This window comes from Primulina tabacum, chromosome 2 (genome assembly GCF_025594145.1).
Source record: "Primulina tabacum isolate GXHZ01 chromosome 2, ASM2559414v2, whole genome shotgun sequence".
Lineage (NCBI taxonomy): Eukaryota > Viridiplantae > Streptophyta > Magnoliopsida > Lamiales > Gesneriaceae > Primulina > Primulina tabacum.
The window spans coordinates 4,206,492-4,349,750 of record NC_134551.1 but is presented as its reverse complement, the minus strand read 5'-3'; the positions used below and the strand labels follow the sequence as shown (position 1 = coordinate 4,349,750).

The following is a 143,259-nucleotide window of genomic DNA, read 5'->3' as shown; positions in this document are numbered from 1 at the left end:
GTCATGGTTAGATTAGATTCAATTATTCTACTCGACGAAAAGGAAGACCAGTCACCACCAGCCAGTGCTCTCTATACTATCAAGTATTTGTATGAAGCAGGTGCAAGAGTAATCACAGTGGGCAGCTGGAGTGAGACTGCCAATTCTAGGTTTCCTTCGGGAGTATATCCATCAACAGAATCTGTAGCAGGTATACATTTCTTTTGACTGGTAGGTTAACTGTTCTAGTTTCCACATTTCAATTCTCTGTTGTGATATCTCAAGTGCTCTTTGTGCCGGTCAGTATGCATTTCAGATTATCCATTGTCAGTACTTGAACTCAAAGTTGTTCCAGTGATATTTTCTGAAAGATACACTCATTCTGGTGTGGAAGAGAGTAAAAATTATGACATTATTCTACTCGAAAGTCTATTCTACTTGAAAGGAAAACTGGCTAACTGTTCGATGTTTGCAAAGAACTTGCAACCGGTGTTGATATTGTTGTTAATGACGCCTTTTCTCAGTCTCATAAAGTTCTAGCTTTAACTCTTGGCTTCCTTTTGCCCTGCCTATGTTTCTGGATTTTATTTTGAGGAAGGCCTCTATAAGCTCAAGAAACTCATTTGGACCAGTGAAAGTTCCCATATGGCTATTGTAAGATTATAATCTTTGCTCAATAATTTGTTTGAACTGCAACTGGATGAATTTTTCTGATAAATTATGTAGCAAAAAATTAAGGATTTGGTATTATCTCTGGGCAGTTGTGTACTGTTAATTTCTAGGAATAGATCACTAAGTTTGTTATAGGTTTTCCTAACTTAAAATCTTGTAGTTTCATTTTTCTTAGATTGATAGGCTATAAATAGTGTACCATCATTCATTTATAAGATATAAAGTAATAAAGCCAGTATATATATTTATGTTCTCCTTTTTCATTATAAATATAGACTCTCTTAATTGGCTCTTTCTTGAAATTTTTGGTCTCTTATTTATTGTGCTTCAATTTTATGTGCAGATATGAGGAGGTAACCTTGCAGACAAAGCAGTTGCCCTGCAGATTTTAGCTTCTACGTGTGATGGTTTAGTTTTGTTGGGAGTCTGGCCTTTCAGATAATGCATTCCCTTGGAGTGCCTGTTCCGAAGGAATATGTGGAGCTTGGCGCGTCAAAAGATTCTATCAGTATTGTGGAGTCTGCAAAGTCAAGAAATATTCCACTTGTTTTTCGAAATGATGTTTGGTGTATCAATAATCATAATCCAGAGCAACTTGGGATATTTTCTGTTACTTCTATTACCAAAGGTAAAGCCACCACTTACAGCATTCAGTAAGTAACCAGGTATTCTTTTGCATTTGAGAGAACATGTCCTCAAGGTTCATTATCCTTCCTGCTTTAGGTATTTATAATTCAGATGTTATCATCCTTATGAAAGAGATTATTGGTTTCTCATAAAAATACCCGGATAGGCAGATACTTGGACATTTGTCAGATTTATTCGAGTTTCCTATACACCTACTGGTAGATGAACATCATGGTGGCTGATAGTCATTTTTTTTTATTTAACACAGATTCAGGATGTTCTAAGTTATAGAAAAACTCCAATTAGCTGTTCTAGAAGGGAGAAAGAGGAATATGAAAGTGAAGTGATCTCCATTGCTAGGTTGTGCATACGAAGAAGAATGGCTAACTCGATTGCTCTATGCAATTCTTCTTGTATTTGATGAAGATCTGGTCTTTTTACTAGGCAGTTGTAGATATTTACCTGCTAATTGTCACTATACCACTAATGTTTTATTAGAGTTTTCAATCTTTACCAGAGAAATATTCAGTTTCTAGACAGGGACATGCTGTATGTTTACCCCTGTGTAGAGGTCAACTCCGTAGCTGCACATGCAGAAATGCCTTTATCTTTAATATTATGACTTGAAAACAGAAATTTGTTTATTTTTTAGATTCTCTCGGAAATCTGAGTTGATTGTATGTGCTTGATTCCCCCCTTAAATTTTACATTTTTTGTCTTAACAAAAGTTATTTTATTTTTCCAGAGAATATTGTGGATTGGCCCATTGAAGTTTAACTCGTTAGGTCATGGTAAAGGTTGAGCGTTTAAACTGGCAGAAGAACTTGATACTCTAAAGAAAAGCAGTTGCAGTATAACTTTTGTTGGGAACATGCAGTTTAAAGAATTATTAAGCAAATCGAAATCTTTCTCAGAAGATAATTTCGTAAAAAATGCTGCAGTTGTGTGGGAGGTTCTTAAAGGAAGAAAACTTCCTGGGCTCGAGGCATTAGATAGAGTCTGCATACCTAACTCCATCTTTGAAAATTTCTGTATGTGGATCATAGTGTTGTGGTGGACACAATGACATCAACATAAAATGTTCCTTGTTCATTTTGGACCATCTTCTGCAAGGTTTTCCATTGATCTTGATTTTATTATTTATACACTATTCGCCCTTGTGGCATCGACCAGCTAGAGATGCTTTTCTTGAACTTCATCAATTAATTTTTGTTCTTATAAATGATCTTTCTTAGATTCCAAGTACCATCATATAGATGTTTGTCAAAATAAAATTAACCAAAAAATTTAACTAGCAATCTTCGCCATTATTTAGTTGTAGCAATGGTTTAAATGATACGCCTGAGCATTGACATTTAAAAGATCCTGATATTTACGTACATGGTACTCATGAAAAAATGGGTGTGTTTTTACTTTTTATTCAGTGATCTACAAGGGAGCAATATATACCTGATCGATTTCCTCTTCTTGTATCAATACAGGTGATACAGTTAATGGCATGCACAGAAATTTGCAGCTAGTTTTTGTCTCAGACACTGAATAAATTTATTCTCTTCCATCATGAACCACCTAGTACCCAATATACATTGATTTGTAGCAGCTCCATAAAACATTCGATCTTTCTGATTGCAGTGTCGGAACCCTGAGATCAACAAGCCAGATGACCGATGGAGAATGTTACAGAGGTCATTACTTGAAGCAATAGCAGATAGACAGGTGATTGGTGGAAAGGTACTTAATCACTAGCTTGCAACATGCTGGTGATTGTTAGTTTGTTACATTTTTTAAATTTGACGTAATCATTGTATTGAGAAATATTTAGCTTTATAGCTAACTAGTTTTATTGGTTAACTACATATATAGGGATACGTATGAATCTCATTCAACAATCATACTGTCACCTGCAATATGGAGATATAATTTCCTATTACCGTTTGTTGTGATTGTATACTTTTCCTCCTATCTATTCTCTTATTTTGAATTCTCTTTTCTCGTTTAAATTTTGTTCCTTTGGTACGGTATGTTCGTCTCCTCCGATATGTGCTTCGAGGATTTAGTCGGACGACAGTTTTCAGGATACAACGGACAGACTTGTGGCGATATTGCATAAATCACCACACAGGCGAACGAAATAGTAACTGAACTTTATTAACAAATCACGCAAAACCACAAGCAACTTGCGTAAGGTGTAACAGGAGAAAGAAAGAAGGAACAAGGGACATAGTGGATGTTTCTGCTGTGTTTTCGAGCTTTGCACATCCTCTATTTATATAAAATGATTGCATCCATATGAAATGCGAAAGGTTGCCATCAGTAGGCAGCCATACGAAGCACCAACACCAACAGCCAGCCACCAACAATCAGGCATGTGTGGAAGGTGTCTTCCGGAATTAAAAAGTAGGAAATGGTGGCAAAGCCTAGCTAGGAGATTTTTCGGTCTGATATTCGACGCACCAGATCTCGCTTGTACATTTGCACACAGGTTAAGCCTTTTCCAGTTCAATCGGGCCCTTGATTTGCACCCCGAGTGCAGGCGCTCGCGAGAGAACCTCGTGACTAATCATTCTTACACCTCCATAGAGTGTAACACAATATAAGCTCATCCATGCCACTTTTATTTTTCTACGTAGAACAAACCCATTATTCCTTAATTTTCGTTCACACAAGCTGATGCTCTATTTGCATCATCTGTAAATGGCCTCTATGTTCGCTCGTGCATAAGTTTTGGATAGTGTAGATATGCCAAGCAAACTGAAGCAAGAAACTTCCCATGGCATGACTTTCAAAGTTTCGGGTGATAAGTTTTAGGTTGATGCATAATTTTTGTGCTGCAAAGTTACGTAAAAAGTTTAGCAGTCCTGCTGTACGACCATAATTTTGAGCTCCAAGTTTTCTGGAGGAGAAAAAAACAAAGAAGGTCCAAAGTGATCAATTTGCATTTGTATAATGAATAGTTGTAGTTTTCAAAATAATAAATTGTTACTATAATATTATTTAATAGTTCAGTATATACAATCAACTTGCATTTGTACAATGAATTGCATCATTTTCAAAATTTACATTTTAACAAATTATTTAACAACTTGTTATTAAAATCAATTTAAACAATGAGAAAATAAGATTTAATTGCAATAATTTATTACACTCTTATTACTGGTAGACGGGTACACATTGTCCCATGTGCATACAATATATATATTTCCCTATCAAAATATACTCATCATAAATTTGAATATATTCATCATTTACAATTAAATTAAAATTTAATTATAATTTTATGATACATTTTGTTTTTCGCAATTGAACGTTCCAAGAATGTGCAATGTTATCTATACAACAAATATCTTCTATATATATAAAAAAATCTATACAAATATCTGTATTATATATACTTATTATTAGGTTTGAGACACTTAATATATATCAACTATACGGTCTATATTATATCTAGTCAAATTATGCTCTCATGTTAGGACAATGAGTGAGAGGAGAATTTGGAAGTTTTTTTTAATGATGAATTTACTTTTTGTACTTTCATTATTAAATATCTTGGAATAATGATTAGAGTAAATATGAACATATATCCATCAAAAGTAAGGGCTTATACATTATAAAATAGTAAAAACATATTATATGTTACTCTTAATGTTAAATATTTGGCAGAGGTGCTCACTAGTGGCTTTGTTCTGCAGGTTCTATAATAATTATTCTAAATTTTTTGAATTGAAAATGGACTAATTTATCGAGATCAAATTGAAATATGTATGTGAGAAATAAGTTAGAATAGTAAAAAATGTTTTTGCATATTTTTTATTAATATTTAAATTATCGCCTCCAACTTGATAATAAGATTAAAAAAAATTTGATCTAGATAATTAAAATTTGTTGTCACACATAGCTCAATTAATTATCTGATACAACAAATTATTGCTCGTTTGTCAACTATGATTGATATGAAATTGTAGTATCTTTAATACCTTTAATTTCATGCAAAAATGTCAAGCAAGTGTTTGTCAACTTTCATGAAACTAATTGGACATATGGTTATGTAGAAATAGATTTTAATTGCAACATTTATAGATTCACTGCTCGTAGCTGTTGGTGCACAAATTTTGTGGATCCGACAGCAATTTCGTCATTATAGCATTGAACCGGAAGAAATATCAACTTTTGCGATAAGGTTTTGTTCATGTACCAAGTATATCACTTGGTCACTTTTAAAAAAATACCAAACATTCTAATATACCACCGCACTAGTCGTACTATAAAATACCGCTCATATCGAATTTAATATTATATTGTAAATTTCGGTAAAATATTATACCTATAACGAATTTTTCGGAATCAGTATCGATATGACATTAAAAAATTTCGGTGTTTCCGATGTGAAAAACACTAAATTTTTTTTACATTTCGGAATAAACATTATCATACCGATACCTTACCAAAATTTCAGTATATCGAATTATTTTGGGTAAGAACGATATGAAATTTATTCATGTCGGTATACTGAAATTTCGAAACGATATCTGTATTCTTTTTTCGATACTAAAAATTTTCGGTATAGTATACGATATTTTCTGAAAATTTCGATATATCATACCGAACCGGGCCGAGGTCCAATATCATATTCCTAGTAAAAAAATATTTTAATTTTGATTTAAAGAAATTGAAATCCATGTATTCAAAGTTGCACAAATAATTTGTGTAAATTTGAATTAAAAATTAAAGATTTCAAATTAATAATAACAAATTTATTGGTTTGTTTTCACGGTAATGGGTATGAACAAAATCATTCTTTGAGTCATTTTAGCGATTTCAAATTTATTACAAAATGGAGTTTGCAAATCATTCATTCAAATACTATCAAATCCAAATATTTCAATCCAAACACCATCCGAAAATCCAACTCCACCAAATATTTAAATTTGAATGAATGAATTTAAATTTAGGAATTTCAAATTCATGGTAACAAATTCATTGGTTTGTTTGATCAAACTCATTTGACAAATGATTGAAATACTAAATATTTTTTTTAAAGTAATTGTGGTGAATTTTAAACTACTAGAACATGAAATCATCTCTACTCTAATCATCTCCTCAAATATTTTCGTAAATCTAAATCTTTCGATTCAAGAACAAACATAAAAGAATACCATGAAATTTGTGAATTTCCAATCTTACATTAACAAAATAATATAGGCAAAAACTTGTGTAAAACGGTCTCACGAGTCGTATTTTATGAGACGAATCTCTTATTTGAGTCATTCATGAAAAAGTATTACTTTTTATGCTAAAAGTATACATTTTTATTGTGAATATCGGTAAAATTGACTCGTATCATAGATAAAGATTCGTGAGACCGTCTCACAAAAAACCTACTCAATAATATAATAAAACAATATTTTGCACCTACGATATTAGTCATCACTATGATATGAATGTGTGAATGAAAAATTTCTATTATATTATTTTAATAAAAATAAATAAATAAAAGGTTGAGATTTTAAATTTTATTTATAAAATGACAATTAATTATCACACAATTATATGATTTAAATTTAAATAAACAAGTACTCCACACATTAGAATTACTTCAAATGGAAGCTCTGCTATAACATGAGGTGTGTTTTGATTTCCCCATTCACCATCAATCACCGGCAAACTTGAAACCCTAATTTATCAGCTTTTAGTGCTGCATGTTAACCATTAAAGAAAGGCAACCCATCGAACAGGTTGTGTAAATACCCAATTCACTATTTTCTCAATCTTGTTCAATCTGTATTTTACAATATTGTGAGGTATAATTGCAGTTCAAAGTCATTCATATTTGGGGAGGCTTTATTTACTTTTTCATATTCCTTTCGCTTTTTTATCCCTCTGCTGGTTTTGTTACTCTTCAATTGATATGCCCCCCCAAGTTTAAATTCGATAACTGGTAAGCAATCTCTCATTTTTCCTTATTATATTTGCTGTCTCCCCGTATATATAACTCAAATTAATGACGAATTGGGGTTTTCTTTATTCCTTTCTTTGCTTATATGGAAATAGATCTTAGGGTTTTTTTTTTCCTTGATCAATATAACCTTTTGTTTGATGTGTTGTGGACTGAATTGGTTGGTAAAGTTTATTTTAAAGCTAATTTGTGGAATGATGCTGTCGAGTGTTGAATCTTGATGCTTCATTGTTTGAATTAAAATGGGGGAGACCTAAACGCTATTTGCACATCTTGTTTCTCTGGCTTCTTTGATTTACTATGTTGTGTTAAACTCTCATGCAATTGAGGCATCTTAATTCTAATTTTTTTTGGTGGGATTTTATCAAATCTTAAGAATTTGATATTACTGTCTATTATTCACACTTATTTCCAAGTTAGAGATCGTGTGAATGCATTTATCTTTTCCTGGTATAATGTCCGGCTACTGCTTTGCGTTGGTTGAGATATTTGATGGTTGCTTATTGTTGGTTTGTGGTACTTCAAATTATTGGTTTCTTTAACTATTAATTTACTTTTCCTGGTAAAATCTACAGTCTGTTTATTGACGTCACTCAATTGTTCGATTGGACATGTTTGAGTACGTTGCTAATCCTTAAAAGTTGCTTCGCTGATTATTTACTCCTTTTGTGTTTAAACCAGTCGTATCGTATCCCGTGGTGAAGGTAGTTTGAAGTGTCCTTTGATACCTGCAGGCAAGAAGGAATGAAGCATAACATTTTTTTGTTAGTGAAAACATAGAGATGGTGTCTCAGGTTTCCCTAGATTGTGAGATGCTCCTTGGCTCTGAGAATCTTGGAAGTGATGGTGGGGATTCTAGCTTACCCCCATCTGCACAAGATCAAGCTGCTGCGCCAATGCCTAGTAATTTTTACCCTTTAATTTCTAGTTGTGACCTAAAAAAGAAATATTTCACCATTGCCTGTTTATTCTATGCAGTAAAAAAGCAAACTAGGCAATGGGCTGCTTGGACTCGTCAAGAGGAAGAAAGCTTTTTTGCTGCTCTACGGCAAGTTGGAAAGGCGAGCAGTCTGCTATGTTTGTACTGATATTTCTACTGAAAAAATTGCTTTGTCTATGTTCTGACCATAAAGTACTCTTGTTTTCAGAATTTTGAGAAAATCACTTCCCGCGTTCAGAGTAAAAACAAGGATCAGGTTTTTTTTTTTTAATTAAATGATTTTATGAATTTCTATGCAGTTCTTTTCCATTATTGGATTCTAACTTTTCTCCCATTTTAATTTATATTTGGCATTCAGGTCAGGCATTATTATTATCGGCTTGTTAGACGAATGAACAAGTTGCTTGGTCCTGAACTTTGTCTTGATGCCAAAAACTCAAAAGATACCAATGCGGCAATGCTTCGATGGTAACTCAACTGTTTATAGAAAATTGCTATCTCATTTAATCTTAACTTTTTACCAATAGATTTTTACATTTTCTTTTTATTATTGTGCCAATCTACTCTGGCCATCTGGTTGTGAGTTATGATATCATTTTGGTTTCTTCTAGTCTTGTTTGAAAATCATCATAATATTTTCTTTGTAGCCTTTTACTTTGTTAACCTTACAAGCATTTGTGTGTTGTTTATTTCATCAGCATTGCATACAATTTTGTAGTTTGCTTTTATTTTATCTATATTTCCTTTTTCTTCTGCACCTTCTATTTGCAGGTAATGGAGTCCTTTTGTCATGATTGATAGAAGTCTCTCCTTTGAGTGAATCAGAGAATTTTTTCGCTAACAACCAGTCTCCTAACTTATTTAGTTGCTTGCAGGTGGTCATTACTGGAAAAGTATAGCTGCAAAGCCTCTAAGCTTCACTTGAAACCTCGAAGATTTAAGATATTTCTAGAGACTCTGGTTGGTATTCTACTAATGGATGCTTATCTCAGAGATGAAATAGTTCGAAACATGATTGAACTGATTGTATTCCTTTTTCATGAAGGAGAATCAACTCTTGAAAGATAGAAAAAGGAACATAAGGAAACGAATTTCTGGTGGAGAAAATAATTCTTCCATGGCATATGTCCCTGCCTCAAATGAGGTTAGAACATCAGGTCATGACAGTCGTTCGGTGAAATTGGTTCTTGTAGACGGCCAAAACATCCAAAAAGTTGGCACTGGAAAAGGATCTGTGTTGAAGCGCCATGGAAATGTAGAGATGATGAATCGTGCTAAAGTAGACCCAACCTCTGTGAAAGCTGCAAAACATCGGCGCAAAACAGGTCATTGGACTAATAATTTTAAGTTCTTTTAATGTTCTCGTTTATCTGAAAGGTTTGGGCATATGAATGATGCCTTGGATCTTGTATGCCTCAAAAAATTTCTTCTGTCTTTTTGTTGGTGTTACTCCTGTATTTCAAATATATATGTAGGCATTGCATCTGCAGCTGCATATAAAAGATGGGAGACAGCTGCCATTGCTGGGGTTTCATTGGTTGCTGATGCTGCTGAACATTTGGAGCGAGTGAACTCCAACAAAGATATTGAACTCGGTCAGGAAAACTCAGGTTAAAAGCCATATTTTTCGTTCTGAACCTAGTGAAGGCAGGACTAGTGAGAATTAATGACTAGTCTTATAATAACCAATGTGTTATTGCTTAACTTTCAGGTCATGAGGGTTCTCAGCAAGTTGTCGAAATGATGAACGCTATACCTGCATCTTCACAAAAATTGTTCTATCAGAATAACATTCAGAACTCTGCAAAACTCAAGCTACAGTTGTTCCCAATTGATGAAGGCACTCGAAAAATCTTGGAGACGGTAGGATAAGAGGAAGCCATGCTAGTGAATGCATTTCTTTATGATGTTTCCAGGTGTTTTTTCAGAGCTTGATGTTATAATTACTAAAAAAATTATGGACTATGTTTATTTGTTGTAGGAACAACACAATCCCCATCTGGAACTCACTTTGAGCGCACGAAAGAAAATATCATCTGTGCTAGAGCATCTAAATAGAAAATGGGGTAACTCAAGCTTTATGGCTCAAGAGCTGACACTTTTTCCTTACTGGGCGTTACGGGAAAAACTGGTGGGATATCAGATGTGGACTAAGGATTCTCCTCTTTGTGCAGCGGATATTTACCATCTAATTGGAAGCCCTGCGATCTTCCGCCTCAGGTCTAATTCTCTTACACTAAGTGATGATGTTCATAGAATCAATGGAGTTTAACAGATTTGTTTTGTATGTAAGGTATGGCTGGTTCTCAAAAGCTGCAGTTGAATCTGAAACAGCTCAAACATTGTCACATACCAATCTCAGCGAGCAAAATTTGAACATTAACCTAGCGAAAGAGCAGAACTTTCAAATTGAACAGCCTTTTAGTTTCCATGACTGTCAGCTTGCCTCAACAGGACAAAGGAATGCTCATATTCCCTCATCAGCATGTGCTCCAAATGAAACAGTTGAATGTCGTGGTTCTATTTCTGACTGTGAATATTTCAAGATATCATAGTGATGCTGTTGATATGTCAATGCCCAAAAGAGATGCTGGATCTTCAGCAGTTACTAGACAAGTTGAAAAAATGGTATATCTTCTACTTTTGTTTTGTCTTTTGACTTGGTAGCTTTTGTTAGAATTGAATTCTATTGCGAAAATTTTATGTGATAGATTGATACATTTACAAACTGCAATGCCTTTGCACCCTATTATATTAACGTTATATATACTGTTTATGAGACTATTCAGCATATGATTTCTGTGGAGAACTTCTAGTGCACTTTTCATCTTTCCTTATGTCCATTAAAAGGAGCAAATGGAAACCTTTTCTGACAATTATTGATTACCTTGGCCACTCATGGCATGTAAGTTGGAAAAGAATGATTTAATTTGTCAATGGTATCTTAATTACCCATGACAGTTACAGTTAAAATTGGTCTCACATGTTTGTCAAACGAAGCTCTAGATTAGTGTTTTAGCATTTTGAAATAATATTTTTTAATTGGCAGAAGGACATGAGTTTGTCATCTGGGGAGTGGGCCGATAGCCTTACTAACATTAGTGTGGGAGATCTGCTTTCTGAGTCAGCCCAGAACATGGATATCAACTGCTCTGATTTTCCCGTGCCTGTCAACTCTGACTGTCATTCACAAATCCCATTCAGTTGCGACTCTTTTGATGCTGCAATTGCTGCTCACATTTACAAACATCAAAACAAAGTAAACTTGCAGCCTGGACTGCAATCTCATGTGCCTTCCATTTGGGATGCTGAAGAAACATGTGATGCCTTTGCATTCCAGAAAAACAGTGCTTTATGTGACAATAGCCGTAGTGCATTGAAGAATGATTCCCCAGAGGCATGTGTACAAACTTCTAAAAGAAATCTTACTTCTTACAAGGAAGTTGAGGTATAATTTTAAACGAGGATGCCATTGGGTTATCTGAATGTTTGCCATCGGTATCAATGTCTTAGTAGTGACACTATTATTCTTCCTTCTAGGAACTGCCTGAAGTGGAACAATTGACAAGTACTAATCCTGCTTGTGGGGACCTGGTAGGTAACTGTAGGCCTAGTTATACTTCAGAGAATGGCACAAAGGACATAGGTGGGATCACCGATATATATTGGGTAAGATTTTCCCGAGTTTACAATTTCTCTTTTCTTGTTGCAGAAGTTCGTTCTTCATTGCTATCAGCTGTTGTTTTAATTATGTCGTGATTGCAAGTTTTTAAGATGATCTGATTCTAATTTTTCCCTGGCTCAGCCTGACTCTTTAGGACCGTTAGATTTGGACATACCGACCTGTAGATACCATAGTGATGATCTAATTTTTAGCGATAGCCTTGGTGGCTTGAACCGTCTCACGGCGGACAGTTTGGATGCGTTTCAGAGTTGCTCGTTATTTGGGTTGGACAAGAACGAACTGGCACCTACTGCTGAAACTCGTCAAAATGCTACCATTTCAGATTTCAAAATCGGCAGTGAAGTCTAAAAGATTCTGCTAGAGAACTCACAGCTGAAATATAACGAGTTCACTCCGGTGCTTTGTCATGTTAACCTCTACTGAAATAATTTAGTTAAGGTTGGTTATGTGTCATTCCATAACCATCGTAACACTAGCAGACTACAGAATCGATAGCTCTGTGTTCCTAAGCCAGAAGTTCTTTCGCGGTGTACAAAAATAGAAACTTGGAACTTTCTCACATATTTTAAACAAGCTTTTTGCTGTGTTTGATCATTTACTTTTTTTGATGTATGCTAATAGACATATACAGAGTATATCTCAAGTCAATTTGTACTATAAGGTTGGCAGTTTATACGTTTTGTAGTAAGTTTCTGTGAATCATTGTGGTGAAATGACTGTCGACACAAAAATCGCCAATCGGCCAATAATCGATCTCAAGGAAAGGAGTTACAATATATGTAGTCAATAAATCAATGTTCTGGTGCTACTGATAATGCATATCCGGAGAATCCCCGTGCGGAATCACAATGGCGATATATATAATTAAAATGTTATGTGTTTTGAAATCATATATTTCGCATATATAATCAATACATATTCCTGATTGCTACTTTATATTTCATTTCTCAGCCAGAAGCTTGGTCTTCAAATCTTGAACAAACTGATCAAAATTTTTCTCCGAAGACCCATTTTTCTCCAACGCATTTTGCAAGATGGAATGCACTTTTTTCACCTCTTGCTTCAGACACCTTGAAGTAGTAGATTCGTTATCCAACAACATCTTAATCTTCTCCGAAACCTTAGTCCTTTCAACCAATAATGGTGCCATCCCATCACCAAGATCAATCCCAACCTTCCAGTCGTCAACCACTAATTTCCGGTTCGTAGTTTGATCGCTGTATAAAGGATTACAGATCATCGGAACGCCGCACCAAATACTTTCCATTACAGAATTCCATCCACAGTGCGTCAAGAACCCTCCAACTGCAGGATGTGAAAGAACCGTAATTTGATCGCACCATGGAATGATCAACCCTTTACCATTAATATCATCCTGGAATCCGTCCGGCAAGGCATCTGCTATATCGGTTCGAACCACCCATATAAAGTTTGCTTCACTTAGAATTAGCCCGTGAGCTATTTCTTGAATCATCTGCTCACTGCTCTTGACGTGGCTACCGAATGAAACGTATAGAACAGAGCCAGGAGGCTTGGATTCGAGCCATTTTGAGCAGTCCAATTCAGAACGTAAGCTCTTGGAGATGGCAGTTTTAGTAAGGTTTTCGAAAAAGTTGACCGGGCCAACTGCATAAGTTGGCAGTTTTTGGTTGAGAGCTGATAGTGTCTCCGTTTCTAGTTCTTGAATAGTGTTGAATAAGATGAAATCTGCTTTCTTCACTTCATTAAACGCCTGGAAAATAACTTTTTGCACAAATTTTGCTGATTCGTCTTCCTTGAGATATGGCATCAGGTCTCTTGTACTTATCGATCCCACTCCAGGTATGTAGTTTATTTCCTCGTTAATATTGTCTGATGATGATATAACAAGAAAAAGAAATTTAATTGAAACCGAATGAATAATCAGGAGTAAATGTTTAAATTTATTCGGTGGCTCAATATATTTGGAGGCTAAAATCATCTTTGAAAATATTACACTTTTTCTTGAAATGTAACATAATTGAAAACATTTTACGCATCTTCTTATCCAAGAGTGGAGATTGCCTTGTTTGACTCACAAGGAGCTTGCATTGCGGCAGAAAAAAGAGTAAAGAAAAACAGGCAGAACAACAAGAATCATCATGAAATCTAATTATCAATGTCAGAAACGATTTTGGCAATATTGTCATTACATAAAATGTCCAAGGTAACATATGAACACTTGATCGAGCTCTAAGAGTACACACAATTAACAAGATCGAGAATAAAGATATACATACCCTTCAGCGGAAAATGACCATTTTCTATCAGCAGGTCTAAGTGATAATTTATGGAAAATACGGCAGCCGGTTGAGTCCAGAACGACACGCTTATCAGATTGTACTTGTTGGCAACGGTTGCAGGCCATGAATAGAAAGTGTCAGCAATCAAGAAACTGGCACCATAGCTAGACTGTCTTAATGTGCTGCCAACAAACTCATCGACTCGACCTGGAAAATCGCGTAACATGGCGTCCCAGTACTCTTTTATGTGTAGAGCACGGTTGAATTCTAGAGGAAACCCATCGCTGATCGTGGTGTAACGAATGTCGAGCCCGGACTCCCGTGCTTCGGAGAAGAAATCGATCCCATCACTTGTCTTGCTGTGGTCATGAGATGAAGATATCGTGTGGTGAATGTAGTGAGTATGAACAAATGTGATTGCAAAGCCCTTGGAAGCAAACTTGATTGCAAGATTCACAAATGGTGTGATATGGCCTTGGTAAGGAAATGCAATCATGATAGCACGAGGCTTTTCTGCCATTTTGTTTGTCTGATTTGAAAGTTAGGCTTTAATCTTGGGGTGAAAGATATTTGTCAATTTGGCTGATTTGCTCTCAAGGTTCAATTTTATATTATCGTGCTAATGGATGAATCAATGAAACAATAGTCAAATAAGACATCTCCAAGACAAATTGAATTTGATAAGGTGAATTATCTTTTTCAATTGTTGGCAATTTGAATAGCGCTTAGCCACCGGATTTGAAACTAAAGTTGTGCCATAAGTTTTGGCAAATAGGGTCCACACATTTTGTGAGACCGCAAGGATATAATTTCCCATCATTCTTTATTGGCCGGATCTAATGATAATGTCGGAAATTTATTGGAAAGTCTTGTCAAAAATTAAGCTTTTTAAAATACGAGCATGATGCACGACGTTACACGTAATATCAATTATTTTATAAAAATTAAAAAATTTTGATTTTCTAAAAAACAATTTGAATCATTTTCTTATTTATCTGGACTTAATTTCTTATCATATTAGACGATTTATAGAACTTATATAACTTACTTTCGAAAGTGTTTCCCAAATTAAAATTCAAGCATTTGATTTTATGTAATATAATAAATTGTAATGAACATAATATATAGAACATAATAACTGAAACAAATTTTTAAAAAAACTATATATTCAAACACCACGTAAAAAGCATAATAACCTAAAAATCAACCAAATTATAGATTTTATCAATGTATAAATCATAATCTACATGAGCGAAGCATACTAAAGACAAATAATTATCAATTTAAAATCACTGTGACTAATTCCTAATAATAATATTAAAACAAATGAAATAGTAATATTGATAGTAAAATATAACTCATAATATTTAATTTAATCTCTTAAATATTTTTTTTAATTTTTATTTTTACAATTCTATATCATGAATAATAAATTATATATATATATCGATCTTTCATAGACTAACATTGATGACTTTTAATTTCTTGGTAAATAAGTTTTAAAATAATAAATATATCAACATATATAAAGAAATGCACATTCAAATAAGATTATATGGTAAAAATCAAATAAACTCATATAATAATTATTAAATATAGATTTTAACTATTAATATAATTTTCACAATTAAAATTTGAAATATAACAAAAGAAATAAACTTTCATAAAAAATGTTATTTTTGTATCTATTGAATTAATTAGTTTGATTTCAAAATAATTAAATAAAAATATTAAATATCGTATGTAAAAAATCTAATACTTTGACAAATACTAATCAATTATTATTATAATTATATTTAGAGTGAGTCTCATATGAGACCGTCTCACGGATCCTAATATGTGAGTCAGATCCCAAATCCATGGGGAAAGTTATCATCCCTAACATATTATATACCCTAGATTTATTTGCTTAAATTAGTGAACTAAGAAAACTTCATTTCCACCAATTTCATTAAATGAAACTTTATTTTCTTAAATTAATAATTGAAATATCACTATTCTATCTCATAAAAGAGAAAAAAATACCATCATTCTAAATTAATCTTTAGTGTCATGTATCATCATAATCATTATCCTTTCGTTTTTTTAGAATTAAATTTGCTAAGGTTCGAAGCTATTAACAGAAAATTTGAATTCGTTTTTACTATATATTTATATTTTATTATGTTTCTTATTATCGTTTGAAAAGTAAAATCATGTACACTACTAATGAATTCTATATATATTGGACATTAAAAAGTTTATAAATTTGAATTATAATTGCTTAAGTATAATAATATTTTCCAATTCAATTGATTATTATTAGAATGTCATCAATAAATTAGATTCATATCGTGCCTAACTTCTTCAACTTTTTCTTTTTTTTTTTGTTACTTAAAAACAATAAAATTTAACATCACTAAATGGTGAGGCATGAGATAATAAATAATAATGAGATAGTAATAACAATGGATAATCTATTCTTATTAATTATTAATCGGGATGGTCAAATTGCAACTTATGATAATAAGAAATATTTTAGAGGTGCCAGATGAATGATGATAATGTCATATTTATAATGGTCTAACTTTTTTTTCATATTTTAAAATTTACTATATCATATTAATTTAAGTGATATAATTGTCATAACTTAATTGTTTTACAATTGTAAATAGATAAAATTATCTATTCCTCTATACAAATTCAAATGCATCACAAAGATAGAAATTTAGAATTTAACATAAAGTATAGAAAATTAATTATAGACTATTTTCTCCATGTCATTTAAATTCCAATTTGTATATATTATTTGCACAACTGGTGATTCTCGTTACACCAAACACAAAAACTCTTGTGAGACGGTCTCACGGATCAATTTCGTGGGTCGAATATCTTATTTGTGTCATCCATGAAAAAGTATTACTTTTTATACTCAGAGTATTACTTTTTTTTGTGAATATCGGTAGGATTGACATATCTCACAGATAAAAATTTATGAGACCGTCTCACAAGAGACTTACTCTACACCAACATAACTTCCAATTTAGTTATGATAATGTTATACTAAGAATTATTTGTAGGAATATCTTGCTCTTACTCCTTTTTGACTCATTTGTGTCATTTTTTAAAACAATTTTATAATAAGTTTATCTATGTACCATTTGACTCTACTTTTTTCTCATTGATTTTTTTTTTAGAAAATAAGCTGTAAAAGTATCAACTGTGATAACATATGTGAATAAGTTCAAATTTTTTTTTTCAAATTAAGTGTTTATTGATTTTTTTATTTAATGTTTGACTACCTTTTTGTCAATATAATTGTTATTATATACTTGTATGTAAATAACTCTACAAATACAAATAAAATGTCATGGAATTATTGTTATAATCGAGTACTATTTGATATATATAAATTTGGTGAGACTTAAATAAAATAAAATCTATGAGAGTAATTAAAACAGTTAATCATTCAATTTATTTTATATATTATCAAAATTAGTGGGAAAAATTAATGAAAAAATTAATTGATTTTCTACATATTTTTTTCTCATTTTAGCAATTGTACAACAATATTTTTCTAGTATCATATCATCCGATGTATGTAGATGAACGATTCATTTGTCCACACTTTTACTTCTGATTCAAATTTATTAATTTTTTTATTAATATTATTTAAATTCACAATTAAATTTATGTTTATAATATATTATATTTGTTCATACATTTAGAAATTAATAGTTTGAACAAAATAAATTTAAAATTTTGATTAAATATAATTTTATTTTTAATTCAAATCTTTTTATTTAATTTAAAAGTAAAAATGATTATTTTAATTTTTTTATTTTTTCATTTGTCGAAAGTCCAAGAAAATTATTAAAATGAAAAAAATAATTGATATTAATGTTAAGTAAATTTAATAGTATGTTTTTTAAAAAGTAACTCAAACATTTAAGAACATGGAGATGACTTATTTGCTATATATAAATTAAAATATAAACATAACTCAACTTTATTTCTCAAGCTTATTTACAATAATTAGAAAACTATTATTTAATTTCACAATTAAATTTAGATTTATAAAATATTATATTGTTCATGCATTTAGAAATTAATATTTTGACAAAATAAATTTAAAATTTTGATTAAATATAATTTTATTTTCAATTCAATTCATTTATTTAGTTTAAAAATAATGATGATTAGTTTCAAAAAAAAAATTATGATGATAATTTTAAGTTTTTTTGTTTTTTCCTTTGTTAATATTAAATTTTGAATTTATTTGAATGACTTTTCATTCAAAGCACTCAAATACTTTAATATTAGTCCTTAATACACACACACACACACACACACACACATATTATAATTTTTTGAAGTTTTTTTAAAAATCTAATTAAATTAAAATTTAATTTTAATAATTCATTGAATGTATTCAAATAATAGTGAAATAATACAATAAATAACATAATTAATTTAAGTTAGAATTTAAATGAAAGTCCAAAAAAATTATTAATATGAAAAAAATAATTGATATTAATATTAAGTAAATTTAATAGTATGATTTTTTTAAAAAAAAAATTAGCTCAAACATTTAAGAACATGGAGAAGAAAGTCAGAAGTACAAAATTATAACCATAAAATGTGATTAATTAGTATTAATTATTAATTAATAGACTAAATGTGAAATTACCACATATGTTACATAATAATAAAAATAAGTAAACATGTGAAGGATAATAATGTTCGTTCATAATAAGAAAATTTTTCTATAATCCACACTTTTATATGTATAAAATAAATAATGTATATATAGATAAAGAAGGATACCCAAGTTCACAAATCACAAGTACTCATCCGAATGAGTTGGATCAAGAATCTAATAGAGGTGATGGAATGAATTTGGAATTCTAATATGTTTTCATCGTTTATATGATGATTTAAACAAAAAAATTCCAACTCTTTCACTATAATTATATTATAAGCTTATTAATTAATTATATATATGTACGAACAAGTATAATCATCAATCTCGTCATTTCGATAATAAAAATAAAAGATGTTGTCATGATCTGGTTTTTTGTTTTAATTTTTTTTATTTCATCATTTCGAATTATAGTTTAATTTTTTATTAATTTTTATAATTATGATACGACTCTCATTTTAATATAATTATTTCAAATTATAATATGGTGATATATTTTAAATATGAATCAAATTAATTATAAAAAAATTAAATGTCCTTGCAAGACAGAAAACTAACGCATTCAATTCAGCGAGAAGCTCTTCAAATCTTGAACAGACTGATCGAAATTTTTCTCCGAAGATCCATCTTTCTCCAACGCGTTTTTCAAGATTAAACTTACTTTTTCTACCTGTTTCTTCAAAGCCTTCGAAGTGGAAGATTCTGTTGAAGAATTTCGGAAAATAATATAAGGGATTTTGATTGACTCCGAGGCACGTTTTGTAAACGCTATCTTTTAAGAGATGTTTCTCGATCTCTTTCAGGATACAATGGAGAAAACAAGTTAATTCAAGACCCCTTTGAATCTGATGATGCACTTCTATTTATAGATAACGTGGAGACAATTCTGAACGGACATGACTCTTAGCCAAACAATACTTCTTTCTGAACTGACACATGCATCCGTTTCATGAACCAAAGAGTCCACTTGCGAATAGTCATGAGGTTTCTGAAGAATATGAAAATAAATTTCTGAAAATATTCTAACAATTCCCCCGCCCCACCCCCCTTCAAAATTTTAGATAGTAAAATAAAATAAATAATTAGGATAAAACGTTGAATTGGCTGCACCACCAAAGTCTACGTACCCTTTCAGGATCAAGCCATCGTAGTTCAAAATAAAGCATCATCAAGAATAAATAGCACATAAATGAAAGTAGCTTTTGACTTTGAACTTCCACTTAGTGTAAACAACTCAAGGTTTAGCTAAGATACTATGGTGAATGAGTCTTGAACCAAGGACCCTTATAAAACCAACCGGAGTCATCACACATACTATTATTCATTCAAAATATTTGTCTTATTTTGTTCCAACGCATTACTGGCCATGCGTAATATCCCGATTTCGTGAGTGCTCTAGAGATGGTCTATAAGATCTCATAGAAAACGGCCTGATTTCCACACTCATATAGGTAAATTCCCTCAAAGTGATTCTGCGAGTCACTTACTCTTATAGTTGAATTTATTAAGGAACTAAATCCAGCCTCTTACATGCAGAATTTCCACATTAAAATTTTGAGAAATGGGTTTAAATGAATACTCTAATGTATCTTCTAAGTTATTCTTTAACTTGTTAGTACCCTTTTAAATTTGTTTGTATTTCAAAACATAAGTTGGGTTCCTGTTAAGTAACTATAATCACATAGACCTTAACCCCATTCCTTTTGATGTTTTTGTTATCAAATCTCTAGCGAGTCCTTTCGTCAAAGGATCTGCTAAATTGTTTTTTGACTCTACATAGTCAATTGTAATTACTCATTTCTTGAGTAAACTACGTATAGACTGATGTCTAAGACTGAGATGTCGCTGCTTACCATTGTAAGTCTTGTTTGCTACCTTATACAAAGTAGCTTTGATGTCACAATAAATCATCACAGCTGGAGATGGCTTGTCCCAAATGGGAACTTCTATCAATAGATTTCTCAACCAGTCAGCCTCTTTGCTTGCATCAGCTAAAGCAATAAATTCTGCCAACATGGTTGAATCTGATATACATGATTGTTTCTTAGAACACCATGATATAGCCGCACCTCCCAATGTAAAAATCCGACCAGTAGTAGCTTTTGAATTTGATTCAATGTTATTCCAACTTGCATCACTATAACCTTCAAGTACAGTTGGATATCCTTGATAATGCAATCCGTAGTTAATAGTTCCCTTCAGATATTTAAGAATCTTGAAATTGCATTCCAATGTTCTTTACCTGGATTACTAGTAAAACGACATAACAAACCAACTGCATATGCTATATCCGGTCTTGTGCAATGCATGGCATACATAAGACTTCCAATCACACTGGCATATTGCATTTGATCATAACATCGACCAGTATTCTTCATCAACTTAATACTAGGATCTATAGGGGTAGAAAATGCATTATGTTCTAAATGACCATATCTTTTAAGGATTTCTTTGATATAGTGAGATTGAGACAATAATACATTTCCATCTTTTCTCATTAGCTTGATTCCTAAAATCACATTAGCTTCTCCCAAATCCTTCATATCAAAATTAGATTCTAGAAATTGTTTCGTTTCATTCACATTCCATATTAGAACCGAATATGAGCATATCATCAACGTATAAGCAAACCAAAATGCACATGTTATTCATATATTTTGAATAAATACATTTATGTGCTTCATTAACCTTGAAACCATTAGATAACATTACTCCATTGAACTTTTCATGCCACTACATGGGTGCTTGTTTTAGTCCATTCAACGACTTTACTAATTTACAGACTTTCTTTTCTTGCTCAGGTAAAACAAAACCTTCCGGTTGCTCCATATATATCTCTTCTTCTAAATCACCATTTAGGAAAGCCGTTTTTACGTCCATTTGATGAACAACTAATTTGTGAATGGAAGCAAGAGATAATAACACACGGATAGATGATATCCTTGCCACGGGAGCATATGCGTCAAAGTAGTCTATACCATGGCGTTGTTTGAAACCTTTAGCTGCTAATCTTATCTAGCTTTGTATTTATTTATAGAGCCGTCTGCATTAAGTTTTCGTTTGAAAATCCATTTGCATCCAATTGGTTTGGAACCACGAGGTAGATCAACCAATTTTCATGTTTGATTTATCATAATGGATCTCATTTCATCATTAACTACTTCTTTCCAAAAAACAGCATCTCTTGAAGTCATAGCTTCTGAATAAGTTACAGGCTCACTATCATCATTCTGAGAAAACTTAGTTTGGTGTGTAATGTTATTTACATCACCTTCCACTAAGTATGTTACAAAATCAGAACCAAGTGATTTTTCTTTCCTTTGCCTTTTATTTTTTCTAATAGCAGTACTATCCAAGGATTCTTCATGAGCTCTCTTGGATGAGTTATGAGTAGGGTTATTTTCAATTTGAGGTAAAGATGAAGATTTGTATAAATGTTCAAAAAATTCAGCATCTACGGATTCAAATATGTCATTTGATTCTAGTTTCAGAAATCTATATGCAGTACTATTTCTAGAGAATCCAATAAAGACACCTTTATAGGTTTTATTTCCTAACTTAGTAATCTCAGGGTTTGGTTTTCTCACATATGCAAGACATCCCCATACCTTGAGACGACTGAGATTTGGTTTTCGATTGAACCATGATTCATATGGAGTCTTGCTAATTCTTTTCATAGGAATTTTGTTTAAAATATAGCAGGTACTTAGAAGTGCCTCACCCCACCAATAATCAGGTAATCCGGAACTGATCAACATGCAATTTACCATTTCAATTAAAGTCCTATTTTTTCTTTCAGCAACACCATTCGATTCGGGCAAATATGGTGGTGTGAACTCGTGAATTATACCATTTTTTTCACAAAATTTTGCAAGCTCAGTAACTTGATATTCACCTCCCCTATCGGAACGTAGGACTTTAATTTTACGATTCAATGGATTCTCAATTTTTGCTTTATATATTAGAAATTTGCTCAGAACTTCATCTTTGCTTTTAAGTAAATAAACATAAGCATATTTCGAATAATCATCTATAAAGGTGACGAAATACTTGTTTCTACCACGAGATACTTTACTATGTAAATCAGACACATCAGAATGTATAAGTCCTAGTAATTCTGTTGTTCTTAATGAAACAGATTTATGTGGTTTGCAAGTGATTTTTCCTTGAACACAAATATCACACTTTTGAATATTATCCATTTTGCATTTCGATACTATTCCTAAGTTATGCATGTTCTTAACAGATTTATAATTTACATGTCCTAATCTAGCATGCCACAAAGATAAAGAATCAACAATATAAGCAGAATTATCTTTTATTATATTCATCTTAAACATGCCATTACAAGAGTAGACCTTTCCTACAAACACATTATTCTTGGATATTGCAAGGCTGTCAGACTCAATGACAAACTTAAATCCTCCTTTGTTAAGACGATCTCTAGAAATCAGATTCTTTGTCATTCGGGCACATGATACACTTCATTCAATGTCAGTGGTTTGCCTGATGTGAACTTCAGAAATACTGTTCCAATTCCAGTAACTTTGGCACGAACATTGTTGCCCATTTTTACCTCTCTTCCATCAGTGCATTCTTTGTAAGTTTTGAAAATTGACATATCATAACTTACATGAACAGTGGCTCCTGTGTCCAACCACCATCCTTCTTCAAAGCCAATTGAGTTGGCTTTCTCTACTATAGCGGTGAAATTCGAATCATCATTTCCAGTAGTCATATTAATTTGTTTTCCTTTGAAGTTATCTTCCTTGATGCGCTTCCTGCAATCTTTGGCAAAATGACCAGGTTTCTGACAATAGTAACAATTGTCTTTCTGTTTTTTCTTAGGAGGAAATCCATTGGACATCGGATTCTTCCTCTTTCTCCAGTTTTTATGGTTCGTAGATGTTTCTCCTTGAACCATATTAGCTTTTCCAGCCTCCTGATCAAAGTTCTCTCGCTTACGAGAATCCTCCTCAATACGCAGATGACGTATGAGGGATTCCAAAGTATGTTTACATTCGTCATGTTTCAGTTTCTTTTATAGCCATTCCAGGAATAAGGCAATTTTGTAATTATGGCTCCAACTTGAAAAGGCTCAGACAGAGTAATCTCAGCATTCTCAAGATTGCTAACAATTAACTGTAACTCATGAACTTGATCAAGAACAGGTTTACTTTCAGACATCTTGAAATCGAAATAGTTACCTATCAGGAACTTATGATTACTTGCCTCTTCGATACGGTATTTGTTTTCCAGTGCCAACCACAACTCCTTCGTTGTTTCAATTGTTCTGTGCGCGCTGTAAACAGAGTCTGATAAAGCATTCAGTATATGGCCTCAGCACAAAAAATCATCATCTTTTCGCTTCTGCCTCTGTGCTTGTAGTTTCTCTTTGCGTTTTGCTTCATCTTCTGGAGCGTCGTTTGGAATTGGAGCAAGATCATCACTTAGGATGTATGACAGTTTGATTGCTGTCAGGACGAACAGAACCTTTTCCTGCCAACGCATGAAATTATGACCATTGAAGCGGTCGAGACGAACTAGATCCTGATTCATCACTTGAATGGACTGTGCCACGGAATCATTCAGAGTTAAATCCTTGAATGAAGACATCTCTTAAAACTGTTGAAGAATTTCGGAAAATAATATAAAGGATTTTGATTGACTCCAAGGCACGTTTTGTAAACGCTATCTTTTAAGAGATGTTTCTCGATCTCTTTCAGGATACAATGGAGAAAACTAGTTAATTCAAGACCCCTTTGAATCTGATGATGCACTTCTATTTATAGATAACGTGGAGACGATTCTGAACGGACATGACTCTTAGCCAAACAACACTTCTTTTCTGAACTGACTCATACATCCCTTCATGAACCAAAGCGTCCACTTGCGAATAGTCATGAGGTTTCTGAAGAATATGAAAATAAATTTCTGAAAATATTCTAACAGATTCATTGTTCAACAACAATTTAATCTTGTCTGAAACCTTAGTCCTTTCAACCAATAATGGTGCCATCCCATCAGCAAGATCAATCCCAATCTTCCAATCCTCAACCACCAATTTCCGGTTCGTAGTTTGATCACTGTATAAAGGATTACAGATCATTGGAACAACACAACAAATACTTTCCATTACAGAATTCCATCCACAGTGCGTCAAGACCCTCCAACTGCAGGATGTGAAAGAACCGTAACTTGATCGCACCATGGAATGATCAACCCTCTACCATTCGTTTCATCGTGGAATCCATGAGGCAAGGAAGCCGCTATATCGGTTCGAACCACCCATATAAAATTTGCTTCTCTAAGAATTAGACCGTGAGCTATTTCTTGAATCATCTGCTCACTGCTCATGACTTGGCTACCGAATGAGACGTATAGAACAGAGCCACGAGGCTAATCGGATTCAAGTCATTTGGTGCAGTCTGACTCAGAACGTAGGCTCTTGGGGACTGCAGTTTTAGTGAGGTTTTCGAAAATGTTGACAGGGCCAACTGCATAAGTGGGATGTTTTTGGTTTAGAGCTCACGGTGTTTCGGTTTCAAGTTCTTGAATTGTGTTGAGTAAGATGAAATCTGCTTTCTTGACTTCGTTAAATGCCTTGAAACAAACCTATTGCACAAATTTTGCTGTTTCATCTTCCTTGAGATATGGCATCAAGTCCCTTGTACTTAATGATTCAACTCCAGGTATGTAGTTGATTTCCTCGTCAACGTTGTCTGATGAACATATATATATATATCAAGAAAAAAAGAATATTCAGTTAACACTTGATGAATAATCAGGAGTGTCACTCAAACAAGATGAAGTAGAATGATATTTATATATACCCTTGAGAGAAAAGAGGTCCACGTGATAATTTATGGCAAAGACCACAGCCGGTTGAGTCCAGAACGAAACATTTACTAGGTTGTACTTGTTGGCAATGGTTGTTGGCCATGAATAGACTGTGTCAGCGACCAAGAAATTGGCACCATGTCTGGATTGTCTTAAAGTATTACCAACGAATTCATCGACTCAACCTGGGAAATCGCTTATCATGGCATCCCAGTACTCTTTCATGTGCAGATTTCGGTCAAATTCAAGAAGAAATCCAAGACAAATTGAATTTGATTAGGTGATGTATCCTTCGAGAATTTAGAAATTTTGGAAAGTGAGAAATGACGAGTTTTTTTGTTTTTAACATAATCGTTCTCTCGTATATTTTGTTTCTTGTGAACCTCATATAAAATCTTATTTTTTTTTTGGAATCCAACTTGAGTTTTTGTTCGATGGCGAAGTACTATATTGCAACTCCTTGTTTTCTTTTTGGTTGTTCGTCGTATTTGTTAGAACGCGTCAACCAAGTTAACAGCTTAAGCCGCCGTAATTGAAAATAAAATTGTGCAATCATGCTTCAAAACAAGAACTATGAATTATTTTTTTTATTTAGACTTATTTTATTGTGTATATTATAGGTTTATTCTAGTTATATATAAGGAGTTCATAGTGTTAAATAAACTATTTTCGATAATTTATTGGGTTATGGTATAAAAAATACAAAAAATAAAAATCGAAATGGCAGAATGAAAGTTGAAAACCAAACATTATCAAATTGTTCAAACCTCTGCAGAAAATGGCGGATACAAGCTGCTGCAAGCTCCACGCCATAATTTTCCCACTTCCATATCAAGGCCATATCAACCCCTTCGTCAATTTAGCAATTAAACTTGCTTCGAAGGGCCTCACCATCACATTCGTGCACGCCGAACACATCCACCATACTCTAACGAAATCCAACATGGACAAAGAAACTGACTTATTTTCCGCAGTTCGTAAATCAGGCCTCGATATCCGTTACTCTACTATTACCGACGGGTTTCCTGTGGAATTCGATCGTCCTCTTCACTTGGATGAGTATTGGAGATCCCTGCTGAATGATTTTCCTGCTCGGGTCGATGAATTTATAGGGAACATGATTGGGTCTGCTGATTCTCCTCCGGTGTCTGTCTTGATTGCTGACAGTTTCTTTGCGTGGTCTCCCGGGATTGCGAGGAAGTATGATCTGTTGAATGTTTCGTTTTTCACACAGCCAGCTTTGGTTTTTACCGTTGGCTGTCACTGGGATCTCGTCACTCAGAATGGCCATTTTCCAGTTAAAGGTATATTTGTATTATAAGTTTCTTAATTCTTCGTTTCTGATAAGCTAGCTTATAAACTTATGGTGATCTCATTTTGATTATATGAGAAAACGATCATTGAGTAGTTTTATAATACTTGAATATTTGTCTATTTTTTTCTTGATGATCAGGAGACAATGAAGAAGAACTAAAATACGTTCCTGGAGTTGATTCGATATCCACGAAGGACTTGATGTCATACTTCAAAGAGGAGGAAATAGAAACTGTGGTACACAAAGCTGTATTTGCAGCATTTCATGAAATGAACAGAGCTGATTTCGTTTTGCATTACACAGTACAAGAACTCGAGTCCAAAACCTTAGATACTTTAAGCAAGAATCAACCAACTTATGCAATCGGCCCTGTTTACTCTTTCACCAATCGTCCAGAAACCACGAGGGTTGCCAAAAGTTTGCGGTCCGAATTAGACTGCACAAAATGGCTCGACTCGAAACCTCCAGGCTCGGTTCTATACGTCTCGTTTGGCAGCGTGGTTCAGACGAGTAAACAGGTGATTCAAGAAATTGCCTACGGGCTCCTGCTAAGTGAAGTTAACTTTCTTTGGGTCGCACGAGAAGATATTCTGAAATCCGGGGATTCGGACATTTTCCCGGATGGGTTCCAGGACGAAATCAAGGGCAAAGGGTTGATTGTTCCCTGGTGTGATCAAATTATGGTCCTTTCGAATCGAGGGGTTGGAGGGTTCGTCACGCATTGCGGATGGAACTCAACACTCGAGAGCATGTGGTGTGGGGTTCCAATGATCTGTAATCCGGTGGCCTATGATCAACCTACCAATAGGAAATTGGTGGTGGAGGATTTGAAGATCGGAATTAATCTTTCTGATGGAGTATCCATTCACAGGGAAGAAGTTGCAGAAAAGATAAGTGGTTTCATGAGTGGATCAGCTTCACAGGGATTCAGGGACCAAGCGGAGAAGGTGAAGAAAATCTTGCATGATGCTTTGGATAATGGTGGATCTTCGGAGAGGAATCTTGATAAATTTATCTATGATTTAAGAGCTAAAATTATTAATCTTTAATGTATTTTGAAATCCAACAATTGTCTATGTTCCATTGAAACTCCTAAGTATGACAAATCCTCGTTTTCTTTTTGCTTGTCCAGACCTGTTGTTAGTACGTTTCAACCAAGTTAACAGCTTAGCCGCCGCATCTGAAACTAAAATTGTGCAATGAATTGGTCTGAGGCAAGAATGTAAAGTATTTGTTGTTTTGTCAAAAATTATAACCGGCTGGATGAAAGTTGGAAAACAATGGCGTGGAGCTTGCAGATGCTTGTATCTGCCATTTTCAGTAGAGTAGGGATATTGGGATGATTTCTTTCATTTATTCCGACATAATTATATAATGATACTTGAGTCGTAAAATAATTGAATTTTAAATCAATTATTTATTATTTACGGGTGATTTTGTTGACGTTATTGTTTTAACATAAATCGATCGGCTGAGAAATCAATTATTTATTATTTACGGGTGGTTTTGTTGTCGTTATTGTTTTAACATAAGTCGATCGACTAAAGATAAAATAGTATATGATAATTTGTTTTTGTCGATAGTAAATAAAATAAAATAATATTTAAAAAGTTGAAATACCCTTGTGGGATAAGAATAAATTAATGATAAAAATTTCTAAATAAATTCCGAAAGTTTTATCATTATTATTCCATATTTTTCGCGAATTATCCTAAATTTGATAAAAACCTCTATGGGTTCTATAATTTAATAAAAAAATTTATTTAAAATATTTTTATCTGTAAATATAAATAATTTTTACTTATTATTTGATTTACGATGGCTGATAAATAAGACAATACTAAATTTATTGTATTTAAACTTTAATTATTCAAGTAAATTCAAATTAAACAAAAAAATATTTATATCTAAAATATAGAATAAGTATGTTAAAATATTTGAAATTAATGTAATTTCATAAATGTTAATAAATTTAATTTCATGTAATTACTTTTATATATGTGTTCATTAATTTTTAAAAATATGTTAAAATTTCAGTCGATCATACATACATATGTTATAATATTTATAAATTTTGCGAGCTTTCGTGATCATAATACGAATAGTAAAATGAACGATGTTAATACTTTTTATTTTAGACTACTATTAGTAATAAAAAATATATTTTTAAAAAATCCATAGAAAAATAAAAGCATTATATGTAAGAGAAAATAATGAATTAATAGTATAAATATTTTTTAAATAGAAATGAAAGTGAGCATGCGGGTCTGAGATATTTTTTAATCAAATGTTCATCCAAATTTTTATGTTGAATCAAAGACGATTTTTGACATTTTATAGTCATATCTTAAACTTTAATTCTCGTACTTATTAGAATTTCATTAAGTCAATAAAAATTATATTGATATTTTGAATCCTCTAAGCTTTTAAATTTTTTTAAAAAATCTAAATTGAATATTCTAGACTTTTAAACTCTGCTAAACCAATTAAAAATTTAGAACCAAAAATTTAATAATAATAATAGATTACAATGACGAGGACCACAAAATTAATAAATTATTATATACAGTGGATATTATAAACATTAATAGATAGTCAAAGATTTTTTTTGAAAGGAAGATATTTCAAAGATTTGATCGTTTGAAGATGTTATAAGAGCAATAAATTAATCAAAGGATCATAACAAGCCACATATTTATTAATTTATATATATATATATATATATTATATCTAAGCAACAAATAATATAGTTTGCAATTAAATAAATTTTATATAGTAACTTTGAAGATTATAGGTTTTTAAATAAGATTGAATAATTTATTATGTTGGGTAGTTTAATCCTTTAAAATTTAGGGGTTGTGAAGGTTGTTAATTTTATTATTATTATTTTATTTGTTAATTATTAATATTTTTTTATTGAAACTTGTAATTATATTAAGAATGATCATTCATTACAAACCTAACTGATAATTAACAAATAAAATAATTATTAAAAATTATAATTATATTAAGAATGATCATTCATTACAAGCCTAACTGATAAGGAGATAAACTCACAATTCATTCATACAAACAATGGATGAATGTAAAAAACAAAACATACAATTTTATGGGCTATCATATTAGCCGATCTATTAACATGTGTAATATTTGAAATTACTGATTTCAGTACATGTTTTTCAACTTCAATAACATATACATCAACATAGTTAAGATGATCCTGAGTAATTATGACTGATTGCATTGCTAGCAAGGAACTTGATTCTATCAATACATTAGGAAAGTTGTATGTATATATCCATATTTAATTTGAATATTAATTATTGAAGAAAAACTCCATAATGTAAATTCAGAAGCACAAAAATTAAAAATAAAATAATTATTATTTGGATCGATTATAAAGTTTTATATTCCACCTACTACAGGCGACCACAGACAAGCTTCAATGGGAGGCGACAACAGAAGGCCTCACATAATCATAATCCCACCTCCATTCCAAGGCCACATGTTACCCATCCATCCAACTGTCGTTGAACCTCGCATCCAAAGGCTTCACCATCACTTTCTATTGGAAGAATTGAGTATGAATTGAGAGAGAAAATATGATCGCTCTATTCTCCTCACTTGTGAGTATAAAGTCAAGGTTTTGTACAGATATATGCAACTAACCAACTAAGAGTTGTGAACAGCTGTGAACCGCTAACTGAGATGCTAACTAAAACTAATAATTAGCTGACTAAGCATAAGCATTAAAATTAAAGCTAATACGCCCCCTCAAGATGGACGATATATGTCATGGATAGCCATCTTGGACATGAGAGTCGATAAGGATGAAAATGGGAGTGGTTTTGTAAACATATCGGCGAGTTGCAAGTGTGACCGGATAGGAAGAAGCTTGATGAGCCCAGCAACTATCTTTTCCCGAACAAAATGACAATCGATCTCAATGTGTTTAGTACGTTCATGTTTTATCGGATTGTTTGCAATGTGAATGGCAGCAAGATTGTCACAGAAGATGGCAGCTGGGGAAGTCACGGCAACATGGAAGTCATTTAGCAACTGTAAGATCCAAACCAGTTCACTAGTAGTGCCCGCTAGCGCTCGATATTCTGCTTCGGCAGAAGATCGAGAAGTGGTGGTTTGCTTCTTGGCTTTCCAAGATATAAGTGAGTCGCCAAGAAAGATGCAGAAGCCCGTGACAGAACGGCGAGTATCAGGACAGGACGCCCAATCAGCATCTGAAAATGCTTTAAGTTGAAGTGATGAGGCAGCTGAGAAGAAAATGCCTTGGCCAGGGGAAGATTTAAGGTATCTAAGAAGGTGATGAACTGCTGTCAAGTGGGCGGAACGCGGTTGAGCAACGAATTGACTCAGCTTGTGGACAGCATATGTGATGTCAGGACGTGAGATGGTGAGGTACAGAAGGCGACTAATGAGACGTCTATATATAGAGGAGTCTGGAAGTAACTCTCCTTGATCAGCTGATAAATGAAGAGTTGGATCCATGGGAGTGGTGGTTGGCTTCCCAGCAAGAAATCCAGTATCCTCCAAGAGTTGTAAAGCATATTGACTTTGACAAAGGGAAATCCCGGCCTTGGTAGGAGCAATTTCCATCCCTAGAAAGTACTTCAAGGACCCTAAATCCTTTAATTTAAATTGACTGTTGAGGAATTTTTTGAGAGAGTCAATGATATGCCGAGATGGGCCAACGATGATGATATCATCAACATATACCAACAACGCAATAAAGGAGGAATCTGTTCCTTTAGTAAACAAGGTGTAGTCTGATTTTGATTGAGTAAAACCAAAGCTAAGAAGCGAATGAGAAAATTTGGAATACCACTGCCGAGAAGCTTGTTTGAGGCCGTATAAGGACTTATTTAGCTTACACACTAAACGATCGGGACAAGCCTTTGAAACTGGTAACTTGGAATAGCCTAAAGGCAAATCCATATAGACTTCTTCGAATAAGTTGCCATTGAGGAATGCATTGTTGACGTTCAGCTGGACTAAGAACAAATTGTTGATGGCAGCAAGGGCCAATAGGATTTTGACAGTTGCAAGTTTAGCCACAGGGGAAAAAGTCCCAAAAAAATCAACGCCCTCTTGTTGAGTGTAGCCTTTAGCCACTAATCGAGCTTTATAACGATCAACCGATCCATTGGATGAATATTTGACTTTGAACACCCAACGACATCCAATGGTATGCTTGCCCTGTGGTAATGGTACAATAGACCATGTGCAATTTTCTTCTAAGGCCGATAGTTCATCGCTCATAGCATCCCTCCATTGAGGATATTGAACAGCCTCATGATAGAACTTTGGCTCAAAGTTGGCAGAGACATTGAGAGCAAAGGCTTTGTGATGCTGTGTTAAAAGGCCATAAGAGAGATGATTGCTTAAAGGATATGAAGCCAAGCAATCTGTTGGTGGATTTTGCAGTAGCAAATTGCAATGATAGTCCCGAAGATATGATGGTGGCTGAGAAACTCTGGTGAAAGTTCGAGTTGGTGCCGACAGTCGTGTGGACTGAAGCTCAGGTTGAATGAGTATTTCCTCCACTGTAGGAATCAATAATTCCTCTGGAATACCTGTATCTTGAGCATCAGAATGAAAATCTTCAATTGCTGGTTTGGGTAGCACAACGTCAGGGAACATATCCACTGAAGGTTCTGATGTATTACTTGAGTGGAATGGAAAAATATGTTCATGGAACACCACGTCTCGTGAAACAAACAAATCTTCAATTGCTGGTTTGGGTAGCACAACGTCAGGGAACATATCCACTGAAGGTTCTGATTTATTACTTGAGTGGAATGGAAAAATATGTTCATGGAACACCACGTCTCGTGAAACAAACACCTCGGAATTGTGAATATCATACATCTTATACCCCTTCATTCCAGGTGGATAGCCCAGAAAAACACACATCCTTGCTCGTGGTTGGAATTTATGTCTAGAGGCAGGGAGTGTGGAAGCAAAACCCAAACACCCAAAGAACCTGAGAGCAGAGTAGTCAAATGTGTGTTTGTACAAGAGTTCATAAGGAGTCTTGTGTTGTAGCCAAGGGGAAGGAATCCTATTTATCAAAAAGGTTGCTGTCAAGACGCACTCGCCCCAAAATCTGAGAGGAACTCGTGACTGAAAATACAAGGACCTCGCCACGTTCAGCAAATGCTGATGTTTTCTCTCAACCACAGAATTTTGTTCTGGTCTTTGTACACAAGAGAATTGATGTATCATCCCTTTTGTGTGCACTAAATCTGTGAATGCCAATTTTCGAGCATTGTCGGTTCTAATTGCTTTAATCTTACTGTTGAATTGAGTTTCTACCATAGCATAGAACCGTGAAACATATTGTGGTGCATCAGATTTGCTATGAATGAGAAATACCCAAGTAAAACGTGCACAATCATCCACAAGTGTGAGGAAATATCGTTGGTCATGTAACGTAGAAACAGCAAATGGTCACCATATGTCACAATGTATCAAATCAAAAGGAGATGAAGAAATATTATGATTTGAAACAAATGATAACCTTTTTTTCTTAGCCAAAGGACAGATATAGCATGGATTAGTGTTGTCCGATGTGATCCTTCGACAGTCTAGTCGATCTTGCAGGCGTTCCAGAATCTTGTTAGATGGATGTCCTAGGCGATTATGCCATTCTTGAACAGATACTGAGTTGGCGGTAGGTTCAAAAGGTGTGTCCGCTTTGAGAACGTATAGATTGTCCACTCTGTTACCCTTGCCAATCGTCTTCTTGAGATTGAGATCCTGGATCACAAACTTGTCACGGGAAAAACTTATCACCATCTCAGTATGCGCAATGAACGAGCCCACAGAAAACAAATTGAATTTGAAGGCTGGGACAAATAGAACATCCCGAAGAATTAAATCATCATTGATCTTGACATCGCCACATGACTCAACATTAACATGTGTATGGTTTGGCAATGTGACAACTGAATTCTGTATGGGTTTCATGGAGATAAAATCTTTAGAATTTGAACATATGTGTCGTGAAGCTCCCGAATCCATTATCCAATTGGAAGAAGACATTAAGGAGTGTGGCACATATATGGAGAGGCAAATACCTGAAGAATGCAATGTGGTACCTGAAGAACGCGATGTGTTGGCTGCATCGTGGGACTTTGTCACAGTAGATGATAGATGATTGGCAAACATGGTCATGAGTTGGCCGTATTGATTTTTGTTCAGACCTTGAAAGAAATGTTCATTTTTGCTGTCAATTGCGTCAGTTGCAGCCTCAGGAGAATTGAGTTGACTTGAAGCTAGATTAACCGGATGAGTTTGAGTTGAGAAATGATTTTGAGGAGGAGGCCTTGTCTTGAACCCCGGTGGATAACCATGTATTTTGTAGCATGTGTCTAGAGTATGACCATGCATGTTACACGCGGAGCAGAAAGGACGTTCTCTCGGATAATTCCTCACGTTGAAACAAGGCTTACCTCTGAATGCAAATCCCACGTTATCATTTGAAAATTTGGTTGGTTCTCCCTTGATTGGTTCTCCTTTTATCGCAAATGTCAAGCCATCAGGTGAATATGTGGGTGTACCAATCTGGCGTTGCCTTTCTTCCTGGATAATCATAGAAAACACCTTGTTGATTGGAGGCAGAGGATCAATCAACAAAATTTGGCTCCTGACTTGGGAGAAGGAATCATTAAGCCCCATTAGAAAAGCTAGCACATAGTCCATCTGATGATGCAACTCCAGATTTTTTAATTCCTTCACAACAGCTCCCACAAACGCATCGAGGTCTGAAATTGTTGAGTTCTTCCCAAATGGTTTTGAGCTTTGTGAAATATACGCTTGCAGAAGATTGACCTTGACGATGATTGATTAATTCACGCCGTAGTTGAAATATTCTCGGACCGTTGCTCTGCTGAAAACGATCTTTGAGATCTTGCCAAATTTCCACGGCAGAATCTGCGAAGATGATGCTTGCTGATATATGCTTCGAAACGGAATTGAGTATCCATGAAATCACAATGTTGTTATTTCGTTTCCATGAAGTTAACAAACTCAGATCGGAATTATCAGGTTTTGGAATTGATCCATCCACAAACCCCAGCTTGTTCTTCACAGAGAGAGCTATGATCATGGCTCGATACCAGGAGGCAAAGTTATCTCCGGTCAGTAATTGTGAGACAAGGACAAGTCCTGGGCCATCAGAGTGATGTATATAGTAAGGATCCATGGAATCATCAATATTTGCAATCGTTTGTGCCATTGCAGAAAGAGGCCGCGCACTGAAATCAACCAGATTATGATCCTAGTTCAGAGAAATCAAGCTGGATCAATTCAGCTTGATCGTCGGAATATGCGGAGCGGCGAGCATCTCAGCTCGATCGGAGATCTTCAATCGAGTGAGCAGTTATGCTCTGATACCATATTGGAAGAATTGAGTATGAATTGAGAGAGAAAATATGATCGCTCTATTCTCCTCACTTGTGAGTATAAAGTCAAGGTTTTGTACAGATATATGCAACTAACCAACTAAGAGTTGTCAACAGCTGTGAACCGCTAACTGAGATGCTAACTAAAACTAATAATTAGCTGACTAAGCATAAGCATTAAAATTAAAGCTAATACTTTCATCAACACCCACTCCGCTCATGATCAGATCGAAAAAGCTCGAGTGCATATCGATCCCCTAGTTAACAATATATTTGCACGACCCAACGACTCGGGACTCGACGTTCGTTACACCACAATTGGTGACGGTTTCCCCTTGTCGTTTGATCGATCTTCGAACCGGGAGCAGTTCTTGGAGGGCAGGTTGCATGTTTTTCCGGCGTACGTGGATGAGGCCGTCGGAGAGCTGGTGCGTGGGGATCCTCCTGCCACTTGTTTGATTTCGGATACTTACTCTACTTGGGGATCAGCTGTTGCAAGGAAATATGGGCTTGTGTATGTCTCGTTCTGGACGCAGCCTGCGCTGGTTTTAACGTTGTATTACCCACCTTGATTTGTTGAAGAAAAATGGTCATTATGGTTGCGTCGGTGAGACCAAGAGACACCTCTTGATCGACATATATATTTTCTTTAATTATTTACTAATATGAAATCTTTCATATTATTCAGCAGTAGCGGAGTCCAAAAGTTATAAAAATCTGATTATGAACTACATTAAAACTCAAATTAATTTAATTTCCTTTTTTAAAAAACTATGTACAGTAAACCGCAAGGACACCATAGATTACATACCAGGCGTGGATGCAATTGAACCAAGAGATTTGATGTCATATCTTCAAGAATCTGATACTTTTAAAGTTATGCATAAAATAATCCACAGGGCGTTCGAGGATGTGAAGAAAGCAGACTTCATCATCTCTAACACAGTGAAAGAACTCGAGCCAGAAACCACTGCTGTGCTCCATGAGAGACAGCCCACTTACGCGATCGGACCCTTATTTATGACTGGATTCACTGAACGGGAAGTGAACATGGATCTATGGCCCGAATCAGATTGCACCGAATGGCTCGACAACAAGGCTCAGGGCTCAGTTTTGTACGCTTCATTTGGAAGCTATGCACATACCAATGTGAGAGATATAAGGGAAATTGCGAACGGCCTAATGCTTAGTGGGGTGAATTTCATTTGGGTTCTTAGGCCCGGTATTGTATGTTCAGAAGTCGGTGATTTGTTACCAAATGGATTTCAAGAAAATGTGAGAGGCAGAGGTTTGATTGTACCATGGTGTAATCAACCTAAAGTGATGAAGAATCCTGCTGTAGGGGGATTCTTGACGCACTGTGGATGGAACTCGATACTTGAGAGCATTTGGTGCGGGTTGCCAATGATTTGTTTCCCTTTGGTGACTGATCAAACTACGAACCGGAAATTGGTTGTTGATGAATGGAAGATTGGGATCAATCTTTTTGATGGTGAATGTCTTACGAGTTGTGAAGTTGCTGAAAAGATTATGTTCTTGATGAGTGGAGATGATTCTCGTGGTTTGAGGGAGGCCATCCGAGAAGTAAAGAAGAAAGTTGAGAATGCTTTGAGGCCGGATGGATCGTCAGTGCTTGCTTTCGACGGTTTCGTAGAGGAATTGCGAGTAAAGATTGAGGGACTTAAGCGTCGATCCTAATGCGAGTCCGGTGGGGGGTGAATTCGGATGTTTCCGTGCTGTTTCCAGTAATCTGGAGATTAATTCTTAATTTCTTGTGTATGAATGAATATGTTTTCCGGATGATACATCGATCAAATGAAATTTCAATCAAGAAAATAATTGAGGCAATGCTGATAAAAAAATCACAAAATGGAAAAGATGGAAACTGTAAACTCCTTGATTTGAAGGATTTAACCACTATCCTCTCAAGAATATCAAATCATAACGAATCAACATGACACTCGTGGTTTCTTTCAGCAAATCCTCTGTTCAAACGTAAAAGCTATTTCCTATACAGTGCACTGTGCATGATCTATTAATCTCTTCACCTTTCGTCCCCAACCCCATGAAACCTCCATCATTTCTGCAATTTCTTCACTGTGAAGGGATCCACCGTAGAAAAGGATTAATCCCAATAATATTCAATTCATCAGCCATCAATTTTTTATTAATAAATTGACAATACTTATATCACATATATTAATCATCTTTTAACTTACTTGATCTAAAATATTGTTTTAAAATTGTTTTATCGCTTCAAGAAATCCACCCACATTATTGCTTTGGCCCCTTACTTACTACTTCCCCGGTCTTAAATTTTGATCAAACACAATAATTTCTTTTAAAAAAAAATAGGTGTGAGTTATTTGTACTTTGATCTATATCTATCTCAATATATCGTCAGAGACTTGAAATTAAGTTTTGGATCTCAGAGCTGACCAATTAAGTGAAGTACAGCATCCGAACTTCGTTCCAAGGTTTAAGAAATCTCGACTTTTAACCATAACCTTTCTAGATAGTTTTGATTATGGTTTATGAACCATCCACCGGTCGTGTCGGTCGTCATTTTTTGGTGCTCGTGTCCTATTTGATGTCCTTGTTATTCTAATATTGGAGTTTGCTTGTTTTTTTCTTGTCATTCAACTATAAAATCAAAATATTTGATCATAATTCATACCACGATAACCATTTTCTTGACCTTTTAGGTGGTCTTTCCAACGAAATTTCAGGGGAAACAACCTTATAATTTTGAAATGGTTGCGATTCGTGACAGCTTCACTTTATGGTAATAGGCGTCTTACATGTGTTTAATATTAATATGTTTTGATATTCTAAACGACTTATTCAAAGAATAATTGTTTTATATGTAAAGTACAACAATTCGAACAATTTTCTACGGTTTGGCATTTCTATGTTTTTCTTATATGTCTATAATTTATCGCATAAATAACAAATTCATCAAAATTTTATTTTCATTCTACATCCATTTTATATTCATGTAGAATCGTTATAACATTTAGAATCACGAAATATATGAGATAAATTAAAAATAAGCACAAATTGTGTTTTTTTTTCCTTCTCCTTGGGATATTTTATTGGAAAGAATAAAATCTTAACATTATGATTGGTTTTTTATCACCAAATATTCTAAAAATAATTAGATAAGTGAGGTTATTGTTGTATGGGGTATTCAAATATGAGGGAAAACAAGAAGAAAACAATGAAAATGGCTTTGTAGAGGTAAGTGTTGAACACTTTGTCCTTAAGTAGAATTTGCCCTCACAATGTGGTTGAGTTTTGTGGCAATCTTCTCCCAAGATACAACTACAACTCTTGAATAATGAGCACTCAAATATCTAAGTTCTATCACAAAGAAATGAAGAAACTCTCTATTGTTTTTAGGAAGGAAGAAGACAATATGCATATGATGTTATGTGTAAAAGTGTTTTTGATTTTCAATAAAATCAATATTAATGATTTTCAAATGAAAAGACATGATCTTTCATTCATAGAGATGTCCCTTGGCCATTGTAACTGATCACAAGCATCAAACAATGCCAAAGGAATGAAAAAATGTCAGAAAAACGCAGAAAAACTCGAAGGGACGCGTCTGTGCGCGCAGGGGCGCACACCTGCTCGCACGCTGCCGAGCGAGCGGCAGGCGCGCGCAGAACCGCGCACCTGCCACTGGAATTGGAGATCCCAGAACCGCGCACCTGCCACTGGAACCGCGCACCTGCCACTGGAATTGTAGATTGGAGATCCCAGAACCGCAGATCCGCGCGCAGGTGCGCGCCTGCTACTGTTCATGCGCAAAAATTTTTTTTTTTTTATTTTCGTCTCTTACATGTTCCGACTACTCGTTTTAAGTTTGTTCAATATTTGATGAACTTGTTTCGAGTTTAATTCAGAATCATCGAACTTAATATTCGTTCATTAAGTTTCGTTCTTCGTTTCGAATTTTTCCAATCAAACATATTGATTTATTTGCTTAATTTTATTTCATTAAGCATCAAAATTCCAACAATCCCCCACATGAATGAAATTAATGCATGAATGCTCGTGATGCATAAGAGAGAGTATATACGAAAAATTATCTCATCAGGAGAGGTAGCTTTTGGCTTTGAACCTTCCCTAGTGGAATACAATCGGATTTACTAGGCCACGAAGTGAACGTGATGTCTTGAACTTCTAGGCGGTTCATGTAAAACCAGACAACTGTACCCACAAGATAACCTTTCTTCCATTTTCATTTTGTTTCATCGGTTGTGTCACATCTTGGTTTCATACGTGTTTCATCGAGGCGGCCCGTCCTCACACGTACATAGGTGATCTCCTTGTAAAAGGGTATCCTACTTACCCCGTTTTTGTAAGCTACGGAATCATTAAAAGTATAATACTTAACCTCACTACCTTTGTAGGCAACTTCACTCATCGTCTTAGGAATGAGGAGTGATTCCTCAAGTTCTCATAATTTAGTTGTCCCATTGAACCAAGATTTTGGGATCTCCAATCTACAAGGTTGGGTTGCCACTATGAAAACTTTATTTGATAGGTTTTAAACCCATTCCTCTTGACAGACAGTACATTTGATCTCTATTTAATGCTTTTATAAGCGGATCCGCTAAGTTATCCTTTGATTCAATATAATCAACAGATATAACTCCATTAGAGATCAACTGTCGCACAGTATTATGTCTTCGACAAATGTGTCGAGACTTGCCATTATACATACTGTTTTGTGCCCTTGCAATTGCCGACTGACTGTCGCAATTTATCAAGATTGCTGGCACTGGACTTGTCCAACATGGAATGTCCTCTAGAAAGTTGCGAAGCCATTCAGCTTCTTCTGCAGCTTTATCTAGTGCTATGAACTCCGATTCCATAGTAAATCTAGCAATGCAAGTTTGTTTCGTTGACCTCCAAGAGACTGCTCCTCCACCAATGCTAAATACATAGCCGCTGGTGGATTTGGAGTCATTGGTGTCACAAATCCAATTTGCATCACAGTATCCTTCAAGTACTGCAGGATACCTTGTGTAATTTAGTCCATATTCTGAGGTGTGCTTTAAATATCTAAGCACCCTTGTCAACGCCTTCCAGTATGCATCACTAGGATTACTTGTAAACCGACTTAACTTGTTAACCGCACAAGCGATGTCAAGTCTAGTACAATTAGTGATGTACATAAGGCTTCCAATAATTCTGGAGTATTCTAGTTGGGAAACTTGTTCTCCACGATTCTTCGCCAAATGGACATTCACGTCTAAAGGCGTTTTTACTGGGGTAGAGCCGTAAGCGTTAAACTTCTTTAACACAGTTTCTACATAATGAGATTGAGATGAGACTATTGCTTCTGGAGTTCTAAAGATTTTAATCCCTAGAATTACATCAGCAATACCCATATCTTTCATATCAAAATGTTTTGTCAACATTTTCTTTGTACCCTTAATCAACTCTTGGTTATTCTTCATTATTAGCATGTCATCCACATATAGACATACTATCACATAAAATTCTCTAGTACCTTTAATGTAAACACATTTGTCACACTCATTTATCTTAAATCCATTTGACAATACTACCTTGTCAAATTTTTCATGCCACTGCTTGGGCGCTTGTTTAAGTCCGTATAGTGACTTAATTAAACGACATACCTTTCTTTCTTGTCCTTTAACAATAAAGCCTTCAGGTTGCTCCATATATATTTCTTCTTCAAGTTCACCATTTAAAAATGTTGTTTTGACATCCATTTGATGTATCTCAAGGTTATGCAAAGCTGCAATAACAATGAGCACACGAATGGATGTTATTCTTGAAACTGGGAGCACACGAATGGATGTTATTCTTGAAACTGGTGAATATGTGTCGAAGAAGCCATGACCTTCTCTTTGTCTATAGCCTTTGGCCACAAGCCTGGCTTTGTATTTTTCAATACTTCCATCAACTCTCATTTTCTTTTTCAATATCCATTTGCATCCTAATGGCTTGGTACCTGGTGGAAGATCCACTAGTTCCCAAGTATGGTTTTGCAAAATGGAATCCATTTCAGAATTGATGGCTTCTTTCCAATAAGGAGCTTCAGGGCTAGCCAGAGCATCTTGTATGTTCTTTGGTTCATTCTCCAACATAAACGTATGGAAGTCTGGACCAAAGGACTTTGAGATTCTAGCCCTTTTGCTTCTTCTTGGCTCTTGCTCCTTTGAAGAGCTTTCTAATGGTATAAAATTTTCATTTAGAGTTGGATCATATGTAGGTACTTGACCTTCATGATCCGTCTCAAGTTTTCTCTTGCTAGAACCATTTTCTTTCCTCTCTTTACAAGGAAATATATTTTCAAAAAATACTGCATTTCTTGACTCAATTGTCATGCACGTATTCATTTCTGCATTTTCAGATTTGTGCACTATAAACCTATAGGCACTACTATTATGTGCATATCCGATGAATATGCAGTCGACCGTCTTTGGTCCAATTCGCTCTTGTTTAGGCTTTGGTATTTCAACCTTAGCTAAACACCCCCACACTTTAAGGTACTTGTAGGAAGGTTTGTGACCTTTCCACAATTCATAAGGTGACTTGTCATTTTTCTTGTGGGGTATCTTGTTCAGGATGTGATTAGCCGATAGTATTGCTTCCTCCCAAAAATTTTGGGTAGTCCTGAACTTCTTAACATATCATTCATCATATCTTTCAGAGTTCGATTCTTTCTTTCGGCAATGCCATTCGATTGTGGTGAATAAGGAGCACTCGTTTCATGAATTATACCCACAGATGTGCAGAATTCATCAAACGGTGCTCCGTATTCGCCCCCTCTATCCCTTCGAACTCTTTTTATTTGTTTGCCTAGTTGATTCTCAATTCGGTCTTATAACTTTTGAATGCTTCAAGAGCTTCATCTTTCGACCTCAAAAGATATACGTAACAATACCTTATATTATCATCAGTGAATGTCACGTAGTATCTTTTCCCTCCTCTGGTTTGTATAAGCTTTAAATCACCAAGATCGGTGTATATTAGTTCTAGAGGAGTTGTACATCTTTCAATTGAGTGGTAAGGCGCTTTGGTCATTTTTGCTTCAACACATATCTCACATTTTTGTGTTGGATCGACGTTGTGTTTAGGCAATAATTCAAGTTTCATTAAACGTTGCAAGGTATTAAAATTTACGTATCCTAAACGAACATGCCATAAATGAGAACACTCAAGCAAGTAAATAGAACTTTTTTCTTTATTACTTTCAACAACATTTTGGCGTATAGCCATTACATTCAGATTGAAAAGGTTCTCATCGAGATATCCTTTTCCTATAAAATGACCATTTTTGGTCAATACAACCTTGTTAGACTCAAATACTAGTCTAAACCCATGTTTGACCAACAGAGACCCCGACACGAGGTTCTTTCTTATGTCTGGTACATGAAGTGCATCAACAAGGGTTACTTCCAAACCCGAAGTCATCTTCAGTACCACATTTCCGGTGCCCACCACCTCAGATGTAGCGGAGTTCCCCATGTATAGTTTTCTCCCGGTCGATGGAGTGTATGTGGAGAACATCCCCTTGTTGGAGCATATGTGTCAAGTTGCTCCTGTATCAACCCACCACTCGTTGGGGTTTTCCACCAAATTAGCTTCCAAAATAACTGCAGACAAATTAAGTTCAGAAAAATCAAATGGTACCGACCTTTCTTGAACTACGTTGGCTTGAGGATTTCCCTTCTTTGGCTTCCTACAATCCTTAGCCATGTGATTCGGTTTTTCCGCAGTTATAACAAGTGCCTTTGAACTTTTTCTTGTTTGGTGGTTGTTGGCCTTGTTGTGGTTGCTTCTCAAACTTTCTTTTCTTCCCCTTGAAACTCGCTACAACAATATTCACCCTTGGTGCCATCTTACTTGCCTTGGTCTCGGTGCTCTTGTTGTCCTCTTCTATCCTCAATCTCAAAATGAGATCCTCTAATCTCATCTCCTTCCTTTTGTGTTTCAAATAATTCTTGAAATCCTTCCATAACGGAGGGAGTTTCTCGATCAACGCAGCAACTTGGAAAGACTCGCTTAGACTCATTCCTTCGTTTCAAATTTTTCCAATCAAACACATTGATTTATTTGCTTAATTTTCATTCATTAAGCATCAAAATTCCAACGGTTATTGCATACAACCTGAAAATTAAAAAAAAATCTCATTTTTCTCTTATTTAATTAATAAGTACTTAAATATGATATAAAAACTTATTAAAAACAGCAAATTTATTCGATGAATATTAGTAAATAGATAATAGTCTAATATTATTAAACAATATATTTGAAACAAATGAAAAAAAGTATGCTTTATATTTGAAATGAATAGATTATTTACATAAATGATATTAGAGTTTACTTTTATCTAAAATAAATTGACTTTAGAAGAAAACGACAGCCAGTGGCCATAGGTCTACTTAGGGGTGGGTACGGTACATTATCGTACCGAACTACGATACCGTATATCGTACCGAAAATATCGGTATGTAATTTTTTCATACCGATACCGATACCGAAAATTCGATATACCGCACATTCGGTATACCGAATTTTCGGTATGGAAAAATTTCATACCGATACCGACACCGAAAATTTTGTCGGTATATCAAACTTAAATTTAAAAAATAATAATAATAAAAAATTATTTTCGGTATTTCGTTATATACCGAAATATCGAAAAAAAAATATTTCATACCGATACCGAAAATTTCAGTACGGTATCATAAATGTTCGGTATACCGATTTTTTCGGTAAGTTCGGTATTTTATCGGTACGATTTTTTGGTATTTCGGTATTTTTTTTCCACCCCTAGGTCTACTCATGTTTATTTTGATCTTTTTTTTCTTTTTCTTTTTTTTTTAATTGTAAAGGGAATAGAAAAGAATATTCTATTTTCGGCAATTGATTATTGTATCCTATTTTAGAGGGGCTTCCCACTCTATTCAATGCTCCACAACTATTTTTATTATTTTTATTTTCCTTTTAAAATTAATTACCATTAATTTTTATAAGCCTTTTTTTTACCCAACTTTTATATACTCAAAAGATAATTAATATATATTAGCGGCTGACACACATATTGCGTATAACGTAATATTAGATAATTTAATATATATTATAATATTTATTAAATATGAGTTTTCTATTTTGACCGGCTCTAATATAGATTGATATGAAAATTGAAAGGTGAGGAATGAATATTTTTAAAATGAAAATAATTAAATGTCCTTGTTTTCATTTCCATATTATTTAAACAATTCAAAATCTTAAATCCATAATAACCAATAACATTAGTTAGCCAATAACATTAATTGATTAAATTATTATATTATATATTAATAAAAGAGAAATAAAAAATAAACTTCATAATCAATCATATGCCTTTTTATTTCTTTCCCCTTTCTCCGACAGATGTAAAAGCGGAGAGACAGAGACAGCTCTCATCTCCTCCGCCTCAAGACGCTGCCATTTTACACACAGAAATACTCAGCAAATTTTCCACGCTTATATATATTTTTCCCTTTCCATTCTTTCCACCTGAAACCCAAATCCCAAATACACCATACAAGCAAGAAATGGCCGGAACCCATCGGAGGCCGCACGCCATAATGATCCCCTACCCGTACCAGGGCCACATCAACCCATTCGTTTATCTAGCCATGAAGCTAGCGTCTCATGGCTTCACAATCACCTTTGTCAACACGCAATCCGTGCACTACAGGATTTCCAGGGCCCAGCTGCGGACAAACGACGGCGACATTTTCACCAAAGCTCGGGAGTCGGGGCTGGACATCCACTACGCCACGGTGTCCGACGGCTTTCCCCTCTTGTTTGACAGATCTTTGAACCACGATCAGTTTGTCGAGGGGTTGCTCCACGTTTTCTCCGCGCACGTCGACGAGCTTGTGGCGGATTTGTGCAAGTCTGATCCGCCTGCTACGTACTTGATTGCGGATACTTTCTACGTCTGGGCCTCGGAGATTGCGCGGAAGCATGGTTTGGTGGATGTTTCGTTTTGGACGGAGCCTGCTCTGGTGTTGTCTTTGTATTATCATCTGGACCTGCTCAAGGCAAATGGCCACTTCGCCTCCGCCGGTGAGTGCTCTGTTTTTCCAGTTTCTCGGTTTCCTGTGGGATATTAATGGTCTTTTTAGCCTTGTCTTGTGTCGATTTCATATATATTGTATGGTAAGTAATTGAAATATTGGTAGACCCAAGATTATGGCTTTGAAGCGATTTGATAAATTTCGTGACCGATCAATATTTAGTTTTCTGTTTATTATGATATATATTTTAAAATATTTTCAATTTTTTTAGCTGTTTAACGTTGTTATAACTGTATGGAACGACCAAACGACCATGCCTTTTACCCGAAACTGTCATTGAACTGGAATGGCCACCGTCACTGGTCTAGTCCATGCTCATCTTGGTCTACCTTGAATTTAAATTTTGCCAACAATGTGGGTGGAATAAGTATCGAGAACTTAATCAACTTATGCATTAAGTTTGGCAATTTTTTTTTGTTTGTTGAGACATCAGCCTTCCTCGCCTAACTAAAGAATGTGTGCTTGTGATTATTAGAGAATAGGAAGGACATGATCCACTACTTACCCGGAGTTGAGGCGATCAAGCCAACAGATCTCATGTCATACCTCCAAGCTGCAGATATATGGACGGTGGTGCATCGGGTGATTTACCGAGCGTTTGAGGACATAAAGAAAGCTGATATCATAATCTGCAACACAGTTCAAGAACTCGAATCCCAAACACTTTCAGCTCTACACAAGAAACAGCCTACTTATGCTATTGGTCCTATTGTCTCTAGCTTCACAAATCAGACGGTTTCCACGAGCCTGTGGTCCGAGTCAGACTGTTCACAGTGGCTAAACTCGAAGCCTGACGGGTCGGTTATGTATGTCTCGTTTGGTAGCCATGCTCACACCACTAGTAGACAGGACATTTGGGAGATAGCTCATGGACTATTAGTAAGTGGGGTTAATTTTTTATGGGTTGTAAGGCCTGATATTGTGAGCTCCGACGAGACTGATTTTCTACCAGCTGGATTTGAAAACGAAATGAGGGGAAAAGGGTTGATTATTCAATGGTGCAGCCAGATTAAAGTGATCTCACATCGTGCCATTGGAGGTTTTTTATCACACTGTGGATGGAACTCCGTTCTTGAAAGCATATGGTGCGGCATTCCTTTGATCTGCTTCCCTTTGTTCACGGATCAGTTCACGAACCGAAAACTAGTTGTCAACGACTGGAGGATTGGCATTAATCTTTGCGACAGGGAGACGATCACCCGTGAAGAAGTTGCAGAAAAGATCAAATATTTGATGAACCGGAAGAGTTCTGAGGAGCTCAGGAGCGCAGTCATGGATGTGAGGAGAACATTGAAAAATGCCTTGCCGAGCGATGGATCGTCGGAGAAGAACTTTAGCTTGTTCATGGAAGAAATTAAGGTTCAAATGAAGAAGAAAGGAGGAGCTAGTGTTGAGATTCAGGATCTATCTGCAAATCATGTTTGGGTTCCCAATGGAGTAAATATATGTCAGCAAGCTATTTAATTTTGCTTCTGCCGTAACTCACAGTGCTAAATAGCGAAGTAGTTTTTCCATTGCAGCTTGTTTTCTTGACATTATAAATGTATATGATGTTTTTTGCTACTGAACTCAGTGTAATAAAAAATTTGTGGAAGTGTTCAATTAACATAGGGATCTCAGAGATAATTTTTTGTAAGGATTTTATATATATATATATATATAATTAATTAACATATATGTTTTGGATTTTCTTGGATGTGGATAAACAGATTGCGGAGTTGCACATCAATTCAGTAATGTGAACATTTGAATAAAAAAAATTCAAAATAATCGGAAATATTGGCCATATTTCATTATTTATTATTCAGGAATAATTAATTAAGATTAAAGAACATTCCAGGACACAAATAACCTCAATTTAACTTGGAATTTTTTTTTACCATGGTCTGAAAAATGGTAGACGGATCACCACTTACCACCTAAATAGTTTTTTTAATTATCTAAATATCTTATATTTTTGTTTATCTCTGTATTTCTAAGATAATTATTTTATATGGGATTCAAAATCAATTATATATTTTTTTATTTTTATATGATATAAATTGTTGAAAAAATACGTGGAATAATCTTTTTTTAAAAAAAATAAAAAATTTATATATTACAATAAAAGACAGTCTAGATGAGTTCTCCGTCCTGCTATGTGACGCCGTTTTAGAACAAGGTTTTTTACGGTCCCAAGATATTTAGTATTCGAATACGCCTCATCAAAGGAAGCATCCGTTAAAAAAAGGCATAAAGCTATTGGAAAATAATATTTAAAATGTGTGTATTGAATATTTGAATGTTGTTTGTAAATATTGAAAATTAGTGTGTGATGATGTAGGTAATGATGTATTTTATTTTTGGATTATTTGTAAAGATTTCCTATAAATAGATCTCTCATTTGTGAAGAAAATCACAATTGAGTAGAGAGAAAAATATTATAAAGTGTGTAGTTCGGTAAATTTTGAGAGTTTGAGATTTTTACTTTTTATCATAAATTTTTACTTTTTCACAACACGTTATCAGCACGAAGCTCTAAAAGTCCTCCATCCTTTTCCAAGCTCCAAACAGAAGAAAAAGGTAACAAAAGAAATAATATTTATGTTACTGTTATTTATTTATTGTGTATATATTTAATATATAATATAATGTTATTATTAGAAATAATAAAAATAAATTTTTCAAAAACTTGTTATAAATCCTGGGAGGATGTTAAGACGACATCCCACACTCCCGGTAAGGGATACGACAAGTATAAAAGCCTATAAGGTTTTTAAACAAAATAACTTACGACACCTCATTATAATAATGTGATATCATATACATAATTATTTAAACATGATTAATATTATATTCACCATATTATTACCATAAAATTATACAAATACATACATTTATTTTTTTGTACACCAACGGTCATAAATGGTAACAAAACGGCTAGTTTTTGCACTATAAATATCATCTCACAAACACATTCCATCACTCCAACTTTCTCTTCTTCTCTAAAAATTATTCATTCATCAAATTTTTCGAAGAAAAAAGAAGATGACTTTCTCAAGGATATTTTTAATTATTTTGGTTATCATACTCACGAGTCTTGTATTTATCGGAGAATATCCTCCTCGTGCGTTTTCTTTATTTTTACAAATACTTGTACTTGTTGTTTATCCGTTACTTTGTATTGCAATAATTATTAACTAATAAAATGTATCGTAATTTTTTTTAGTATCCACCATGTCAAATTTAACAAAGCTCGAATTTGTTGCGCTCGACATCACGGGAAAGAATTATATGCCATGGACTCTAGATGTAGAAATGCATCTTGAGTCATTGGGTCTAAGCGAGACCATTAAAGAAAATGGCATATGCACGTCACAAGAAAAGGCAAGAGCCATGATATTTTTGCGTCGACATCTCGACGATGGATTGAAATGTGAATATCTGACTGAAAAAAATCCCATGGCTTTGTGGAAGGGATTAAAAGAAAGATTCGAACATATAAGAGAAGTTATACTTCCGACCGCCCGGGATGAATGGAATACATTGAGATTCCAAGACTTTAAAAAAGTCAGGTGATTACAATTCGGCGATGTATAGAATAATCTCGCAATTAAAATTTTGTGGACATGAGATCACAGAATCTGAGATGCTTGAAAAAACATTTTCCATGTTTCATGCATCAAATATTACTCTACAGCAACAATATAGAGTACGTGGATTCGCGAGATATTCTGAGCTCATCGCCTGTCTTCTTGTGGCGGAAAAAAACAACGAGCTATTAATGAGAAATCATCAGTCCCGACCCACTGGATCAACAGCATTTCCAGAAGTAAATGCTGTAAGTAAAAATGAATTTAAACCTGGAAACCAAAATCAAATTCAAAGACAAGGTTTTGGTCGAGGTCGAGGTCGTGGACGTGGACGTGGACGTGGACGTGGAATTGGCCGTGGTCGTGGTCAAGGCTGTGGTTTTGAAAATAATCGAGATAGTTATTTTTATAACTTATCTCAAAAGAACGTCCCAAACCATCCACAGAAAAGGCATCATGAGAATACAAGTGTTAATGAGAAGCACTCAAAAAGATATGAAAGTTCTTGTTACAGATGTGGTACTCCAGGACATTGGTCCAAAGTTTGTCGAGCCCCTGAGCACCTTTGTAAACTTTATAAAGAATCATTAAAGGGGAAAGAAAAGGAGACCAACTTCACTGAACGCAGTGACCGTTTGAGTGATTCAACTCATTTTGATGCTGATGATTTTATGAATGATTTCTCTGGAAATGATCAATATGTTGGTGGGATAGAAATGAACAATATTGATGCTGCAGATTTTCTCAACGATTTCTCTGAAAATGAACGATATAATGGTAGAATATAAATGTACAATAATCTATTTTTCATGTATTCATAGAATAATGTTTTATTGTATAATTATGATTTGTGTTATATTTAAATATATATTGCAAGTAATTTATTTCATTGCATATTTTTTTGAAGTTCAAATATGAAAAATGCTATGACCAAAGCTGAAGTTTGCATACCCGATAGTGGTACAACGCACACTATCCTCCGAGATAAAAGATATTTCTTGGAACTAAAACCAACAAAAACAAGGGTGAATACAATATCAGGTCCTGTAGACTTGATTAAAGAATGTGGTAAAGCACAATTTTTGTTACCTAATGATACAAAATTTTTTATCATTGATGCTTTATATTCACCACAATCGAAAAGAAATTTGTTGAGTTTTAATGATATATATTCCCATGGGTATGATACTCAAACAATGAATGAAGGGAATGAGAAATATATGTGTCTTATCACATATAAATCAGGAAAGAAATATGTGATTGAAAAACTACCAATGCTCCCTACTGGATTGCATTATACACATATAAGTTCCATTGAATCAAACATGGTAGTTGATAATTCTTCGATATTAACCAATTGGCATGATCGATTGGGACATCCTGGTTCAACAATGATGCGAAGAATTATAGAAAATACACATGGTCATCCACTGAAAGACCAGAAGATCTTTCAGAATAATAAGTTTCAATGTAAAGCATGTTCTCTTGGAAAACTTATTATAAGACCATCACCAGTCAAAATCCAAACTGAATCACCAATGTTTCTTGAACTTATTCAGGGTGATATTTGTGGACCAATCCATCCACCATGTGGATCATTTAGATACTTTATGGTATTGATTGATGCCTCCAGCAGATGGTCACATGTATGTTTATTGTCAAATCGAAATGTTGCATTTGCAAGATTACTTGCTCAAATAATAAAATTGAGGAATCAATTTCCCGATTATACAATCAAGAAAATTAAACTTGATAATGCTGGTGAATTTACTTCACAGACTTTCAATGATTATTGTATGTCTATGAGAATCATTGTTGAGCATTCTGTTGCTCATGTACATACACAGAATGGATTGGCTGAATCATTGATTAAACATCTGCAAATGATTGCTAGACCAATGATTATGAAAACAAAGCTCTCTATTTCTATATGGGGACATGCAATTTTACATGCTGCTGCATTAATTCGTATCAGACCAAGTGCATATCATAAATATTCCCCATTGCAGCTTGCATTTGGTAAAGAACCAGACATTTCTCATCCGAGAATTTTTGGATGTATGGTGTATATGCCTATTGCACCACCGCAACGAAAGAAAATGGGACCTCAAAGAAAGGTTGGAATTTATATCGGTTATGATAGTCCATCAATCATTCGATATCTTGAACCTCAGACAGGCGACGTGTTCACAGCACGTTTTGCTGATTGTCATTTTAATAGGAAATCTTCCCAATGTTAGGGGGAGAACAGAAACATACCGAAAAGGAAATTACATGGTATGTATCATCATTGTTACATATGGATCCAAGAACAAAACAATGTGAAAAAGATGTACAGCAAATTGTGCACTTGCAAAGAATAGAAAATCAAATATCAGATGCATTTGCAGACACAAAAGGGGTAACTAAATCATATATACATGCTGCAAACGCCCCTGCTCGAATTGAAATTCCAAAGAAACAAATTGAAGATACTCATGATGTCATTAAACGCCTTAAGCGTGGAAGGCCAGTCGGTTCCAAGGATAAAAATCCTCGAAAAAGAAAATTCATTGAGAAACACGATGATCGCAAAATAGAGAATGATGTTCCTGAAGAAACACATGATGATCATAAAATAGAGAATGATGTTCCTGAAGAAACACATGACGATGAAAATGTTCTGTCAGAATCACAAACTGACGAGAATTGTGAAATCTCTATCAATTATATTAATACTGGAAAAATATGGAACCGAAAAGATATAGAAGAAATTGATGATACATTTTCTTATAATGTGGCAATCGACATCATAAATGATAACGAAGATCATGAACCAAAATCTTTTGGTGAATGTAAAAATCGGCAGGATTGGATAAAATGGAAAGATGTCATCTAGGTTGAATTAAATTCGCTAAATAAACGTAATGTTTTTGGATCTATAGTCCTTACACCTGAAGGTGTAAAACCTGTTGGATACAAATGGGTTTTTATTCGAAAGCGAAATGAGAAAAATGAAATAGTAAGATATAAAGCTCGACTTGTTGCACAAGGTTTTTCTCAAAGGCCTGAAATTGATTATGAATAAACGTATTCTCCTGTGATGGATGCAATTACGTTTCGGTATTTGATTAGCTTGGCGGTATCTGAAAATTTAGAAATGCGTCTTATGGATGTTGTTACAGCTTACTTATATGGATCACTTGATAGTAATATATATATGAAAATCCCTGAAGGATTTAAGATGCCTGAAGCACAAAGTTCAAAACCCATGGAATGTTATTCTGTGAAATTACAAAGATCATTATATGGGTTAAAGCAATCAGGTCGAATGTGGTATAATCGACTAAGTGATCACTTGATGAAAAAGGGATATGTAAATAATTCAATATGCCCTTGTGTTTTCATTAAGAAAACAACATCCGGATGCGTAATTATTGCTGTATATGTTGATGATTTAAACATCATTGGAACGAATAAAGAAATTCAAGAAGTTGTGTCATACTTGAAGGAAGAATTTGAAATGAAGGATCTTGGAAAAACCAAGTATTGTCTGGGTTTACAAATTGAACAAAAAGAATGTGGAATGTTTGTTCACAAGACAAATTATACAGAAAAGATCCTTAAACGTTTTAATATGGATAAAGCAAATCCTTTAAGTACTCCAATGGTTGTTAGATCATTAAACATAGAAAAGGATCCATTCCGTCCATGTAAAGATGATGAAGATATTCTTGGTCCAGAAGTACCATATCTAAGTGCCATCGGTGCCCTTATGTACCTTACAAATTGTACAAGGCCTGATATATCTTTTGCCGTGAATCTGTTGGCAAGATTTAGCACATATCCAACAAATAGACACTGGAACGGAATTAAACATATATTCCGTTATCTACGAGGAACGACAGACTTGGGACTTTTGTATTCAAAAGATGCTAATCCAAGTATAATTGGTTATGCTGATGCTGGATACATATCTGATCCACACAAGGCACGTTCCCAAACTGGATATGTATTTACTCGTGGAGGCACTGCAATATCTTGGCGTTCTTAGAAACAAACGCTCGTAACAACTTCATCAAATCATGCCGAGATTATTGCACTACATGAAGCAAGTCGTGAATGTGTGTGGTTAAAATCAATGACCCAACATATCCAAATTTCATGCGGATTATCATCTGATGAGAAGCCTGTGATACTATATGAAGATAATGCTGCATGTGTTGCTCAAATGAAAGAAGGATACATAAAAAGCGACAGAACTAAACATATTCCTCCTAATGTTCTTCGCATTCACCAAGGAGCTTGAGAAGAATAAATGTATTGATGTTCGTCATATTCAATCAAGTGAAAATTCATTAGATCTCTTCACAAAGGCATTTCCTACGTCAATATTCAGAAAGCACATATATAATATTGGGATGCGCAATCTACGAAATTTGTGAAGAATTGTTCATGTCAACATCAGGGGGAGTTTACGTGACTGCACTCTTTTTCCCTTACTATGGTTTTTATCCCAATGGGTTTTTCCAAGCAAGGTTTTTAACGAGGACAGTACAAAAACACGTAATGAAGACATCATCGTATCATGATCATCATCACAAGGGGGAATATTAGAAAATAATATTTAAAATGTGTGTATTGAATATTTGAATGTTGAATATTTGAATGTTGAAAATAAGAGTTGTAAATATTGAAAATTAGTGTGTGATGATGTAGGTAATGATGTATTTTATTTTTGGATTATTTGTAAAGATTTCCTATAAATAGATCTCTCATTTGTGAAGAAAATCATAATTGAGTAGAGAGAAAAATATTATAAATTGTGTAGTTTGGTAAATTTTGAGAGTTTAAGATTTTTACTTTTTATCCATAAATTTTCACTTTTTCACAACAAAAGCAACGATTTTTATTTTTATTATCTACCTTTTCTTTTTCAACAAGAAATACTCCACATAAGTTTGATTGATATTCTCTTGCCCCGGCACAATTTCCATAAATCTCTCACCTGCATCAGAAAATTGTTGCTTCAGAACATCATGAGCAATCAAGCCGAATCTTCCGATTCGTAAGTGTTTCTATTCATTCTCAGATCTCTGTTGATACTTGTTCCTTTTCCTGGGTTTTGTTGAATTTTTTCGGGTTTCTGTTTTTGTGTGCAGGAAAGGTACGAAAAGGGATTTCAGTACCGCTATTCTGGAGAGGAAGAAGGCGGCTAATCGATTAGTGGTTGATGAGGCTGTCAATGATGATAACTCTGTGGTGTCGCTTCACCCTGAAACTATGGAAAAGCTTCAGCTTTTTCGGGGAGACACTATCTTGATCAAGGTTTACCTTTTTCCCCTTCCTTTTCGAATTTTGGTCTCGATAATTTTGTGGGTTTTGTTGCCTTTTTCTCTGTTGTCCTTGAATTGAGTTTCAGAGGGAGTGGCAGGAGTAGGATACTCTGAATTTGGAAATCGTAGCTGGGCTACTGTGATTCTGCTATTTGTATTTTGTGTATCGTGAAGTGGCTTGAAGCTAAATTTATCCTTGTTTGAGTAACAATTGCTGTTCTTTAAATATTGATTTCTTGGTGTTTGATTAATATTTTCATACGGGGGTGTATCTTTGCAACTTGTGTATTCACAAATTGTGTTTGCGTTATCGCCAAAGCTACTGGTGATGCATTTTTCACTAACAGTGATTGAAACTCTACTTTCCAAATTGTTTCGTATACCATGGGCAACTTAGATTTAGTTGCTTTTGTTTTCTGTCTTGTAATTTACAGAGTGACTTGTGCTTTAATTGGTACTTCAGATATTTTTACCATAAATTAATTTCACCATTTCCTGCTGCCACTTGGAATCTGAAGAATCCAATTTATGAGTTATATTACATGGATTTATTTATATGTTATTTTAGAGTTTATTTCCTAGTTGTTTGTTAAAATTGTGATACAGGGTAAGAAAAGAAAGGATACAATTTGCATTGCCCTTGCTGATGATACTTGTGATGAACCCAAGATTCGGATGAACAAGGTTGTTAGAAACAACCTTAGGGTTAGGCTTGGAGATGTGGTTTCTGTCCATCAATGTGCTGATGTGAAATATGGGAAGCGAGTCCACATTCTTCCAGTAGACGATACAATTGAAGGGGTTACAGGAAATCTTTTCGATGCTTACCTGAAACGTAAGTTCGTAATTTTATTAATTTAGATCTCTCGTGTATGAAATTAATCTGGAAAATATCCAATTGGAAGTTGCTTCCCCCTTATTTTTCTGGTATGTCTAACTTTTCCTATCGTACACGCAGCATACTTCCTTGAAGCATACCGACCGGTAAGGAAAGGCGACCTGTTTCTCGTGAGAGGAGGAATGAGAAGCGTAGAGTTCAAGATTATTGAGACCGATCCTTTAGAATACTGTGTTGTTGCCCCTGATACTGAAATATTCTGTGAGGGAGAGCCAGTAAAAAGGGAGGATGAGGACCGTCTGGATGAGGTTGGCTATGACGATGTTGGCGGTGTTCGCAAACAAATGGCTCAAATCCGTGAGTTGGTCGAGCTGCCACTTAGGCACCCACAGCTTTTTAAATCAATTGGTGTCAAGCCTCCAAAAGGAATACTACTTTATGGACCTCCGGGATCTGGAAAGACCTTAATAGCCCGAGCTGTGGCTAACGAAACTGGTGCTTTCTTCTTTTGCATCAATGGACCAGAAATAATGTCTAAATTGGCTGGAGAAAGTGAAAGCAATCTAAGGAAGGCATTTGAGGAAGCTGAGAAGAATGCTCCATCTATCATATTCATCGATGAACTTGATTCAATCGCCCCCAAGAGAGAGAAAACACATGGAGAGGTTGAGAGAAGGATAGTTTCCCAACTCCTGACGTTGATGGATGGACTCAAATCTCGCGCTCATGTCATTGTAATTGGTGCCACAAACCGTCCCAATAGCATTGATGCTGCTCTGAGGAGGTTCGGGAGATTTGATCGGGAAATTGACATTGGTGTTCCTGATGAAGTTGGGCGTCTTGAAGTACTTCGTATCCACACAAAGAACATGAAACTTGCTGAAGATGTAAAGCTCAAATTTTGTATCTTTTCATTGAATTTAATACCTTCTGTACTTATCATAGCTTTTGTTTTTAACCTTCTGAAATCTTATTTTTTTTTGTTACTTTATCGCTTATTTTGTTTTGCCAATCTAATCTCTGATGATATTGCAGGTTGATTTGGAAAAAATTTCCAAGAACACACATGGCTATGTTGGTGCAGACCTGGCTGCTCTATGCACCGAGGCTGCACTTCAATGCATCAGGGAGAAGATGGATGTGATCGACTTGGAGGACGATTCCATTGATGCAGAAATACTGAACTCCATGGCTGTTACTAATGAACATTTTGAGACCGCTCTTGGAACAAGCAATCCCTCGGCGCTACGTGAAACAGTATGTGTAACTCCTATTGAACCTTGTTAGTTGAATTTTTCATTTTGACCAACATCTTAATTAATGAATCATTGAGGGTTGTAGGTGGTTGAAGTTCCTAATGTTAGCTGGGAAGATGTTGGAGGCCTTGAAAATGTCAAGCGTGAGCTCCAAGAGGTATTTGTATTTCAAGATATTGATGCCCATTGTCTTAAATTTATAGTTCTATGTTTTGCTAGATTGGAAGTTAACTCATTCTTTGATGCACCATTTTTTCTTGCAGACTGTTCAATATCCGGTGGAGCATCCTGAGAAGTTTGAAAAGTTTGGCATGTCACCTTCTAAGGGAGTTCTTTTTTATGGGCCTCCTGGATGTGGAAAGACTTTACTGGCCAAGGCCATTGCCAATGAATGTCAGGCCAATTTTATCAGTGTCAAGGGTCCTGAATTGCTTACTATGTGGTTTGGAGAGAGTGAGGCCAATGTTCGAGAAATCTTTGACAAGGCTCGTCAATCTGCTCCTTGTGTCCTATTTTTCGATGAATTGGACTCAATTGCAACTCAGGTTCTTTTCACTTTCAATGTGTATCTGCGGTATCCATGCTGTATGCTTTTTCTGTCTCACACAGTTGGATTCTTTTTATCTTTCAGAGAGGAAGCAGTGCAGGAGATGGTGGTGGTGCTGCTGACCGAGTACTGAATCAACTTCTTACCGAAATGGATGGCATGAATGCCAAGAAAACGGTTTTCATTATTGGCGCTACCAACAGACCAGATATAATTGATCCTGCGCTGCTACGTCCCGGTCGTCTTGATCAATTGATTTATATCCCTCTTCCTGATGAGGACTCACGCCACCAAATCTTCAAAGCGAGCTTAAGAAAGTCACCTATTTCAAAAGATGTGGACTTAAGAGCCCTTGCTAAATACACTCAAGGGTTCAGTGGCGCCGACATCACAGAAATATGCCAACGTGCATGCAAATATGCTATCAGAGAGAACATTGAAAAGGTTTGTCTTTTCCAGTTGCTTTGTGTTCTGGATACGTATGGCTCTTCGTTGGTTTATAGTGAATTCTATAACCATTTAGTGCTTCAATTACACATACTATCCTGTTTGTACCAACAATTTAAACGTGGCTAATTAACTGCTCGTACTATTTTAAGAAAATTTGAGGTACATTTTTACTATTATTTTTACTAATAACTATATATTTTAGTATGGCTTCAAGTACTCAAGTTCTCAATTGATCTTAATTTTCATGTATCTGATTCCTATGGATGACAAGGTGGGACAATTTTTGGGGGGGAGATTATTAGGCTACAATAATTTCCCTTACTGTTCTGTGTTGATCGCTGTGTGGGAAAATGATGGAAACATTTTTATATCGCTATATAATTTGGAAAGATTTGTCGTTTTTGATACGATTTCTAACAATTTATGATTTATATTTGTGAGATACAGAATTGAATTCTTGAGTTTGCCTTTTTAGGATATTGAAAAAGAGAGGAGAAGAAGCGAGAATCCGGAGGCCATGGAGGAGGATGTCGAAGATGAGGTGGCTGAGATAAAGGCAGCACATTTTGAGGAATCGATGAAGTATGCTCGGAGGAGTGTGAGCGATGCTGACATTCGTAAGTACCAGGCATTTTCTCAGACGTTGCAACAGTCTAGAGGATTTGGTACTGAATTCCGGTTTGCTGAGAATAGCAGCGGTGTTGCTGCATCGGATCCTTTTGCATCTTCTGCTGGTGCAGCTGATGAAGATGATCTTATAGTTAGGCTGTCTCCTTGAGTTTTAATGAATCTTATTTTATGTCCGTAACAATGGGATATGTATGTTTGTTGAGTTCAATTTTCGAACTTGTCCGCTTCTGCTTGTTAGAAGTTTACAACGTAACAGTTGGGTACTCCATACTAAACTTGTTTTGTCTTCTGTTAAATAGTTGGTTTCTAAATTAAAATTCTTATAATGCATATAATAAGCCTGAATTCTCTTCCTAATTTTTCAATTGTTTTTTACTATATTTCTCCATATCCATCAGTATTAGAAAACTTAAGAAAATTTCGGAAAGTTATGTTCTTTAAAAGGGTCTGATGCCAATTTTCGGTATTGACAAATAGTATTATTAAAGCAGTCACTTCCATTCAAAACTTTTTACTTGTTTCTCGAATGACAAATAAGCAGTTTTAGTTTTTGATCTTGTTTGTCTATTATTTATGTCAAAAATTTGTGTGAGATAGTCTCACGTGTCGTATTTTGTGAGAAATATATCTCATTTGGATCATCCATGAAAAATTATTACTTTTTATTCTAAGGGCCAGTTTGGTTGTTGTGATAGGATAAATGATGGATTGATAAATTGATGACAATTTGAATGATAATTTAAGATTGATAAATTGTGAATTTCGGTAAGGTTGATCCGTCTCACAGATAAAGATTTGTGAGATCATCTCACAAGAGACATACACATTATTTTTAAGGCATAATTTTCTTTGCATGTAGGGGTGTTAAAATGCGACACGACCCGTCAACCCGACACGACCCAACACGAGGGTTGGGTTCGGGTTGGGTGGGTTCGGGTTAGTGCCATGTTAAGCGGGTTTCGGGTTGGGTCGCGGGTTGACCCGCGAACTTTTTAAAAAAAAATTACCTATATTTTTATATATTGTATGTTTGAACAAAATTTATTGTATATTTATACGATAAATTTTCATCATTTAATATTTATTTTGCATATTTTTATTTTTTTAACAATTTTTTATTTGATTTAGTAAATATACTTTAATTTTATACCATTAAACTTTCAAATTTAAATCAGAAATTTTGTTATTATGTTTTTAAATTAAATTATTATTATTATTTTTTTGAATTTTTTCATTAATTTTTTTAAAAAATTTAAAATAAATAAATAAAATTCGGGTTAGGCGGGTTAGATGGATTGAGTTGGGTTATACGGGTTCGTGTTCGGATTGGGGGTTATCGGGATTGCTTCGGGTTCGGGTTGGGTTCGGGTTGAAAAAAAATAAAAAAAATTCTCGGGTTGACCTATCTCATATAAATAACTTAGTGCACGGACCTATCTCATGTATAATATGATTAAAATGGAGACATTTAGTCCAGGGTTGACTTAAGATATTTAAATGTTTTGTGAGTTTTTTATGATTTATTTTTTAAATAATGTATTTAAAAATGTATTTTAGAATTTTACGTAAGTAATAAAAAAAATTAATATTATAAACATATAATTAAATCGATGCATTTAAAAAGGCTGATTTGAGATATACATATATATTTAAATCAAGATGTTTAATCAACCTTATATCTTGAAATATTTATGTTATAAACATATACAATTAGAATCATTAAATTTTGTTTTGAAAATATTATTTTATTATCTCAAGATATTTAATCATTGTTGATTTGGATAACATTAAATAAACCTAGACATATTTTCCAAAATATACATATATTTTTTAATTGATGATGTCAACTTTACTTTTGACATAGAATTTTGTACGTCAAAATACAATATTTATATATTTGACAAACTTTTATATATATATATATATATATATATACACATATATATATATATTATTTATATATATATATATATTTATATTTTTTTTTCCAATTTTCAAAGTATGTTCAGCATATTTAGCTAAATGATACACGTGCTATGTATAATCGTAATATATATTTTTTTTATCTATATATAATACGTAGATAATAAGTGTTTCACGCGCAAGCGGGAGTTGAATCTGGAGGAGTTGCGGCGGCAACTACCCGCCGGCCTCTCTCCGAGTGGCTGTTCTCTGCAAACTTAAGACTCCCATGATGCAGCCCCTTCTCCTTCTCCTCCGTAGTCCACTCTTTTCCATAATAATACTCCTCGCTCCGTCTCTTACTTGGCGGCAGAAACATGCTCCCCCACTGCGGGAAATGCACCATCGCCACCGGCAACGTGCAGGACACGATCATAATCCCCATCAGGCTCAGCCCTGTCGCGGTTGAGTACTTGGAGCTAGTGAAAAACAGTAGCTGAGTTAATCCTGATCCAAAGTTTCCTCCGGCGCCCGTGAGGCCGGAGATGACTCCAAGAGATCGCCTGGAAATGAAGGGGATGATACCGAAAGTGGCTCCGCATGCGGCTTGCGCAAAAATAGAGAAAAAAATCATGGATGCTACAGATAGTGGGAGTGTGTTGGCTTGGCCCAGGCAAATACAGAAGACTCCACCTAGGGTTTGCAGAATCCAGAGGTTCCACAGCCGGCCCCGCATGCCGAACCGCTGTGCCGACTGTGTCGGACATGAGACCACCGAATGGTCGGGATACTATATTGGCCATGCCAAAGGTGGCAGCTATGGTGCCGGCTGTATGAAGGTTGAGATCAAACCTGTAATCAGAAAAAGAGAGAGGAAACAAATTAAGAAGCATGTTCGAAAATCTTGGAATCCAGTCACCCCAAAAGCTCGAATAGATTAAAATTTTTAAAATTTTACTGTGTTTCAGACATAGAACTAGTACAATGAGGAATATCTAGAACGTAAATGTTCATATCCGTTATTTGGTGGACAATATGGAGCTCACAAATGAAGTTAAGTCCAAATTAATTAAAATGAAAGAAATTGTGTTCACTAAAGATCTTGAACTAATAAAAGTTTGATACCGAATAAAAAATTACAGAAGATCGAGCTCGAGATTATTATAAATGCAAATATGCAATAATAATTTTATAAATAACATGAAAAATATATGGTGAAGCTTGACTTTAGTCGAGGGAAGAAGAAGGAGAGTAATATGAAATTTTTTTCATAAATGCCAAGAAGAAAGGCAGATCATCTAGTAGGGAAGAGGAGATTGGTTGTTTTTTTTTTTTTGCCCTTTGAGCAAGAAAAATAATATTTTATACTTATTTTTTTTTTTGAAAATTTTGTTTGATTTCCCTCTTTAATTATACCCGACTCAATGAGTTTTGTGTCCAAGTTCCAACCATTGTTAGAAATACTCAAAAAATTGTTTGATACCTGTCGAAGAAGTACTCCGCGATGACATTATCCGTCGTTAACTCGACGCCAAGTGACATACCATACAAAAGAACAAAAATCCATGTTCTGTAATTTGTTACCGCGTACCAAAGAACCTGAACAAGAAGCAACCGGCAGATGTATTTAATTTTTCCTTCCCTCGTGCTCATGTCCATTGTGTCTAAAACACAAGAATTGACTTATATATATATATGATGAAATTTCATATTATATATATAGTATGTTTACTCGATTTTTAACCGTTTATGATTATGGAAACTTTTTTCCCATAAATTGTATATGTAACTAAAGATGATCGTATTTCTATAAAATGAATCGGAAATGTAAATGAAACAAAACAAGCTATAGTTTTGAAAGGATTAAGAGGTGCACTCGAGTCATTATGGGCCGTCCAGTAAGAATAACATAAAATTTTAGCAATATATTTAAAGTTATAAAGGGATTGCCGTCAATCTTTTTTCCCTCATTAGGCAAAAACGCATTTCAGCTCCTTTTTTTTGGAGTATTTAACTTGAAAATTTGAATTCGAAGTTTCATTTTGTGAAATATATTTCCTAACATCATAGATGTTATATTTGATTTCTACGAATACGTGAAAAACTTGTAAGAATATCGAGGCAAATTATGTGACCTTAGAAAATTTATCTGTCGGAACATCTCCCTTTTTCTGCAGTGTCTCAAGATTTCCATCCGGAAGATCCTGGCCAAACCCTAAAACCAGTAATCCCATGATCACATGCATCCATCCAGGGATGAAAAAAGCGATCCTCCAGGCCGTAAATGGCGTCGCCCCACATCTCCTGATAACTTCGAAAAGCAGCGGCATCAAAAGCTGCGTCACACCGCCACCCATATTCCCCCACCCAGCCGCCGTCCCATTGACCAGTCCAATAATCTTCCCATTAAACATAGTACTCATCCAATACTGACAAGAAACGAATGTAGCTAACGAAAATCCAATCATGAATCTCACAGCAACATACCCTCCCGCCGACGAAACAAACGACATGCAGAACACGGTAGGCGCGGATAGCATGATTAAGAACGCGCAGGCATACCGCGGCCCAAGCAGATCGCAGGCGGCTCCCATTACTAGACGGGAGAAAATGCTGCCGGAGACTGATGCTATGCCTGCGTTCCCTATGTCGTGTTTCGTGAGATTTAGGTTGTCCCGGATAATTGGAATCAGGGGGGCTGCGGCGAAGGTGGATATGAAACAGGTGAAGAATGAAATCCAGGAGAGATGGAAAGTTGTCATATGCGGATTTGCAAAGGAATTGATTTTGAAAACCGTGGCTTTGTGCTCCGAATCTACTGGTAAGGTGAATGTTTTAGAAGTCGAATTCGAGGGAATTGTTTCTTCTGTGGATACAGAGAAGGCGAAGGTCTGTTCTTTTCCTGTTACTCCATGCATGGAGCTTCCAGGGGAGCCAGGTTGATCTATTTCAGCCATTAAAAATCAAGCAATTAATTCAATTCTTCTTTTTTCTGTTTTCCGTATGCTAGAGGAAAATATAGATGAAGGGGTCTATGATTTGCAGGACCTTGGCATATTTATATAATCAGATTTATAGTATGATGACATTAAAAAAATGCTATAAAAATCTTCAAAAACAGCACAATTATTGATATTTAATTCTTTAACAAATATTAATATTAATAGTTCCCAGACAGATCGATCCAAAATAAGTAATATCACTTAAATAAATTTTTACTATGTAATTTAACTATTTTAATAATGGAAAATTCTTTATTTATGTCGATTTATGACTATGCAATTGTTGAAAATCACAAAATCTTGGGAAGGGTTTGTTTTCATTTGCTTGTTTTTATTTCATTTGTTGCTATTTAAACGATACAAGCCAATTATTGTCAGTATCATCATATATAGAATGGAGACAGGCACATTTGGCATATACTTTCCAAGTTTTTCACTTTACCCTTTCGTACGTTCAAAGGTTCACTTTTTTAAATAATTGTCGTCACAATTTTCATTAGTTATTTGGAAGTTCTACCTCATGACTGAGAATTTTATTTCATTTTGTCATGGTATTATTCGAGCTTTTTAAATTTGTTGAATCTTTGCCGAATGGAAGCAAGTTTTTTATCCGAGAGGAGATGCCAATTTTTTATTTTTATTTTTTGAAAAATGATTTTTTTTATCTATTAATTTGTTCAATTTTGGATTTGATATACTGACTTTTAATTTTTGGTTATTTAACATCTGACGAATTAGCAATTTCAAATGTCATCTCAGCATTTTATTAAGTCATATTAATCTTTTCCAGTGTCTTGTCAGCGTTCTGGAGAAATAGAGTTGAAAGCCAAAAAACTCAAAGTTAGTATACAAGAATCAAAAATTTAAAACTTGATAGACCAAAACACAAAATATACAAAATTAGAGGAGAAAAATTTATTTTTTCCGTTTTTATTGTAGAATTTATAAAATCCAACATAAGAAATTACTAATTAGTATTGTATATGTACTGGAATACAACATTTTAAACCTAGTGGTGATTTGGAAGTAACACTGAGTCCCAAATGAATATATATAATGAAAACAAAAATAAAAAATTGGTCCTAGCTATAAGTCAGTCTATGTAAATTTTGTCATCTAATATATCGATAATAATTTGATCTCAGTTTGATAAAAATTGGTCCTTAACTGCGTTGTTAAAGGGTCCGCTCAAAGACAACGGTTAAAAACCGTAGTCGTAGATGAACGACAACGGTTTTTCACCTTTGTTAAACCGTTGTGTTTCAGCGGAATAGACGACGGTTAAATTTAGCGATAGTTTAAACAAAATTGTCTCTAAATTTAGCGACGGTTTTAACACAACCAGTAGCTAAAATTAGCGACAGTTTTCCATCAAATCCGTTGCTAATTTTACCTACGGTTTTTTATGATTTTCGTCGCTAATTTTACCATTAAAATAAATAAAATTTACTTTTAATAATTTAATAAATCTAAAAAAAACTTATAATCTGACTATGCTAACAATACTCATGATCTTAACCAACACTTTAAATTTACAAAAAATTAAAGCGAAAAAACTTACCTTAAATCGAAACTAAAAATCGTGTAAGAGAAAAATTTTAAGTGTTGTGAAGTAGTGTGAGGAAAATGGTCCGAAAACGCGGATATTTATAGACAATTTGGGATGGTTTTATTTCATTATATTAAACCGTCGCAAATTTAAAATTAGCGACAGTTTTGCTAAAAACGTCAAAATTGAAACTTTAGCAACGGTTTAAATGAACCGTTGTCTTTAACCAAATAAAACACTAAAACGACAACGTTTTAAAAAACCGTTGTCTTTAAGTGTTGTTGATGATATATTTTTTTTGTAGTGATGGGAGTTATAAAGTGCATTTAAAATAGCAAAACTATCGCATTTTTTAAAGAATTTTTCCAATAAAATACAAAGATAATTTTGTAATTTCAAATGTACTTTGTAACCAAATTTGTAATTCTCATTGTGCATATATCATTTTCCTACTAAATTAGACTATACACCCAAAATAGCATTATCGTTGAATTGTGTTACATATTAATTAAAATTGGTGATCCAAATATAAACCTCATATTAGATATATTTCACTTCATATAACATACACTGCTACAAAAAAGCAAAACGAGCAACGGATTTTAAACTTATTTCCACTTTCATATAAGTAGATTCATCATTTAATGAAAAAAAAACGAAATTAGAATTTATTACTTTATTTTAAATTTATTCAGATCAAATATATTATTATTTATTCAATATATTTAACATCCTAATCAAATATTTTAAAAATAAAAATATTATCGATTAATTATATTATGATATTCTACTCCAGATTAAAGAATGACACTAAAATGCATTCCCGAGCATATAAATTCACAACTCGGCAAGTTTATTCTTTCAAGTGTTGAAGAAACCCGTCATTGTGTTGTAAGTATTCTCTCGTGTGATACAAGGATTTGAATGCCTTTCTCAATGTCAAGAGATCTTCCTGAGTTTTGATAAGCACGCACTAATCAACGATCCACCATCTCGAATTTCGCCTCTGCTGCTAGCTTCCTTTAACTTTTTCATCTGATCTTTAGTTTTCAAAGGTAGCAGCGGACTGGCTGTACCAGCGGACGTGTCCACAACTTGTCTAACCATTTCAAGAACTTCGCTCATTTTTGGCCGTGTTTTTGAATGTCTAGCCAAGCAACGGTTAGCCACGAGAGAGAGGTTGTGAGCGGATTTAAGGATTTGCTTCCCATCAAGTCTCGGATCCAATATATGCTTAAACTTCTTGGCATCTGATATGTATGGTTTCACCCATTCCAAGAGCTTCTGCTCACTTTTGGGACGGTTTCGATCCAGTGGGCGTCTGCCTGTAATGAGTTCGTATAGAAAGACACCATAGCTCCAAACATCAGTTTTTGACGTGAGGTGGCCAGTTCGTACGTATTCGGGAGCTGCATATCCCATGGTCCCAACAACCTGGTGATACATGATTTGTCATTAAGGAAGTTTTGAACTTGATAAAAATTCAATAGTAAGGCTTCTTCTCCGAAATTTTTTTATTTGATCCAACTCCGATAACAGAGACATAGACCGTCATTGGGCATACCGCAGTTGATACGTGAGTTAATCCCTCTGGAGGTCCCAAGCGAGCCAACCCAAAGTCCGATAGCTTAGAATTCCACTGCTCATCTAGGAGAATGTTCGATGATTTGAAATCTCTAAAGATGATCTGGATACACACGATACGTATATATATGAGTGAGATATCTTAACGAGACAACAGACAACAAAATCGAGAACTACGTAAACATAAATGACCTGAAAATCCATTTCCTCATGAAGATATGCTAAGCCTTTGGCAGCATCGAGGGCAATCCTCAGCCTCATAGTCCACGAAAGGGGTGTTGTTGATTTAATTGATAAATGGTCTTCCACGCTTCCATTAGGCATGTATTCATAAATCAGGAGCCGTTGGATTCCTCTTTCATCATCCTCAGCACAGTAGCCAATGAGCTTAACGAGGTTTGGATGCTCGACGACACCAAGAACATTAACTTCTGTCACCCATTCTTTGTGACCCTGTTAAGTAGTAGTGGTAAGTGCTTGTTCACATTATACACCAAGTTGGCCAAACATTTCGTATGACATGAAAATTTTCGATCCGATATAGCAGTTAACAAAATTCAATAGCATAGACATATAAACAACAAGAGGATCATCATTTTTCACTCGCTAAAAGTGATAACTGTAAGTAGTGATAAAGACAGCTTGAGTTTGACAGATTACATTTGAGGCAACCGTTGCTTCCCAACAACCACCATTCACAATATTCACATTCTAAGATAGAATCGATACTGGGATATACAGCACTGATATTGTCGATATAGAATAGATCAATAAAACTTCAAATTAAATTTACAAAAAGTGTATGAAAGAGAACAGACCTGCAACCCTCTTTTACCGAGTTGTTTTACAGCCACTGCATGTTTCTTGGCTGGATCTTCCGAGCTCTTCATAATGCCCTGATAAACCGACCCAAATCCACCCTCCCCAAGTTTGGAAGAGTGACTAAAACTTTTTGTCATTTGTTTCAGCTCTGGAAAAGTAAACACCCTGAGACTATTTGGTCTCTCGTACAAATTTGGTAAATGAGTATTGCCTCTAGACTTGGTGTTATGATTCGATTCACTGGTTGAATTAGGTCCAGATTCAGTTTGTTTCCTCTGTTCCTGATCGGTGAATGAGGACTGAACCGAATTCAGCCTTGGAGTCTGTGGTTCGTTATTTCTCCCTCTATTGAAGAACTGGCAGCACGTCATGTATTTATATGTTTGTAGCACCACTCCCTGAAAATTCAGGGAATAATTAATTAACCAGATGAAGGACACAACTTCAGAAACCAGACAGAATATCCGGCAACAGGCCACACGTTCAAAAGATTATATCAAATAACATGACAAGCAAAACAGAAATCAAACAGAAGTTCTGGTTAGCAAGATGGATCCAACAAGGGAAACAACTGGGATATTGCCCCTTTTTTTTCCAAATGAACACAAATGTCTCCAGGCCAAAAACCAAGTGCATCCCAAGCTCCATTAACCAAAACTAGCTGCACTAACTGCTGCACCAAGCATCCGTCGCATGTAAAAAGTGTAAAGGTGAACCCGCGACCACCGCTCGAAGCATTTCATTTCCTTTCTTGCGCGTGAATATAGAAACAGTGAACACTAAATCTTTTTATGGTAAAGTGCTTTTGAATCACCAAACAGAAATCCCAGTAAGGCCCATCCATAATTCTTCTAATTAAACTAATTGATCAAAACAAACCAGAAGAGGAGGGGGTGAATTACACATAAAATTTTCAGATTTTCGACAGTACCACCGTCTACAAGCTCGAAATCTACGAGAAAAAAAATAGCAACTCAAACATAATAATCAAGATTATGTCCTAAACTATGCAAAAAATCACGAGGAAAATCCAAGAACACCAAACTAAATTCTCAAGCACGTTTCTATAGAAGATTGTACCTTTTGTCCGTTATCCGATGATGTCCGGAACTAGGATTCTCGATGCCTTTAAAGCATGTAATACAGATTAGAAAAATCAACCATGAAAAAACGATCGCAGCAGAAGACTATGGCGGTCAGTGAAAATAAAATCCACGCTACAACTTGCTCAAAGTTTGTCTTTGACGGAGAAAAAACGGATACCGATCCCAAGAAATAAAAGTCAAAAAAAGCTACAGTCTTGTCACCACTAATATACTTTTTCCAGTCTCTGAGTCGTACAAATAGATGTCATATATCTATTTTAAATTAACAAAAAAAATTATGATACACATGATTTATTTGCGTCATCTATAAAAAAATATATTATTTTTTATGTTAAGAGTATTAATTTTTATTGTGAATATCGATAAGATTGATCTGTTTCACAGATAAAAATTCGTAAAAACGTTTAACAAAAACTTCCTCTTTGAATTGAGAAATCTTTGAATTGAGAAATCTTGTTCATAAAAATAACGTGCAATAATCAGTATGGCAACCCATCATAGGAACTTTTCAAAGAATCGATTCCTATATTTATTAATTAGGTTTCTATCATGTTGGATATGTCATATGATTATCGGGGCATCGAAGAATAAAATAAAAATAAATTGAATAGGGTTTGACATATCATTGCGGATTTACGAAGACGTTTTGAATTTTTATAAAGTTAATTAATAGTATTGGTGTGTTCACTTTTAATGTCAGTTTATATAACTATGCTTATTTATAAATTTGGAAGTACCAACATCCATCTATTCGCCCAAATCACTAGTAGCCAGCCTAGAATTGGTTTATTTAAGGAATAAGTTTCTTGTGAGATGGTCTCACGAATTTTTGTTTGTGAGACGGGTCAATCCTACATATATTCACAATAAAAAGTAATATTCTTAGCATAAAAAGTAATATTTTTTCATGGATGACCCGAATAAGATATTTGTCACACAAAATACGATCTGTGAGACCGTCTCACACAAGTTTTTGTCTTATTTAAATAACTTTTTTTAGGTAGGACTAATGGGTCAAGTCAAAATTGGCTAAAACCTAACCTCGGCAACGAGGGACAAAGGACTAGGATTGGTGCACATCATTGTCCTAATCAATCCTTTTAATTTCAAGCTGTTGGTTCCAAGAAATGAGACCGAGGGAAGCTATAATTGTCTAACTGAACTCGTGGAAAATACATATTTTTTTAAAATATCATAAATATAATTTAACATACTCCAAAGATAGATGATTTAATATTCTTGTCTTCGAATTTGTTTTTTCAGCATTTTGCGCGACTGGGTTTTTCCTTCCGAAGCCAACTCTTGTACGAGGATTGGGCGATTGGCTGAGTCAAATGATCTTGGTATAGAAAGAACATTTGAGAGGGCGCAGGTGGTTATCGACAGAACCTCTCCGACTATCAAATTAGTAAAACCAAAAACGCATGTTTAGGTCTTTAGGATAAACGAATATTTGATTTATGCACAAATTAAATTTTATCATAAATATGCCAGACATATTTACATATGTTGAAGATGTATTTTTTCTCCTTAATTCTTTATTGTGCATATCTTGATCTAATTTGTGCGTGTCTATATTTCTGCCGAGTCAATTTCACATTTGAGAGGGGACCCATCTTTGTAAACGCGTAAAACCATGGTCAAATGGAAAGCTTTTGTTAGGACCTGGATATGAAATAGTATCGAAAATATTGAGTCCCGATTCCCCCTTTTATTGGAATCTAGAATCAGAATAACCGATTCCAAAGCCCAAACCATCGAGATTAAAACTATTATCAAAGCTAGATCAGATTAATGGTAATAATTATATATAAAAACTTTTATGAAACGATTTCACGAATCAATTTTGTGAAACGAATCTTTTATTTGAATCATTTATAAAAAAATATATTAGTTTTTACGAAAAAAATATTATTTAATATTATAAATATAAACAAAATCAATCTGTCTCACAGGATACACTTATCCATGAAACCGTCAACAGTCAAGAGACTACTATAATTATATTTCTTGTTCAATGGTACAGTGTATATAATGAAAGCCGCCAGAAACACAAATTTATTACTATAACAAAAACAATACACTAGATCATTCGATAATGTTAAGCCACTTGCAGGTACAGATACAACCACAGAATATTAAATATGAATTCCCTCAAAAACAAATAGCGGTAAAGTAATGTTATTAAGCAAAATCTTACATGATTTTGAGGCAGTAAAATCCCTTGCAAACAAGAACTCATGCCTAATATAGGAATATTAGAAGATAATGATTTTCTCAATAATCAAAATTCAAAAAAGGATTGAGGGTGATCAAATGAAATTTCATTCAAAATCGGGCTTCTCTGGGTAAGTGCAACCGGACCTCTGGATGATCACATTTGCTGCATAACAGCCTGCTTTTACACAATCTGCTATGGGTTTCTCCAAAACCAATTGAGACAAAAATCCACCCACGAATGCATCCCCTACAATATTCACAAATGCAAATTAACACCAGTCTAATCTCATGCAACACGGGGTGGACCCAGAATTTCATATTCGGGGGTGACTTGCAGTTTTAAAGATTTTAAAAAACTATACATAAAATCCTAAAAAAAATTAGATTGCCCCCTCATTCTGGCTGTATGCACCCTATTTGCACCACATGGATCTACAAGTTCTGGCATATTGATCAGATGTTTGCACTAACATCTCCAATCAGTGAGATATTATCAAGAGTTGATTCGTATTGAGATAACAAAAGGTCATTGGAGTAGCAGCTAACTGGCAGTCTGATTTGAGAATCATCTTTGAAGGCAGGATGGACTCCTCAAAGTTTGAGAAATTTCCAAGACAACTCTAATACGTTGTTACCATGGTCTTAGACCTTAGTAAATCACCTTTTAAACCTTTAACTATGCTTTGATTGTAAAAACTGAATTTTTTTTATATAAAAAAAACTGAATTTTTAGTTACTTTTTCGAATTAGATGCTCTTAAAAATAGGAAATCACACACCTGCACCATTGGTATCAATGAGTTTCTCTTTAGGCAGCAAAATTACAGGGTACAACTTCACCTTCCCATCCTCTGCAACCACAACTGGATCTGCACCTTGTGTGATAGCAGTAATTCTTTTGTGTGTTCCAGATGCCTTCGGCAGCTGGGAAATTTTCAAAGCTATTTCCTCAACGTTCTCCGTCTGTTAGTCCACGCTCAACATGCATAAGTCCATAGTATTAAAACTCATCACCAAATCTGGTGCAATTGAATGAATCGTTACCTCCCAGCCATGAACTTTAGAGAGAGCTCTTGCTTCTGTTTCATTTCCAAAAAGGAAGTCCACATATCTGAAAGCCAAATAATAGCAGGCCCTCAATCAATGTCTCTTCTTCTTAATAAACTATGTTGTTAAGAAATTGAGTAAATTAGCCTTACGGGAATACTTTGTCTTGAACGTCCTTGAAGAACTCGCAGATAAATGGAGCAGAAAGGTTCGTCGCAAAAACCTACACGTGCATGAACTTTGAGAAGATTGGTGCCTTCATATTGGTGCTGTTAATTATGCAATAGCATTAGGTGAGCAAAAAACTAATTATCCAACTTCTAACCTTGTTTTTAGCAGCTGCGTGCTCAGCAACAAGTAAGATAGACTCAGGGGAAACAGTGAAAAAAAATCCAGCAATATAGAAGAACTTGGCCTTTTCCACTGTTGAAAGATTAGAAGAGTACATATATGTCATGATATGGAAAGTGTAACATGGGCCAAATAGTACTCATTATGCAACACATACCCAAGGCCCAGCTTTCTGGTCTCTTCAAATGATCAACTTTGTAGCAATTTGCAGCTGACAAATTGGCAACAAGTGATCTGCAATACATTAACCATGATTTGTTAGCCCAATACATTCATCAACTTGAGCAATACGTGAAAGCTTGATACAATTAGGAGTATACAATTAGGGGAGGTTCTGAGAAAAGGATCCGCATGGGAATGAGCGCAGAGGGAAATACAAGATGGGACAGGAGAAATGGACAGATGGGGGAAGTGAAGGAGGAGAGGGCAGGTCGCCACCCAAATGAGTGCAGGATGGGGATGAAGGGGATGGAAGAGGGGGGCTCACAACAACTGGAATTACAGGGAAATTATGGGAGATGGAAAGAGAAGCTTTGCTGAAGAATAAATATGCAGTTCTAGGAAATGTATATTGCAAGGTATAATTTATTGTATTTGAGCTGTCGGCGGTCAACAAGTAATTTCGGCATAATTGTAACTAATTTAGAAGTAGAAAAGTAATATAGCTAAGACAATTGATTGGTGTAATATATAGTGCCTATCCCCTTCTCTTTTTTATATGAGCACAAAGTGACACTCAAATGAAATATATTTAGTACATTGTAGAACTTTCGGAATTTTATTTTGTCAATGAAACACAAACATTATATAAACCAAGAAATATCTCAACAAAAATAAAGAGAAGAGGAACTAAGATCTCAAATATATAAATATATAGAAGATCAACCTTTCACCACCAAGCACACACACACCACAAGTACCAGTCGCAGATTCATCTTCATGATAATGAACCTAAAACAAACATATGTGTTAACACTAATTAGTTTTTACAAAAATGATGATAGTAATTAAAAGGCCAAAAAAAAAAAACAAAATGCTAACATTGACACCCGCTAGTTTTGCATTGGCCTTCATTTCCTCACCAAATTTATCCTTTCCAATGGTTCCCATGTAACTGGTTGCACCAGGAATTTGAAGCATCCACTGCATGAAAATTTAAAAATATCAGCTAGTGACAACTCGAATTGCCAAATAGACAATGATTTTCAAGCCATAAACAGCAATGTCAAGGACCTGGGCAACTCTAATTGAATTTTGGGTAGCCCCTGCATTGCAAAATCATTAGTATTTAGTATCACAATTCACAAATATAAGCTAGTAATATCCAACAAAGTGGGCCAAGATATCAATTCGAAAATTCTTGGTCTTCACCAAAAAAAATTAGCAAAAACTTGTATGAGACGGTCTCACGGGTCGTACTTTGTGAGACGAATCTCTTATTTGGGGCATCCATGAAAAAGTATTAATTTTTATGCTAAGAATATTACTTTTTATTGTGAATATCGGTAGAGTTTACCCGTCTCACAAATAAAGATTCATGAGACCGTACCTACTCAAGAAAATTTACCTCCAGCAATGTACTCCACTTTGTACTTAGATGCCATTTCATCATACCTGATAAGCACATTGACAAGTGATTATTTCCATACCTGATGAAATAAACAGAATGAAAACCTTGCAAGCTATTTGCAAGCTATTCTAACCTATACTCAGACGTATGATTTGTTAATACCAATTATGTTGGTCCTTTCTCAAATAAATATAGATTTATAGCTCTCATTCCGGCACAATCTTGACAAGAAAACGAATCCCTAAACCAGGAATTTGAATAATAGCATTCAAAGTACTTACATAGGCAAGTGCTTTTCCTCCGCAATAATTGCATTGTTCAATTTAATATCGTATCTGCAAAGAAACCAATTCATCTTCAACGGGTACCAAAAAGCCCGATCTCATAATTTCAACTTAACGCATTGAATCATGAATAGAAAATATCAGATCTACGCGATAAAGATGATAAAAAATGCAATCCAGCAACAACAACGCATGCAAGCATAGACATTATACAAGCAGATTTCCACATGCACATGTGAAAGTTCATAAAAATGCAACATTAACAACATAATCACATATCCAAGAGATAAAAAGAAAAATGTGAAAAACTAAACGAATTACAAAGCCGCAGCAGATATACAAGCAAGCAAATTTATTATACAAGACAATCACGCAGATCTGTGAAATAGCCAACCAAAAAATGATAGAAACATATATGAAACCCCAGATCTCAAGCTCAAACAAGCATATGAATCAAAACTAAAACAAATGCACGCAAAAAAAAGAGACAAAATCAGGAAATTACCTGTCCAAGAATTCCTGATCCACCACGGCGGAGATATCCAAAAGCGGATTCCCCATTCCCAATAGGATTCCTTCGTGCTCCATTTCTACTCTTTGCGGTTAATGGAAATGCGCCTGATTTTTGGATTTGTCAGAACGAATATGAACGAAAGGCGTGGGGCTGGTGTGCGAAGGTTGAAACATATATATATATATACACCAGTGAAAAAAATATTTTTAACATTTTTTTATAGAATCGGTAAATTATTTATTCAAATATAAAAAAATGTATACCTATATTAGAATATGTGTAGATTACTAGATCCGCAGTCATTTTGGAAATTTGGGGGATGGTGCGTGAATTATGCAAGGTGGGCACAGATTCTCTGTAACTGAGATTTCATTTCGGTTCACAAATACAATTAATTAAGCCTACATTGCGAATGATTTAAACAGTGGGTGCGTGAGAAATTTGATGCACCGAATGTAGCGTAAACTTTCCCATTTGATTCCGTCGGCTGGTAGGCAGGCAGGCACTAGGCTTATATCAATTTTCTCGGTAGGTTAGGCCAATGCGGGTGAATCAATTTTCTTTTTACCCATAATTGAATTTAGAATTCCATCTTATTTCAAATTTGAGATTTTATTATTAGTTATGAATGATCTACAATTGAACATTATTTTAATATATTTAATTTAATATTATTTTTTACTTATTTCTGAATTAGTTGACGATCACGTAAAATTTATCAAATCAAAAAAATCTAAAATTGAAACATACAAACATAAATTTTTTTTTTCTCATTATAAGTTATATTTATTTGATTTTCGAAAAGTGTAAAAAAAAAAAAAAATTTAAAGCATAATAAATCAATCAGCCTGAATAATTTAGCTAACCAATTTGTCAAATTCATATACTTGGTGTAAGTTAGTTAATTAATCAATACTCTGTACTATTTCGTTAAGTTTGAGTCACTTAGAGTAATTAACTTTGGTGTCATGGTCTGTTTTAATAACTATATATATTAATAAAATGTTAAAATTTTAATGTAAGTTATATGTAGTTCAGCGGATAGAGTAAGTGTTTTCTGGAGTTCAGATTAAAGATTCAATTCTTATTGAGCTCATTTTTTTATTTTTTTATTTTTCAATTTACTTTTTTAATTTATATATCAAAATTACAATATAATCCCTCACTATTTCTTATAATTATATTTTGATCCTCGTTTAAATATAAATCAAATAAATTATAAAAAATATTATACAAGCGTGCGTCGGTACACTAGTGTAATATGATGTCTCCGTCATTCACCAACCACATACATTATTATATTTTTAACATGTTTCATGATGGATTTTATTATCTTATTTTTCATTAATATTATATATCTTTGATTTTTTGGAAATTTTGTTTCTTTTACACTCTAAGAATTACATGTCATATAACTTATATTGTTGAATACATTAAAATGTAATAATATATAAAGATATTTTACAAATAGAAAATTAATTTAAAATTCAAAACTTCTGCTTCATATGCTATATATGAAAAGTAGTTCTCCGTCATTATCATATAAACTAATTGGAAATAATTTATAGGGCCTTATTTTAAAATCATGTAGTTGCCAAATTATCAAAACAGACTCTTGTGATGTATATTATTCTATTCAAAAAGTGATACTGGTGGAAGATAGTTTCTGCAAATAACGATATGTAATTCATATCGAAAGCAACAAGAAGAAGAAATGACCTTTTGTCGGAAAAACCAAATGTACATATGCTGAAACACAGCTCAGAGATGATCACAGATTGCGTTGGTGAACTCTGTTGTTTTAGATTTACCACCGAGATCACCTGTTCGGTACTTCCCTTCAGCAATGGTCTTCAAAACAGCATCCTGGATTTGATCAGCTTTATTATGGAGATCCAGATGCCTCAACATTGTGACGGAACTCAAAAGCAAAGCTGTTGGATTTGCCAAATTCTGCATTATTTTTAGAATAATTAAAATGTAGAGCACAGACATTGTCGCTTTGAAAGAAAATTTTTAAAAAAAATCCACCAAGTATCCCCCTCAGCTTCCCAGAAATTTTTATTCATTTATGCTCAAACTCAGAGATTAATTTATCAGAACACATGCTCTGAAATCAACTATAGAGCAGTCTAAACATATATGGCTACTAAGATGATCATGCGGATCACACATTAAAGAGATCTCAATCTTTATCACAAGACCCTGCTTCCAGCATACTACCAATAAACTTGCTTAAGCAATTTTTTGTTCTAGGTCATTAATGCTACAAGAACTCCGTAAAATTTGACATCAAGCAAGTGTTTTTCTTCCTGATTCAACATAGACAAAAATATCATAACACTTGCTCACACAGAAGGCCAGTCCAAAACACTGCACCTAGATGAATAGCACCCAGGTTAAGGGTAGATTCGAACACATATGAACTCAATACTTAAACCTCCCCAAGATGAGTTCTTGCCCACTATAACTGCCACATAATCTCCAAAAGCACATCCATGTACAGGCATATATATCTAACCAACAGATTTGACAATATTAGTTCACAAAGATGATTGTATTTTCCAAATGGTTTTACGACACCTGGCCCCAGTAAATGGACTTAACATGTAGTCACAAAGTACCAAACACTTCGCAAGACGGATATACACCCAGTGAAACATCAAAATGGCAATTGAAAACATAATGACAAGGTAATGCGTAATGCTTCCATCTCTCGGGAACATATTATCACGCCAATCAAGTATGTGCAAGTGAGATTATGTATAGTACCAGAAACTATTTCATATCATTTTTTGCTTCATAACACAAGTTCCTAAAATGTACCATTGGATGCTTTTATAAATCCATTCATTTTTACACAAATATTATGATATGGACAGGTATTGCAATCAGCTCTTGATAGACTCATTCACATTCTAAGTCTGCCCCTAAAGACATCTAGACAAGCTCTCTAGGCTAATAGCACGCCTGGGGTTATCTATGATAGCATTCTATTATGCTCTAGTCCCATGTTGCAAGGGTCCATGCAAGCGACACCAGACAAAATGATTTCTATTAGCAACTAATTTGTGTCCGTTTATAGTTTATGAAAATGTCAAACACAAGCTGGCATAAGAATCCAGAAGAATCCACTGCCAGTCCTCCTAAACAGATTCATATTGCCTCCAACAGGCTAATAGCACTCCTGGGGTCATCTATGGTAACATTTTATATGCCCCTAGGCCCATGACATGAGGGTCCATGCCATCGTGACCAGACAAAATGATTTCTCCTAGCAACTAGTTTGTGTCCGTCTTAACTTCATGAAAATGTCTAACACAATCTGGAAGAAGAATCCATTACACATCCTCCTAAACAGATCAATATCGCCTCCAACACTACAATATGCTCACTAACTAAATAAGACGGCAATAATTAGGAAATTGGCTCATATGTACACAGAAACAACTGGCTTACACAACCTTGCAGAATCAAACGAACATAATGAGTTGCTTTGGTACAAACCTTTCCAGCGATATCAGGTGCAGAACCATGTACGGCTTCAGCAAGTGCAATACCTCCCTCACCAATATTACAACTGTCGAGGACCAAGTCAGGTAAAAATATTCACGATGAATATTCTACAAATGTCAGATATTGCATATACCTGGGGGTTAAGCCTAAGCCTCCAATTAACCCAGCACAGAGATCGCTGATTATGTCACCATAAAGATTAGGCATCACTAGAACATCGAAAGAGGCTGGATTCTTCACAAGCTGTCATCAGGAAAAGAAAATAATTAAGAAAAACATTTAAAAAAGTAAATTCACCACACATTATATTTTTTTCGAAGAGCAAACTAATGGGTTCGGACAAATTTTTATGTCATCTCGGTTGGAATTGTTTCCAAAGTAATCCAAAAGTTTTTCCCCAACTTTTTCAGGGGCTCAAGTTTGCACCAACATAGAATCCTTAATATACAATCCTTCATACCATCATACAACAATTGTCAATCACAACTTCTTCATACACCATGTCAGGGTACTTCTCTGCAATCTCTCTACAACACTGCAATATAGAGAAAAAAATTTACTAAGTGAAAAATGGTCAAACAAATAGAATATTTTGCATATATATATGAAGGCAGACCTTAAGGAAAAGACCGTCAGTTTTCTGCATGATGTTGGCTTTGTGTATCGCAGACACTCTCTTTCGTCCGTGGGTCTGGGCATAGTGAAAAGCATACTCTGCAACTCTCAAACTTGCTTGGCGTGTAATGATCTTAAGACTTTCAACAACACCCCTCACCACCTAGATTGAATTGAAATGAGCAGGATCAACGCCAAAAGTACATAAGCATTCTATTGAAATATTATGCATGCACTGTGTGTGGCTTACTTGATGTTCAAGTCCACTATATTCTCCTTCTGTGTTTTCACGAATAGTTATGAGATCTACATCATCATACTTAGTCTTGTATCCAGGTAGACTGTAACAAGGTCTCACATTGGCATATAGATTAAGCTCTTTTCTAAGGGTAAGATTAAGAGACCGATGACCTTTTCCAATGGGTGTCGCCATAGGTCCTTTTAAACCAACTTTATTTGTTCTCACAGATTCAAGACTTTCCCATGTCAGGAAACTCTGAGTTCTTGGATCTACATCCTTCCCCACAAAGTGTTCTTCCCATTCAATTGGCACATCAGCAACTTTAAATACCTGAAATTTAATCGGATATTTAGTAGAACTAGTAATAGACACGTGCATTGCATGTGAGTACACATAATCTATTTATAATTTGTGGATCATATTAGTTATAACTTATAAGTTCCTTAAACTAAAATCCACCTCCTTATCATTTAATGAAACAAAATAACAAATATTAAATAGTTTGAAGCAAATAAATTATTTGAAATCAAAATCTCAACTTTGTCCTTTTATTCAAACTTTTAGGTATGATAGCCAGATCTCCATGGCATTCAAGATCACAAAATCAAGACAATAAAGAAAGCACTATAGCATTCATCTCTCTGGGTCTATTTACTGCATCACTCTTGCAAATTCTCATGTTAACTCAATATATATATTTTAAGAGAGCTTATTCATGGAGCAACATTTCACTTATTAGTCGATTAACCTCATAGAATTCTCTTTGATTATGTTCAGGATAACAAAAGATGTGAATCTGAATGTTGCTCTCCATTTTGATTCGAACCCCCCCAAAACCATATATTAGAAGAACGCCCATCTATCATTATTGGGCCAGTCATAACCTCTTGTTGTACTAGTCATGCGTTTCACACATTTTCAGCAAATGACATGGTGCTATCAAATGAATCAATCCATAGTCATAATCAGTGGACATGGTTTTGAATGAAGAATGTAAACTAGGGGATATAATAATTCAAGTGTAAACTAGGGGATTTAATGATTTAAGTGTAAACTAGGGGATTTAATAATCTAAGTCAATAAGATTTACTATTTAGCACTAGAATCTAGCTAGCCACAAAATACAGAAGCAAGTGAACGTATATTAAAGTAAAATGAATCCTCTCCCTCCTTCCAGAAGCCAAATCACATTCTTTTCGCTGTTCACGTCAACTAACCAAAAGCACCAAAAAAAAAAAAAAAAAAAGATACTGCAAAAGTTTCATGCTATGTTACCTGTTTGACGGATTCAGCGATCTCAGGGCCGATGCCATCACCAGGGAAGAGAGTGGCGCGGATCAGATTGGAGTCCGATGAAAAATTCCGATCGAGCAAGTTCCGGTTGGAGGAGAAGATTCCACTGGCTCGGCTTCGAGCGAGTCGTCTAAAGATTTGAGATGCCATTTGCAGCCGCTGACCACAGTTTGTCGAACCACCTCAGTGAAAACTCGAAAAAGAAGAAATCGTAATTGTTTTTTTATTTTTTTCCAAAAAAATTAAGGTTTCCCTATTTTGTCGTAGAAAATAACCAAGTACACGATGCACGTGTTATGTTCATTTTATTTATATTTAAAGGAAAATCAAAATATAATTATACAAAATAATAAAAAATCATATTGTCATTTTAATATATCAATTAAAAAATAAATAAGAAAAAAAACAACTTGATGCTTACAAAATAAAACTCTATGCATTAAACCACATGTGATTTACATTAAATTTTTAACATTTTATTAATATATATATAATTATTAAAATAGATCATGATACCAAAAATTAGTTACTCTAGCTGTCTATAATAATAGATAGATATAGATAACAGTCTCTGACAGTAGGGTGGGATAACAGTCTGTAGACTATGTAATGTACTCCATCCGAGCGACTATTATGACTAACCCGACTAGTCGGATCGCGGTTTGGTATGCACCGATTTTAAATTTAATTTTTAACCAAATTATTTATTAGCTTTTACGTGAATACCAAAATAACTCAACTAATTTTCTGATATACCCGAATATTTGCATCCGATCGGCTTGGGTCCCGATAGGAGTGTCAAAATACGACACGACCCGTCAACCCGACACGACCCAACACGAAAAAAATCAGGTTCGGTTTGGGGTTTTTCGAGTTCGAGTTGGGTTGATTCGGGTTAGTGCCATATTAGGCGGGTTTCGGGTTGAGTCGGGTTGGGTCAGGTTGGACCGCAAATTTTTTTTGTGAACATATTACCTATATTTTTATATATTGTATGTTTGAACAAAATTTATTGTATATATATATATGATAAATTTTCATCATTTAATATTTATTTTGCATATTTTTTATTTTTTAACAATTTTTTATTTTATTTAGTAAATATACTTTTAATTTTCTACGATTAAACTTTCAAATTTAAATCGAAAATTTTGTTATTATGTGTTCAAATTAAAATATTATTATTATTTTTTATCTTTTTGAATTTTTTTCATTAATTTTTCTAAAAAAATTAAAAAAATAAAATAAAATTCGGGTTAGGCGGGATATACGGGTTGAGTCGGGTTATACGGGTTCGTGTTCGGGTTAGGGGTTTTTGGGTTGAAAAAAAAAACAAAAAAATTTCCACGGATTGACCCGAAACCTGACCCAACCCACCCGATTGACAACCCTAGGTCCCGACCCCGTTGCGACCTATTTTTATTCTGATATCAGAAAATATTTCGTAGACGTTCAGTTGTTAACTTTGATGTGCGGCTAATGTTTCATTTATTTGCACGTTGATTGTCAGATCTCTTATTTATTTATATCATAAGTTAGTTTTTTTCTATTTATATTTCTTTGGAATGTATTAATGTTGTGAAAAATGAAAGCATTAAATTTTTTTATTTTATAGGGATGAGTTCTTTTTTATGGACATAATTTGTAAATAGTCTACATAAATCATAAATATCGAAATGTACAAGTATACATTAACTTTAATGAGATTTTTTAATCGAGATGTGAGAAAGATTTGATCAAATATTTTTGAAATGGAGCTCCGATTATCTCAAGTAAATAATACCCACAATAATTCCTCCTGAGCTACTGCATGTCTATCATTTGCACATTTATATACCTACTATCTCTTCCCTATTCTGCACGAGAAGTCAAATTTAGAATGAAAAGATGAAATAGCACTTTCTTAATTCCACATTTATAATAGAAATTTCATTTCCATGCATTTTTATAATATTAATAAACATAATTTCATCGTTAATTACAACATTGTTCACCCCTTTAGATCCATAGGAATGAGAAATCTTGATTCCAAAGTTGTGTCACACGTTCTTTCAAGAAAATGTGGTATATTTCCATAATAGTTAAAGATTTTCCAATTTTTTTTTCCATATTATCGTTCACCTTATACATGGATACAACCTTTTACATCCAACAACAAAAGACAACATAACAAAAAAATAAAAATAAAAATTGAATTCTTGAAATAAAAAGAAACTAGCATATAGGAAGTGGTGCACCATTCCAACCCTCGAGGCATTTAAACAATGGATCCACAATGAGCCCCTTGCTCATTGCGGTGAACACCTTCTCGCACTCCTCCCCTGGGGAGGTAACCTTTTCTCCGGTCAAGAACTGAGTCCCCAGTTCCCCTCGAATGAACTTGTACAATGGGTATGATCTACATTCAGTGATTCTGTTGGGAATAGCTGGATTTCCACTCTCAAGGGCTATTCTCGCACCCTCGACTTCTTTGGGCAGTAGGGCCTTCAGTTCATCCTCGAAAGATTCGATCTTTTGGAAGATGGACATGTTTGAATTCTTCTCATTTTCACCGTTTTTCAGTGCGTGGTCGACAAGAACTTGTCTGAGTTTCTGCATCAATGGGTAGGTTGCGCTGCAGGGGTCGTCGATATATGTGAAGACATACTCACGATCCACTATGCGAAGCAAGTCCTTCTCGCAAAATCTTGATGGATGAAGCTCCCCATTGGATCCCGTAGTAAGTGTTCTTTTAGCGACTTGGCTGACAATATTCTTGACAGAAAATCTCAAGTTCTCCTCCAAATGCCTCAAATCAATGGCTTGACACAGCGCGATTAGGTACGTTGACAACATGAGTTTCAAGATATCCAATGCTTCAACCGTTTTTCGTGAAGATATCAAACCTAAGGAGTTCACATCTTGGTTGTGTTGCTCGGCACTTTGAACGTGGTTCGTGACTGGATTTGCCATGAACTGAAGCTCAGAACAGTATGCAGCCATAGCAATTTCAGCTCCCTTGAATCCATAGTCCAAGCTCGGGTTTCTCCCACCAGAAAGGTTAGAAGGAAGCCCATTGTTGTAGAAATCATTAACCAATTCCGAAAACTGAGCAAACATCAACTTCCCAATCGAAGCAATGGCCAATCTGGCGTTATCCATCGACACTCCAATGGGGGTACCTTGGAAATTGCCACCATGCAAGGCTTTGTTTCTTGATACATCAATCAATGGGTTATCGTTGACCGAGTTGATTTCCCTCTCGATCATCTTGGTGGCGGAGCGAATGACCTCTATTTGAGGTCCGAGCCACTGAGGTGACGTTCTGAGAGCATATCTATCTTGCTTGGGTTTCTGCAAAGGATCTGTTTCGTGCAACTTCTGAGCGGCCTTCACATAGGCACTTCCATCAAGAATGTGTTCCATCACAGCAGCGGCCTCGATTTGGCCAGGATGATGCTTCAACTTATGCGTCAAATGGTCGGTGAATTCCGGCTTCCCATTCATAACCTCGGCGAAAATCGCAGACATAACTTCAGACAACACACCAAGAATGTTAGCCTCGTAAAGGGCGATGGAGGCCAATCCAGAACCTACAGCCGTTCCATTGACAAGCGCCAGGCCTTCCTTAGGCTGCAACTCGAAGAACCCACCATCTATTCCGGCTAGTTTGAATGCTTCCTCCGGATTCAAGGATTCGCCGTTCGGGCCAACCGCTTTGGAGTTTGGGCGACCAGTCAAGAGCCCGGCAATATAGGATAAGGGCACGAGATCACCTGAGGCAGTGATGGTGCCACGAAGCGGCAAGCACGGTGTGATGTTGGTGTTGAGGAATTTGGTGATGGCTTCCAAGATTTCGAACCGGATGCCGGAGTACCCTTGGAGAAGGGTGTTGATTCGAACTAGCATGGCTGCTCGAGTAGCTGAATGTGGCAGCGTGTGGCAAGTTTCGGTTCCGTTTCCAAAAATTCCAGTATTCAAGAACCTGTTACAATACAAAGAATTTAGAAGACCATAAAAAAGATTTGCTTACCAAAAATTGAATCCTAATCAATTATTCTAATTTAACCATAATATTACACAATTATTTTTTCATCGATGAGGTAACAATAACTAGTCAAAGATTCTTTTAGAAAATATTTTTTCCTTGGGATAAAAACCACCGAGTGATTAATAATCAATACTTCTTATAAATATACATATAAGCATGATAATATACAAGCAAAAAAGCCATAAAATTCCAGCAGTGGCCGATCTGTCACTTGAAATAAGTAAACATAAAATATTATATTATGAATAATTCGAAAAAAATTTAAATATCACCGGCCAGCTTGCAGGTCGACAAGTAACAGAGGAATTGTCTAACGAAGGGTTACTACACTCTCTCAATTATGGGAAACATGGTACAAATGTTTGAGTTGGAGCTTTAGGACAATGTTTGGAGAAATAAAAATATATATTTCGTTTCTCACCTTGAAATTATTTTAGAGTCAAATAGATTTGATTACAGGTGATCCCCCCCTACCGAAGTTGCCTTTAACAGCAATCATAATATGTTTTGATAAATACTTTTACGGAATATATATAATAGCTCCATCTACTCCCCTGTGAATTTAAATTTAATATCAACAATAATATAGCGCGCGCATATATATATATATATATATATATATATATATAATAAGTATCATTGTTTAATCGGACTCACGACTATATACAATTTTGTTTTATTTGTATAAATAAATAGATATACACGATAACGAAGAGTATATCAAAATTATATATATATATATATATATATATATACACACACATCTACAAAATGTTGAAATATATATAAAGAAATTGTTTTTACCAATGGTATGGATCATTTTAACATGACTAGAATCTAAGTCAAATTTGGAAGGTTAAGAGACATGGAAAAACGACAGCAAATAATAATAACCAGGCAATTCAAAAAATAAATGCGAAAATCAAACTTACGAAAAATATTAATCATATATATATACCTGATGAGTTCCTTCTGAAGAGCACCGCCTTGCTTCGTCCGGCGGTGGGAGGTGGCGCCAAAACCGGTGGTGACTCCATAACTATCAGTCCCTTTGTTCATGCTGTCCATCACCCAGTCACTGCTAGCCTTGACACCATCTCTGGCCGCCTCCGCCAGCTCCACCGCCACAGCATTATCCCTAGCGGCGATCGCCGCCACCTGGGCTATCGTCAGGGTCTCGCCGCCGAGCTTCACAATCGGATTCCTGTGCTCCTCCACCATCTTCTTCACAGCATCCAGGTGGCTCCCCATCATCGACTCCGCCGCCGCACCCCAGTTCAATGGATCCTTGGGGATGCAAAACCCGTTAGAGTGGTGGGAATTTTCCTTCATGGCGGCGGCCATTGGCGGAGATTATGAGAATTTAATGGAAGACGGTTGGGAGAGAAAACACCAGTTTGTCACACGCACTGGAAGAATGATTTCTTGGGTGGATTGTTTTGTTGGGAGAGTTGGTGAAGTGTAGTTGGCAAGGCCTGTGGCCTTAAATAGAGGAGATTGGTGTTGCCTCTGCCTCGGCCGCTAAATTATTTTATTATATTATTATTATTGATTAAATCTTTGGTGTTAGACTCATACATACATACATACATATATATATATATATTCGATATATGTTAATTTTGTTTATATTTACCATTAATATATAAACCGAGTTTAAGGAAAATTCATTTACATTTTTTGATTGACATATTTCGATTATACTATATTTATTCCAATTTGCATAAATATATACATATTCTTACCAACCAATCTTATATTATATATATCAATATATATTATATCAGACTAAGGAAATATATTAAATTTTATAGAATTTTTCTCGTAAGCGTCGTGTGCAATATTAAACAACGTATGGGTTTTGGTAGGTGGATTTGGCATGAGAGGAAAGAGTGGGGCAGGCAAGTCATATGTGAAGGGTTTGTTGAGTATTGATCTGAGTCGTTGATTTGGTATGTTTGGATGGTGCAGATTTGAGGAAGTGGGTGTGGCTTCGAAATTTAATTTTTTATATATTAATTTTTTTTATCACATAAAGGTTGGGATAATGTGGTGTGGTTGGTAGGAAGTGGGAATGGGATTGGCTAAACGTAGGAGACTTAAATTATTTATTTAATTATTTTTTCTGCTGTTTTTTTTTATTGTATTTCTTGGGTAGATGATCCAGAGATTTTGACCTTGGGAAATTCATTTCGGAGACATGACATATTCTATCAGAAATTATTAAAAAAAAAACAGTATGATCTTTTCTTATATATAATAAATACCATTAAATTAAATAATAATGAAAAAGCAGCATTTTTCCATATGAATTGAATTGTAGGACTCTCGTATAATATCTAGGTAGATTTTGTTTGGTTTAAATGATTTAATTATGAGATTGGACGGCAGTTATTATAAATTAGTATAAAAAAAATGGAGCTTCACTCGAAACTAGAACAGAGGTAGCATGAAAAAGGTGTATTTCAATTTACACACGTGTTGCCTCCAAGATTATTCGTGAAAGAAATGCTTGATCTGGATTCCTATATGAGTTAATTATAACCGTTATAAATTATTTGGAACATCTATTTTAAAAACTAATGTGGAAAACGGACATTACTTACAACAACACATAACTCGTGAAAAACGAAGTATTTTCGGTCATGGAGAGTCTAGATGTAGATGCTACATAATCAACGCATCGTTTAAAAAAACAATGGTCACATCGCGGTCTAAATTATTGATGAGAATCTATAAGACTCTTACATAGTCACGTGGTAGCTTTCATGCATTTGACACTTTTGTAGCGAAGTAGAATAATTTCAAAAAATTATTAATATAAAGTAGAAATCAACAAAATACTACCCTAATTCAAAACTTTAACTTGGAATGAAATTTTTTTTAGCTCGAGGAATTTATGATAATAATAATAATAATAATAATTGTCGGTAATTTTAATTTTAATTTTAATTTAATTAAGTCATTTCACATACATAGACAATAATTTCGTTTTAATTGTTTTTATCACTGCATGTGAAATGTGGACAAACTTTATTCAATTTTGAATGATAATAATAAAATATAAAATAACTAAACTTTTGCGGTTGCTTTGACTAAGCTGACCGGTATATGAAGGCTTTGACCAATGGTCAAACTTTCCTCCACTTTCTTTTGTTTCGTAATTGCTTAGTAAAAACTGTTGTGAATTATTTGCCATTTTTCTTCTTAAGAAATTTGTGTATAATTTCCCTTCCTTATACACACGAAAGACTTGATCTTTATAGCTAAACTATTTCGTTTCACTTTAATGTTGATAATATTAGAAATTCAAATTTTTTTCCTAAAATGCACGCTCGGATTTGTTCAAAAAATTAAATTAATTCCACAAGTCGAGCATGGGGAAATTGGATTAACATTAATATATATCGCAAAAAAATTGTTGGGTGCAATAATTGTCCTTGCTTGATAGAGCGATCGAACCGTGGTGCTTGAGCTGCTGTGCAGTTTAAAAGATTTGAGTTGCATCATTATTACTAGCTATAGCTTTTGGTAAAGCGGCAAGCGCTCGGTCCTACAATTGGTATCAGAGTCAAGGTCACGAGTTCCATTCTCATTGATCGCAAGGAATGCAATTATTGGGAGAGAGATTGTTGGGTGCAATAATTGTCTTTGCTTGGTAGAGCGATCGAACCGTGGTGCTTGAGCTGCTGTGCGGTTTAAAAGATTTGAGTTGCATTATTACTAATAGCTATAGCTTTTGGTGAAGCGACAAGCGCTTAGTCCTACAATTGGTATCAGAGCCAAGGTCAGGGATTCGATTCCCATTGATGGCAAGGGGATGAAATTATTGGAAGGTAGATTGTTGGGTGCAATAATTGTCCTTGTTTGGTAGAGCGATCGAACTGTGGTGTTTGAGCTTCTGTGCGGTTTAAAAGATTTAAGTTGCACTATTACTACTAGCTATAGTTTTTGGTAAAGCGGCAAGCGCTCGATCCTACAAACATTATCGTTGTACGTTGAATTTTCGGAAAACTGATTTTGGATGAACGAGAAATTAACGAAGAAATCGAGTTTGCGGAACGATGACTTGTTGGATGTTAGTTGTGATTTGGGAAGGCAATCCAATCATGATAATCGGCTCGATAAAAACTCGACACGAACTAGATTTGATCAAGCTTGAGCAGCTCGACCTTTCACTCGAGTTGAGTTTAAGTTTTGGTTCTTTGTACTCGAGTAGCTCGCTAACTACTCGATGAGCTTCATATATTAATTTAATTAAGTGCATGTTTGTCTGTATAAATACAAAATTTAAATCTTAAAATTATACCACAAACATTATCGGGCTTTTCGAGCTCGATTAACTCGCTATTTTCACAGAGTCGACCTCAATCGAATTCGATTCGAACTCACAAAATTTAAATCGAGTCAAAGTACTATGATACTCGACTCGTTTGCATCCAAGTTTTGTCTAGTTAATCTCTTTGATTAACTTTATGATGAATATCTTATAATTTTTTAGAATTTACGTCGTTTTATCAAGCTATATAAACTATTTTTTTTTTTTAAAAAGTATCAAATATTTTTAAATCGATAGAAGTTGTTTTGAATGAATGATAAGGTACAATACAAACTTTATACCAATTCTCCCTAATTCTCTTTTATCTTTTCCTCGTAATTCAATTTACAACGATACGCTCATTTCGAAGCAAGTTACACCAAGAAACGTACATCACATGGAAGACTGGCAGACCAAAATCGTGGGTACACTTACACAACTAGGTGGGATGCTGGTAAAGTTTCGGAAGATTACAACGATAACGTGCTTCACTTTTTTTTCTCTATAATATTGACAATGACACCTTAATTTGTTTGAAATTTAATTTAAATATAGAAAAGGGTTGAGTCAGTACACCAAACTTTATAACCCATCAGAAAGTTAGGTGATTCAGTTTTTTTTTTTTTAATAAATATAATTGGTCAAAATATTTAAATAAGACTGGTAAGTGTGGGATATTATGAACTTATTATTTTCCTTTCTTTCATTAAAATAATAATAATAATTTGTTCCATATTATCGTTAGCATATTTCCTTTTTCGTTTGAGCATCTTCCAGCAATTCACCAGTGATCAAATTAATCTACTGGCATAGCTTTGATTCACAATTCTCTTTTCGAATATGTCGAAATGATTTTGCTTTAATTTGAGTTTGAGTTTACTAAATTGGTTTTATGTTAGTATTTTTCAACACAAACGTCGGTATTTTTCTGTGCTAAGTACAACTCCGGTGAAACAGAATTTAAAACCAAATAAACTTACTGCGATCAGGATCTAATTTTGACTACTTGAATTATCAAGACCTAAAATAAATATGCAAATTAACTTAAAAGATGAATATTCATTTTATTCTATATTTAGCATGTCATTATCGCTTTTACTTCTGCATCATCGTCAACAAAAGGTGAGCCTTGTCGTCCTTAATATATGCAGCGACACCTGAACAGGATAGGTAGCAATTGCAGTGAAAATTCAGAGTGATTTCCTTTCCAATATGAAAATTCATATTGATTTCAGTAAGACCCCATAAGTGGAATTCGTGAGAATTTTCTTCGATGAAGTTTCTATTTTCTATATATAAAAAAATTAGACTATCTTCTTATATTTATTTTATTTTCTGAAGTTTCAACTCAACATTCTCCGATTTAATTATTTTTGCTTCGAACTTTCATTGTCATTTCAAAATCCTCTTGTGATTATATTCTAAACACTACAAAAAAAAAAAAAAAAAAACGGAGATTTGTAACCGAATTAGAGACCGAATTCTCTAATTTGAGATCGAAGTTAGTAATATCGGTCGCTAGATTTATTTTTGTCACGTTTTATAATTTGATATTATTTTACCAAAATTTGAAGTCAACTTTCCAACCATTGAATTAATTCGATCGTCAATTTTTTTTAAATACTGTTAAATTAGACATCATGAAGAAGATTGAATCGATCTTCAAATTAGATATTCTGATGTTTATTATATCATATCTTTCATCAAAAACAAACTAATGTTGTATTATATTATTGCATAATATAATATAGTTAAGTTTTTTAAATGTCTATTATAACAGAAACCCAAAGTATTAAAATGTATAATTGTTGTTATAATCAAATCGACATCCCCTGACTTATTTTGTTAATGAAAAAAATAAATAAATGTACTTGACATGTCACTTTATGTCGAATTTTTGTATAAATAGATTAATTAATATATATATATATATATACACATGAAATTATTTTTCATAATATTTAATTAAACTTTATTTAAAATATTAATTTAATAATATTTAAATTAATTGTTTATTTAAATAAAAATAAAATAAATTAATATGCAACATTTTAATTAGTAAATGTAGGTTTAATTGGAAAAATATTTTTTTACGTGTATTATTTTTTTAATATTCTTTTGGCAGGAAAAACTACATAATAAATTTCAAAAAATAACATTAAATTAAATAAGAGTTTTATTAAAAGATTTGTGTGGTGGCCCCCTTTATATTTATTGTATCTGAATAATAATGCAAAGTCTAATATTTTATTTAATCATATACTTTTGTAATCATATACTTTTGGGTCCTTCTTACTATTTTTATATAATTTACATGCTAGGTACTGTTCAAGTTTCTGATTAAAGAGAGAAATTTAGAGACGTATGGAGCTGAAGTTCTGCAACAATTAATTACGATACAATTACTTCACGGCTCGTGCCATGTGTTCTCTTCATTTCCTATTATTTTAATATTATGCAATATATATATATATATATATATATATATATATAATTAATTACAAATTTTTCTTTCTAATAATTATATATATATAAGGTAATGAAATGCCTAATTATTATAGTCGACAAATATTTTTGTGTTCAAATTACTTATATTATGTACATATAAAAAATTACTTGGGCGAATTTAACGAGATGTAGCCCTACTTGAATTTCAAATGATTATAGCACGAATCCATCTGTAAATAAATAAAACAAAATACTAAAACTCAGGTGAAACGGTTTTATAGGTCAATTTTGTAAAACGTGTCTTTTGTTTGGATTATCCATAAAAATGTATTATTTTTTATCCCAAAAATATTACTTTTTGTGCTAAATATGAATAAGATTGACATGTTTGACAATCGTCAGATTATCTCACTATAGACATATTCAAAACCAAATGGTCATCAAATTTGTTTCAAAACCAAATGGTCATCACATTTTTATTTTTAGTAAAATTGTCAAAACGGTTGAACAGACTCTTCATTTGGAATATTGCCAACCTAATTCGTCTATTTGACAGAGTCGGGTGGGCCAATCGACCATTTTTAGTTATATTTGACGGGTACCCAAAATTTGGCTGAGAAAAAAATTATTAACTCAACTCATTTATTTTGGGTAGCGGGCCAACCCAAGGTACTGACCCATTCTAATATCTCTAATTTTTAACATGTTAAAATTGCTTACCCCGATGTATAAGATGACAAAAATTTAAAAATTTGTTCGAGACAAAAACTCAAATTTCTGTACGTACATCGTTGGGTTGATATTCTAACTTCTTGTGTTCAATGTTTATCCAATCTTGTTGCATGAGAAAAGTGACGGGAAGATGTCCACTCAGTAACATAATAATTATGAAAGAAAGACTAGAACCAGAAATCACAACCGATGTAATATGTACGTCGTTCGGCCCAAAGTTTGGTAGATGTTACTTATATGGATAGTGTCTTCATCCACTCAATACATGACAATTGTTCTGAGTGATGCATCATAGTCAGTCATTCATATATTATGATTAAATGACTGATCATGATTTATCAACTCAATATATATATAGCACTAAACTACTTAGTAGTCTTTAACATTCCATAAATAAACAAAAAAATCAGCTGTATATAGACCTCAAGTAGGTCCTCGCATCAAACAGAGCTTCCATGACTGACTTATGAATGTTTTAACGTAGTAGTCTTTAACATTCCATAAATAAACAAAAATATTTTAACGCTTATGAAGTATTTTTTTTTGAAAATATGTTTCAAACTTAAACTTACACTATATTCAAATTCAATGTAAATAATTTAAAAGAGCCATCGATGTAGATTTTGATAGGGTTGGATACAATTTGAAAATTGTAAGGATTATTTTGTACGACAGATGTTAAAAATAATAAAAATATCAGTATACGACACGAAATAGTAAATTTGTGTTTTGTCAGAATTAGGTGTTGTTCCAGATGTTACAACATCTCGGACAACATGCAGTGGAATATTATATTTTGTAACACAAATTAACTGAAATAAATAGATGGACGAGATTAAATATGCACAAGTATAAATACTTGTGCGGTGCCTTATGGCAAAAATTAATCACTAGAAAACTCAATCGTTTACAAAAAATCTAACACTAGTGATTGTACCAAAAATCAATTTTCTCAACAATTTGAGAAAATAAAGCTTTCTAAAATAAATAACCAAAACAAAAATAAACGTAATCAAGAAAGCAAAACTTGATCCCGGAAACCACTATCAACTAGATGCAATCTTCAGTCAACATCGTTACGGATGTTGTCTATAGATGTTGGCAACATTCAGCTTAACACGGGAATCACCACTCAAAACAGCAACGGCTTCGAGAATAATTTTACTCTGCAAATCTCTGCTACGTGTGTGTATGTATGGTCGATATCGAAGCGGGGTTTATCAATGAGCTTTTCTTCTTATTTATAGGTGAAGAATCATATCTTCTCAAGGAAACTAAAATACAAGGAAAGTGAGAGTTTTATTAGGAATAAACTATTTTTAAACACTAATATCATATCTCTTGAATTAAGATCTCATTATCTAAGCAAGACAAAATCATATTAAATATTTGCTCAATCAAATCAACAAGGAGAAAACTCTATTACGGAAATAAATAAAATATATGATTTAAAATCGAAATCTTATTTCCCTTCAATCTCCCCCTTTTTGCCTTTCTTGGACAAAATGAGATCAAACCCATTTATCCTTGTTAAGATCAAATCAACTCCCCCTGAGTTTTAGATTTTCTCCCCCTGAATAAAATACTGTTAGTACGGGGTGTTGTTAGAATTGTTGGCAACACTTAACACAACACTTGCAACAGTTCCATTAACAGTTAGAGATATTAGCCAAGACAAGAATACAAACAGAAATATTGATAGACAATTAAGAGCAGAAAATGAAACATTTAAACCGACAAAATCTAAACATCATCATCTTCATCCTCCTCATCCTCAGTTTCTTCATCCTCACTATCCTCTTCATCCTCACTGTCCTCTTCCTCTTCATCTTCCTTGGTCCCTGACGGACCTGCACCAGTTTGATCATCTCCCCTTTTTTGTCCATGAACGGCCATTTCTAACATGACACTGATGACAGCAGCCAAACTCTCATTGTAGGCCAAGTCCTCCTTAGCCTGTGCAATTTTCTTAAGAGCATGAGCCAAATGGGCCTGAGCACCAGGTACAGTGATCTTCACAAAAACAGGTTTAGGTGGACGAGAGGTAGACGCAGTAGCAGAAGGTGATTTGGATGAGTCTCTCCAAGGAAGGTCAACTTTGCGGTTTCCTTTGAACAGGGCTTTGGCAATTTTGATTGTTTCTCAGGAATCAGACAGTCCCTCATCAACATTGCGAACAAACCCCTGGGACAGCAGTAACCCATAGATCAGACTGGGAAACGGGAGCTTAGATGACTTTAATCCCCTATCAGCATACTGCATCACAATGTAAAATACCATACGCCCAAAATTAAGAGTGCCATTGCCAATGGCAAACAGAGTCAGTGCTTGAGATTTGGTAACCACCGTGGTGTTTGTGGACGGCGTCCAATTCCGGGTGGCAACCTTGTGCAGGACAGAGTATAGGGTCGTGAGTTTTGCAGCTAAGACCTTGTGTGGATTGGCAGGGAATTTGCCAATCAATCCACCAGTTAGTACAGAGACTACCTCATCAAGATCTGGTGGAGGGCCTTCAGGAACATATGGTATGCTGTAGTAATCATTAATGATTTGCGGGTCAAAGTTATATATCTTGTTCCGTACAAAAACCTTGCCAAATTTGGCCGATCTTGGATCACTGACCCCCGATGAGAGGTTGCCATAGAATTCAGCCACAGCTTTATGGCAATAGGGGAATACAGATGAGACGGTAGAGAGCAGACCACGAGTTTTAAGAAACTCGATCAAATTGTTTCGGCAGAAGGCTGTCATATCAGCGTTGCGTTCTTCAATAAACTCCCTGTTGGTATAGAGATCCCAGTTGGAGAGTGACTTCTCAGTATAAAACTTGGAGTTGTAGCTACCGTCTAGATCATACTCGCTAAGATCAGTGTTGTCAGAGGTGTCGGCAACATCGTTGACAGCATCCTCGTCCACTGCCTCGTTTGCTTCAGGGGCTTCATTGACTGCAGCAGGAATATCAGCAGAACTGCTGGAACCAATGGACTTTTCAGTTTCTTGGGAAGCAACAGGAGCGGCAGAGACTTCACTTTTCTGATTTTTCAGGTTGGCCATAAATTGGGCCAACGTGATTTCTTCTTCAGTGGAGGGAGAGGGCTCTTGTGGAGGAATATGAGTTGTTTGCTCAGAGGTGTTAGTGGCATTGCTGGAGGTAGACTTGCCTTCCGTAGGCGGAGGGGCACTCTTCTTGCGGGCCACAAACTCATAATTCGCATCATCAAAGTCATCACCGGAGGTGTCTTCTGGATCAATCAGCGAGGGGCGAGTGGATAACTAACCCTTGTATCGGAAACGTTTGCCCGACGTGAGGTCTGGGTTATATCCAGCTTGTCATTTCGAGCGTCTTTTTGGAGGAGAGGGCGGATCGAAAACCCTAATGATAGGTGGGTTATCAATATCCTGTGGATTACCAGGCTCACCTGGCTGAATAATCTCCAGGGGCACTGCGTCTTCAACAGCAAGTATCAAAGATAGCGGCGATTCCACAGTGGGTGTTGTAACAGATGTTGTCGTACAGGGGGCAACATCATCTGTGTTTCCCATTTCACTTCGAATATCATGGGGGTCAAATCCCTTTCCTGCCATTGATGGTAGATCGAAAATTAATTTACGAACAGGGAGGAAAGTCGAAAAAATTTTGAAACGATGAAATATTCCTTTAGAGAGAAATTTCGAGATTCCGGTGCGAAAATCCGAGAACTGATTAGGCTAACAGTGATGAACTAGGCGGTGTAAATCACATAGATAATCATGAAATTACAGTGTAACGGTAACATTCCAAATCAGTAAATGACTGATTCCAACGGTAAGAGAAATCAAACGGGCAAATAAAATAACCGTTACTCCCAAAAGAAATTTATCGCGATAACTATGTGCAATTAGTTTTTCAAAATAGTTCCAGAAAGAAAACCCACATCGAATTAAAACGCCACTTAACATTAAGGATCACATGAATTCGATTTCCTGCAAAAAGTTGATTTTTCACAAAATGTTGTTGTTGAGATACAAGTAACCTTCTGACTCAATTCACAATGTTATGTTTATGCATGACTTATGGATGCCTAAAAACAGAATGGAACATAGATAGAAACATGAGAGCAAATATGATATATGTTTACAGATGAAGTGTTGTCACAAATGTTGGCAACATCTCCAGTCAACACCCACAGTTCCTGAAAACAAAATTTGATAATCTTCACACTCAGTGACTTAATAAAATTTTAACCTAGAAGTGGTAGCTCCCACACTAGAAGAACAGTCTTCATTGGACTCCTCTAGGTAGCTTTTTCCATTTTCTTCTATTTCTGTGTTAATTTTAGATGGGGTAGCTCCCACAATAAAAGCACAGCCTTCATTGGGCTCTTTTAGGTAGCTTTTTCCATCTTTCCTTCTAATCACAGACCCATCACTTGATTTTTCAATTTTACTTCGTTTACTTGTCACATTGGTTAGAATCAAGTGACCATACTTCAAATCTTTCTGTGACTAAGTTCACATGTAAAGGTGTGAAGTTTGAAAAGATAACAAGGAATTGTAGGTGCAACAGAGAATTATGCTACACATGTTCAACACATCATATCATAGTATGAATGCAATGCAGAATGTCTAAGTCCTAGAAATGTATATGCAAATGAGATGTTGTCCGAGATGTTGTAACATCTGAGACAACATCCAAGAATGATTAGGCAGAACACATGCTGAGAGATTTCCGAAGGTTGGAAAATCTCTCAAAATCCAATGCTTTGGTGAATATGTCAGCCAGTTGGTTATTTGTATCAACAAACTCTATTCGGATCAATCCTTTCTCTACAAGATCTCGAAGAAGATGATGTCTTATGTCAATGTGCTTTGTTCGAGAGTGTTGTACTGGATTTTTTGATATGTTAATTGCACTAGAATTATCACAATACGCGACTAAGGATTCACTTTTAAGCCCATAATCTTCTATCATTTGATTCATCCATAAAAGTTGCGTGTACGCATTTCCAACTGCCACATATTCTGATTCAGCAGTGGAAAGTGAAACACCATTCTGTTTTCGACTATGCCAAGAAATCAGATTATTGCCAAGATAAAAACACCCCCCAGAAGTGCTTTTTCTATCATCAAAATCCCCAGCCCAATCAGCATCAGAAAATTCTACCAGGTTTGAGTTGGTTTCGTGTGTATACCATAATCCTAATTCAATTGTTCCTGCTATGTAACGTAAAATACGTTTAACAACTTTCAAATGAGAAATTTTAGGATTGGATTGATATCTAGCACATAAATAGACACTAAACATGATGTCAGGACGACTGGCAGTCAAATACAGGAGGCTACCTATGATGCTCCGATATAAGGTGTTGTCAACATTTTCGGCAACATCATCTTTGCACAATTTCTCACTCGAGCCGATAGGAGTTTTCATGTGTTTTGGGTTTTCATTTGCAAATTTCTTAATCAAATTCTTAGCATACTTGCTTTGACACAAAAAGATGTCATCATGCATTTGTTTAATTTGCAAGCCAAGAAAGAAATTTAGCTCACCAACCATGCTCATTTCAAATGTAGATGACATGCACTCAACGAAATCATCAGCATGCTTTTGAGAGGAAGAACCAAAGATTATATCATCAACATATACTTGACAAATAAGAATCTCACCTTTGGACTTTTGAATAAAAAGAGTTTTGTCTACCTCACCTCGTTTGAAGCCAATTTCGAGTAGATATTTAGTCAATCTCCCATACCATGCACGTGGTGCTTGCTTCAAGCCATAAAGTGTCTTCTTCAACTTGTAGACATGATCCAAATGGTGTGGATCCTCAAAACCCTTAGGTTGTCTAACATACACTTCTTCACTCAAAATACCATTTAAAAATGCACTTTTAACATCCATTTGAAAAAGTTTGATTTTCATGTAGCATGCAACGGCTAGTAGTAGTCTGACTGACTCAATACGGGCTACAAGAGCAAAGGTCTCATCAAAATCAGCCCCCTCAACCTGTGTGTACCCTTGAGCAGCCAATCTTGCTTTGTTTCTAATGATGTTTCTAGACTCATCGGTTTTATTTTTGAAAATCCATTTTGTACCAATTATGTTACCATGGTCAGGAGGTGGAACCAAGTCCCACACATCATTTCGAACAAATTGCTCAAGCTCATCATGCATAGCATTAATCCAAAACTCATCTTTCAAAGCTTCATCAACATTTTTAGGCTCAATATTGGATATAAAACATGAAAATCTAACCTGTGAGTATGTAGAACTCAAGCAAATCAGTCCAGCCATTTTTCGGTAATCAATCTTTTCTTTCTTCCGAGTTTGAACATCTCCACGCATGTTTCCAATTATTTGAGATTATGGATGGTTTTTCTGAATTTTGCTTGGAATACACGATCCATCATCTATTGTATCATCATTGCAATGCGGTTCTTCAGATTCATTGTCTTCAGTGTCACATGTTGTGTCAGATGTTGCAACATCTGGGGCAACATCTGCATTTTCCAGTGACATTTGGATTGTCCAGAAGGTCTTCAACGTCATCTTCAGCAATTTTCCTCTTGAGATCTGCACAATCATCAAACACCACATTAATGGATTCCATAATAGTCCTAGTTCTTAGATTAAACATGCGATAAGCTCGACTATTTGTGGCATAGCCCAAAAACAAACACTTGTCGCTCTTTGAATCAAACTTTGCAAGTTGATCCCTGTCATTCAAAGTGTAGCAAACACAACCAAAAACATGAAAATATTTAAGATTATGCTTCTTTCCCATAATCATAAGAAGTCATGGTTGAATCATTTCTTAGATAGACCCTATTCGAAATATGGCATGCTGTATTAAGGGCTTCTTGCCAAAAACGGTTTGAAATATTCTTTGAAGCTAGCATCACCCTTGCCATTTCTTGCAGAGTCCTGTTCTTGCGTTCGGCAATGCCATTTTGCTGTGGGGTTTTTGGTGCTGAAAATTCGTGTGAAATACCTTTCCTGTCACAGAAGGATGAGAAGGATATGTTTTCAAATTCTTTACCGTGATCAGTTCTGATCCTTCTCACCTTTAAATTATGGAAGTTTGAGATTCTTGTGAGCAATTGTTTAAACACATCATAAGTGTCCGATTTCTCCCTAATGAAGCTCACCCATGAAAACCGTGAGAAATCATCAACACACACAAAAGAATACTTCTTACATCCAATGCTTTCTAACAAAAGAATATTTCTTACCTCCAATGCTTTCTACTTCCATGGGACCCATAAGATCCATGTGCAGTAATTTCAGACAGCATGTTGTCCCAGATGTTGGCAACACTGGGTGCGACACGCGCGTCTGTTTTCTTTTTTGACAATCTCCACACACATATGATATTCCAGATGAAATATTAGGCATACCTCGTACTGCATCGTACTTGCTCAAGTTCTTCAAGGTTTTGAAATTTGCATGTCCGAGTTTTTGATGCCAAATGTCAAGTTCGGTGATTTGCACATGTTTGCACGAAAGTTCCTCACCTATTTGATAGCAATTATCCGAAGACCTTGTACCTGTCATTATGCACTTGTTAGATTCATCAAAAACTTCACAAGTATGTTTATCAAACTTAACAAGCAAATTATCATCACACAGTTGGCTTATGCTTATCAAATTTGAATTTAATCATTCAACATGAAGCACATTGTGGAGCTTTGGTAGTCCTTCAACTTTCAAAGTACCCTTTCCAACAATTTTTCCCTTAGCTCCCCCTCCATATGTAACTTTGCCACCTTTTTGCTCAACATAATCGGTGAGACATTCTCGTGATCCAGTCATGTGACGAGAGCTTCCACTATCAAAGTACCAATGACCTGCAGTGTTAGTTTTTAATGAGGTATAAACAATTTTACAGTTAGTTTTTACCTTTGGGACCCAAATTTGTCTTACTGTAGGTCGATGGTGGGAGGTGTTGCGGAAAGTGTTGGACAACATTCGGAGCAACATCCGACTCGACTTTTGATTCTTGCGATCATCCCTGAGTTTAAAACAGTAGAGCCTGATATGACCAGGCTTAAAGCAGTAATGACATGCATACCTGCGTTTTCGTTTCTTAGCGATTGGTGCAGCAGGTTGTCTTTTTTATGAAGAGCTTTTGATTGGTGAATTGGATTGTGGTTGTGGAGATGTATCAGCTTTTCCCTTCACAAAAACCGTAGACTTGGAAGATTCACCTATTTCAAACACACTGTCTTTGAACCCTAAGCCTTTCTTGTTATCTTTTCCCATCAAAAGTATGGATTCAAGCTTGGATGTGCTTGAATTAAACTTGGACAAGGTTTCAGTTGCCTTTTGAAGTTCTTCTTTGGTCTTTCCCAGTTCTAAATACTTTTTGCTCAGAATTACTTCAAGTTTGGCAACCACGGCTCTTAGATCAGCGTTTTCCTTCATGAGACTTGAGTTCAACTTGTTTCTTTTGGTCCAATCTTCAAACAACTCTTCATAAAGTTTTTGCACACTCTCAAGAGTGAGTTCTTCATAATCAGCTTCTGATTCATCATCTCCACTCAAATTTCCAGAAGTTGTGGATTTCAAACATACTGAATTTTTGCAGATGTTGCGGCCAGGTGTGGCAACACCTAGGGCAACACCTAAAGAATTCACCTGCAGCCAGCAATTTTCTGTAAATAGTGCAGTCAAGGAGGTTTGACTTTCTTCATCAGTGGATTTCTCCTCAGCATCGGATTCTTCATCGCTTAGAGACACATTGTAGCCTTTGTTTTTTCGCAGTCGGTTAGCACATTCATTGACATAGTGTCCAAATCCCTTGCATTCTCTACACTGCACCGAATCGTACCTTTTTGAATTGTATTGTCCCTTGCCTTCATTCCGTGGCTGAAATTGTTGCTTGGCAGGGTACTTTTGTGACTTTTCAGGTGCAGGCAGGCTAGGAAATTTAGATGGTCGTGCATCCTTCTTTTTATCTCGGATTCTTTTCAAGTAATCACCAAATTTTTTTGTGATAAAGGAGATAGAATCCTCGCCGAGATCAGAATCATTGACTTCTTGAGATATTTGAAGGAGTTCATTGTAGGAGTCATTTGAAGCTTGGAGTGCAATTGTCTTCCCTTTATCCTTCTTCTGCATGTCCAAGTTCATCTCGAAAGTACGTAATGAACTGATAAGGTCTTCCAATGCCATCTTAGAAGTGTCCTTAGCCTCATCTATTGCGCAAATTTTTATGTTGAATCTTTCGGGCAGAGAACGGAGGACTTTGCTAACTAGGCGCTCATTTGAGATAGCTTCTCCAACACTGAATGCCTCATTAGCAATTTCCCGTAGGCGACGATCATACTCAAGTATGTTCTCAGATTCTTCCATCCTCATCATCTCGAATTTGGAAGTAAGCATCCTTAATCTGGTTCGTCGCACACTCTCAGACCCTTCACAGTGACTTTGGAGAATATCCCATGCACGTTTAGCCGAAGTACAATTTGTGATTAAACTGAACATGTTCATGTCAACCGATGTGAATATATCATTCAAAGCCTTTGAGTTGTGGTTTGAATTTTGCACTTCATCAGCAGTCCAGTCAGTTTCAGGCTTTGGCCGTTTGTCACCCTCTTGATCTATCATGACAGTCCATCCATTGATGACACGCTAGGCTGTAATTGGTACCATCTAGGACTGGTGGTCGAAGTGTTGCGCTTGCAAACGAAGTGTCCATTTGATTAAAACACACACTGTCAAACAAACCAAAACCAAAATCAACACTTAGTATATCAAGGAACTGCTCTAATACCACTTGTAAGGATTATTTTGTCCGACGGATGTTAAAAATAATAAAAATATCAGTATACGACACGAAATAGTAATTTTGTGTTTTGTCAGAATTAGGTGTTGTTCCAGATGTTACAACATCTCGGACAACATGCAGCGGAATATTATATTTTGTAACACAAATTGACTTGAAATAAATAGATGGACGAGATTAAATATGCACAAGTATAAATACTTGTGCGGTGCCTTATGGCAAAAATTAATCACTAGAAAACTCAATCGTTTACAAAAAACCTAACACTAGTGATTGTACCAAAAATCAATTTCCTCAACAATTTGAGAAAATAAAGTTTTCTAAAATAAATAACCAAAACAAAAATAAACGTAATCAAGAAAGCAAAACTTGATCCCGGAAACCACTATCAACTAGATGCAATCTTCAGTGAACATCGTTACGGATGTTGTCTATAGATGTTGGCAACATTCAGCTTAACACGGGAATCACCACTCCAAACAGCAACGGCTTCGAGAATAATTTTACTTTGCAAATCTCTGCTACGTGTGTGTATGTATGGTCGATATCGAAGCGAGGTTTATCAATGAGCTTTTCTTCTTATTTATAGGTGAAGAATCATATCTCCTCAAGGAAACCTAAAATACAAGGAAAGTGAGAGTTTTATTAGGAATAAACTCTTTTTAAACACTAATATCATATCTCTTAAATTAAGATCTCATTATCTAAGGAAGGCAAAAGCATATTAAATATTTGCTCAATCAAATCAACAAGGAAAACTCTATTAGGGAAATAAATAAAAAATATCATTTAAAATCGAAATCTTATTTCCCTTCAAAAGTGATTGTGTTGATTTCGGAGTTATCAAGAATGTGAAAAAAATGGCTTATTTTTTTTAGTTATGTAAGACTTCATTACAATTAATTTCAGAATTCGAGATTTGGTCTCAAACTGGAGCTTGTATGTAATGGATTATTACAAGTCATTGGTAAAAGAAGATTGTGAGAGAAAAACTGACTTCACCCAACTGATCTCTTCCCTTATATAACTCGACAAGAGATCAGTTTTACAAAAACAATATTATCCTTGGCTCAGTCCAATCTCTCTTAACAGCCCATAGCCCAAAATATATATTGGTTTAATTGTTGTTTGGTTAAGCCATTAACCAAAATACGCATGTTTCAATTGGTAAGCCAAATTTTCGAGACATCTTTCAACAAGATGTGAGAAAAATGAAGCCCCGATTATCTTGAGCAAATAATACCACAATAATTCCTCCTGAGCTTCTGTCTATCTATCATTTGCTCATTTATATACCTACTATCTCTTCCCTATTCTGCACCAGAAGTAAAATTTAGAATGAAAAGATGAAATATCACTTTTTAATCCCACAGTTATAATAGAAATTAATTTCCATGCATATTTTTATAATAATAATAAACATAATTTCATTGTTAATTTCAACATTATTCACCTCTTTAGATCCATAGGAATGAGAAATCTCGATTTCAAAGTTGTGTCACACATTCTTTCAAGAAAATGTGGTATATATCCATACAAGTTCAAGATTTTCGAATTATTATACATATTATCGTTCACCTTATACATGGTATCACATGCATACAACCTTCAACATCCAACAACAAAAGACAACATAACAAAAAAAGGTTGAATTCTTGAAATAAAGAGGAACTAGCATATAGGAAGTGGTGCACCATTCCAACCCTCGAGGCATTTAAACAATGGATCCACAATGAGCCCCTTGCTCATTGCCGTGAACACCTTCTCGCACTCCTCCCCCGGGGACGTAACCTTTTCTCCGGTCAAGAACTGAGTCCCCAGTTCATCTCGAATGAACTTGTACAATGGGTATGATCTACATTCAGCGATTTTGTTGGAAATCGCTGGATTTCCACTCTCGAGGGCGATTCTCGCACCCTCGAATTCTTTGGGCAGTAGGGCCTTTAGTTCATCCTCGAAAGATTCGATCTTTTGGAAGATGAACATGTTGGAATTCTTATCATTTTCACCATTTTTCAGAGCGTGGTCGACAAGAACTTGTCTGAGTTTCTGCATCAATGGGTAGGTTGCACTGCAGGGGTCGTCGATATATGTGAAGACATACTCACGATCCACTATGCGAAGCAAGTCCTCCTCGCAAAATCTTGATGGTTGGAGCTCCTCATTGGATCCTGTAGTTAGTGTTCTTTTAGCGACTTGGCTGACAATATTCTTGACAGAAAATCTCAAGTTCTCCTCCAAATGCCTCAAATCAATGGCTTGGCACAGCGCGATTAGGTATGTTGACGACATGAGTTTCAAGATATCCAATGCTTCGACCGTTTTTCGTGAAGAGATCAAACCTAAGGAGTTCACATCTTGGTTGTGTTGCTCGGCGCTCTGAACGTGGTTCGTGACTGGATTTGCCAAGAACTGAAGCTCAGAACAGTATGCAGCCATAGCAACTTCAGCTCCCTTGAATCCATAGTCCAAGCTCGGGTTTCTCCCACCAGAAAGGTTAGACGGAAGCCCATTGTTGTAGAAATCATTGACCAATTCCGAAAACTGAGCAAACATCAACTTCCCAATCGAGGCAATGGCCAATCTCGTGTTATCCATCGACACTCCAATGGGGGTACCTTGGAAATTGCCACCATTCAGGGACTTGTTTCTTGAGACATCAATCAATGGGTTATCGTTGACCGAGTTGATTTCCCTCTCGATCATCTGGGTGGCGGAGCGAATGACCTCTATTTGAGGTCCGAGCCACTGAGGTGACGTTCTCAGAGCATATTTATCTGGCTTGGATTTCTGCAAAGGATCTGTTTCGTGCAACTTTTGAGCGGCCTTCACATAGGCACTTCCATCAAGAATGTGTTCCATCACAGCAGCGGCCTCGATTTGGCCAGGATGATGCTTCAACTTATGCGTCATATGGTCGGTGAATTCCGGCTTCCCATTCATAACCTCGGCGAAAATCGCAGACATAACTTCAGACAACACACCGAGAATGTTGGCCTCGTAAAGGGCGATGGAGGCCAATCCAGAACCGACAGCCGTTCCATTGACAAGCGCCAGGCCTTCCTTAGGCTGCAACTCGAAGAACCCACCATCTATTCCGGCTAGTTTAAATGCTTCCTCCGGATTCAAGGATTCGCCATTCGGGCCAACCGCTTTGGAGTTTGGGCGACCTGTCAAGAGCCCGGCAATGTAGGATAAGGGCACGAGATCACCTGAGGCAGTGATTGTGCCACGAAGCGGCAAACACGGTGTGATGTTGGTGTTGAGTAATTTGGTGATGGCTTCCAAGATTTCGAACCGGATGCCGGAGTACCCTTGGAGAAGGGTGTTGATTCGAACGAGCATGGCTGCTCGAGTAGCTGAATGTGGCAGTGTGTGGCAAGTTTCGGTTCCGTTTCCAAAAATTCCAGCATTCAAGAATCTGTTACAATACAAAGAATTTACAAGACCATAAAAAAGAATTACTTACCAAAATTTGAATACTAAATATTTCCCATTCTAATAAATTATTCGAATTAAATCATAATATTACACATTCATTTTTTCCTCGATGAAATATATATATATAGACATGAATAATTCAAAAAAAAAAAAATTAAATATCACCGGTCAGCTTGCAGCTTGACTGGGAACATAGGAATTGTCTAGCGAAGGGTTACTACACTCTCTCAATTATGGGAAACATTGTACAAATGTTTGAGTTGGAGCTTTAGGACAATGTTTGGAGAAATAAAAATATATATTTGGTCTTTTTTTGGAACTTAAATCATTATAGCTGGATAAAATCATATTAAAATCTATGTTGACATATTTTTGGACAGAAACATAATAAAAATAACGATCTTTTGTCCCCAAAAATATGATTTGAAAATTTGGATATCCCACTGTCTGGGTATTATTAACTACATGCCCTTGAAATTATTTGAGTCAAATAGACCTTTTTTTACAGGTGATCCCCATATTTAACTTAAAATTGTGTACTAACCATAATATATTTTGATAAATACTTTTATGAAATATATATTGCTCCATTGAGTCCCCTATGAATTTAAATTTAATATCAATAATAATATCCATGTCCGTGCAAGAACGTATATGTATATGTATATATATAATTTTATTATCTTGACTCATTTATATACAAGAAAGTAAGATATACAATTTTAATATACTTCAACTGATGTAATATATGATTATCGATGATCATATATATATATATGGTCAATGGACAATATATATATATATATATATATATATTATAAAATGTTGAAATATATATAAATAAATTTTATAACAAAAAAGGTACGGATCAAATGATAAAATTTTAACATAACTAGGATCTAGTCAAATTTGGAAGGCTAAAAAGAGACATGGAAAAACGACAGCATATAATAATAACCAGACAAAAATTGATTCAAAAAATAAATGCGAAAATCAAACTTGGGAAAAAATATTAATCATATACACCTGATGAGTTCCTTCTGAAGAGCACCGCCTTGCTTCGTCCGGCGGTGGGAGGTGGCGCCAAAACCGGTGTTGACTGCATAAGTATCAGTCCCTTTGTTCATGCGGTCCATCACCCAGTCACTGCTAGCCTTGACACCCTCCCTGGCCGCCTCCGCCAACTCCACCGCCACAGAATTATCCCTAGCGCCGATAGCCGCCACCTGGGCTATAGTCAGGGTCTCGCTGCCTAGCTTCACAACCGGCTTCCTGTGCTCCTCCACCATCTTCTTCACAGCATCCAAGTGGCTACCCATCATCGACTCCGCCGCCGCACCCCAGTATAGTGGATCCTTGGGGATGCAAAACCTGTTAGAGCGGCGGTCATTTTCATTCACGGCGGCGGCCATTGGCGGAGATGATGAGAATTTAATGGAAGACTATTGGGAGAGAAGACGCCAGATAGTCACAACTCACGCTCACTGGAAGATATATTTCTTGGGTGGATTGTTTTGTGGGAGAGTACGTAAAATTTAGTTGTCGAGGCCTGTTGCCTTAAATAGATGGGATTGGTGTTGCCTCCGCCTCGGCTGCTAAATTCGTGTGTGACAGTCTCATATATCGTATTTTGTGAGACGGATCTCTTATTTGAGTCATCCATAAAAAAATATTACTTTTTTATCGTGAATATCTGTAGGTTAACCCGTCTCACAGATAAAATATTTGTGAGATCGTCTCACAACAGACCTACTCTTTCTTTTATTATTAGATTTTTATTATGAGAAAAATATACATATAAAAAAGGAGTAGATTTATATGAAAACAAATTGATAATTAATTTTAGAGAATCTTGATCGATTCGTTATGTTGTTAACTTGTGACTTTAATTTTTAATATATAAACTGAGTAGACTTGTCAAATTGGGTTAGGATCGTCGGACCGGCCCGCCCCGCTATAAAAATTGAACGAGTTGGGTTGATAAAATAGCAGCTTATTTGGAGACGGGCCAAATGGGCTGAGCCCGTTTGGGTTGCGGGCCAAGACGGGTCGAGCCCAAACGGGACGGGCTGGCCCGTTAAATTAGGATAAAATTTTATATTTTTAAGTTTTAAGTTTTATAAAAAAATTAGAATAAGTTTCATACGCCTCCATATCTTAGAACAAATATAATGATAATTTACTCTTAGAACAAATTTATTGATAATTTATTCTTACAACAAATATACATAAAGAAAATAAAAAAAAAATTACATATATACATAAAGAAAACAAAAGAAAAGAAATTCATGTAAATTTTATTCATGAATCTTAAAATAATTTTTAAGCATAACAGTTGTTTGTGAACCCTAATAGTGGTTTCGTTTGAAATCAGACGAGTTGCAGTGAAATTTTGTGGACCCGACCGAGGTTTGCTCGTTATGTGTATTGTTGAAAACACAATATTTTTTAAAATTTACAACCGTCTCTTTCCTCGACTTTATGTCATCTTCCATGTCTCAATCTTCATGTTTGGTTTAAACACTTTACTTTTTATGTATTATGTTGTATGCTTTCTTAATTTCTTATTTCAATGTTTTTAATTATTTTATGAAACTATTTGACTGAAATATGTTTAGTATTTTTTTCTTAAAAAAATAAGCGGGTCGGCCCGCCTAACCCGCGGCCCAAGGTGAGTTAGGCTGAGTTGACCATTTAGAAGCCCGTCCCGCCTAATGGCGTGTTGCGGCGGGTGGCGGGCTGGCCCGTTCCGCCAACTCATTTTGACATATCTAAAACCGAGTTTAAGGAAAATTCATTTACACTTTTTGATCGATTTATCTCGACTGTACTCTATATCTATTCCAATTTTCATTTTTTTGTAAAAAAAAATTAATTTTCTAATGTTGCTCCTAAGTAAGCGTAACGTGGATTGAGTGAAAGTGGAGGAAATAACTTTTACAACTATACATATCTTAGATTATATATATAAATATATATATTATTTCAGACTAAGGAAATATATGAAATTTCAATATCTTATATATATATGTATATATATATATAAGCGTCGTCGTGTGTAATATTAAACGATGGATTTTGGTAGGCGGATTTGGCATGAGAGGAAAGATGGGGGAAGGCAAGTCAAATGTGAAGGGATTGTTGAGGATTGATCTGGGCCGTTGGTTTGGTATCTTGGATGGTCAAATCGGTTCGGTATCTTGGATGGTGCAGATTTGAGGAAGTGAGTGTGGCTTGGAAATTTGATTTTTTATATATTAATTTATTATCGCATAAAGGTTGGGATAATGTTGTGTGGTTCGTAGGAAGTGAGAATGGGATTGGGTAAACGTATGAGACTTAAATTAATTATTTAATTATTTTTTCTGCTGTTTTTTATTGTATTTCTTGGGTAGATGATCAAGAGATTTTGACTTGGGTAAATTCATTTCGGAGTGGGAAATGACATATTTTATTAGACATAATAAAAAAAATAAGAAAAATCTTTGCATATTGTTGGCCCATTTGCGGAGCTTCACTCTTATATACATGACCCAATTTTTTTTAAAAAAATTATATGTAAATTTTGTATAATTTTGGAATAATATGATATTAGTCTGGATAGATCAATTTAAAATATTAAAGATTGTAGAGTTTAAAATTCTAACCCGGACAGAGCAATATTTCTTGCTCGTACATATTTCTCAAACATCATGATCATAACTCAGACAAAACATAAAAATTGTTTTAGAAGGTCATCATATTAACATTGAGTAACCAAATACATGAATTCAGACAAACATCACATGCTTCCCCGCCATCTTACTTCTTGCAAGTTGAGAACATATTGTTTTAAATACTTACTATTAATGCACCTTCTGTGCGATTCTCCGTCGACATTTGTTAATCAATATGTATTTCCTTCCAACACACAGACAAACTTTGAATGGTCCTCCCCGATTGGAAGACCATTTCTGAGCTCTTTGTCTTTGGTTCTTGGATGCAGTATAACTTTCCACATCAATTCTCCACCATGAAACGACTTTCTCTGCACTCTCTTGCTATAACTTCGAGCGGCTTTCTCCTTTTGAATCAAGAGGCTGTTGAGCTCTTGCATCCTTAAGTCATCTGGGTCCTACAACTTTGTGATCATAGATCGTTGTATATCTCTTGGATTAACTGGTTTTGCATGGCTACCTTTAGAGATGGAACCATGATTTCCATTGGTAATATAACCTCATGCCCGCCCATGCAAAAGGACTTATTCCTGTAGTGCTCATTTTCGAAGTTCTATATGCCCACAAGGTCTCGGATAACAATCGAGGCCAATCTCTTGGCTTGTCCCCCATCATTTTCTGCAAGATCTTGATCAACATTTTGTTATAAGCCTCTGCTTGACCATTAGCTTGGGGATAATAAGGCGATAAACTGATTATTTTGTTGTCATAGTCTGCTGCAAAATCTTTTACTTCGGCTCTCACAAATGCGGTTCCTTGATCTGTAAATACAGACTCCGAAATTCCAAACCCATGTATAATGCGTTCCTTGATGAAATCAATCACGTCCTTTTGTTCCAATATTTTTAATGGTGTCACTTCTACTCATTTAGTGGAGAAGTCGGTTGCCACAATTATAAAACCGTGGCCTTTTGATGATGATGGGTAGATCTTTCCGATTAGATCCATGGTCCACCCTCTAAATGGCCATGGTTTCACGATCGCATGCATGTCATCCGCATGAACCCTTTGAATGTCTCCATGCCTTTGACATGGTTGACACCTTTGAAGTACTTAATAAATCATTCAACATTGATGGCCAATAATATCTGTATCTTGTAGCAAGCCATCGCATTTTGATCCTCGATTGTTGAGCACCACACACCCCTTCATGCACTTGCTTCATGATCTCCATCACCTCGGGGAACCTATGCATCGTAGCAACAAACCGTCCATTCTTTTTTTGTATAAGTCTCCTCCAAATAGTACGTAGATAAGGGATCTCGCCTTCAAGTCATGTGGCATCCTCCTTTCCGAAAATTGTAAAGCTTATTTTATCTCCTATCTCCAATCACATGCCAAGTTAACATCCGAATGGAAAGTTTCTACCTAAATTCTCCTTTGAACGATAGATGGATGATTCTTCTTCTGGATCAATACAACTCGGTTCGTGCCATGTGTAAATAGAGTTCCTCGGAAATTGAACGTACAATGTGAATGTCGTACCAGTCAGAATATTGGAAAACAACCTCATCATGAAGAATGGAATGTTATCATAGTTGGCAGGTTTCCGCATCGTACAGTATGTTCTTGGTGGTTGATTGACCATCATCCCATGAAAAGAGTGCAAAATCAGATACCTTGAATCCTTTTGGATAAGGATTATTGATGTCAATGATCTCTGGATAAGGCTTGAGGAACTCAGGCCTAGTCACTGGCCTATTTTCGGGTTCATACAGATCTTGTACCAATTGGCATATCATTTCTTGATCTACCCCCTTTGAACCTGTCAGCGGGTGATAATAACTGGATGCCCCCGTGTATTCATCATAGGATACGAACCTGAATAAGGTTCTACATACAATCCAGGATGTGCAACCGAGTTTGTAACAACAAAGTTTTGAATGACATGAGCCTTACCACTTGATCTCTGATTTGGTAGAACATTCCTCTATGATTCATATTCCCTTCTGTGAGGAGGGGTATAATGTTCACTCCGAGGAGCAAATCCAGAGTTTCTCGGGCGGCGGTTATCACCTGCTAGGGAGTTCCCATTGGATCCTCCACCTTCATTCGATTTGTCATTCCCCTTCATTTTTTGGATCACCTCAACAGTATGTTCATGTGTCTTTTCTGTGAACTTTGGCCCAGATCCTCAAACAGACTTAATCATGCTTATCTCACCTCTCATGTAGCCGATGGCAGTGATCATCAGCCAGTGTGCCTCCTCAATGCGCCCCATAGTGTTAGCCACCATCAGATCCATTTCTTCACATTTCTTTGAGATCACTAAGTCGTGGTGTTCAGGAGAAACTACCAGAATCTCTGGGATACTGCCAGATCCTTCCCCTCCAGAAGACTGCTTGTTCTTTTCGATGTTATCCACCATTCGATGGACTATTCCATCAATAGCATCACCCTGACGAGCAGGCTCACCGGACCCGTCATCTTGTGACGGTAGTTTACCATAACCTCTGTAAGTGTAAGTGTTCCCTCGGTTCTTCGACGGCATATGTCCACCGGAGGTGCCCAAATTATGTTTGCATACAAAAATTGGAGAGTGGGTGTTGCGGGCGTGTGTGAGGCACGTGTCAATAAAAATTGAAAATCTAAATTCTAAATCAAGTAATGTGAGCCTCGGTTCAATTATATGTTTTAATCTCCCCGGTTAGGCGTCGAAAACTAATAAAAATAATTTGCAAAAGTGATGAAAATAAAGTTGAAAAATTCAATAATGACAATCGAATTGACTTCGTCATTTTTTGAAGGAAATATGCATAAAACAATAAAAAAATATTGAAATAAGTTGATGTAAATCTCCTGAACTAGGGAATATAAGCCGCAAATAGTGCTGAAATTTTTTTAAAAAAGAGATATTTATATAGAATATAAAATTTATGCTAAAAATGTGTCGTCGATAGATTGCTAAAATTGGAGATAATTTGAATATTTGATTGATTGTTGGATGTACGAGACTGTTTGTAGTCATTTCTTCCTTTTGATATGATGGTTCATTTTAAATGTCATCCCACAAATCGAGCAACATGGAGCAATGTTAACTCTCCACTTTCTTCCTTTTTGTGTAACTTGGTCTACTATTGCAACTTCTAATTTCCGACCTACATTTCAAATATTCAGACATATCTTGCTTTAACTATCAAGTTCTCGAGCCGATGCACCAACCCACTTGACCCCATTAACTGCTATACTAACACCAACATGTCTCGTTTATTGTCATTGCTTTGACCTGCTCTTGTTTTCTCTTTCTCGACTAGGTTTCTCAAGATGGGTTTGGCAAGTGTCCAACTTCACTAACAACCCTTAATCATCCTTATCCCATGTTTGATATCTTTTTAAAAAGCTCATGATAATATCATGGGTTCCTTGATAAATAATTTTTTAGAATGATAAAACGTCCCTTCTATTATGTGTGATAATTTTAATTTAATGATAAAATACACTACAAATGACTTAATTACCCTCAATTTATACATGATTTTTATAAATATATGCTAGGTAGAAATTAAAAGCAAATGAATATTTTTATTTATTTTTATATATTATATAATATGATAATTATATAAATGAATTCGAGATAATTATATAAATATTTTTTTATAAATCTCAATAAAATTATTAGCATCATCCGATTAACCTTAAAAATTGATATTTGACTTTACTCGCAAAATCAAGGGCTCAATTATCATATTATATAATATATAAAATTAGGTTAAAATAAATAAATCATGCAAGCACTATCGGCACATGAACGGATAAAAAATATGAACTCAAGCAACAACTTTGAAATTATAAAATTTATTATGATAAGGTTAATTTTGTCATTACAATCTAATATATAACTTTAATCACTCTTATTAAAATCATATCAAACATTAAATATAATATACTACATTTTATTTATCTTTAAGTTATCATTATATTATATATCATATATTTATCTTATCATGTGTAACCAAACTATGTCCTAAGACATTAATTAGTTGGCCTCAAAATTAATTAAATGATATATATTTTTAGGCCAAACACCTATATGTTTATATTTGAATCTCTTTCAGGCATACATACACCTGTGTTTCAGTGTGTGTGTGTATATATATATATATATAATCAAAAGATTGAAAAATGAAAATATCTTATTTTAAAATTTACATATGATATATCACGTCTTGTACCGATGACTTTTTATTTTATGGCCACGTACTGCGAAAATATACTCTTCCTTGTCAGCTTAGAACTTTGAATGCTTCCAACAAGTAACATAAGTATTGCATGCTATAATCCGTCGCCAGCTGGGGAAAACTATTTCGTTTGATTACGCGGATATGCCTGAATCTATATATATATTTGGTGGTCAATCCTTGATTTTAATGATCGCCTTTTGATTCATACGACGCACGTGAGATTTGATTGATCGATGAAACAGAATCTGTCTGCATTCGATGGCCAAAGGAAATGGGATTGCTTGAACGTTTGCTGGAATTCATCGGATTCGGGATCGGAATCCCGATCGGGCTTCTCCTGGGATTCTTCATATTCAGATACTTGGAGCCCAGAAATTTAAATTTCAAGGTAATAAATTTCACGTAATTTCATCGCTTTCAGTTTTTGCAACGATTCGTATTCTGTTTCCGCTACGTTCGTTCCTGCTATTGTTAAGTTTAGAAGGGAATGTGTGAAATTTTGATTGTTTTTAAATTAAATTCATGGACATTAATTGTACAAGTTAAAAAAGCGGCTCTCCCAATCGGAGTGCTAGTTTTCATGATTAGGCTTCCTCTCTCGAATTATTAGTCTATCATGAGTGCTTTAGTTGCAAGTAAGACGTAGCTGAGACACAATCCGGCAAGTAAGAATATCGGTTCAATGCCGATTATGTGACCTGTTGTTCATGTTACAAGATGAATTAAGTCTTAGCACGAGAATAACGAGCGAGTGGAATCCGTTTCGTCGTGGGAGTCCGCTTTGTCAATGTTACGATCCCTCGTCGACTCCACAAAAAAATATTGTTGCGGCAATAATAATTTAAGAAGCGGTTTTCGTACAAGACTAGTTTTTTGGAGTTACAATCTGCTCTTGGATTTGTGGCTTGAGAGTATATGGCCTTATTTTTGTTGTCGTCGGTACATTGAGGGCCATAACAACTCTGACAAGGCATTTGCTTCTTCTGCTTAAACTTGTAGGAACCTACTACTAAATCAATAGAAGTACTTGATTCAAACTCATTACTTGATCTTCTGCTAGAACTTCCCCGATGGGTGACGAGTCCCGACTTTGAACGTGTAAGCATTTGCACTAAAAAATCTACAGAGTTTTTTTTTTTTTAATTTCATGTCAATATTTTGTTCTTGAAATGAGTATGATGTTACAGGTAGATTGGCTAAACAAATTTATACTCCATATGTGGCCATATATGGATAAGGTGACTCTATATGAAGTTTCTTTACTTAATTTAATCCGTAAAATATTTGTCCATTGATTCCTATATCGTGTAGGCATCTTGTAAAATCATTAAAAGCTCGGCAGAACTCAACTTTGCTGAATATATCGGAAAATTTCAAATAAAATCCATTGAATTTGATCGTCTTACACTTGGGGCGTTTCCTCCAAAAATTCATGGTAAGAGAATAATCTAAAAAAGATGCCACTGCGTGCTATCTAGAAATGTTTTTTTAATTTTTCGAGCTCCCTGTTTTTCAGGAGTAAAGGCTCAATATTCTAATGAGGATCAACTGGTTCTTGATCTTGCTCTTATATGGGCTGGAAATTCAGACGTTGCTCTTGTAATAAAGCTGCTCTCGTTACAGCTAAATGTCCAGGTGAGATTTAATTTCTTTCAACTTATTGTGACATGCTTGAGGCCTTTGAATATTGGATTCTTGTAATATGAGATCATGTAATTTTGTTTAAGGTCAGCTGGTGGATCTGCAAATATCTGCTGCGACTCGGATTATTTTGAGACCTTTCGTGCCAACATTTCCATGTTTTTCAACCGTAGCAATTTCATTGATGGAGAAGGTAAGACAATCTGTTAAATCTTTCCTATACGCTATTCTGTGCTCAAAATACTGGTCATGGGAGTGCAGCCACAGATAGACTTCGGGTTACGAGTAATGGGAGGAGATATTATGGCAATCCCGGGATTATACCAATGTGTTCAGGTGCATTTCTCTTACATACTTATATCCGATTATTTTGAAATTTAACCTTTGACCATTATTTTATATCAGTATAGACCCAGAAAATTAAACTAAATTGGTGATTATCGATGTATATGTAATATAGAATTAATGTGTAATGTTTGAACTTCGTTTTCCTGCAGGAAGTTGTTGGAAAACAATTAGCAAAGCTTTACCTCTGGCCCCAGACTTATGAAATAGACATCCTTGACAGTTCAGTGTAAGTTCAAATCAATAAAAACCATGGAAATAAACAATTTTTATGCCCATATTGTATGATAACTATGTTCAAAGCAAAGAAGGCCATTACAATGCATTTTTTGTCACTTACTTACAGAGGGGCTGACAGGAAACCTATTGGAATACTTCATGTTAAGATTGTGAAAGCAAACAATCTTTTGAACAAAGATTTTCTCAGTCAATCTGATCCCTACGTTAAACTTAGCCTTACCGGTGAAAGGCTTCCATCAAAGAAAACTACGGTAAAGATGAACAACTTGAACCCTGAATGGAACGAAGACTTCAAGCTCATCATCAAGGACCTTGCTTCTCAAGTTCTCCAGTTACGTTTATATGACTGGGAAAAGGTTTGTTTTTTCTTGAATAGGAGCCCAAGTATTACCACATAGCTGATTCACATAATATCACAAGAAATTGTTATTACACCACATTCCTCTCCCAAAATTTGTCTCGACTTAAATGCACGAGAAGGAACACGAGACTTTGGCTCCTTTATAACAACAAAACCGAATGCTAACTGATATGTGAAAATTTATATTTGATAGTAACGATATAACTCAAAATTTTTAGGTCCTGCATCCGTCTAAGCATCATTTCGTCGTCATCGTGCCATATAAACATACACAACTAAGGTCTTACTGTCAATGCCCAACATTCCTAAATCCAAACTTAGTTGCAACTACCTTTCCCTGCCCCTTTCTGATTTACTACTAAAACTCATTGTTTTTCTCATGATCAAACAACAGGTTGGTGCGCACGATTATCTTGGAATGCAGTTAGTTCCGATTAATCTGCTCACTCCATATGAAAAAAAAGAATTCAAGCTCGATTTATTCAACAGCACAGATCCGAACGACCCACATAACAAGACACCTCGAGGCCAGATTATGGTAGAGATGAACTTTGTTCCATTCTTTGACGACAGTAAAAAGTTCAGCAAATCATTTGACAATCCGGGAACCGGAAGTTCCCCCCATGAACATGATATTGTGTCTTTTTGTGGCACGGGTTTACTTCTTGTTAGAATCATAAGTGCAGAAGATGTTGAGGGGAAGCACCGGACCAATCCTTTCGTAAAAATTATATTCAGAGGAGAACAAAGGAAAACTAAGGTAATACCATATGACACTTGTTTTGACATTATTTGTGATCCATTTTGTATGGTCTTGATTCAATTAAACTTTATGATAGCATTATGATCTATTTCTAATCTAACAGTGTATAAAGAAAACGCGAAACCCGTATTGGAATGAAGAATTTGAGTTTGTGTTGGAAGAGGCTCCTGTAAAGGACTTGATTCATATTGAAGTCATGAGCAAGAGGAGACTCCTTGGATTTTTGTCAAAGGTAAGATATATTTACATGCTAGTCCTTAAGAAAATGTCTGTCTTCCCATCCTTTTTTAACTTAGTTTTCGAAAATATGAGAAGCTTTTAGCTTATTTTCAAGTATGACTCATTTTTTCTCGGAGGGAGCCGAAATCCAATATAATGAATCTCGAATGCGCTCCACCATAAAGTAATTTTTCAGAAATTTGAATAACTTATGCTTGTGTTGGATGTAGGAATCATTGGGGCATGTTGATATGAATCTTGGTGATGTGGTGTATAATGGGCATATAAATGAGAAATACCATCTTATTAATTCCAGAGATGGGATCATACATTTGGAGCTAAGCTGGAAGGTGGTATGATATAATTGTGACAGTTATTATAGTTATGGTTTCATAATACTGTGCATAGAAATTTGTATTCTTTGGTTGTACAAATGTATTTTGTTCAAAAGGGAATCCAAAAGCAAAGAAAGTGTCGTGGTAGAAGTTTCAAATTACACCGGACATTCATTGCAATGTCGTCCTGTGTGCGCCAGCATGGGCATTTGTAAGTGAAATGATTATTCTTAAACCATATATCTTGTGCAGTTCCATGACTGTAAAATGCTTCTGGTTTAGCTCTAGCAGTACTTTTGTAGCTCGTATTATATCGGGCCGAGTTAAACAAGGTTATTTTTGTAAGAAGACAATTTCTTGCCGCAAGATGAAAGCTACAAGTGTATCTCCACCCATATTACGACTAAGAGCAAAATTCAATCCAAATTTCCAATCTGAGTATGTTTGGAGCAGAAAGAAAAGTTGGCTCATTTCCAGTTATAGCCAAAAGTAGGAGTTGGAGTGGTGTGCGCTTTTATTTTAACGCAAGGGGGTGACAACTCATGCTCGTGTTCATACTTTTTGAGACCAAATGGAATTATTAAAAAAATGAACACCCCATTCTGGTTTTGGCTAATGGGACACGTGTCGAGTCACTGTTGGGATGCCAATCTTGCATTATACTTAAATTTAATTGGCCAACTAAATACTTACATGTAAATAATAAATAGTATTGTGTGTGTGTCAAATAGAGAATATGCTATCCGGATATCTTTGGGTATTTTGTTACAAGCTGATAGACCAGGATTAGTTTTCACAGTATGTCTCTTATGAGGTTGTCTCACGAATCTTTATATGTGATATGGATCAATCCTACCGATATTCACAATAAAAAGTAATAATCTTAGCATAAAAAGTAATATTTTTTTCATGGATGACCTAAATAAGATATATGTCTCACAAAATACGACCCGTGAGACCGTCTTACACAAGTTTTTGCCTAGTTTTCAAGGGAATACTAAAGAGTGTAATGTAGATGAATAGCCTAAACCATCGATCCACAAGTAATGTCGAATTTTCCGGGTTTTATATATAATTTTAGAAAAGAACGTGGATCTCTCGTTCTTTTACCCTTTGGTCCAATATAGGTGTAACATTGAGTTAGTTGCATGAATTACTTGAATAGTTGTGGATAAAATATCACCATCCACAACTACCTCCCACCATGTGAAGGTGTATCAACTGGTATAGATAGCACTCAACTTGATGTAATAGGATATATATTGGTTCGGTTTGGGTTGGTTTTGATCTTGTAGTTACCTAGCTCATTTTAGGTCAAAACTCGAACTGAATTATGTTGTTCGATTCGGTTTGTACCAAAATTTATGTCGAGAATAAAATTTAGTGATTGATAGTAAAAAAATTAGACAGTAAAAAATGTAATGTAGCGAATTCATATAAACATTTTAAAAAAACATTTATAGGGCCTTTATCGGTTTATTATTCACTCTTTTATTTCTCAATTTACAGAAAAGAATCAAAGACCATATAGATGTTTTTTTATAAAAAAAAATCTCTTCCAATTCATTTTCCACTCACACATTTCTTAATATAATAATTGGACCTTTTTCCATCACGGGAAGGCAGAATTGACCTAATCAAACCAAACTCACACAAAAAACAAACCAGCATAACTTTATCAAACCGAAATGCATACATACATACACACACACACACACACAAAGAATTAGTACCATTCGATCTATTTGATTTGAGAATTAAATAAAAAAAATCTTATCGATAATCCATAATTATCCTATAGATTGGTTAACAATCCATTATTTAAAGTATGTTCATTCATATAAATAGTATAAAATCAATGTCACACATTCTTTTCATGAGTTACAAGCTGTACAAAATTATCGAAAAAAAATCTTGTGAGACGGTTTCATCCGTCAATTTTATAAGACAAATCTTCTATTTGTGTAGACAATGAAAAAGTATTACTTTTTATTGTAAATATGGATAACATGATCGATCAATCTCACAAATATAAATCCGTCAAACTGTCTCACCAGATACATAATCTAATTATTGAGGTTGATTTTCTAATAGGAGAATGATCAAACACGATATTTAAACGCAGATCATACATTCATAACAAGAGTCTCCAATGCTCAAGTATATAATATTTCTGAATGAATATATTAGATATATTCAAATAAATTAATGTAAGTACTTCAACTTTATGATATAACATGATTCCAAAAAATATATTATATATAATATATTTGTGTTTAGTAGTGTAGTATGGCTGGAATAGGGAAAAGCACGTGAGAAGAGAAAGCATATATGAAATGGGGACAGCATGCTATAGTTCGAGTTGTTCCGTGAAATTAAAATTAAAATGTTCCCTATGAATACAACAAGGCTGCTGCTTAATAACGGCCACCCATATATTACCCACACCCCCATCTTTTCAGTCACCATTCGTTTTTAAAAAAATTTCTTTATAATTAATATTTATTTCTTGAATTTTTAATTTTACCAACATACATTAGCCCAAACTGTGACTCCCTCCAGAAGTACCCTCTCCGGCCTCCTGATATCCTGGAGTACCTGCCATTGTCCACACACAAAGACAACAATAGCCCCCCTTGGGGGTGAGCAAAGCTCCGTATGGAACAACCATCATATATACCACAAGTATCTAAACAATGATATATGGTATGCAATGCATGTATGTCGTGGAGGTATCAGGTCAAATGCCCATCCACTGAGCACATGTCAGAATCAAACGAATTGCTATCAAATCAATGCTCGAGCTGGCACACCGGCCTCAATGAGGGATACTCGTATGATAGCATCGACAAAGCGTCATCAAATCCCAAATCTCAATCAATCATCGGGGCCACTAATGTCTTTGCTTTAAGGGTCATGTAATACCAAACATAGCATTGTGTTCACAAACCCCAGAATCCAATCAAATCATATCAGGATATCCAAGGATCATAGCTCAACGTGCATGTCATGTATCGATGTATGCATCAAACGATGTGTGTTAACAAAGCATTTATTTTATACATCGATATTCAAATCACAATGTCATGTATGCCACATAAACTTAACAAATAAGGCATATAGACATGTATTCTCATTCCAATCAATCAAATCAATCCAACATATATCATATAATACAGATATCTGTCGTATGTTACCCGGTCGCAACATACCTCAATTCTTCGTTCCAGTTGATGTAGCTTGAAAATATCAGTATAATAATTTATCTACATCAATAACATATTCATTTCAATTAATAATATGATCCAAAATCAATAATATAAGTTCCAAATATCTTTTGAAACTTTGAAAATTCATATCAAATCAAAATCATAACATAATTCAATTCCGACTTCGAATACGAGTTTCTTGTCGGTTATTCTACCACATATAGGAATCTCGACTTCAAATACATGCTATTCCAGCACTTTCATATTTAGAGCTGCTGAAACTAGAAGAAATTTACCTCAAAAGGAAGCTCTCAACGCGAAGATTCCGAATCTATAATTTGTTTCGCGTTTGGACAACGTTTCGAAGTGATTTCGTACGAAAAAAATTGATTTTCTCTTGAATTCCTCGAAGTTGCTGACAAGAAAATGGCGAAGGGAAAGAGAAAATCTCATTCTTATCACCACCGCTCTCGCGCTTGGGCGGTAGAATTCTCGCGCCCGAGCGCGAGACATTCTGTCCCCGAGTTCTACTTACACCGCGCTCGGGCGGTCAAAAACTACCGCTCGGGCGCGGAGTGTTCTGTCCGAGCCTCAATTTTTCCCACACTGGCGCTCGGGCGGTCACTTTCTACCGCTCGGGCGCCACAAGTTCTGTCCAAATATTGATTTTGCATTGTATTGGCGTCCGGCTTCTCCACTCGAGCTCTTACAACGTCAATTCATATCCAATATTTATTTTCTCATTTTCATTGTCATGATATACATCATATACATAATCACATGACAGTTTCATAAATTATTGATAATCAACATAGGATTTACGATAATACGATACACGGTCCTTACAATACATAAAATCATCATTAATAATTCTATATTCAAATTTAATGCATAAACTTTTAAAATATATTTTAAAAAAATAATTAACAGGCGTGCGAATTAAAAATAATTAGACCCATGTTACACCAATCCATTTAAAAATACATTATAAAGTTCAAAATCTTTTGAAGTTTAGTAAAGTGCACAGACAAACTAGTCAATTTTGTGAGAATCCCAACGCTAATTTAAAATGTGTTTTATTTTTCTGCTAATTCTTCTCAATGGGAGGTCTTTTGAACCATTTTCGCTTGTGAGTGTATGATATACATAGTCTTTGCGAATTTGGTTTTATCAGTATTCTCAAATTTCAGTTTTGATCATGTACATTTCAATTTTTTGACAATTTTAATCTTTTTTCCGATGATTATTGACATGACATTATTAAAGGATCAAAAATCGAATTTTTTTTTATTACAGTTTTTGCTATTTAAACCAGAGGATTGAGGAGCTGGCATGAGGAGGAATGATCTCCCTTCAATCGAAAAGATAATTTAAATTTCATGCTCATATTCTCATATATATACATATATATATATATATATATGCTCATATTATTCTCTTCCGGTACTAATTATTGGAATGAAATAAAACTATCGTTTCATTTTCATTCTTTTTTCCTTCATATTTTATTTCATTTCGGACCAATAGATGTTAGAAATTATATATTCAATTACTATTTTAAAGACTGTTATTTTTCACATTGACATCATTATATCTTTTTTAGCGGAAAAAAACACATCAAAAAGTTTATTATTACTACACAATCAATCGCCGAACCAAATTGGATTACAAAATCCTCAGAGACAAAAGTCTATCGATGTGTCATTTTCACACTGCAATCAATCTCCGTGGAACTTTCTATATCTCAATTCTTGAGATAGAAAGAAAAATATGAATCAAACATGCACTTTTCACTCCTATTTTTCATTAAATGACTAAATATAATATTTATGTAGCCATCTATGTTATATAAAATATTATTAAAAGTACAACAAATATATCATACAACGATATATATATAACAATTATATCGTGAAATTTTGCTACTATTTAATAAGATTTTGTGATGAATTTATCATGAGAGTTTGATAAATGATATTTTTATATTGAATTTTTTGTGTTATAAACTTTTTTGTTACAAATATCGTTGTACTTGTAGCATCACTTTATTAGATACTGGTATAATTTTAAAAAAATATGTAACAGGTTAAAATATAAACTAGCACAAACCTTATATATTTAATAATATAGCATAGATATAACATACATGTTTGTAAGCTTTAAAAACTGGTAAAGCTTTAAATTTTGTGGTTTTTTCCGGTTTCTCCAAATACCACTTTTTATATATGAAAATGATTTTAAAATGATTAACATGCATTTGGTTACAAAAGTATTTTTCTTGATAAAAATAATTTTTTTTATTTATAAATTTTAATGGGATATGTCACGCCCCATGGACGGGGTTGGTCGACACCGACATTGCTTTCAAATTTACATTCGAAAAACAACAAGCCTCAGAAGTACAAAGAAACCGGTCTTTTATTCATAATACTGCATAATTCGTTGTCTGATACAAACTCAAATAACTAATGTTTTACAGCAGAAATGTAAACCAGACAAAATAATATCTTAACAGAAGCAGCGGAATATAAATACATAAATCAGAACTGAGAAAAAACAGTTTTCTTCACCAGCCCCAGAACTGATTCTGCTCTTCTTCTTCTAACGTTTCTTCCTCGTTCTTATCTGAGATGAGTTTGGTGGGTGAGTGATATGATCGTCACTCAATAAGTGGGGGCGGGAATAACTTCCAGTTTTCGAATCCATTTTCAACAGAAACAATAATACAAATAATAAACAGAAAGTTTTACTTTCAGAACAGGAATCAGTATTCAGGAATAACAAGTTTTAGAACAGATTAAAATTTAATAAGCAAGCACTGAGCACGTTTGTGAATTTCATGGCTAAACTGATATCAGTCCCCTACATGTTCTCTCCTCTGAGGGGTGAGGTCAATAATCAGAAATCAGGAATCAGAAATGTTTCAGGATATATATTCCTACCATTAGTTCATTAAGTTTCAGAGCTTCGGATATCAGAAATCAAAAATACATATACTTTACTTCAAAACAGACATTATCAAACTGATTTCAAGATATTTATATATAAACCCACTTACTGTAATTTGCTAGAAATTTCGGTTGAAGTCTGGAATATGCTTGTTCTTGCTACTGGATTTTACAGCTCGAAAAAGGAACTCTCTTAGCTCGAATTTTAAGTGATAACTCAAGATTTGTGTAACACCATTTCAGATATTTGATGGTGTTATTTATAGGCAAAATTCTGACCGTTAGCCTCCCAATTAATGGTCATAATATGTCATGATGTGCCATTAACAGTCTTTATTCCATGTTAAATACTTCAGTTACAAGTCATAAGCAGAATCAGTAGCTGTCTGTTGGAATTTCGCGCTACTGAACTCTTCTGCTGTTGGATTATATCTGCTGGAAAAATATCAGCTTCTGAAATATCAGTTGCTGCTGGAATTGTTAGTTTCTGCTGACATTTTTGCATTGCTGCTAAATATTGCAAGCTGCTGTAAAATGCTAGCTACTGCTGGAAATTCGGGTTCTCACAGGATAAATGATTTTTTAAGCTTTTGGTTACAAAAGTATTTTAAGTGTTATTTTTAAATTAAAAAGCTATTTGAAAACTCCAAATTTGGGTTTTTGAAAAATCACCAATTTTACCTTAATTAAGATCTTTTTTAAGCACTAAAAATTCATCCAAACACATATAATAAAATTATAAAATTACTTTTAAAAAAACAGTTTTTTTAGTCTAGTTTTTTAATGCAAACGGGGCTCTAACTCAATTGAATTGAAAAAAAATACCAAATGAAGTTGTCCACACGTGCCAGTCTCGCACGGGAGTGTTGTTTATCCACGTGTGAACACCCTAATCTATATTCTGAATGAATAAAAGTAATAATTCGGAATATTGACAAAACTTTGCGAATTTAATATACTTTCTAAGCAGAAAATACATTTCTCAGTATAAATTAAATGTCATTGAAAATTAAAATCTACCCTCATGGTTAGCTAACATGTTGAATCTTTATAAAATTGGAAAATATAGGTAATTATATATATATATATATATAAAATGGAAAATATAGTTAATTTATAAATAAGGGTATTTGAATAAAAAAAATATCCCAATCTAAAATATAGGGATGTAAACTATTCAAACCAAACCAAATAGTATCAGGCTTGAGCTTGATTCGTTTAAGATTGTTTGAGGCTCGAGCTCGATTCGAGCTTTTATTATCAGGCTCGAGCTTGGTTTGTCTTGAAATTACTAAGCTCGGGAAAAGCTCGAGCTCGGCTCGTTAAAAGCTCGTTTAGCATGTTAATCAAGCCAAGCTCGAGTTTGATTCATTAATAGCTCGTTTAGCATGTTTAACAAGCCTAACTTGAGCTCGGTTCGTTTTCGAGCTCGTAAGCATAAAGTTGAGCTCGAGTTTGAGCTTGATTCGAGCTTGTTAAAAATTAAATATATCTATAAACCAATTTTAAATCAAACATAAAAATGTAAATTCATTCATAAATAACCAAAACGACACAAATAAGAGCTAAAAACATAAATCAATATATTATTGAACATTCTAAAATAATACATCTAGAATATTCATCATACACTGTTATCACCATATAAATAATAATGAAATAATTTCACCCCTTTAATACTTCAACTAAGTGTGGTGAGAAAGTAGGGAGGACGTCAAATAATCCATTAAAATCAGGAATTACAAAATCATCTCCAATAACAATTAGTCAAGTATCCTGCAAAGTTCATAATAACATTAGTACTGATATTTTTATTTGTCTTGTATTTAATTCCTTCCATTGACATTAATACTAATATTTTTATTTGTCAACTCAACAAATGAGTCAAACTCAAGTTTACGAGCTACCTAAACGAGCCGAGCTCGAGCTCGCGAGCCTATTATCAAACATGTTTGCGAGCTCACGAGCCGAATATCAGGCTTGAGCTTGGTTTGATTAATTTTTCGAGCTCAAAATCGAGCTTGAGCTTGCCTTGATATGATTAACAAACGAACTCAAACGAGTTTTTTATCGAACCGAGCTTCGAATAGCTTGCAAACGGTTTGGTTCATTTACACATCTACTAAAATGTTTATCATAAATATATTTTAAGAGAATAATGGTATTATCGAGTAAATAAAACAATTAATAAATTGTTTTTTAAAAGATTATATCTCGTGCATATTAATAAGGATATAATCAGGTTGAGCCAAATTTCATAATGTTTGAGTTTGACTCGTTTATTATCGAGTTGAATTCGAGTTTTATTTAACAAATATATTCATAGATTACGAGTTTATTCGAGATTTTATCCAACATAAACGAGTTTAATAAATATAAATTTAAATATTAATAAAGTTCATTAAAACTACATTATATATTTAGATAAAATATAATATTTTTATTAAAATTTGTAATTTTATTATAATAAATAAATTTTATAGATTTTTCTATATTTTTTTATAAATAAAGTGTAAAACTTATAAAAATAAATAAATATCAAAATATTATTATTTTTTATCTAAGAGATAACTTGCGAGTCTATCAGAGAATCTTTTCACGAGATAAAGAGCCGAACATTGTAAAATTGGAACTTGACTTGTTTATCTTTGTAATAGTGTATATATGTGTGACTCTCACCTATTAGATATATAATTTTAGTTTGATTAATCACATCAAATAAGTGAACGATGAACTCATCGATGAATACAAAAATAAATACAATTGATAAAAATCATAACAAAACTATATATATACACACACTTTTTATTTCAGTATTTATTTATTTACCTATGTGCCCACATAAGACCACAGTTGCCACTGATGCAGTATGCATATTTATACGGGGAGACAATTATTAGCAGCAAGATTGATCTTTTACTCTATTATTCCACACAACAGGGGTGGATAAATAAAACTAGAAGAACAAGAAGAGAGAAATTGCAGCGAAAGGAAATGGAGAGAGAAAATGAAGGGATATCGTTATCGAAATTCAAGAGGATTTGTGTGTTTTGTGGGAGTAGCCAAGGCAAGAAGACTAGCTATCAGGAATCTGCTATTGAACTAGGAAAAGTTTTGGTAATATACGTATCTTCTTCCCTTTCTTTCCCATTGAACAAAGTTGCCCTTTTTTTATTGTTCTTTTCATTTTCTTTCATTTTTTTTGTATTTTCTTCATTGGGTTTGCTGTAAAAGGTTGCTTTGTTTTCAAATGGGTTGTGCAGAAGTTATTGGCCTAAAAATCTTTGAATCTAAACTTTGCAACTTTCATGGTTATTTATTTGGATTTGACAGGAAATGGCTTCAAGAGTTTTTTCATTCCATCTCTCTGTTTTTTTTCCCTTAAAAATTCACCGTGTTTTTTCATTTGGGATTTTTAAAATTTCATTGCTTACGCCATTGATTTTTTTATTATTTTTTACTCCATACTCTCTCATGCACGTAGTGTTCCAGTCCACAAACATGTAGAATCTTCATTTTTATTACTCAAAAAGGCTCTCTCTTTCTGTCATTCCCTCAAGAATTTATTTAACAGAAATCCCACATTAGTTTCAGTTGGATTTTTAGTTTAGATTCAACTTCACATATGTCCAGTCAATTCATCAATGGCGTCCCTCAAATTTTAGCAGTGAAGTTCACCTTTTTTTCCCTCCAGTGGATAGTAAAATAACATTTGAATGCCACTCAAAAAATACTCCCGCACAGTGTTTATTACTTATAATCTTATTATAATGACTATAGTAAGATAATTTTTTCTACTTTGTTTTCTAAATTTTTTCTGGAGTTTTTTTGGAACTTTAATATTGATATATATGCGTGTTTTTATAAGGTTGCTAGGAACATTGATTTGGTCTACGGAGGAGGTAGCATTGGCTTGATGGGGTTGGTTTCACAAGCTGTTCATAATGGCGGTAGGCATGTAATTGGGTGAGGTTCTTGATTTTGAATTTCCAATCCTACACGCATTTAATCTTGGGCTAGAAAGGTTGTAAAATAGCTAGAAATAATAATTAAAATAGTAGGATTTTTACTTTTTCCAAGATTACTAATTTGAGATTAGCTTGTTATGTTCGGATTGTTTGGTTATTTCTTCATTAAAACTGATATTTGTCATGTTATTGTCTCCCTATACAGGGTGATTCCCAAGACTCTCATGCCTAGAGAGGTAGGTATTGTCTGCTATGATTTTAAAAGTCTTAGGTCTTTTCTTATATTAAAACTAGATATCCCACAAAAGATTTCACTAATCATTTTGCCATTTTTCTTATGATGGCCCTAGCTGCAGTAGATTCTTGGATTGCTCGCTTATTCATTCCCAAATCTTATTATTATTTTTCAAATCTTTTTACTGATTTTGTGTATTTTTCTCCTATTTGAAAAAAATGCGATCAATCTGATGTTCTCCTTGATTCTGACATGGAAAAATGAAAATCCTTGTGTCTTGTTTGGTCCTTTACAACCTTATCCACAGTATAGTACTTAGGTGGCTGGTGTTTTTCACAACATTTTATGCATTTTTGGACTCAAGTGTTCTCCAAGATTTTCCCTTTTTCTATCTCACCCCCACCCCTTATTCGCTCTGCTGTGTTCTTGTACTCTTCCATATTGGACTTTTATGTGATTTTAAAAGTTTTTCAAGTGTATGTATATGTTTTTATCTGGTAGTAAATCTACCACTTGCTCTGGTGTTGCTGACTTTCAAGATTCTTGCACTAGTCCATTCTTTATTGCAAAAAGTGCACAGCACCTAACTGTAATTAAACTTTCTTGGGTTTTGGAACACTTTGGGTTAATGAGATTGAGCAAAGTTTTTGTAGTTAACCGGTGTAACAGTCGGGGAAGTGAAGGCAGTAGCTGATATGCACCAGAGGAAAGCTGAGATGGCTAGGCATTCAGATGCTTTTATTGCCTTACCAGGTTGGTATTATGCCCAAATGAACGACCTAGGACGAGGGTAGATTCAAGGGATTTAGGTGGTGAAACTCGTGGTATTAGAAAATTTACACGTAAAATTTTAAAATTGTTTCGTCTGAAGAAAGAAAAAAGTTACATGTGACTTTGGGGGCGGTATATAAATTACACGAAGTGAGGAAACTTGATGTGCTTTTAGAAAAATTACACCGAAAATTTGAAAGTCGAAATAAACACGATAATTTAGTGAAAATGGGGGTGACTTGAACATTTTTTTAAGTAACTTGAAAGTTGAAGCTAGGAGTCGTCCCAACTAGTTTCCTCCGATGGGTCCGGTCCTGGTTTGCTTTGAAGATTGACTTGACAGAACCCATGCTCACCTATTCCAAGAATGATCATCCTTTCATTGTATTGAGTCTGTTGAATGGTTTGATTACATTCCAAGACCAAATTCAGTCAAACAATCAGAGAGTACAGAAGCATCTTGATTTATTCTATCATGTTACCTTGAGAGAAATCATTGCTGAAATGCTTTACTATATGATTATGTCTCCCACTACCTGTATAGGCCGGTACAAACAAGGGCACAGGTTAATAAAGTTCAAAGGGTTCATGTTTGTCTACATCTTTAAGCGTCAACATGACATTTCTTGTACACAAATCGAGCAAAGTTCGAGACTTGATTCTGGGTAACCCAAAATATGCAGGTGGTTATGGAACTTTGGAGGAATTACTCGAAGTGATAACTTGGGCTCAACTTGGAATTCATGATAAGCCGGTATTTCAAGAAAAAAACTAAGAAACTTATTGATCTAAATGTAGAGAAGGGGATCGTATCTTAAGGTATCATGATCAATACGCAGGTTGGATTGCTGAATGTGGATGGATATTATAACTCCCTACTGTCTTTTATTGACAAAGCTGTAGAGGAAGGCTTCATTTGTCCAAATGCTCGTCACATTATCGTATCTGCAGCAACGTCGAGGGAACTTGTCAAGAAACTGGAGGTAAAATATGCCATTTGACTACAATCTCCATGCAAAGAACCTCAAAATACACTAAAAGGTTAACTGTTTCAAACCAAAAGTTGATTCCCCTAATTACTCAAATCTTTGTGATGTATAGGAATATGTGCCACGCCACGAAAGGGTTGCTTCGAAATTGAGTTGGGAGATTGAGCAGCTCGGTTACTCCCAGAAATACGGTATATCTAGGTGAAAGGAAGTCGAATTGAATTGCAGACTAGCAGATATGGTTAGATCTTGGAATTGGCATCAGAAGAAAATGCTAACTGGGAAAATTTCAAAATTCTTGCTGTGGGGGAGTATTTTGTATATTCTATCATTGGAATCTGACACCTTATTTTCCCTTCACAAAGAAGTTAAGTTTAGTCTTATCTGCAATTTGTAACTACTAAGAATGCTTTATGTAATTTTAATCTCCAACCAATGAAAACTTACACTATTTTTCTTGTCATGTTTTGCTTATTCACTCTCAACTCACCGGGATTCTGTATTATGTTACAATTTCAATATATGCATCTATTATCTAAGATATCTTAGATTAAAATGATGTTCTTAGAAAATGCCTTTTTCTTATCATGGAAACGACGAATATCGAAGTGAAAATAAGAGATGGGACTGCCATTAACGTTTCGGGCATTTGCGGTGCAGTCATGGAGGAAGAAAGGATCAGTATATCCTTGTTTGTTTTCTGTACTACGTATAATACTCTAAATTCCAAGAGACTTCATGGTTTTTAAGTTTCTGTGAAATCACAGAAGCAAAATGTTACGCATATGCATTGTGTTCATACAAATATGTCAGAATAAGTTTAACATGCCATAAGAAAACTAATAAATGAAAGCACCGGGCCATGTGTGTGTAGGCAACATGTGTAACCAAGAAATAAGGATAAGAACGAGGGACCATTTGTGTTATAATTATAAACATGTCTCAACTAATTTTCTGACGCTTGTTTGCTGTTAAGATATGGATTGACAGACAACATTGATCCCACCAAAGGTTAGTAACAAGAAACTAGTAGGGAAGGGGGTCAGCTTAAACTGATTAATGAAAGGACAACTTGGTGCATTTCATACATATAAAATGGAATATGAGTTGGTGTTTCATCGGGTGAGATCACTTCATGCGCAATCTATTAGTCGATCGATGAAATGTGAGTGAACTTAAGATTGATCACTATTCATGAGATTGATTTCATGCATGTTTCAACACTTTCTTAGGTCAGCCTGTTGCACATAATGTATACAATATGATTTATCTGACTAGTATAATTTTTAGGCTATTGTATTAGCCTAGAGGTTTACTTAATGTTAACCGAAAGATAATGACTTCGAGTTTCATTATTAAAAAAACAAACAAGTAATGGTGATACCGACTTATTAGATGTATCACATTATTTTCCTGAAAAATTGGATTTGTGACTTCTGATCCAACTTAAAAACCTGAAACATGGCGAAGCTTGAAAATGAAGTTTCAAATTTTACAAATTTAAACGGGTTTAAACCTAAAAACAATGTTTTAAATTTTTTTAAAATTTGAAGTACCCCATATTAATAAACAGGTTAATCTCGTTCAATCAGCGGATAATCCTTTTTTTTTAAATATTGTTTTATAAAGTGTGGTTACAACAAGAGCAAGGGTGAAACACAATAATTACATAATATTTTTTCCCTGTGTGTTGCTATTCAAAGGTTTTCCATTGATTCAAGTTATTTGCAACACCGAAGGGAAAAACCACTCGATGTATGCCATCAAACCAAAAAGGAATTTGGATTGATCACTGTTTGTGGTGGTGCCACGTCAATTAAATGTTTGGCATTAGCAATTCTGTGAAATGAGGCCCATGTATTACTGGGTCCATAGCCCACCTTTACAAATGGGCCAGGCCCCATAAGTGCGATACAGACAACTCCTTCGACTATTTCTTCGTGACGTCAACATAGTTTAATTTAAAACTTTGCGCATGATAGATGATTTTGAAATGTATTTTTGTTATTAAAAACGTATGATTATAAATTTTAAATTTATTTTTTATATGTTTATTTTTATATATTTATATAGTATTTATGTAAATAAATATGATGATATTAATTGAAATACATTCTATTTTGTATTGTTAACGTGTAAATAAATAGAATATAAATTTAAAATCTAACATATTATTTTATTGTAACAATAAAACCAATAAATTTATAAATTTCAAGTTCATCTACTAAAATGCAATCTAAATAAGACATATCAAATTCGAATCAAATAACTAGTTAAAAATTCCCCTACCACCCATATGTGATATGTAAAATCTATTGCATTAGATATAAATATTATATTAAAAATAAGTTTTTGATATACGGTTTTACAGATCTATATTTATGAAACGAGTCATAATTTCTATCATGATTAAAAAAATAAGTATTTCATTGATTCTAGATTGGTCGAGAACGCTCGTTTGAACATTATCTCACAGGTCTTTTGCCTTAGCTTCGAATTAATGGAAAATAATTTATTTTCCAAAAATATATATTTAGGGTTTGACTAAGTAGCGGAAGTCCAAGCGTGTCGGTTTCATTAGCCGACCCAATCCCCTCTCTATATAAGCTCTTAGGTCATTCCTATTTTCTTCATTCCATCTCGTGTTCGATTTCGTGTGGCGAAACGATTCACAAAATATTTCAATCTCTCCCCTGAATCAGTTTCTTGAAAGGTAAATTCTTTAATTCTGGTGCTGTTTGATCTTGCAATTTGTATCCGTGGCCCATCGTGTTTTCACTGTCTGTTGTTTCTATGACCTTTATCGAATTTGTTGATTTGAAATTATTCGATCTTTTATTTTTGTATTATATTGTGAATTGTGTCTTTTTTTTTGCTTTTGATTCGTGAATTTTGGATTTCTTGCTTTTCGGGAATTTTGGATTTCTTGCTTTTCGTCCATTCGTGAGGGCTAGGGATTTGTGGATCGGTGATATGCTGACGTATCGTTGTTATTTAATCGGAATTGTTGAATTTGGTTTCGTAGCTGATATCTTCCCAATAATTTGAAGATTCATTGTTGTCCTTTCCCTTAGTTACGACTAATTATTGTATTTTTAATTCTTATTTTATTTGAAATCTTGACAATTCAAAAGGTTTCGTTTTTTGCATTTAGTTCCTTCGGTCTTCTTTTGGATCATTAGTTCATGTTTTGAGGTATATGTTTATGAAAATTTGGTTTCTTGGCGTTCTTTGAAATTCTATTTTTGACTGAAATGTATTGGCATATTGATTAAAAAAATATCTCAGGAATTAAGATTTAAGACCATCTAGTTAATTTGCTCATTTTTCCCGAATTTTGTTTCAATTGGAATTTTTTTCTGCAATTTGATTGATGATTAATTTGGTGTTCAACTGCTTGTGTGGGATGATCATTTTTTCCAATTATTTGTTTTTGTTTGCAAAATACTCATGGCTTAATGCCTCTTTTTACTTTCAGATGCAAATCTTTGTTAAGACCCTCACCGGCAAGACTATCACTCTCGAGGTCGAGAGTTCTGACACCATTGACAATGTGAAGGCGAAGATTCAGGATAAAGAAGGAATTCCTCCTGATCAGCAGAGGCTAATCTTCGCCGGGAAGCAGCTCGAGGATGGACGAACTCTAGCCGATTACAACATCCAGAAGGAGTCCACCCTGCACCTCGTTCTCCGTCTCCGTGGTGGAATGCAGATTTTTGTTAAGACACTGACGGGAAAGACCATCACTCTCGAAGTCGAGAGTTCTGATACCATAGACAACGTCAAGGCGAAGATCCAGGACAAGGAAGGTATCCCACCTGACCAGCAGAGACTGATCTTTGCTGGGAAACAGCTTGAAGATGGACGAACTCTAGCAGATTACAACATCCAGAAGGAATCCACCCTCCACCTTGTTCTCCGTCTCCGCGGTGGAATGCAGATTTTCGTTAAGACTCTCACAGGAAAGACAATCACACTAGACGTTGAGAGTTCTGATACCATAGACAACGTTAAGGCTAAGATCCAGGACAAGGAAGGTATCCCACCTGATCAGCAGAGATTGATCTTTGCTGGGAAGCAGCTCGAAGATGGCCGAACCCTTGCTGATTACAATATTCAGAAAGAATCGACTCTGCATCTTGTGCTTCGGTTGAGAGGGGGCATGCAGATATTTGTTAAGACCTTGACCGGGAAGACCATTACATTAGAGGTCGAGAGCTCAGATACAATTGATAATGTGAAGGCAAAAATTCAAGATAAGGAAGGTATTCCTCCAGATCAGCAGCGTTTGATTTTTGCTGGCAAGCAGCTTGAGGATGGCAGGACGCTTGCGGATTATAACATTCAAAAGGAGTCGACTCTCCATCTAGTGTTGAGACTCAGAGGCGGGATGCAGATATTTGTCAAAACCTTGACTGGGAAAACCATTACGTTAGAGGTGGAAAGTTCTGACACAATAGACAACGTCAAAACCAAGATTCAGGACAAAGAAGGCATTCCTCCGGACCAGCAGCGTCTGATATTTGCCGGCAAACAGCTCGAAGATGGGAGAACACTCGCAGATTATAACATCCAGAAGGAGTCAACTCTCCATCTGGTCTTGCGTCTGAGGGGTGGAATGCAGATTTTCGTCAAGACTTTAACTGGGAAAACGATCACGTTGGAAGTTGAGAGCTCAGATACTATCGATAATGTGAAAGCTAAGATTCAAGACAAAGAAGGTATCCCACCAGATCAGCAGAGGCTCATCTTTGCTGGCAAGCAGCTCGAGGATGGTCGGACGCTTGCTGATTACAACATTCAAAAGGAGTCCACTCTCCACCTGGTGCTTCGGCTCCGAGGTGGTGGTGACATTTGAAGTACACTATTATGATCTGTTGTTTTATGACGATTTGGGTTTGATTCTGTGATACGCGTACATACAATTTGGCTTTACTCGGTTTGGTTGCAAATATACCTGTGATTTTTCTTATTGTTGGCTTTTTGAAGCAAACTAATTGTTCGTTAAAGATGTTTTTTATGCATTTTAATTTAGTTACGAATGCAGTTTGATTATCTGAAAGCATGCGGCCAGACCGGGTTGGGTTGGGGTGAAGAAGTCGAGAGGATCGTGCTTATGCAAAAATTATAATATTCGTTTAATATATGAAAATTGAAAATAAGTTGAATATGATGTACCAAAAGGAAAACTTGTAACCAAAAATGGTTTTCTCTTGTTGTGGAAAAAATAAAAATTTATGGTAAAAATTAAAAATCTCAAACTCAAAATTATCAAACTACACACTTTATAATATTTTTCTCTCAACTCAATTGTGATTTTTTTCACAAATGAGAGATCTATTTATAGAAATTTTTTACAAATAATACAAAAATAAATTTATCATTACCTACATCATCACACACTAATTTTCAATATTTACAACTTATTTTCAACATTCAAATATTCAACATTCAAATATTCAATACACACATTTTAAATATTATTTTTCAACACTCCTCTTGTGATGATGATCATAATGATTGTCTTCATTACGTGTTTTTATACTGCCTCGTTAAAACATTACTAGGAAAAACTCATTGGGATAAAAACCATAGTAAGGGAAAAAGAGTGCAGTCACGTAAACTCCCCCTCATGTTGACACGAACAATTCTTCACAAATTTCGTAGATTGCGCATCCCAATATTATATATGTGCTTTCTAAATATTGTCGTAGGAAGTGCCTTTGTGAAGAGATCTGATGAATTTTCACTTGATTGAATGTGACGAACATCAATATATTTATTCTTCTCAAGCTCCTTGGTGAATGCGAAGAACTTAGGAGGAATATGTTTAGTTTTGTCGCTTTTTATGTATCATTCTTTCAATTGAGCAACACATGCAACATTATCTTCATATAATATCACAGGCTTCTCGTCAAATGATAATCCGCATGAGATTTGGATATGTTGGGTCATTGATTTTAGCCACACACATTCACGACTTGCTTCATGTAGTGCAATAATCTCGGCATGATTTGATGAAGTTGTTACGAGCGTTTGTTTCTGTGAACGCCAAGAAATTGAAGTGCCTCCACGAATAAATACATATCCAGTTTGGGAACGTGCCTTGTGTGGATCAGATAAGTATCAGCATCGGCATAACCAATTATACTTGGATTAGCATCTTTTGAATACAAAATTCCCAAGTATGTCGTTCCTCATAGATAACGGAATATATGTTTAATTCTGTTCTAGTGTATCTTTGTTGGATATGTGCTAAATCTTGCCAATAAATTTACTGCAAAAGATATATCGGGCCTTGTACAATTTGTAAGATACATAAGAGCACCGATAGCACTTAGATATGGTACTTCTGAACCAAGAATATCTTCATCATCTTCACATGGACGGAATGGATCTTTTTCTATATTTAATGATCTAACAACCATTGAAGTACTTAAAGGATTTGATTTATCCATATTAAAACGTTTAAGGATCTTTTCTGTATAATTTGTCTGGTGAACAAATATTCCACATTCTTTTTGTTCAATTTGTAAATCCAAACAATACTTGGTTTTTCCAAGATCCTTCATTTCAAATTCTTCCTTCAAGTATGACACAACTTCTTGAATTTCCTTATTCATTCCAATGATGTTTAAATCATCAACATATACAGCAATAATTACGCATCCGGGTGTTGTTTTCTTAATGAAAACACAAGGGCATATTGAATTATTTACATATCTCTTTTTCATCAAGTGATCACTTAGCCGATTATACCACATTCGGCCGGATTGTTTTAACCCATATAATGATCTTTGTAGTTTCACAGAATAACATTATCTGGGTTTTGAACTTTGTGCTTCAGACATCTTAAATCCTTCAGAGATTTTCATATATATATATATATATATATATATATATATATAATTACTATCAAGTGATTCATATAAGTAAGCTGTAACAACATCCATAAGACGCATTTCTAAATTTTCAGATACCACCAAGCTAATCAAATACCGAAACGTAATTGCATCCATCACGGGAGAATACGTTTCTTCATAATCAATTCCAGGCATTTGAGAAAAACCTTGTGCAACAAGTCGAGCTTTATATCTTACTATTTCATTTTTCTCATTTCGCTTTCTAATAAAAACCCATTTGTATCCAACAGATTTTACACCTTCAGGTGTAAGGACTATAGGTCCAAAAACATTACGTTTATTTAGCGAATCCAATTCAACATGGATGACTTCTTTCTATTTTATCCAATCCTGTCCATTTTTACATTCACCAAAAGATTTTGGTTTATGATCTTCATTATCATTTATGATGTCGATTGCCACATTATAAGAAAATATATCATCAATTTCTTCTATATCTTTTCGGTTCCATATTTTTCCAGTATTAATGTAATTGATAGATATTTGATGATTCTCGTCAGTTTGTGTTTCTGACAGAACATTTTCATCATCATGTGTTTTTCAGGAACATAATTATCTATTTTGTGATTATCATGTGTTTGTTCAGGAACATCATTTTCTCTTTTGTGATCATATTGTTTCTTTATGAATTTTTTTTTTTCGAGAATTTTTATCCTTGGAACCGACTGGCCTTTCACGCTTCAGGCGTTTAATGACATCATGAGTATCTTCAATTTGTTACTTCGGAATTTCAATTCGAGTAGGGGCATTTGCAGCATGTATATATGATTTAGTTACCCCTTTTGTGTCTGCAAATGCTTCTGGTATTTGATTTGTTATTCTTTGCAAGTGCACAATTTGTTGTACATGTTTTTCGCATTGTTTTGTTCTTGGATCCATATGTAAAAATGATTATACATACCATGTAATTTTCTTTTCGATATGTTTCTGTTCTCCCCCTAACATTGGGATCTGTTCTCCCCCTAACATTGGGAAGATTTCCTCATTAAAATGACAATCAGCAAAACGTGATGTGAACACGTCGCCTGTCTGAGGTTCAAGATATCGAATGATTGATGGACTATCATAACCGATATAAATTTCAACCTTTCTTTGAGGTCCCATTTTCTTTCGTTGCGGTGGTGCAATAGGCACATACACCATACATCCAAAAATTCTCAGATGAGAAATGTCTGGTTCTTTACAAAAAGCAAGCTGCAATGGGGAGTATTTATGATATGCACTTGGTCTGATACGAATTAATGCAGCATCATGTAAAATTGCATGTCCCCATATAGAAATAGGGAGCTTTGTTTTCATAATCATTGGTCTAGCAATCATTTGCAGACATTTAATCAATGATTCAGCCAATCCATTATGTGTATGTACATGAGCAACAGGATGCTCAACAATGATTCCCATAGACATACAATAATCATTGAAAATTTGGGAAGTAAATTCACCAGCATTATCAAGTCTAATTTTCTTGATTGTATAATCGGGAAATTGATTTTTCAATTTTATTATTTGTGCAAGTAATCTTGCAAATGCAACATTTCGAGTTGACAATAAACATACATGTGACCATCTGCTGGAGGCATCAATCAATACCATAAAGTATCTGAATGGTCCACATGGTGGATGGATCGGTCCACAAATATCACCCTGAATACGTTTAAGAAACATTGGTGATTCAGTTTGGATTTTGGCTGGTGATGGTCTTATAATAAGTTTTCCAAGAGAACATGCTTTACATTGAAACTTATTATTCTGAAAGATCTTCTGGTCTTTCAGCAGATGACCATGTGTATTTTCTATAATTCTTCGCATCATTGTTGAACCAGGATGTCCTAATCGATCATGCCGATTGATCAGTATTGAAAAATTATCAACTACCATGTTTGATTCAATTGGACTTATATATGTATAATGCAATCCAGTAGGTAGCCTTGGTAGTTTTTCAACTACATATTTCTTTCCTGATTTGTATGTGGTAAGACACATATATTTCTCATTCTCTTCATTCATTGTTTGAGTATCATACCCATGGGAATATATATCATTAAAACTCAACAAATTTCTTTTTGATTGTGGTGAATACAAAGCATCATTGATCAAAAATTTTGTACCATTAGGTAACAAAAATTGTGCTTTACCACATCCTTTAATCAAGTCTACAGGACCTGATATTGTATTCACCATTGTTTTTGTTGGTTTTAGTTCCAAGAAATATCTTTTTATCTCAGAGGATAGTATGCGTTGTACCACTATCAGGTATGCAAGCTTCAGCTTTGTTCGTAACATTTTCCATATTTGAACTTCAAAACAATATACAATGAAAAAAAAAATTATTGACAATACGTATGCAATAAATTGAAAAATACAACACATATCATACTTGTACAATGAAACATTATCATATGAGTACATGAAAAATAAATTATTTTACAATTATATTCTACCAATATATTGTTCATTTTCAGAAAAATCATTAAGAAAATCTCCAGCATCAATATTTTTCATTTCTATTCCACCAGCATATTGATCATTTACAGAGAAATCATTCAGGAAATCTGCAGCATCAAAATGAGTTGAATCACTCAAACGGCCACTGTATTCAGTGAAGTTGGTCTCTTTTTCTTTCCCCTTTATCGATTCTTTATAAATTTTGCAAAGGTGCTCGGGGGCTCGACAAATACGAGACCAATGTCCTGGAGTGCCGCATCTAAAACAAGAACTTTCAAATCTTTTTGAGTGATTTTCATTTACACTCATGTTCTCATGATGCCTTTTTGGTGGGTGGTTCGTGACGCCCTTTTGAGATGAGTTATAATAATAACTATCTCGATTGTTTTCAAAACCACGACCGCGACCACGACCACGACTACTTCCACGTCCACGACCATGACCTCGACCTCGACCAAAACCTTGTCTCTGGATTTGATTTTGGTTTTCAGGTTTAAATTCATTTTTACTCACAACATTTACTTCTGGAAATGCTGTTGATCCAGTGGGTCGGGACTGATGATTTCTCATTAATAGCTCGTTGTCCTTTTCCGCCACAAAAAGACAAGCGATAAGTTCAGAATATCTCGCAAATCCACGCACTCTATATTGTTGCTGTAAAGTTATATTTGATGCGTGAAACGTGGAAAATGTTTTTCAAGCATTTCTGATTCCGTAACCACATGTCCACAAAATTTTAATTGCGAGATTATTCGATACATCGCCGAATTGTAATCACTAACTTTCTTGAAATCTTGGAATCTTAACATATTCCATTCATCACGGACGGTCAGAAGTATAACTTCCCTTATATGTTCGAATCTTTCTTTCAATCCTTTCCACAGAGCCATGGGATCTTTTTCGATGAGATATTCACATTTTAAACCTTCATCGAGATGTCGACGCAAAAATATTATAGCTTTTGATTTTTCTTGTGATGAAGATATACTATTTTCTTTAATGGTCTCGCTTAAATCCAATGACTCAAGATGCATTTCTACATCGAGAGTCCATGGCATATAATTTTTTTCCCGTGATGTCGAGCGCAACAAATTCAAGCTTTGTCAAATTTGACATGGTGGTACTAAAAAAAAATTACGATGCATTTTATTAGTTAATGAATATTGCAATACAAAGTAATGGATAAACAACAAGTACAAACATTCATAAAAATAAAGAAAACACACGAGGAGAATATTCTCCAATAAATACAAGACTCGTGAGTATGATAACCAAAATAATTAAAAATAACCTTGAGAAAGCCATCTTCTTTTTTCTTCGAAAAATTTGATGAAGAATAATTTTTAGAGAAGAAGAGAAAGTTGGAGTGATTGAATGTGTTTATGAGATCATATGTATAGGGCAAAAACTAGCCGTTTTGTTACCGTTTATGACCGTTGGTGTACAAAAAAATGTATGTATTTGTACAATTTTATGATAATAATATGATGTATATAATATTAGTCATGTTTAAATAATTATGTATATCATATCACATTATTATAATGAGGTGTCATAAGTTATTTTGTTTAAAAACCTTATAGGCTTTTATACTTGTCGTATCCCTTACCGGGAGTGTGGGATGTCGTCTTAACATCCTCCCAGGATTTATAACAAGTTTTTGAAAATATTATTATTATTATTTCTAGTTTTTATTATATAATAACATTATATTATATATTAAATATATACACAATAAATAAATAACAGTAAAATAAATATTTTTATTTTTGTTACCTTTATCTTCTGTTTGGAGCTTGAAAAAGTATGAAGGAATTTTATAGCTTCGTGCTGATAACGTGTTGTGAAAAAGTAAAAATTTATGATAAAAAGTAAAAATCTTAAACTCTCAAAATTATCAAACTACACACTTTATAATATTTTTCTCTCAACTCAATTGTGATTTTTTTCACAAAAGAGAGATCTATTTATAGAAAATCTTTACAAATAATCCAAAAATAAATTCATCATTACCTACATCATCACACACTAATTTTCAATATTTACAACTCTTATTTTCAACATTCAAATATTCAATACACACATTTTAAATATTATTTTTCAACATTCTCAATGTTTTGTTTTCTTTTTGCTCGCTGATTTTCTATAATATAATTCCAACAAATAATATTTTAAATTCATGTAAAATGTCAAATTTCATCAATGTTTTGTTCTCTGTAATTGTTTTTTAACTTTTCTGCTTTTGATTATGTAACTATTTTGTTGAAATTATGAATTTAATAATAATTTGATATTTTGATTTTTTGAGGTAAAACAAACAAAAACGTAAACGACTAACAGTTGCAAGAAATTTGATATATTAATATTAGAATTACACATGAAACAACCAAAATTAATATCCGAGGTTTGAAACATTAATGGATGTACTTATTATGTTAAAAATTATAATACTTAGAAATATAGTGTGTAATATATTAATATGAATACTGTTAGATGAAATGTTTAACATTCGACCAGTAGTTGTAGCTGTTAACAATGTACAACTTTATTTTCTTATACTCATGACAATGTAAAGTGCACATACTCAGATGCTAATGGGTCTGGCTGTTAAACTCATAATTCCAGAGAAATGTGTGTCTATCTACTCTTTTATTGCTCACCTAATCAACCAAATCAAACGGTACAACCTCAACAGATTGACATACGAGAACGTTGTAAGATGTCACCCAATCATAATGTCACTTCACTCATACCCAACAATGCTCATCCATTCTCCACACATGAAATTTCATCAGTTTTATTTAAATTAAGCAATTAAACAGAAATTTTCACGGGGTGTTGAAATTAAAACTCAAAATTTTAAGGGACAAAATCATGTTTTTAGGTATAGTTTCTAATTAAAAATAATGAAAAAATATTTAATTAAACATATGGAGATGACAGTATTTGTCGGCTTCTTGGGGTCTCTACCAGTGAAATCTAAGCAATTAGAATCATCGAAAGGATATATACCCATATAAACTGTGGATGTGATCACATGACGCCCCTGGTTTCTTAATTAAAAGCCATTAAAAGCAATTTTGGTGTTAATTGTGACCATTCAGATGAAATAAATGTCCCCAATCTCCATTATTTGGTGACGTGAGAACATCGTGACAAGAGAATCAATAGAATAGTTTGCTGAAAAAATAAGCCCTTTTTTAGTGAATGCAATTTTTTCAAAGTTTTTCTTACTCATTTCTCATCTGCCTTGGTCAATTGTTTATACTAGAACATTTATTGTTCTACTAAAATCTATAACCAACGATATAACTCAAATGTTTTAAATATACAGTAGCTAAAGTACCATGTGTGGACTGCTCTCCGAAAACATATAATTCGATGCAATGTTTTTTAATAAGAGTAAGTCTCTTGTGAAACGGTGTCACGAATCTTTAGTCTGTAAGACGGGTCAACCCTACCGATATTCACAATAAAAAGTAATATTTTTTCATGGATGACCCAAATAAGATATTCATCTCACAAAATACGACCCTGTGAGACCGTCTCACACAAGTTGTTGCCTATTAATAATAAGAGAAGTAACGGTCTCCAAGAAAAATGGAAACTAAAAGAAACAATTAGCACTTACTAGTGTAAATAACTTGTTTACAGGGGATATTGGATCTTAATCAATAGCACATAAACAAAATGAATATTACATGAGTAAGTCTCTTATGAAATATTGTCACATATTTTTATCTGTATGACAAGTTGACATGTTCCATATTTAGAGTAAAAAAATAATAATTTTGACTTAAAAAAATAATATTTTTCATGAATGAAGTTGGATATGAGACATATATAACGAATATCGACGTGTAAAATAGTCTCACGTGAATTTCTGTCTATATGTGGATAGAACAAGAGATGGCATAAGTAAAAGTGATTTGATTAGCTAAAATTTTGCATTAAATATTCTCAACTATCTTATCTTAAGAAGAAGTTATATTTTTTTTAAAAATAAAAATATATAAATTATTTGACCCGAAAAAGGGGCCTATGAACTAGAAGCCAATCCACATTTGTCTAGCTTATAGATTTTTCTTATCTAATAGTTTATATATAGCATCTACAAGATGAAACTAATACTTATCCCACTCCAACAAATTAAAATATTACCACCAATACAACAGACTATGGATGGGGAATAAATAAACTTCCGATGAAAAGTTCAGCCTAAACTCAACTTTATGAGACAAAAATTTGTGTGAGACGGTTTTACGGGTCGTATTTTGTGAGACCGATCTCTTATTTGGATAATCCATGAAAAATATACTTTTTATGCCAAGAGTATGAATTTTTATTGTGAATATCAGTAGAGTTGACTCATCTCACAGATAAATATTCGTGATATCGTCTCACAAGAGATCTACTCACTCGAAAAATGTAAAAACTCCACACGTGTACAACGAGAAAATGTAGAATTTGAGACGACAAGGATAACATAGACTTGTTACATATATACTACAATGTTATATTAAAATAGAAGATCTTCTAAATTATCATCGATAAATCGAAAAATACACCTATTTGTTCATCGCCATTTTGATTAGTTCATCCTCAAATTATTTGAAGTTATCGTTGTCCAAATGCATTGAGAAAACGTGGAAATTGAGATGGATGTGTTTATTAACTCAGGTATCATGCAACTATTTTAAATAATATGATTATGAATTCATGAATGGATAGATAGATATAGATTATATGTGAGGTCGTTTCATGAGGCCATGTTTGGCATATTATTATATACACACTACAAAATCATTGCTGGGAGGACAGGCGTAAGCACAGCATTGATTCTTATCCAAACAGAAACAAAAGATGTTGTGGACCAATCAGAAATGGAGTTTTACTTGTTTTCAGTTGTCCCATTCTTTTCTTACCTACCAATTAATTAATTTAGCCATTCCAATCCAAATTATTTTTACACCATCTGGGGACCCACATTGGTTCTTTGGTTGATTATTTGTTTCCCTTTTTTTTAAAAAAAATATTAAAATTATAAATATGAATTCTAAATTATGAAAATATTTCACATATATATATATAGATATGTTTGGTTTTTTATTTTTATTTTTTGGGTATTTTTGATCTTCTACTTTGACAAAGTGGTGATATAACCTAGATATTGCAATGACGCTTGGATAATCTCTTTTTACATTTATTTCAATAACCAAAAGTCGGAAAAGGCTGTTGATTTCCTACTTTCAAGAACAAATTCTCTTCTTACCTATTTATATATAAGTTTATATGTATATTACCAAGTTTCGTTGGGACGCACGTTGATTATTACGAAATTATGAATAATAAACAATTCAATGTCTGTAAGTATTATTAAAATTACAAAAAAAATGTAATTTAATAGTTTCTTAAGTCAGTGGTTATTATTTTTCAGAAAAAATTTGAGCATAAAGTTCAATAAAATTTCTAAAATAGTGGAATTTCTACAATTATTCCAAACTAAATCCA

At 34.6% G+C, this 143,259-nt stretch overlaps 14 protein-coding genes, 2 long non-coding RNA genes and 3 pseudogenes across 21 annotated transcripts in view; 10 read left to right on the top strand and 9 right to left on the bottom strand.

The window, feature by feature from the left end:
* The window catches only part of LOC142526677 (uncharacterized), a 6,605-nt gene extending 2,730 nt beyond the window's left edge, over nucleotides 1–3,875 (top strand). Inside the window, exons 2-3 of one of the 3 annotated variants that reach the window (XR_012815301.1) lie at nucleotides 1–1,691; nucleotides 2,024–3,875. The exon at nucleotides 1–1,691 is cut by the window's left edge and continues 568 nt beyond it. This is a non-coding gene — a long non-coding RNA (uncharacterized LOC142526677). The other 2 variants (XR_012815299.1, XR_012815300.1) reach the window with 2 other exon arrangements.
* Nucleotides 3,876–6,914: 3,039 nt separating this feature from the next.
* Nucleotides 6,915–12,453, top strand: LOC142537179 (TSL-kinase interacting protein 1-like). Its single transcript, XM_075642734.1, has 16 exons — nucleotides 6,915–7,216; nucleotides 7,916–8,137; nucleotides 8,213–8,295; nucleotides 8,383–8,430; nucleotides 8,533–8,642; nucleotides 9,050–9,134; nucleotides 9,220–9,499; nucleotides 9,650–9,784; nucleotides 9,886–10,037; nucleotides 10,156–10,394; nucleotides 10,468–10,728; nucleotides 10,842–10,846; nucleotides 10,964–11,079; nucleotides 11,224–11,622; nucleotides 11,715–11,843; nucleotides 11,980–12,453. Exons 2-16 carry the CDS (start codon nucleotides 8,017–8,019, stop codon nucleotides 12,205–12,207), a joined length of 2,391 nt encoding a protein of 796 aa, XP_075498849.1. The 5' UTR covers nucleotides 6,915–7,216; nucleotides 7,916–8,016; the 3' UTR covers nucleotides 12,208–12,453.
* A 225-nt stretch (nucleotides 12,454–12,678) lies between these two features.
* Nucleotides 12,679–14,841, bottom strand: LOC142526662 (UDP-glycosyltransferase 86A1-like). The gene is made up of 2 exons (XM_075631188.1): nucleotides 14,118–14,841; nucleotides 12,679–13,710 (listed from the first exon to the last, which is right to left on the bottom strand). The coding sequence occupies exons 1-2, from the start codon at nucleotides 14,638–14,640 to the stop codon at nucleotides 12,800–12,802; spliced, it is 1,434 nt and encodes a 477-aa protein (XP_075487303.1). The 5' UTR covers nucleotides 14,641–14,841; the 3' UTR covers nucleotides 12,679–12,799.
* LOC142526668 (uncharacterized) lies at nucleotides 13,557–14,362 on the top strand. Its single transcript, XR_012815297.1, has 3 exons — nucleotides 13,557–13,680; nucleotides 13,938–14,044; nucleotides 14,152–14,362. It is a non-coding gene; the product is annotated as an uncharacterized LOC142526668 (long non-coding RNA).
* Nucleotides 14,842–23,279: 8,438 nt separating the features above from the next.
* LOC142537178 (UDP-glycosyltransferase 86A2-like) lies at nucleotides 23,280–25,539 on the bottom strand (annotated as a pseudogene).
* Nucleotides 25,540–26,322: 783 nt separating this feature from the next.
* On the top strand, nucleotides 26,323–28,087 carry LOC142526653 (UDP-glycosyltransferase 86A1-like). Its single transcript, XM_075631178.1, has 2 exons — nucleotides 26,323–26,945; nucleotides 27,095–28,087. Exons 1-2 carry the CDS (start codon nucleotides 26,420–26,422, stop codon nucleotides 28,003–28,005), a joined length of 1,437 nt encoding a protein of 478 aa, XP_075487293.1. The 5' UTR covers nucleotides 26,323–26,419; the 3' UTR covers nucleotides 28,006–28,087.
* A 2,265-nt stretch (nucleotides 28,088–30,352) lies between these two features.
* LOC142526643 (UDP-glycosyltransferase 86A1-like) lies at nucleotides 30,353–37,258 on the top strand (annotated as a pseudogene).
* Nucleotides 37,259–44,787: 7,529 nt separating this feature from the next.
* LOC142526634 (UDP-glycosyltransferase 86A1-like) lies at nucleotides 44,788–47,133 on the top strand. The gene is made up of 2 exons (XM_075631158.1): nucleotides 44,788–45,489; nucleotides 45,976–47,133. The coding sequence occupies exons 1-2, from the start codon at nucleotides 44,970–44,972 to the stop codon at nucleotides 46,962–46,964; spliced, it is 1,509 nt and encodes a 502-aa protein (XP_075487273.1). The 5' UTR covers nucleotides 44,788–44,969; the 3' UTR covers nucleotides 46,965–47,133.
* Nucleotides 47,134–53,953: 6,820 nt separating this feature from the next.
* On the top strand, nucleotides 53,954–58,330 carry LOC142526628 (cell division control protein 48 homolog D-like). Its single transcript, XM_075631145.1, has 9 exons — nucleotides 53,954–54,119; nucleotides 54,214–54,379; nucleotides 54,994–55,222; nucleotides 55,346–56,112; nucleotides 56,261–56,482; nucleotides 56,567–56,638; nucleotides 56,745–57,026; nucleotides 57,113–57,472; nucleotides 57,954–58,330. The coding sequence occupies exons 1-9, from the start codon at nucleotides 54,091–54,093 to the stop codon at nucleotides 58,254–58,256; spliced, it is 2,430 nt and encodes an 809-aa protein (XP_075487260.1). The 5' UTR covers nucleotides 53,954–54,090; the 3' UTR covers nucleotides 58,257–58,330.
* A 1,776-nt stretch (nucleotides 58,331–60,106) lies between these two features.
* Nucleotides 60,107–62,967, bottom strand: LOC142537308 (high affinity nitrate transporter 2.4-like; annotated as a pseudogene).
* Nucleotides 62,968–65,372: 2,405 nt separating this feature from the next.
* LOC142526620 (serine/threonine-protein kinase PCRK1-like) lies at nucleotides 65,373–68,272 on the bottom strand. Its single transcript, XM_075631131.1, has 5 exons — nucleotides 68,048–68,272; nucleotides 66,964–67,365; nucleotides 66,338–66,598; nucleotides 66,126–66,248; nucleotides 65,373–65,995 (listed from the first exon to the last, which is right to left on the bottom strand). The coding sequence occupies exons 2-5, from the start codon at nucleotides 67,336–67,338 to the stop codon at nucleotides 65,501–65,503; spliced, it is 1,254 nt and encodes a 417-aa protein (XP_075487246.1). The 5' UTR covers nucleotides 67,339–67,365; nucleotides 68,048–68,272; the 3' UTR covers nucleotides 65,373–65,500.
* Nucleotides 68,273–70,108: 1,836 nt separating this feature from the next.
* Nucleotides 70,109–74,259, bottom strand: LOC142526613 (adenosine kinase 2-like). Its single transcript, XM_075631117.1, has 12 exons — nucleotides 74,050–74,259; nucleotides 73,542–73,595; nucleotides 73,258–73,304; nucleotides 72,924–72,955; nucleotides 72,732–72,833; nucleotides 72,577–72,641; nucleotides 71,848–71,924; nucleotides 71,665–71,762; nucleotides 71,492–71,562; nucleotides 71,337–71,403; nucleotides 71,072–71,255; nucleotides 70,109–70,540 (listed from the first exon to the last, which is right to left on the bottom strand). The coding sequence occupies exons 1-12, from the start codon at nucleotides 74,130–74,132 to the stop codon at nucleotides 70,398–70,400; spliced, it is 1,023 nt and encodes a 340-aa protein (XP_075487232.1). The 5' UTR covers nucleotides 74,133–74,259; the 3' UTR covers nucleotides 70,109–70,397.
* A 1,375-nt stretch (nucleotides 74,260–75,634) lies between these two features.
* LOC142526604 (3-isopropylmalate dehydrogenase, chloroplastic-like) lies at nucleotides 75,635–79,957 on the bottom strand. The gene is made up of 7 exons (XM_075631106.1): nucleotides 79,706–79,957; nucleotides 78,440–78,760; nucleotides 78,191–78,352; nucleotides 78,035–78,109; nucleotides 77,708–77,817; nucleotides 77,566–77,638; nucleotides 75,635–76,011 (listed from the first exon to the last, which is right to left on the bottom strand). Exons 1-7 carry the CDS (start codon nucleotides 79,871–79,873, stop codon nucleotides 75,820–75,822), a joined length of 1,101 nt encoding a protein of 366 aa, XP_075487221.1. The 5' UTR covers nucleotides 79,874–79,957; the 3' UTR covers nucleotides 75,635–75,819.
* Nucleotides 79,958–81,611: 1,654 nt separating this feature from the next.
* On the bottom strand, nucleotides 81,612–85,227 carry LOC142526583 (phenylalanine ammonia-lyase-like). Its single transcript, XM_075631081.1, has 2 exons — nucleotides 84,712–85,227; nucleotides 81,612–83,687 (listed from the first exon to the last, which is right to left on the bottom strand). Exons 1-2 carry the CDS (start codon nucleotides 85,095–85,097, stop codon nucleotides 81,938–81,940), a joined length of 2,136 nt encoding a protein of 711 aa, XP_075487196.1. The 5' UTR covers nucleotides 85,098–85,227; the 3' UTR covers nucleotides 81,612–81,937.
* LOC142526592 (phenylalanine ammonia-lyase-like) lies at nucleotides 81,612–106,014 on the bottom strand. Of its 2 annotated transcripts, XR_012815290.1 has the most exons (3): nucleotides 105,486–106,014; nucleotides 102,625–104,439; nucleotides 81,612–81,844 (listed from the first exon to the last, which is right to left on the bottom strand). XR_012815290.1 is itself a non-coding variant. In XM_075631092.1 (2 exons), the coding sequence occupies exons 1-2, from the start codon at nucleotides 105,869–105,871 to the stop codon at nucleotides 102,690–102,692; spliced, it is 2,136 nt and encodes a 711-aa protein (XP_075487207.1). In that variant the 5' UTR covers nucleotides 105,872–106,014; the 3' UTR covers nucleotides 102,553–102,689. The 2 variants fall into 2 exon arrangements, 1 of the variants encoding a protein (XP_075487207.1); XM_075631092.1 differs by lacking the exon at nucleotides 81,612–81,844 and having other exon boundaries at nucleotides 102,553–104,439.
* Nucleotides 97,595–100,840, bottom strand: LOC142537177 (uncharacterized). The gene is made up of 6 exons (XM_075642732.1): nucleotides 99,594–100,840; nucleotides 99,303–99,406; nucleotides 98,947–99,078; nucleotides 98,430–98,778; nucleotides 98,134–98,227; nucleotides 97,595–97,804 (listed from the first exon to the last, which is right to left on the bottom strand). Exons 1-6 carry the CDS (start codon nucleotides 100,838–100,840, stop codon nucleotides 97,595–97,597), a joined length of 2,136 nt encoding a protein of 711 aa, XP_075498847.1.
* Nucleotides 106,015–112,390: 6,376 nt separating the features above from the next.
* On the top strand, nucleotides 112,391–116,410 carry LOC142526569 (synaptotagmin-3-like). 3 transcript variants are annotated; one of them, XM_075631051.1, is made up of 12 exons: nucleotides 112,392–112,744; nucleotides 113,356–113,454; nucleotides 113,544–113,594; nucleotides 113,668–113,791; nucleotides 113,873–113,991; nucleotides 114,089–114,190; nucleotides 114,259–114,333; nucleotides 114,495–114,571; nucleotides 114,689–114,938; nucleotides 115,338–115,703; nucleotides 115,810–115,938; nucleotides 116,156–116,410. In XM_075631051.1, the coding sequence occupies exons 1-12, from the start codon at nucleotides 112,628–112,630 to the stop codon at nucleotides 116,282–116,284; spliced, it is 1,638 nt and encodes a 545-aa protein (XP_075487166.1). In that variant the 5' UTR covers nucleotides 112,392–112,627; the 3' UTR covers nucleotides 116,285–116,410. The 3 variants fall into 3 exon arrangements, with proteins under 3 accessions (XP_075487176.1, XP_075487184.1, XP_075487166.1); XM_075631061.1 differs by lacking the exon at nucleotides 113,544–113,594 and having other exon boundaries at nucleotides 112,391–112,744; XM_075631069.1 differs by lacking the exons at nucleotides 113,356–113,454; nucleotides 113,544–113,594 and having other exon boundaries at nucleotides 112,391–112,744.
* An 8,861-nt stretch (nucleotides 116,411–125,271) lies between these two features.
* Nucleotides 125,272–128,843, top strand: LOC142526559 (cytokinin riboside 5'-monophosphate phosphoribohydrolase LOG1-like). Its single transcript, XM_075631041.1, has 7 exons — nucleotides 125,272–125,534; nucleotides 126,286–126,383; nucleotides 126,591–126,621; nucleotides 127,274–127,373; nucleotides 128,075–128,145; nucleotides 128,231–128,374; nucleotides 128,493–128,843. Exons 1-7 carry the CDS (start codon nucleotides 125,280–125,282, stop codon nucleotides 128,583–128,585), a joined length of 792 nt encoding a protein of 263 aa, XP_075487156.1. The 5' UTR covers nucleotides 125,272–125,279; the 3' UTR covers nucleotides 128,586–128,843.
* A 2,103-nt stretch (nucleotides 128,844–130,946) lies between these two features.
* On the top strand, nucleotides 130,947–133,352 carry LOC142526552 (polyubiquitin-like). Its single transcript, XM_075631029.1, has 2 exons — nucleotides 130,947–131,093; nucleotides 131,859–133,352. The coding sequence occupies exon 2, from the start codon at nucleotides 131,859–131,861 to the stop codon at nucleotides 133,236–133,238; it is 1,380 nt and encodes a 459-aa protein (XP_075487144.1). The 5' UTR covers nucleotides 130,947–131,093; the 3' UTR covers nucleotides 133,239–133,352.
* Nucleotides 133,353–143,259: the final 9,907 nt, after the last annotated feature.

Coding starts and splice junctions, on each gene's coding strand:
- LOC142537177 (XM_075642732.1), bottom strand. CDS start 100,840: ATGATAGATCAAGAGGGTGACAAACGGCCAAAGCCTGAAACTGACTGG. Junction 98,779..98,946: donor GGGAAAAATTGTTGGAAAGG/GTACTTTGAAAG, acceptor GCATAATGACAG/GTACAAGGTCTTCGGATAAT. Junction 97,805..98,133: donor CTCTGCAAGAAATGGCAAGG/GTGATGCTAGCT, acceptor ATGATTGTGCAG/ATCTCAAGAGGAAAATTGCT.
- LOC142526613 (XM_075631117.1), bottom strand. CDS start 74,132: ATGGAGCACGAAGGAATCCTATTGGGAATGGGGAATCCGCTTTTGGAT. Junction 73,596..74,049: donor GATCAGGAATTCTTGGACAG/GTAATTTCCTGA, acceptor GTTTCTTTGCAG/ATACGATATTAAATTGAACA. Junction 70,541..71,071: donor CATTGATACCAATGGTGCAG/GTGTGTGATTTC, acceptor TGAATATTGTAG/GGGATGCATTCGTGGGTGGA.
- LOC142526583 (XM_075631081.1), bottom strand. CDS start 85,097: ATGGCCGCCGCCATGAAGGAAAATTCCCACCACTCTAACGGGTTTTGC. Junction 83,688..84,711: donor CTTCAGAAGGAACTCATCAG/GTATATATATAT, acceptor GTATTGTAACAG/GTTCTTGAATACTGGAATTT.
- LOC142526552 (XM_075631029.1), top strand. CDS start 131,859: ATGCAAATCTTTGTTAAGACCCTCACCGGCAAGACTATCACTCTCGAG.
- LOC142526653 (XM_075631178.1), top strand. CDS start 26,420: ATGGCGGATACAAGCTGCTGCAAGCTCCACGCCATAATTTTCCCACTT. Junction 26,946..27,094: donor TGGCCATTTTCCAGTTAAAG/GTATATTTGTAT, acceptor CTTGATGATCAG/GAGACAATGAAGAAGAACTA.
- LOC142537179 (XM_075642734.1), top strand. CDS start 8,017: ATGGTGTCTCAGGTTTCCCTAGATTGTGAGATGCTCCTTGGCTCTGAG. Junction 9,785..9,885: donor ACTCGGTCAGGAAAACTCAG/GTTAAAAGCCAT, acceptor CTTAACTTTCAG/GTCATGAGGGTTCTCAGCAA. Junction 11,844..11,979: donor GGATCACCGATATATATTGG/GTAAGATTTTCC, acceptor TCCCTGGCTCAG/CCTGACTCTTTAGGACCGTT.
- LOC142526569 (XM_075631051.1), top strand. CDS start 112,628: ATGGGATTGCTTGAACGTTTGCTGGAATTCATCGGATTCGGGATCGGA. Junction 113,455..113,543: donor CGAGTCCCGACTTTGAACGT/GTAAGCATTTGC, acceptor ATGATGTTACAG/GTAGATTGGCTAAACAAATT. Junction 114,334..114,494: donor GATTATACCAATGTGTTCAG/GTGCATTTCTCT, acceptor GTTTTCCTGCAG/GAAGTTGTTGGAAAACAATT.
- LOC142526662 (XM_075631188.1), bottom strand. CDS start 14,640: ATGGCAGAAAAGCCTCGTGCTATCATGATTGCATTTCCTTACCAAGGC. Junction 13,711..14,117: donor TGGTCATTTTCCGCTGAAGG/GTATGTATATCT, acceptor TATCATCATCAG/ACAATATTAACGAGGAAATA.
- LOC142526604 (XM_075631106.1), bottom strand. CDS start 79,873: ATGGCATCTCAAATCTTTAGACGACTCGCTCGAAGCCGAGCCAGTGGA. Junction 78,761..79,705: donor TCGCTGAATCCGTCAAACAG/GTAACATAGCAT, acceptor ATTAAATTTCAG/GTATTTAAAGTTGCTGATGT. Junction 77,639..77,707: donor GGCTTAGGCTTAACCCCCAG/GTATATGCAATA, acceptor GGTCCTCGACAG/TTGTAATATTGGTGAGGGAG.
- LOC142526628 (XM_075631145.1), top strand. CDS start 54,091: ATGAGCAATCAAGCCGAATCTTCCGATTC. Junction 55,223..55,345: donor TTTCGATGCTTACCTGAAAC/GTAAGTTCGTAA, acceptor TCGTACACGCAG/CATACTTCCTTGAAGCATAC. Junction 56,483..56,566: donor CCTCGGCGCTACGTGAAACA/GTATGTGTAACT, acceptor TGAGGGTTGTAG/GTGGTTGAAGTTCCTAATGT.
- LOC142526620 (XM_075631131.1), bottom strand. CDS start 67,338: ATGACGTGCTGCCAGTTCTTCAATAGAGGGAGAAATAACGAACCACAG. Junction 66,599..66,963: donor TCGGTAAAAGAGGGTTGCAG/GTCTGTTCTCTT, acceptor ACTACTTAACAG/GGTCACAAAGAATGGGTGAC. Junction 65,996..66,125: donor TAACTCACGTATCAACTGCG/GTATGCCCAATG, acceptor ATGTATCACCAG/GTTGTTGGGACCATGGGATA.
- LOC142526592 (XM_075631092.1), bottom strand. CDS start 105,871: ATGGCCGCCGCCGTGAATGAAAATGACCGCCGCTCTAACAGGTTTTGC. Junction 104,440..105,485: donor CTTCAGAAGGAACTCATCAG/GTGTATATGATT, acceptor GTATTGTAACAG/ATTCTTGAATGCTGGAATTT.
- LOC142526634 (XM_075631158.1), top strand. CDS start 44,970: ATGGCCGGAACCCATCGGAGGCCGCACGCCATAATGATCCCCTACCCG. Junction 45,490..45,975: donor TGGCCACTTCGCCTCCGCCG/GTGAGTGCTCTG, acceptor TGTGATTATTAG/AGAATAGGAAGGACATGATC.
- LOC142526559 (XM_075631041.1), top strand. CDS start 125,280: ATGCAGTATGCATATTTATACGGGGAGACAATTATTAGCAGCAAGATT. Junction 127,374..128,074: donor TGCTTTTATTGCCTTACCAG/GTTGGTATTATG, acceptor CAAAATATGCAG/GTGGTTATGGAACTTTGGAG. Junction 128,146..128,230: donor TTGGAATTCATGATAAGCCG/GTATTTCAAGAA, acceptor ATCAATACGCAG/GTTGGATTGCTGAATGTGGA.